Source organism: Capra hircus, chromosome 20 (assembly GCF_001704415.2).
Source record: "Capra hircus breed San Clemente chromosome 20, ASM170441v1, whole genome shotgun sequence".
Classification (NCBI taxonomy): Eukaryota; Metazoa; Chordata; class Mammalia; order Artiodactyla; family Bovidae; genus Capra; species Capra hircus.
In genome coordinates, this window is record NC_030827.1 from 5,049,325 (window position 1) to 5,192,555 (window position 143,231).

Genomic DNA, 143,231 nt, shown 5'->3' on the forward strand with positions numbered 1-143,231 from the left:
TCACATGGTTTGGGAGAAGTTGCTTTACTTTCCTATACCTTGGTTTCTTCACCTGTAAAGTGGGGATAATACCTGCTGCTTGTGGGATGTAGTGGGGATGAGGTTACGTATGCAAGATGCCTGGCATGGTGCTGAGAACAGAGTAGGTATGCCAATGGTGGAATAAACCATAAGATTAATAAATCAGGGGCTCCAGCTCTCCAGTAGCGCTGAGGAAGGGAGAGGTGAGGAGGCGGCTTCCCTGCCTGTGCAGAGCCCCTGGCCCCTGAGCTGTTTTCTGGCCAAGACTTAATTATGCTGGGGGCGTCCTCTGTAGGCCCCATCTGCAAGAAAGGGTAGCTGACTCCAAGGTCTGTGCACTCCAGAAGGAGCTCTGAGGACCACCCTGATGGCCCTGGGGTTGGTGCTTTCAGGCTGGCCACAGAAGCTCAGCCTCCTCTTTGGGTGGTTCAGGCAGGGTTTTGGACAGAGTCCCCGTGGGGGAAGAAAAGCCTGGAGTTGTCTTCTTCCCTGAGTTCCTCTCCCTGTAAACTGAACAGTCACCATTACATTTTTTAAACTGACACGATTGATTTACAATGTTGTATTATCTTTTGCTGTATAGCAAAGTGACTCAAATATCTATGCATATATACACACACATATATGTATATATTCTTGTTCACATTATTTCCCATCATGGCTTATCATAGGATATTGAAAATAGTTCCCTGTGCCATACAGTAGGTCCTTGTGTTGCTTTTTCTTTTGGTTACACCATGTGGCTTGTGAGATCTTCTCCAACCAGGAATTGAACCTGGGCCACCACAGTGAAAGCCCAGAATCTTAACCACAAGGCCACCAGGGAAGTCCTGGTGTAACATTTTGCCTCTAGTCCTAAACCCCCGGTCCTCCCAGCCCCCTCCCCTTTCAGCAGCCATGCCTCTGTTCTCTATGTCTATGAGCCTGTTTCTGTCTTGTAGATATCTGACCATCCAGCATTTAATGGACTCAAAGCCCACTTGCTCACAGCCATCCCCTTGGCCCACCCAAAGCTCTCTCAGACAAAAATGCTACTCAAGAGGAAGTCAGTTATTTAAAACCTTTATTAAGTCTTGGAGAAAGATAATGCAATGTGACAAAGTACAGATCCTGCTGCCTAAATCCGTAACAGAAACAGATCTTATAACTTAGCAAGCCCAGGTGGTGCTGATGCTGAGATCACAGGAGGGTTGCTCTTCGTTAGGAAACAGGCCCTGGAGGCGCTGTTTGTCCATGTTGTTCTAAACGAAGCCTTTTCCTAGGTTTAAGCTGAAATTTCTGTGTGTGTGTGTCTGTGTGTGAAAGTACAGCTACAGCTCTGGGCTAGCATTTTCTATTTATTTAGTTTTGAGTGTCAGCGTTTCACTCTACTGAGGCCTCTCATTTCAGAATAACAGGGCTATTTATTGATACAAAGGAGAGGTGTTCAGATCATCTTGTTAAGATGCAGGGCTCAAAATAAACATCATATCTTTATTTGGAAATCCACATCCTTCCTCAAAGGAAGGCTCAGGAGTAAATTTGTATGAAGTACGAAGCCCCAAGTGGAGGGTCTATTTTTAAGGACAACTTCGCTTACATTTTGGACTGTACAAATGCCTCTGTCCATGCTTACAGGAATTTGGATTTTCCTCAGTTTTGAGATAAAGAAATCTCAGCAATAAATACTACTGTAGGCTTCAAAAGTTTAGGAACCAGAATGCAAGGATTTCTACCTGGCTTTTGAGGAGAAACAAAGCAGCGGCATGAAAAAATATACAACAGCGATCAATGAGGGGGTTCAAATCAACATAGGAAGCAATTGTATGTCTCGGGGGAAAACACCGAGATAATAAATACAAATGACAAATATTTACAACAGAAGCAACACATGGGGTGTCAGTAGCGAACACGTAAAACATTCACACTGCGGAAAATATAAAAGTGATGCCTTTCACCCACCCGGCCCAGAAGCGGGCGAACAAACGAGCAGCTGACCCAGCAACGCGAGAGAATGTTATTGCTTCAGCTTTTGAGTGATGGAAGGAAAACAGTCCACGTGCTGTGTGGCTTCAGACAGCCACGGTTTACGTTCAGTTGCCATGGCAGAGTCTGACACACCGGTCCTCCTCTCTCTGAGGGCAGAGATGGATCGAGCACATCTCCTCTGTTTTCTGCAACTTCCAGCTCTTTCTAGGTGCTTCTCCCAGCCTTTTGTACCCCTCCCCCCAACAGATGGTTTCTTTCCAACATGCATCGTGAAAGATTGGGAAAACGACGCTCTGGCACCCTGTCCTGGCAGCAGTGAGACTGGATTTAGGTTATATAAACACTAGCTGGGCTTTGGGTAAGGGCATTCTGTGGAACAAATCATTTTTGAGTAGATAAATATAGCCTCTTTATCTCTGGCCTCAGGTTGCTTTGAGGGAGAGCTATGAGTTGATATAAATGGAGGATGCATACTTTTTTTGCCCAGTCATTAGAACAGCAGTCGGCAAACTCAGGCCCAAGAGCCAAATCCAGTTGGGCGCTTGTTAAATAAAATTTTAACGGAGTGAAGCCAAGCCTATTTGTTACGTGTTGTCTATGTGTGTTTCTGCTTTCAGGCAACAAAGGCTGAGTTGAGTAGCTGCAACAAAAACCGTATAACCTGCCAAACTGAAAATAGTGTATTCACTATCTGGACCTTTACAGACAAGGTTTGTTGACCCCTGTTCTAGAAGGACCTGGCCCAGAACATCCATCCATTCCTTGCAATACTGGGCTCCTATTAGAGTACTGGCTGCAAGAAAGGATAAGCTCTGTCAGAAAAGAGAAGAAAAGGCCTATCTCTGAGGCCTCTTCAGTAACAAGACATCCATTGCCAGTGCTTTCTGTTCTAATCCTTTCCCTGTATCCTCAGTTCTGTCTCTCCTCCCTGCTTGTCTTTCTACACTCTGACTCCTTTTCTGATGGCTACATCTTCATTCTGGATCTGGGAAATCTTGTCCCCCAGTGACGTGCAGCAGTCTCCTTCTGTGTTCCCCTTTTCCAGCCTCTAGCATGGACAGGCCAGCTTTCCAACTCGGCGCAACAGAACCAGGGTCTGTCTTGGCTGAGGGTCAAGGCGAGGCACCGAAAACCAAAGGGAATTTTGTCCAGTGCGCTCCTGTGTGCGTTTTTCCAGGGTGGGCTTTGCTCTGGTGGCAATGAGCCCACGTCAGGCAGTCAGACATAAAGCTACATCACTTTTTGATTACTTTAAAAAGAGCACTTAAAAAAAAATTCAGCCCCCAAAGATGGGTTGCTTTTGCTTTCCTTTGAGCTGGTTTTAATGACCCAGTTGCTTGTTTGAAAGCTATTTATTTAGACGACAGATAAGGAGATGTAACTGGATAAATTAAAAAAAGTGAAATCGAGACTCGAAGCAGTGGTTAAAATACAAACACACAGGGGCCACTCCCTGCAGCAGGGTCCCCTAGACAGAACAATGGCTCAGAAATTACACTTGGAATCCTCGCCGCCCCCACATCCCCCGCCCCGTCCCAAGTTACTCCAAACCTCAAGGTCCCATGCAAGAAACTGGATTTCTGTTCGGCACCAAGCACCCACACGGCCCTGCCCCCGCTCCACCCTTCTCCCGACTCCCTGGGAGATTTGCACACCCACTCCTGCGCCGGAATCCAGCTGCACTCCGCTAGGACGGTCGGCACAGAAGCTGGGGGTGGGGCCCAGCACCAAGCGCACAGTCGAGCCCCCGCGGGTCACCCCGCCCCTCTCGTCACCTCCCATGGCAAAGGGAGCCGCAAGCCACAGCCCAGGGTGTCCGCGGATGGAAAGAAGGCAAAGTTGCGAGGAGGCCGACCTCCCGTCGAGATGTGTGGATGCGGGACACACCAGGCACAACCGAGCCCTCGCTGCCCAGGGAGCCTCTGCCTCACCTGTTCATGCCGCTAACACACCTCCAATCAAGTCCGCAATCCCCATCACATCCTGCGAGTGACAGCCCCCCTCTTTAATGGCAAATGTTTTGGAATGTCCAGAGAGAAGAAAATGGACGGCGTGGAGGAAAAGATTTCCCGGCCGGGCCTTTCATTTCACCTCCGGATATCGGAATACTCAGACTGTTCATCCTCCCACTCGCTGCTTCCAGAAGTTCCTTGGGCCCCGGGTCCGGCCGCTCTGCCCCGGGCGTGGGCGTTGGGGTGGCTCTTGCTACCTCGCTCACCCTTGGCACCTCGGCCGGTCTCCCGACTGCTGGGCTCCGCAAGGTGGTGACCCATTTCCGCGGGGTGGCCTCTGGAGAGCTTGGCCCTGTCGCCCTGGAGCTGGCGCTCGGGCGGCGCCGTGGGGGGTCTCTGGATGGCCGAGGTGCAGAAACTCAGGATGGAGCACAGGCTTCCCCAGCTCTGCTCACACTGAGCCTGGACGCTGTGGGTGATGGCCTCCTTCACCTCCTCCCCACAGGTCAGCAGCAGGTTCACTAGGTCCACGTAGGGTCTGGGGATTGAGAGAGAGACCGGGGCTGGAGAACGCCTCCTGTGGGCTGCGGAGGGCAGGACCCACAGGAGGGGAGAGACCTGGCCAATGCTTGACTGGGGTTTGGTTTGGCAAACGATGTTCCTGGAATTACTGCAAGCCTTTACCTGGATTCTGTGGAGTACTGGGCTCCCTGCCAGGCACTGGACAGAACTGGAGCCTGGGGGAGGGAGCCCGCCACAAGACAAAGGGCCCCTGACAATATACAGGTGTCTGTGCTAGAAGCCTAGAAAGAAGCCCCGGGGAGTGAGGCACACAGCTGTGGGGATGAGGCCGGCAGGGGAGCTCCAGGCCCGCTTGTGCTGTGCTCTGTGTAGTTGCTCAGTCGTCTCTGACTCTCTTCGATTCCCATGGACTGTAGCCCGCCAGGCTCCTCTGTCCATGGGGATTCTCCAGGCAAGCATGCTGGAGTGGAGTGACATGCCCTCCTCCAGGGGATCTTCCCAACCCAGGGATCAAACCCAGGTCTCCCACATTGCAGGATTCTTTACCATGTGAGCCACCAGGGAAGTCCCCGGGCCTGTTTAGGGTGTGCTAACTAGGAGGATTTTAGCAGGAGGGGAAATGGGTCTTGGAGCCAGTGGAATACTACTTAGGCAAATGGTGAAGGGCCTTAAATACTAAACTGAGGAGTCTTTATGGCAGGGAAGTGAGATTGGCTGGCTTTGCACTGGGTGTCCTCCTCGATAAGCCTAATCTAAGTTAGGCTCCCCCAAAACCACTTACCCCATGTGCGTATTTGCCCCTGCTTTGGGCTTATGATAATGAAGGGTGTTTGGGGAAGTTTCTGGATGCATTGTCCTTTGTATCTGGAGGCGTCTGGAACAGGTGAAGGGTGGGGCTGGGGTGTTGATTCCAACCACGAGTTCCCTTCCTTGGTGGCAGAGGCTGAGGCGGGGGAGTGGCTGTCTGAACAGCTCTATTCTTTCTGTCTGGGCTTCCCCACAAAGGGAGGTGAGAGCTGGCCTGGCAGAGAGGGGCCTCTGTGCTTGGGACGAGAGCCAGCTGTCTGTGCAATAAGCATGCTTGGTTCCCAGGGGGAGGACCAGTTGCTCAGGCCATCTTTAGGAAAAGTGCTGAAGGAGGAGTGACTACGTACCTTCCTCCTGGGGATGGAGGTGTGTGCAGAAAGCTGGAACAGTGTGCCTGTTTTGGGGCCCATCTGGCAAAAGGTGCCCCCAGCAATGGGCTCTCCTGGCCAACTCACCAAGCCTTTCTTACATCTCACTGGACTCTTAAAATCCCCCAAGGTGTGGGGAGGCGGCTGGCATGTTCCAGGTGGCTAACAAGCTTTCTTAAGCAGCCTTCACTGGCAGAATTTCCGGGTCTTTCTGATCATGCACTGGGCCATCCCCTTGGGCAAGAAACCACTCTGGCACATGAGCTCATTTATAGGAACAAGCCTTTTTTTCCTCGGTGAGCCTGTACCACTGGGACGCTGCGCTACAGACCATTTGACTCTTTTCTCTGCATGTTGGCCGTTGTTGCCCAGCAGGAAGGGCAGATTGTTTGAAGACTTGTGAAGCAGTTTGCTGCCATTTTTATGAATTAGTCCTCAAGTTGTAATTGAGTGAACTGTCCTCATTTCATAGATAGAAAAACAGGGACATGGTGGGGGAGAAAGTGGCTTTTGGAAGCTTCTGGGCTGAGAAGGCCTGAGGCTGGGCTGAGAGCGGAGAGGAGGAATGTTCCGGCTGACAGAGATCAAGCTGCCTTTTAAGGCTTACTTGATGCCTTTGGAGTCGGAGAGTCTGGGCACAGCTGATGGGCAGGGTGCTGAAAGTCTTGAAGGCAGGCCCCTAACCGTGACAAGGACAGCGATGACCCAAGTTGACTCCAGCCAAGAGAGGAGGGCATGGTCACACGAGGGACGTGCTCCCGGCATGTCCGTTTTTTTCCGTCTTTTGAAAACTAGCACTGACAGCCTCAGGGAGGTCAAGTTCACTGTCTGCCAGAACATCATTGGGATTTTAGCACCTGATCCTGCCTGCCACCTCCTGCAGCTAGATAAGCAGATCACGGAGACTAAGCATTTGTCTTTGGGGGATGCTTTTCCCCAAGTTTCTTTCCCCAGAGTAAGGAGAGGAGGGGCCCTCTTGGGAATCCATGGACTGCCTCTTGGCCTCCTTCAGCAGGGCATCCTGGCTGCCAGATGAGCTTGCTGAATCCCGAGGCGGATCCCAGAAGGCTGGACTACCCCACGCTCTTTTCTGCCCTTGGTACTCTCTGCCGAGGAGAAAGCTGTGAACCACGGGGAGGGGTGTGTTCATCTAAGCTGTATTTCAAGCTGGCATGGTGCCTTCTCAGGCTGCTAGCTCAGCCCGTGTCTAATGACAAAGCCCAGCTCTCTCCACTGGGCGTCAGCAAGGCTAAAGAGTTTTTAAAAATACTTGGAGGGGGATGTGCCTGGAGGCTGCCAGCACCCAGTGACAGGGTGTCTGATGGCCAAGCGGGTGATAGGGAGAAAGCTGGACGGGAAGGGGTGAGGGGAGCAGGGCGTTTGAAGGAAGTCACTTTAACTGAATGTGAGTGTTTTAGGGGTTAGGTGAGGGTCAGGTTGAGGGATGGGGGTGATGTGGATTCTAGGATGCCCATGATTTCCTTCTCTCTAGAGGGAAGAGCAAATTCAGTTTTCATTTTCTTATCTGTGGCCAAGGTCACACATTCTTAAATGGCCTTCTCGATATTCGGGGACTGATGGGATCTTTGGTGCCCAAATCAGTTAAGGTAGTTAAGAAAAACTAAAAAAAAAAAAAAAAAAAAAAAATTTCAGTTCAGCTTTAAATGCTAGTTGACAGAGTGTGCAGTTGCAGCTTCAAAAGGGAAGGCAGTGGGATTTTGTGGGGAGCTAGAGTTGCTGGCTTAGCAAGAGGAATTGCATGTGGCCACACTGAGTATTTAAGAAAAAGGTCCAGGTTTGCTTTTGGGGTAGACCACCTGCATTTCCAGAGCAGGCTGGGGTAGGGGCTATGTGGGCTCTAAATGATGCATGGAGCCTTTTGGAAGTAAGGGTCCCATGGACGATGTTTCCATGGAGGAGGTATCAGAAAGCCATAGTGCTTTCTGTCTTCTTAAATGCAAAGGTGGGGTGGGGTGGCAAAACCCCTCAAAACCTTCAGTTTTCCCAAAGACTGTTTTCCAAAGAAACAAGTCTTCTTGGCTCCAGGAATGTGTTACAGAATTAGCCAACAAACTATCTCTGATGGAGGAGAGTAAGTTGAGGACAAATGAACTTCATGAGCTTCTCAGCAGTGGAGTGTCTGCCTCTTGCAGGGGCACCTGGAGGAAGGAAAGCTCAGTGTTCTGCTTGTGTAACGGGACTGTTTTTGAAAAAGGGGAAAAAATCCTGCTGCACTTGGGGACCAATGAGCCTTTAGTTGGTCTAGTGGGGAGGATGGAGGCCAGGACAAGGAGGTTTGAGGTCCATTCCTGACAACTGGCTTCAGAAGCACCAATTCCCAAGTTGGAAATTAGGAATTGAACCTCAGAGCAAGATTTTTTTAACTTTTTAGCTTCGTGTTCTTTCTCTGTTGCATGGGGTTAGTATTCTCTGGCTTGTAGCACTGTTGGGAAAGGTAAATGAGATAATCTAGGCCAAGTTCCTGGCCAAGGGCCTGGCCCACTCAGAAAATGACAGTTATTGTTATTGCTATTGTTGTTGATGCTATTGTTGGTTTGATTCTTTCTAGAGATTTGGAAGAACAGAAAATATTTTATTGGGCATTAGTATAACTCAGGCTTCCTAGGTGGTGCTGGTGGTAAAGAATTCGACTGCCAATGAAGGAGATGCAAGAGATGTGGGTTTGATCCCTAGGTCAGGAAAATCCCCTGGAGCAGGAAACGGCAAACTGCTCCAGTCTTCTTGCCTGGAAAACCCATGACAGAGGAGCCTGGTGGGCTACAACCCATCGAGTCAGACATGATTGAGCAACTGAGAACACAGTGTAACTCAAGGCAAAGGCAACATCACTTTGCTCCTGGCAAGAGCTGCCTATAGAGATTCATGGTGTATCTAATAATTCTAACACTGCACCAGGGGTGTTGCAAGTGACAGGTGATGGCTGCTATTCTCTGTGGTCTAAGTGGTGTGGGTGGCATGGGGCGTGGCCTGTTTAGTGACATAGTTGAGGGAGGCTATGGCATGAACTAAGGAGCAAGGGTTGATAAAACTACTGATTTGGCCCAGTGAGTCACTGGGCAAAGACCAACAGTGCAGTGACTTGTACTGGGCTGCTTAGCCAGTACCTTACTTTCTGCCCTGAGTCCCCAAGAAAGGAGCCATTGTATGTTTTTAAAGGAAGATGTCCTGGATTTATGATTGAATTGCAAGTCTTCTAAAGAGTATGTTCCTATCCCCTCATTTTGCCATAAAGGTGTTTAGCTGATTAATATTTTTATCATTTGTTTTGCATTTTCTCTGGGAGGGCACGAATGTTGGAGAAGGTGAACTGGACTTTCTAAGGGAAAGCAGAGCTTATGGAGGCAAGGGGAAAAGCTATTGGTATTTAAGAGTGTAAGTCCTGGAGCTGTACTGCCAGGCTCCTCCATCATTGTCTGTGTGACCTTTACCACAGTGAATCTCAGGTCTCATCTGTCAAATGGAGATGAGAATGGCACCTAGCTCATGGTGCTGTCATGACGATCAAGTGAAAAATTCATATGAAGCCTTAGCACAATGCTGGGCACTCAGTACATACTCAGTATATATTACCAGCCCTTGGCCATCTGCTGGGGCACCTACATGGGAACTCGGAACACTCAGAACCTTTGGGATCCTGGCTGAAGGAAAGACAAAAGGTATTCCTGAATTCCACACGTTTCACACTCAGTGAAAAAGATTCCCTGTTGCTATTGCTTTGGATTTTGAAACTGATGGTGGAAATTTCTTTTGCTTTTCCTGAAGGCCAGCTGGAAAGGGATGCTCAGGGGAGTCAGTGCAGCTTTCCGTGGTAAACCACAACCTCCCATTTAACAGGAGAGTTCAGCCTCTACAAGTCAACCCATCAGACTGAAGAAGACTGCCTCTGGACCGCAGCAGGCCTCTCCTCCCTCCATCCACGTTGCAGCATCACCCCACCCCACCCCCGACCCACCCCCACAGGGCAGCACTCACTCATGCAGCAGCAAGTCCTTGAAGTGAATCATCTCCACCATCACCCGGATATTCTCCTGTGCAGCAGAACACAGGTCATGCTTAAGGTAGCACTCCCGCTGTAACTGGAACACCATCTCCTTGATGGCTGGACACTTCCGGCTTATGCAGCTGAATCTGTGCCGCAGAGCGTGGGCCTTACACTTCAAGGCATCTTTGATGAATGACTTGCCCTGAGAGCGGAGGGGACAGGGGAGGGAGAGAGGGGTGGAAGAGACCAGTCCTTATTACACGCTTTGACAGTCTGACCCTTGTTGGGCTTACATGGGATTTTTCTGACGCCCGAACCTCAAGGCCCCATCCAGACGGACATCCTTGCTGGTGACAGGCTGAGGCCACATTGGGAGGTCTGTCCAGAGTGATGTGAGACCTCTGCCTTCAGCCCCAAATGATGTTACCTGGGAGACTGACACAGTTGCTTCCTGCCTCCCAAACTCCTCCACTAGCCTCCCTTGTCCTGCAGCTCCTGTGGCCCTCTGTCGTCAAGGGAGCCCAGTGTTGACTGTATGGTGGCAACGTTTCTGAAACCCTGGACAGGCATAAGCCCAGAGCTCCTTGGCGGTGCGTGGTGAGAGTTCTTCCCAGGTGCCTGCTTGTTCAGATCTCGCATCTTTCCTGCTCCTTCTAGTGATGTGAAGGTCGGGTGCCAGCTGGGCCTGCCTTTCCTGCCTCAGTGCCTCCCGCCGACCCCAACCCATACTCTCTCTCTCCTCCTCCTCCTAGCCTTTAAGGAGGAGCATTCTTTTCCTTTTTGAAAGCAATTCGACTCCTTTAAACTGTTAGGATTACTGCCTCTAAAAGGCCTGCCTGGCACACTGCCTGCCAGCATCTGGAGCCTGAACTGCCCGGCTGACGGCCCCTCCCCCTCGCCCCAGGCCTCCGAGTGGCGAAGGCAGCCAGGCATACATCTGGCCTGCAGTTCTCTTTCCTGGCAACCCCATGAGATTGTTCTCATCCTAGAGAGGAGACAGCTGTTGGTGTGGGGGCGAGCCTGGGCCGTTAGCTTCCTTATCAACCTCGCGGGGCACAGAGGCACCGTGGGATACCCACCCAGGGATCCTCACACCCCCTCTTCTACAGAAGCGAGCTGTCATTGGAGAGGTCACCCCTGTGTTTTAGACAAGCCTGGAAGTAACGGAGTTGAGAAAGTAAATGGGTTTAGGTTGGAAGTGGGAACCTGGCCAGCATGTTTATTTGTCCTCTCCTGTAGAAGCAGCTGAAAGGTCTACACATAGAGTCTGATCACTGAAAAGCCACCTCATGGTGATTCCCTTTCCTCTGACGCGCCAGTGGGAGCCAAATAGGATGGAGGGTAGGGTGTGCCGGTTGACTAAGTAGTTATGGGCTGAGACCTGACTTGAAAGGGATGCTTCTAACTTGAGAACGTACTCCTGTTGGTTGAGGGAAAAAAGGAAGATGAATTTATGTGAGGGCTGCAGCAATCTGTTCTCAGTATTCTTCCCTGACATCCTGTGGGATTGCCCTGAAATACACATCTTTCCTCCGGATTTCCTATTACGTTTCCTAATTCCCGTTAATCCAGAAGGGATGCTTTATTAGGGCATCTCAAGGAGTTCAAACACTTTCCTCCTCTTTCCTTCCCTGGTTTCCCCTGCTGGCACCTCACATCCTCTGTAGGGGAGGCTGCCAGCCCTGTCGCATCCCTTTCTGGTTCCCAGGCGTTGCTTTGTCAGGCTGTCTACAGGATGTCAGTACACGGTAACTGGTGATGTTCACAAATCACACCTCAACTGTTGGCCTCATCCAAACAGTCATGGCTCGCCAATAAAATGACTTCACAATGCATATACAGGCTGGGGAGGACATGAAGGAGATGAGCCTAATGCTCCACTCCACCTGAAATGTGTTCGTATGGTGTGCACTGGAGCCATGAGGTTACTTGTTGGGTTCATTTCCTACTCATGCGGCATCTAGGCTTTTACCCTGGGGACCCTGGGATAAGTGAAGTGGGTCAGGCCCTGACTATAGTTATTATACAGAGCAGGACTCATTCAGGGTTCCAACTTTTCAGGTTGGGAGAGGAGGATCTGCTACTTAGGAGGAAGAAAAGTCTGCTCTCTGGAGGCCCTGATTTATCCATGCTGCCTGCCCACATGTCCTCTAGGAGATGACGAATTTCTACAAATTTCGTGTCTCTCTTATTCTTGCCTATTAGGTGAAAATAGCTTTTGCCATGTTTAACTGGAGTCCTTGGCCTTCCCTGCTCTACCCCCAGCCTAATGTCATGGTCCTCGCAGACTGGGTTCTGGGTAGCCAGACACAGTCTGTCCCTTATAAGATGTTTATTATTTATTATGAGTTTTCTCTGCTAAGAATCCTCAAATAATTGTTCAGCTTGGTCTCCATCCCACTCTGTGCATGCAAACTCAGTGAAGAGTGGAGGAAGACTTGGCCGAGATGACAGGCCTGGAAAGCTGGACCCCAGGAGTGGAGTGGGGAGTCACTGGCACCCTGCTGTACACCTGGAAGGTCTCTGCTGCTGAGCTGCCCCAGTCGTGTCCGACTCTGTGCGACCCCATGGAATGCAGCCCACCAGGCTCTGCCGTCCCTGGGATTCTCCAGGCAAGAACACTGGAGTGGGTTGCCATCTCCTTCTCCAGTGGGTGAAAGTGAAAAGTGAAAGTGAAGTCACTCAGTCGTGTCCCACTCTTAGCGACCCCATGGACTACAGCCCACCAGGCTCCTCCGCCCATGGGATTTGCCAGGCAAGAGTACTGGAGTGGGGTATCATTGCCTTCTCCATGCTGGCAAGTACTAAAACCCACCATGACGATCAGCTAGGAAACTCTGTTAACAGGTTTTTCCAATGAACGCTTCAGTCGTGCTCTGCTAACCCGAAACATTCTTGGTGCTCAATATGGTTTTTACCTGGGCATCAAATTTTCCAGCGTTGTGCAGAAAAGTCATGCAAATTCCATGTAAGCCCCGAATCTCACAAGAGTTGTTCTCGAAACATTCAAACACGCCACACCCTACATCGCCAGCGTTGACCAAACAGTGCTGGATTTCCGCTAAAATGAGAATTACATGCAATCATATACAAAATTCTCTGCCATGCTGGGGAATGCAAAGAGAGGCTGGTTGAAATAAAAGTAATGACTAAAAGGAAAATTAAGAAAAAGTGTTAGAAATGACTGTTTCGGGATCCAAAAACCAAGGAAATAAAATTTCATTACTTAATCTACTTATGAAGATAACTAGTATTTGTAAATATTTGTAAAAATTAGCCAGACCTACATTACAAAAGTCACAAGAGAAGTTAGGTCAGAACACTCCATTTTTTTCATCCTTTTCATCTTATTAAAGTATTTGTGGGAATACTTAGTTTGACAGCTGAAGATATTTCAGCTTTCTAAACCCACTGACAAAAATAAAATTTCAACCCATTAGCTTGGTCTTTCCCTCTGTCCTTCATCAATGAAATACTCTTCTGTACTTGGATGAAGCTGCTGCTGTTAAATCACGGCCATTTCCTTCCTGACCCCCAAATGAGAGCGTCCAGAAAGCAGTTTCAATTTAGCTTTATGATTCAACACCTAAAAATCAAAACAAAATTCCTATTAAGGCAGCGCCTCCAAACCATTCGCATTAAAAATACCAGGCTAGGGAAACTGCGGTTTGCTTGCAAGCAGGCTCAGGAGTCGAGTCAGATAGGGGTTAGTCTGCAGAAACGCAACCTTGGCAGTTCGAGGTTCCTTTTTAATAGAGATCTGGGGTGAGATGTCGCTTAATACCCTAGACTTCTCGCGACCCGGGTGTCCGCTGCCCTCCTTCGCAGAATGTGGCCCCAATTCGCGTCTCTGAAAGGATAGGCTGAGAGGGAGTTAACTGTCAGGCTGCAAAGCCTCTCTCCCTTCCCTCCCCCTACCCAATTCCCTGACTTAAACCAACCACGAAATTACACCAGAAGAGTATATTTTGGAAGAAGGGCGGGTCGGAGGAGATAATCCGCATTCAGATTAAATTTGCCGAGAGAACGAGGGGCGTGTATTTGTTGAGAGTCACCAACTAGCGAAAATCACGTTTGATTCTCAGGGAAATCTCTGGGAGGGGAAAGGTGGGTGAGATTCCTAGGACGAGCGGGGAGCGAGCTGGAGGTGCTGGCATCCGCCTGTGGAGATGGGAGACTCCCGGACGGTCCCATGCGCGGCCCCGACGCGCCGGCCCGGAGCGCGCAGGGCCGCGGTTCACTCGCTCCCGGCGCCCCTAATGGGCACTCGTGCATTCCTGCTCGTGCGGTGAACGCACGCACGGCACCGCCGGGTTCGCAGGCCCCCTTAATAAAGGGAGGGCCGTGAAGAGCGAAGAAGCGCAAGGCAGATTTTCTTCCTCTCCCGGGGGCTGGGAAAAGGGCCAGCCCCGTGCCCTGCACGCCTGGTTGTGCTTGGCAGCTCGCGGGTAAACGGAGAGCAGGTCGAGCAGCTGCGGCGCACGGTTCGGGCCGTGTCACCCTTTCTTCTCTTGCTGACCTGCGCTGGAGCCGGGGACGGAGGCGGCACCGCAGAGGTACGCTTCACTCCACCCGCCCCTGCCCGTTCCGAAAGGAATGCCCCACAAGGGGCAAAGTTCGCCATGCAATTTGTCTCGCCTACAAAGTTCTTGGATGTCGGGCATCTTTTGAGGAGGGGGAGAAGTAGTCCTCCCGCGGCCCGCCGGCTGGGTAGAGAAGTTCTTCGGTTCAGGGCGCAGCCCGGTAGCGGGGACGCTCCGTGCCTCCTGCAAGCCGGTTAGGATGGGGCAGGGAGGTTTGAACCCGTCCGGGGACGCTGGAGCCGACCCTGGCCGCGTCATGCGGTGCTTCCTTTACCCTCGACCCCGGGAGGACAGCAACAAGTCCTGCCCCAGCCATCTCATCACCCGGCCAGCACGTGCGGATTCCGGGCTCGCGGAGCCCGGTGTGGACCTCGCTCTGCCGCGCGCTTTCCTCTTCACGCCCCGCTCCACCCCAAGAGTTTGCACAGCCCAGGGTGGGCGCCCAGTTCTGGGCGAAGCGCCCGGGGCGCGCTGCGTGGGTGCGGGATGTCTTCTCCCTGCAGCTCCCCGCCGCGGGGGCGCACGCACTTACCTGTGTTCTGCAAGGACAGACGGCCTTTCTGCTGGGAGCCCCTGTCTTGGGGACCTTCGGGGGTGTTGGTGGCGTCGGTCCCTCGAGCTGGATCGAAGGTAACCAGCACCAAAGCCAGGGTCACGAACTGGCCCAGCCGCTCGGCACACATGGTTCTTGGTGTAAACCTCCAGCCCGGAGACCTGGATTCTTTGTGCTCCCCTCCGCCTCTTCCTCCTCCTCCGCCGCTTCCCCTCCTCCTCCCACTCTTCCTCCCGGCTCGCCTTTTCCCTCCTCGCGGCCGCGGCTCTGATAGAGGTTACCCAGCGCCCTCCCGTAGCTCTCCGGAGAGCATGTGACCAGGCCGTTAGCAGCGCCGCGAGTGCCGGGCAATGGCAGGGACGGTGCCTCAAATATCTCTGGAAGCTCTGGTGTCACTTGAATGAAGGAGTCGAGCAGGTGTTGTCCCGGCGGCTGGACCAATCCGAGACCCCCGCCCGTTTGACAACACAGCCGGGAGGCGGGGCCTGCGCCCAACTACTACTGGAGGAAGCCGAGCGCCGCTGGGAGCGCCCGACAAAGTTGCCGACCTGGCGACGGCCACGCGTTTGCGTGCGTGTGTGAGTGTGTGAGAGCGCGGCCGGAGATACATGCGCGTGTGCGGGTGCTCCGAGGCAATGGCCGAACGGACTTAACTAAAAGCGAATCCCAGCTCCGGTTGCAGCTAAAGAAAGGCGAGAGGGGATGGTCTGCGCTGGGACAGCGTCCCCCTCCCCTCCAACCCCCTCGGGCTCCTGGCTCGCATCACACCCGCAACGGGCTGGGAAAGTTTCCTCTTTCTGCCTTTTGTAATTTAGTTGAGATTCCCAGCCCCGAGGCCTTGACAGATTGGAGAAGTGTTCTGGACACAGTGGTGCTGGGGGCAAGCTGGGCACAGATGGGAATTCCTGGCGGTGTGATGTTTTGCATTAAAAACAAAAAATCCTCCAAACTATTTTAGGGTAGGAGCAGAAGCGCTATACAGGACTCTGCCTGAGCGGCTGCCCTATCTTCCTCTTTTCGCCCCGCTGTGGTGGGCCTTGCCACACCTTAGGTGTCAGATTCTTGCCCCTCCCTCAGTCTAGACGGATTCTGGGCTGCGCTGCAGGGATCCAGGTGAGAGACTGGACTTGCATCATTTACAGGCGGGTGGCAGGGAGGCCCGGGCAGCCCTGAGTCAGCCCGCGGCGGAGCATCGCGTGCCCCAGAGGCTGGAGCTTGAAAGGCAACTTTACGCGTCTCCAAACACACTCTTCCATTTTCCCAAAGCGCTACTCGCCGCCGCGTTCTGTGTTCCTTTTACTCTTCATTCATCGGATGGAAAAGGTCAAAAAAAAAAAAAAAAATCCCCAAAGCCTGAAAGCAGAACCCGAGGAAATTCTCTCCATCTCTTCTGCTTTCTTGTTCAAGCTCCCTCCCCAAGCACAGCCGGGGCTGGGTTGCCCTCGACTGCTTTCTCCCCCACGGCTTGCGGAAGCAGGGAGAAAGTTGGGCGCCGCTGGGAGCGCCTCTTCCCCCGCTGTGTGTGTACGTGTGCACGCTCACGTCTCCCCCGCGCCGAGGCCGGGGACAGGAACTGCTCCGGGCACCGTCAGTCCGACGGCGCAGCTCCGGGGGCTCGTAGGGCAGGGGGAGGGCGGGGACGCGAGCGCTGCGCCACTCACCCCGGGTGACGCGCTTTCGCCCCTCCCCCGCCGTCTCCACCCTCCTGCAGGAGAACAGGTGAGCTTGGGTACCAGCTCCAACCCCCGCCCCCGCCCCGCTCCCAGCCCGCGCCCTCTGCGGTAATGCGCCCCGGAGGTTTCATCACCCACTGCCCGCGGCGACGCGGCTCTGGGTCTCCGCGGCGGGGCGCACCGAGCGCCTCGTTGGGGCAGCCTTGTGACACGGTTGGGGGAAGGGGTGCGGAGACGCCGGGGCCAGGTCGTCCTCTGTCAGCCGTTCGACTTCCCAAGCTCCCCTCCCAAGGTCCTGGATGCAGGAGGGCGTTAGGAACGGGGATGGGGGCAGGGTGGGACCAGTGGCTGCGGCTGTCCAGCGTCCAGCGGCCCAGAGGTGGGAGGAATGATAGGACGGGTGGGAAAGGCACCTTCGAGTAGGCCCTCCCAGGGGTTGCAGCGCCTGGGGGCCAGCTGCTGTCCACCATCCCCACCCGATTTCAGAACCCCAAGAAAGGGTCACTTTGAAGGTCTGAGTCTGCATCGTGACAAAAAACTGACCACTCATGCCCATGATTCCCATAACAATTACATCTTCGCTCAAGAGTTTTTGGGGGAAGGAGGTGGGGTACAAGTCCATTAATTAATAATAGATGGTGCCCACTTCCCACTCTGCTTTTGTTTGGGTATTTATTTCCTGTATTAGTTTATGAAACACTATCTCCTGTAGATTCTTAAGAGACAAAACATAACAAAAAAACAACAGCAGTCTGGCCTCCCACGAAGTCCATAAGCCTCTGAATTTCCTGGGTAGGCTTTCTTTCCTTGGAGAGCCTCTTTTGTAGGTGAGAACATGAGTAATATTGGCATTAAAAAGGGCATCTGGTCTCTTGGCTCTTTGAGCAACACAAACAGGAGAGGTCTAGTGGGTGGGAGCAAGCCCACCTTTGTGGGATGTAGACAGTCTGAGTCTTCTTGTTAGAAGGCTGGGCCACCACCTGGAGCAGGGGTCAGGCAGATGCAGGTCTCTGGGCTCCTGCCTCCCAGAGCTGGGGCACAGCCTTTTGCCACCACAAGGCCCTGGGACTGCCCTCAGAGGACCTGCATAATAGAAAAATTCATCTTGACGCTATTTGCCCCAGTTTCACAGGGGACATTCGTGTCTCCTACCTGAGCCACCTGCCCCTTTTAGAACTAAAAAAAAAAAAAAAAAAAAAAGCGGTAGTTGGATTTGAGGTATAGCAAGTACAGTTACCAGTTCTTAAAGAGTTTTATATTCAGACCACTTGGCCAGAGCCAGACATCCAGAGAAGAATGCCCATCCCAGTCTGTCCCATCAGGGCTGAGAAAATTCTGCAGAAGCAGGAGGCTGTGTACTGGGATTACCAGTCGAGGCCACTGGCCTGGGGTCAGAGTAGGGAGAAGAGCTCAGGCTGGTGACTGTGCTGTGATCTTCCCTTTCTCCTTCTAGCCTTATAACTCAGGCCTGGTTTGGCAGCCTGTGGCTGGTGACAATAGGGAGTAGGTAAGGGGCAGTAATAATGATATTATTACTGTAAAGGAAACATGAATGGGGGACAGACACTGGACCATGCATTGTGCTTGCAGATTTGGTCTCTCACTAGGTGGGAACTGAGCCTTTGGAGATGTAAGGACAGTCCAGCTGGTATTGCCCTGAGACTCAGCAAGGGTTCTTGGCTGGATGGGCCCTCCTTCTCAGTTTAAGACCCAACTGGCAGTGGGAAGGATGAGGCAGGCTCCCTTCGTGACATCTGGGGGCTTCTGTGGTTAATGCATGGAACCCAAGTTTTCCTTTCTCACTCTAATTCACCAATTAAAACCAAACAGTGAGGGCGTTAATTCGGGTTTAAGTTTGAAAGGGGAGAGGATACTGACAAGCAGAAAAGGAACAGAGGGTATCATAGGAGGGAAGACCATCAGGGGTAAATGAACAGAGAGGACGTGGTGCATTTCATATGAGGAATAGGAGTTGCCCAGTTTGGTATTCAAATGCAAGATAAAGCTGTCAAGGACGTTTGGGGCCTGGTTGCAGGGCCTTTGTGAATAAATCTGTGCTCACCAGAGAAGATTTTGTTATCTCATCCTGGTGGGGTTCAAGGTTGAAACTCCAGGATGCTCTTAGACTAGATTCCCTTTTGGAGTTAGGAAAAGGTCAGCGGCCCAGAGCTGACACTGAAGGAAGGGATGGATGAGAGGAATGGTAAGTAATTAGTTGGAATCTTGATGTGGATTGCTATGCCTAGAAGGATGTTCTTACTTGGGTGTGAGCAGGTGGTGCCTTGGAGGATGGGAAGTTGTTGAATGATGAGGCAGTGTTGTGTAGGTTGATGTTAATACTTGGTGGCTGGTTCCAAAGCCAGAGTGGAAAACGTGGCTTCCACGTGTAGAGCTCCTCCTCCTGCAAGCCACGCCCCCTTGGGGGCCCGACTGTCTGGACTGATGGCACCACCTTATGGTCAGAGAGGGAACTGCCTGTCCAAATAGTGGACTCTCCTCTCTTTCAGGCTCAAAGACCTGAGACACGGACACCGGGTCTTCCACCTTCTCCTCAATTTCCTTAGCAAGTAAGTTAATACAGATTTAGACAGTCTCCTCCTTGCAACCACATGCTTTAATCACCCCATCAAGGAAATCTCATTCAAACTTTTTGCTTTTCCTCCCCCATGCTTTGATGTGAGCCTCATATCTGTTCTATCATGGCCCCTTTGAGTCACATCTCTGTGAGGGCAAATGTCAAAAGAAGTTGTCCATGTGAAACTGGCCAGACAAAATAACAATAAGATGCTGCTACCAGCCTCCAGAATAAGGAGAGGTCTCTCCCTAAAAAGTCTCTATCTTTCCCTTTGTTTTCCTTCATTGAACGGGTTGTTTCATTAAATGGAATTCAAGAGAAGGGAGACTGTATCATCCATCTTTGAGGCTGTATATTGGCGTTACAGCGAAAGTCCAGGGCCTCAATAACATTATGAATTAAGAAGACTTTTGTAGGGCTGCTCTGGAAACCTCACCATCATTTATAGTATTGCTTATTGGAGGAAGAACTATCCTGAGTTCCCAGAATAACCAACTCCCAAAGGTTTGGGGTACACCACTTTTGTGAATTGCACGTTTCCTCTGTGTTGTAGATTAATCGTCAAACCATAGTTGTGGACTGACTGGAAACACAGAAGATGAATGAGGATTTTTAAAAAACCCAAGAGAATAATAACACTGTCTCCTCACTGTAAAGAATCAAAAGCCGTAATCACCAGGCGTCCGATCATGGTCTGAGTTTTGTTTGTGCCTTGCTCTGAAGCCTGCATAGTATTCCACTTGGCATCTCTGTTTTCCTCGGGTCATGAGTTTTGCTTCCTCACTGTGTGCAGAGACAAAACTCCAGGAGGAAGTGTCCCAGGATCTGCTGGATCTCTACGAGGAGTGCTCCTGGGTCCGGAGGGGAGCCCCTCTGGCCTTGGAGCACTGCGGCGCTTTCTCTCTGATGGGTTTGGTTGGAGAACTGTGAGTAAAGGAAGAGTTGTTGTTTTATTGTGTGTGTGTTGGGGGGGGGCAATTTTCCAGGGAGCCAGATTTTGAAAATCTTCATGAAATGATCAAATCTGTTAATATGATTAAACCAGCAGTATGCCATCAGGGTCCATGGAACTAAATTTTCATTTTAGAGTTTTTTTTTTTTTTTCCTGAGGAGTTCTAAATATTTGTAAAGGTTAATATTTCATAATTTTGGTTCTTTTTAAAATAAATCTTGCAAAGATCAAAGAGAACATTTACTTTTTAAACAAAAACAGAATAAAACCCATTCTATCTTGAATGTACCATGTAGGACCATTGGGGCCATTTATAAATCTAAGACTTTGTGGAATCTGATTTTTCTTATATCTTGAAGCACTTTTCATTTTATCATCCTTGGGATTATTTTACCATTGCCCATCAATTATTTCCAATTATACTAAAAAAATACTAAAATAATAAGAAAATGAAAGAATGATGGCATCACCATCCAGAAAGATGAAGCCGTAGTGAAATAAATCAACGTGATTGCATCACCCTTCAGTTTTCTTATGACATTGCTGAGAGTATTACATCATCTTTCAAGAAAGTTTAAAAGAGGCTAGAAGATACCATCTTTGTAGTTTTATTATTATTGCTTTCATTGCATGAGAATAGAGAATTTGTCATTGCCTGCACAAAATGGTGAAGAGAAGAAAATGACAAAGGAAAATGTTTTTTACAGTAGTTAGACAAATCGGAAGAGACAATAGCGATGTTGACGCTAACGGTAATAGTAAAATTCACTTTGTAAGCAGTCTCAGACCCTGAATTTTACCATACAATAATCTAGGTGAGTTTTCTCACCCTCCAGAATTGACAAATAAACAATATATTTTTGAGGACAAAGAAAAAATATGATATTCTCATCCAGTTAGTCATTCAACAAGAATGATTTCATCACCCAATATTTTGCAACAAAAACCGGGACCATCCTGTTTTGCTCAAAGAAGCAGGAACCAATGTTCTTTTACCTTTTGTGGTGTTTGTTTAACAAAATTTTCTTGATACTGTTTGAAGGGGACAAATGACAAAATCAGGTGTGTTTGCAAAAGTGATCCAAAGAATATTCTTGCCAGTGTTTATAAATGTAAAAATGAAAATGCTTTGCAATTATGGAGAAAGATGACCATCTTCTCTTTAGCAAAGTTATGACCCATCAGAGGTTTCAAAAGTACTAGTTTTATAATGCAAGAAGAGCCAGAATTGACAATAAATCAGAACTTACTGGAGAATTACTTGAAATATGGAATTAGTGTTTGTGAGATGGATCTGCCCCAGGTTCACATTTGACAGTTCATGAATAGTTATTTGCATGTAGAGAATATTGCTCATTTTGAGTTTATATACCTTCAAAGTCAGGAGAATAGGGAATGAAAATGTGCTGTATTTAAATGATTGAACGAATTTTGGAGTGAAAATGTAAAAACTATCCCTTTATTATTACTTCTGTAAATTACTCAGAAAAATAAAAAGACTTCCATTGGACCAGATGATGACGACAGCTTTTTCTTGATGCACATACAGCAGGGCCTGAGGTCACATACATAGAATATTTTTTAAAAAGTCAAATAAACTCCTTCAGGTAAGCAGGAGACTCCATCCATCTGTCCATTCTCAGCCCTCCCACCACCCCACTTTCCTTAAAGCTTGAAATGGCAACCCACTCAAGTATTCTTGCCTGGAGAATCCCACGGACAGAGGAGCCTGGCGGGCTGCAGTCCACGGGACACGACTGAGTGACTTCACTCACTCACTCACTCACTCACTTACTCAAGGATTAATGACTGTTTCACAGCAGGGTGCTTTGAATGAAAGACATCGTCATATAGCCTTTCCGTTTATTCTCCCCTTTAGTGGAACTCAGTATTTCTCAAAATTCAGTGGGGACAAGAATCGCTGTATATGACATAAAATATGGATACTGCATTTTAGAGGTTGGTAGGCAGGATTTGTAAGGTTCATTTTGAGCATTTAAGAATTTTTACTTTGTATGAAGACTTTAGAATCGACCTGTCTTAGTCCACTGAGGTGGCCATAACAGAATACCATTGTCTGGGTGGTTTAAATAACAATTTTCTTTTGGCCTGCCTGTACAGCTTGCCTGGTTCTTAGTTCCCTGATAAGGGATTGCAACTGTGTCCTTGGCAGTGAAAGTGCAGAGTCCTAACCACTGGACTACCAGGGAGTTCCCACAAATGTTTATTTCTCATAGTTCTGGAAGCTGGAAGCCTGGGATCAGAGCATCAGCCTGGTTGGGTTCTTGGTGGAGGCCTGCTTCCTTGATTATACACAAAAAGAGGGAGAGAGAGAGATGCTGAGAGAGAGCTCCATCTTTATAAGGGCATTAATCCCATCATGAGGGTCTCACCCTCATAAACTATCTAACCCTACTTACCTCCTAAAAACCCCACATCCAAATTCCATCACATTGGGGGTTAGGCTTTCAACTTATGAATTCAGGGAGGACACAGACATTCAGGCTACGGCACTGAGCCACTCTGACGTTGATTCATTCAGTAAACTCTGTGTGTGTCTGTGTCTTAGACCTGGTGTTACACAGCGGGCAGGAAGGAAGAGCTGAACTCAGGCACTGCCCTTCTGACCTCCCTGGTGGTTCAGATGGTAAAGAATCTGCCTGCAATGCAGGAGACCTGGGTTTGATCCTTGGATGGGGAAGATCCTTTGGAGAAGGGAATGGCAACCCACTCCAGTATTCTTGCCTGGAGAATCCCATGGACAAGGAGCCTGGCAGGCTACTTACTATCCATGGGGTTGCAAAGAGTCAAACATGACTGAGTGACTGTCACGACTGCCCTTACAGCAGCATCAGTCTAGAGAGGAGGAAGCAATAATTTTTTGAGCACTGTGTGGTCAGAATTACCATGGAGATGAGATCAGGGTATCCTGGGAACCAAGAGAATGGTTGCCCTCAACCGCTGACACCTCAGTGGTTGACGCCTTACGAAAGGTGTCAAAGGTGAGCATTAGAAAGGTGTCAAAGGTGAGCATTACTAGTTTTTACGTTCACTTACAAAACAGGAATTGAAGAGGAGAATGTTTAGGAGGCATTTGGAGGGTGGAAACAGGGAGAAAAAACCTCCAGGCAGCAGGGCCAACATATGCAGAGGCCCAGAGGTGTGAGAGAGAGCAGGCAGGATGGAGAGCTGGGTGGTCTGGTGTGGCCGGGCAGGATGGTGTTTGTGGAGGAGAGGACTGCCGGGCAGGATGGTGTTTGTGGAGGAGAGGACTCCCGGCTGGACACTGACTGGGATTAGACCCTGAGGGCCTATTGTGTCTGTCTTCATCTGCAAGTAACAGAAAACATTAAGCAAAAACCTTATTAAAGGCAAGTGTGTTACTCCCCATTCCAGAAAGTGGATTGGGGACGGAAACCTCTGCGGGGGGAATGCATTGCGAAGTCAGGTGGCAAGTGTAGAGGTGATTTTGAGAAGCTTGTGGGGGACAAACGGACAGGATAATCAACTTGTACACTTGAGGGGTAAGTGGGGAAAATGGCGGCAGCTTAAGCCTCTCTTTAGCAGTCCTCCCTTTACTGGCCCTGTGCTCCCCCCAACTTCTACTCCCCACCCACATCTCCCAATCAATGCCATCACTACTTTTCTGGGTGTGTGTGTGTGTGTGTGAGTCATGTCCAACTCTTTGTGCTTAGGCCTGTAGTGGGCTTGTAGCCTACTGGGCTCCTCTGTCCATGGAATTCTCCAGGCAAGAATACTGGAGTGGATTACCATTCCCTTCTCCAAAGGATCTTCCTGACCCAGGGATTGAATCCAGGTCTCCTGTATTGCAGGTGGATTCTTTTACTGTCTAGCACAAAAATCCAGGAGTAGTCTTCCATATGGAAACAATCATTTTCTCCTTCCCTTTGCATGCCTCTGTCTGGGACTTATCAACTCATGCTGTTTCTGACTCCAAAATACCTGTCAGTCCTGCTCACCTCTCTACGTGTCTCCCATCCAAGCCTCAGTCATCTCTGTCTTGTCCTCCTGCGGAGCTGACCGTCTGCTCTCTTGCTTCCACTTTTGCTCACCGACACTCTATCCAGTCCTAAATCTCTGCACTGTAGCCAGACTGATAAAATAAAACAAAACAAGTAGCCAACAAAAACAAACCCCGAGCCCGATCCTATTATGCTATTGCATAACTCCAGAGGCCTCCTCAAAATCCGGGTCACACTCCTAACCATGGACTGGACGGCCTGGTTAGATCTGGCTCTGCTGGTTTTGCAGACCTCAGGGGACTCCCTCCCTCAATCGCTCCCTTCCAGCACCTTCTTTTTATGCTACTGTTAGGCCAAGCTCTCTCCTGCCCTAGGGCCTTCATACAGGCTGTTCCTGTAAATTAGGGGCCTTGATCAGTTATTACACTGTTGCCTTATTTTCATTGTTTGTTGTCTTACTGTCTCTCCCACCCAAAGTGTATTACAAGGGCCCTGAAGGAGAGGGTGTTGTCCAGCATGTTCCCTGTTCAGTCCCCAGCACCCACTAGCCTCACTCACAGCAGATTGTGTGTGTGTGTGTGTATGTTTGTGTGTGTGGTTGTTGCATGATGAAATGCCTCCTGGTTCCATTAGCAGAACTAGGACTTCCAGGGGGAAACCCAGTTTGGGGGAAAAGATGGTGCCTGTAAAGGGTTAGTGGGCCGTCAAGGTGTGATATGCAGTGCACAATTCAACAGCATCCTCCTGTTCTTCTGCCTTTCATAGTTCAGCCAGGACCCTGATTTCACACTGCTTTATGCTGAGATAATTTCTAGCTTAAAAGTATTTTCATATACGAGGCCCCTTTAAACTTCTCTGCAACCTTGGAAGGGAGTAGCATTATTATTCCTTTACAGATGAAAACCTCAAACTCAGAGATTCTTATCCAAAAATCACATATAGCTGGAAGGGTTCCTGTCAAGATCTGAATGTGGGTATTCAGATTTCTAGATCTTTGTCTTTTACTGTTGTTCTGAGTTCATAATCTGCTCCATCCCCAGCAGTGACAATAAGGCTTGTGGATCATGTTGCAGAGCATTTTCATTTTGACGATGAGCAAAGTGAGCTTCGCTGGATGGCCAGAGGAATCCAGTGGCCATGAATGTGCCTATATGTATATGTACTTTTTTCTCCTTAAGACATTAAAACCTTGAGAGAGGCGGAAGAACTAGGAAAAGAGAAAAACAAAGAGAAAAGTAAAAGAAAGTCCTCAGAAGAAAGAAGTGAACAACAACTAAGATAAGATTATAATCTAAAAGAAAGTCCCAGAATGTGTTTTAGACCCTTCTTGTTCTTTGGCTAGGTTACAAACAAAAAAGACGTGGATAACAAGATGAACTAGACATAGAAAACCAAGGCAGGAGGGCTGCTCATTGACAAGAAGAGAGCCCCCATGTACGTGTGTGTGGAGGCGGCCGAGGGAGGGAGAGGCAGGCCAGAGGGGGGTGCTCTGCAAGCAGCCTGGATTCATCATTAGCAGCCAAGTGACGCTCACTGCGGGCTGGCGGGTGTTCAGGAGAGAAGAGAAGAGGACAGGGTTGGGCCCTTGGCGCTGGTCACGGACGGTGGAGAAGCAGATGGGAAAGGAGAGCTCATCTGTGGAGTGTGGAGGTTGGGGCAGCTTCTTTAGGTGCTGCGGCCTTCCAATCTTAGCTTTTGTGCTAATTTGCTGTGTCTTCTCAGCTAGGTCCTTAGCCTCTCTGTGCTTCAGCCTGCTCATCCTGTTTCAGGATCATGCTGTGTGCTTCACAGGGTTGTTGCAGGATTAAATGAGACCGCGTGTCAAGTGCCTTGCTCCGTGCTTGCTTTCCCCGGTTTTTTCCCTGGTGATCAAAGCTAGCGGTGGGGGTTGTGGCAACTCTCTGAGCCACATCCGGGTGTGAGTAAGAACCGTGACCTTCTGTTGCTTGGGACACTGTCAGATCCTCAGAAGGCAGGAAGCAGAGTCAGTGAGCTGCCCGCTCCTCCTGCCTTGAGTGATGGTGAGATTGGGGTGGGTTTCATCTGGGGGCTGCTATGTAGGTGGCAAGTGGGTCCATTTATATTTGCAGGTTACTGTGTGCCGTTACTTAGCAAATCTGCTTTTTCAAAATGCCTTAATGGCCTGCTATAGTAAAAAGAGAGAAAGATCTTTTCATTCGTATGTGTGTGTCGTCCAAATGATATTTTTAAAGATTTATTTTTGTGTGTTCACAATGTTCTTGAATAATGTTTCCACAAGTACGGTCAAAGATAAAACACTCAGTGCACAAAATCTGGTCGTGCATATTGTAGCGTGCGGCTGTCTCTCGACCAGCCCTGGGCTCCGGTTCCCCAAGCTCTGCCCTGGCCGAGTCTCCTTAGGAGGTCTCGTGTGCACTGGCTTGCCGAGGCCAGGCTGGGGGGGCGTCCTCGTCCACTGTCGCCTCTTCCCCTCTTCCACCCGCAGCGGGGCTCTCTGTCTGGACTCGTAGAGGCCAGACTTCTGTGTTTCAGTCGTTTACTCAGCAAATATCTGGCGAACACTTTCTGTGCCGGGCACTGGGCTGGACTCTGTGGTGGCTCACTTGGTAGAGAATCCGCCTGCAATAGCAGGAGACCTAGGCTCAGTCCCTGGGTTGGGAGCGTCCCCTGGAGAAGGGCATGGCAATTCACTCCACTGTTCTTGCCTGGAGAGTCCCGTGGACTGAGGAGCCTGGCGGGTTACAGTCCCTAGGGTTGCACAGAGTTGGATACGACCGAAGCAGCTGAGCTCAAGCACAGATGTGGCGCATAAGACAGGCAAGGCAGCTAGACGTAAAGTCCGGAGAAGAGTGTCTGAGGGCCTCTGTCAGCAAGCGTGGTCTGGGAAGGCCTCCCTGGATGGGGATCATTTCTGTACAAATCTGACTGACATGAAAAAGACGGAGGGAGGCTGCTCCTAGGCAGAAGCACGGCATTAAGTACAGAGGCCCTGAGGTTGGAATTAAGCTTGACTTGTTCGAAGAACTGAAAGACGGTTGGTGTGGCCAGGGCGAGTGATGTGGAAAGTGGAAGTAGGTGAGGAGTTTCAGGCCAGTGGTCCAGGGCAAGAAGTCTGGATGTCTTGGCTTGGCTTGCTAGAGACAAAGTGCCATAGACGGGGCCGCTTAAACAGCAGAGATCTCTTCTCTCACAGTTCTGGAGGCTAGGAGGCCTGAGATCAGGGTGCCAGCTTGGCTGGGTTCTGGTGAGGGCCCTCTCTTCCTGGCTTGCAGATGGCTGTCTTCTTGCTGTGTTTTCACAGAGTGGAGAGAGAGAGAAAGAGGGCAAGCTCTCGGGTCTTTTCTTTAAGGGTATTAATCCGATCATGGGGTGCTTCACTCTCGTGACCTCATCTAAGCTAATTATCTCTCAAAGGTCCCACCTCTAAAACCTTTACACCAAGGGGTTGGGGTTTCCATATATAAATATTGGGGGGCATAGCATTCTGTCTGTAACAATGGATTTTACTGTTAAGTGTGATGGGACCTGGGAGGCCTGGGCAGTTATCTTGGATAGGCAGGAAGCAGAGGGCGTTGGGGCAGCAACAACATTTGAAAGGCTGAGGGTGATAGCCTGTTCAGACATATCTCTTCTTGCCTAATGTCTGTTTCTCACTGCAGATCCACTTTCTTTGCGTCTCTGGGCTTTGTGGCAGAAGATGGCCTCCCCTGACTGTGGGAGGCCACAGTCAACGCATCTCTACCGTTGAGAGACCAGCCCAGAGTAAGCTGGAGTCTCTCTGCTATAATTCCAAATTCTGAATAGCTCCCAGTTCCAGAGGGAGAATCTGATTGGCTCAGATCTCTGCTCTGATGCTTTGTGGCCAGTGGGGTGGGGCCATGTGCTGTGATCCTGTGGATGGGGGCCCATCCTGGGACTCTGCGGGCGGGGTGGAGGAGGGAGCAGTTCCCTAAGATGGGACCTCATGGTAGACAGGGCACCAGGAGGCACCCGAAAGGGTCAGCTCTCGAGATCTGGAGGGAAATTAGGCCCTTGTGAATCTGCCTCTGTTCCCACTCAGCTACGCCCAGCTTTCTGGGTTCCTAGGTCAGTGCAGGACTGGGCAGGGAGGTGGCTCTCCCAGCTGCCACAGAGAGGCCAGCACCAAGAGTTTGGGAGGCAGGAGAGCCATACCAGGAGGCAGAGAACTGAAGAGTTCTGGAACTGTGAGTCTAGGCGGAGCCTGGCTGGAGGGTGCTGGGGTCCTCGGCAGAAGAGCCTTGCCATCGGGCTTTGGGGGGTGGCTGTCAGGGTGACAGAGCTCCCAGGACGTGACCTGCCAGCGTCTGCTCCTTTCTCACAGCCTCTAGAAGTGAGGTCCCCTGGTGACTTTTGCTGCCGTAAAGTCATCTGAGTCTGGAGTGGCTTCTTGGGATCCAGGTGATGAAGTCAGAGTGGAAGGAACATTCTAAGCACCTCGGAACTGATTAGGGTCTCCGTGACTCTTCCTGAGCCCCACCCTGAGATCACTCCAGTCAGTCGTGGGCTCCCTTTTCTTGTCTCCCCATTGCTAAAGTCAGCTTGCCTCTCTTACAGACTTTTGTTCCATTCTCTCCCAGTTTCCTTGTTCTTTTCAACAAGTTAATGGAAAACCTGAAGTCAGGGGTGGCTGTGGGCGTTCTCTTTTCTCTGTGACTCTCACAGTCCTGGACACAGCAAAGGCTCTCGGTGAATATTTGTCCACTGAATTGAAAGTGGTTTGTGAGTCGGACCTGTTCTCAGTTAACCAAGGACCAAAGCGGGCCTGTGAGATGGGTCCATATCTATGCAGTTAATGTCAGCATCACCAGTCATGAGTCATTTGCTTATTGCCTTTGTGGCTTTTACCATACCTGCATTTTACCCATGTGTTTACTGCTTTCTACTTTTCTTTAAAGTGGCTTATGTTTTTCACAAAGAAAATTAATTTTAACAGGAAACTTTATTCCATACCCGTGCTTTAAAACCAATTTTTATCTTCCTGGAAATGGAAGTTGATTGTAAAAATAGATACACATCTCTTCAATAGAAAGCATGTGCCCATTACCCAGTGAGTGATCTCGAGGGGTCCAGTAGCACACAGGTCACACTTTGGGGAATTCTGATTTATGTGATGGGTGAGGATGCATTGGGCACACTTCTGGATCTTGGGTGACTTGCCATTCTGTGATCCGCAGTCACAGCAGCTAGGCGCTGCCACCTGCTCTGGCTCTCACTGAAAAGGCAGCTTTGGTGGCTGATGAGAGGGCCCATGGAAGGGCTGTGGTGCCTTTCTCTCGTCTCTGGGGACCCCCTGCTCTTGGCCCTCCTGCCCTATTCCAGGCTCCTCCTGCCAGAGTAGAAGCCACTCTTTTGTCCCCATCATGGGAACAGCTATGGTGGAGGAGGTGAAGCAGATGGAGGAGGAGGGGGAGGGAATGAGGAGAGGAAGGGGACAGAGGAGGACAGGCAGGAAGAAGAGGAGGAGGGCGAGGATGAGGGGGAGGAGACTGGAGAGGAGGAGGAGGAGGAAGAGGCCAGGCTGTGTGGCTTGGGAACAGGAACCGGGCTTATGGAACAAAGCCTGGGCAATTGTCTTGGAGAGGAGAGAATGGGGTGAGGGGTTGGACAGGGGAGGAGAGGGGGCGGAGAGGTGTGGAGAGTTGGCCGTAATACTTTGCAGCAGGAGAATGGTTTTGGGTGAGAGTGAGAAAATGGTACAATGTATATTTGTCTCTTGAGCCTTAAGGCCTTGGCTGGGTGGACAAGCACAAAATCAACATTTTGGTTCTTATGTTGCAATAGGTAACCCTTCTGTAGGGTGAAAGGTTTTATTAGCAAAAGGCAAGGTACAAATGTAAAAGCAATAGGTTATTTTTAGGGCAAAGATGGTCTCTCTGTGTGTTGGATGTTTCAGTTCAGTTCAGTCGCTCAGTCGTGTCCGACTCTAGCCGTGAAGAGATACCCCACGTCCAAGGTAAGAGAAACCCACGTAAGACGGTAGGTGTTGCAAGAGGGCATCAGAGGGCAGACACACTGAAACCATAATCACAGAAAACTAGTCACTCTAATCACACTAGGACCACAGCCTTGTCTAACTCAATGAAACTAAGCCATGCCCTGTGGGGCGGGCATGGTGGAGAGGTCTGACGGAATGTGGTCCACTGGAGAAGGGAATGGCAAACCAGTTCAGTATTTTTGCCTTGAGAACCCCATGAACAGTTGGATGTTTGGACTTGCCTTAATTACCAGTTTGGATTTTGGCAGGTTAAGAGGTCAAGTGACACAGCAGATCATCAGTATATTTCCAGGTTCCAAATCTGTGTTCTGGCTCAGCATAGACACAGAAGCTTCTAGAGCCGACAGGGACCTTGGTGTGAAGCATCTCCTGAGCTACTGCCAGCATATTCAGCATCTCTGGAATCTGGCTATGAGTCTGATGGGGGACTTGCCTGGCGGATAAAGCCCTACTTTCTCAGGGCCCATCCAGTATTGTCCAAGCTGTGATGCTGGCCAGCCCCTGTCTTCTGGACCCTGGACCTCTGGCTCCTGGGCACAGATCATGGTGGTTTAGGACAAGTCTTTGCAAGGATGTTGGGAACCAGTGTGCCTGGCTAAGGACTGGAGGGGGCATTGCAAGCTCCTGGTGAGTGTTCTTCTTCTGCCTCCAGATCAGGGTACCCAGAGGATGCTCCAGGCTGTTGTGCATCTGGGTGTGTAAACCAGCCACCGTGTATGCTTGTGGAGTTCTGCATTTATCTTTTTGCTTTATTTCAGACAGGGCTTTTAGTCTCTCGCACCTAGGTTGACGGTCTAGTTTGAATTCCTGTTCTGTCACTTCCTAACTGTGTGACCTTGGGCAGGTTCTTAACCTCTCTGTTCCTCTATTTCTCTGTAAAATGGTGGTAATTATTGTACTGCACCTCTTTAGGGCTGTGGTGATTCAGAGGCTTGGCGTGCATTAGCATACAGAGCTCCTCGAGTTGTGTCTGATGGTCGGTAAGCACCGTGGAGGAGTGTGAGCTGTTGACATCTCTGGGGCTGCTGCCTCTATCATCTCTTGTTTAAAGTAGTCTTTTATTTTTTCAAGATCCAGCTGTACCTCTTTTTCCACCACCCCTTTTGTACCAGGCAGGGGTCTGAAGCAGTGTGGGTTGGTGCCCACCTAGTGATGCTAACACTACCTAACACTACCGCCGCACTAACCTTCCGTCCTTGCCTTGAGCCTCAGTATCCTGTGAACCGCGGTGTGTGAATCATCTGTCTATCAAGGAAGAAGGTGCCTGCTCCTCCTGCCCTCCCCCGTGGTCAGCTGCCCCGTCTTTCCCCAGTTTACTCTCTCGCAGTGGCCTTTGTCTCTGTTGCCTGCTCCTCCACTTTCAGTAACCTGTCTCTACCTCCATCCTATTAGGTGTCTGGGTGCTAAGTAGACCTCCACTGAAGTCCAGCGCATATCCACCCATCGCCTCCTGGGGGTCCTCTGCTCACCCCTTCAGGGCTCCGAAGGGCTGGGGAGAATTTCAGGGAGAAACTGCTTCAGCCTCCCCCTTTGATCACATGGCCCGTGCCCCAGGCTGTAGATTCTTTTCTCAGGTTCCCTTGCAGGTGGGAGAGGCCCTGAGGGCAGGTCATGTTTCTTCCTGGGGTTGTGCCTAGCTGCTTGGTCGCTGTGTTGCTTCTGCCATTTGGAAAGCTTCTGCTTATACCCTGGTCAGCATGATGGCCCTCCACTCCTTCTGTGGCCTGGCTGGCATCTGTTGATGGCCTGTCTGACTTTCTGGTTCCGTCCCCTTGGTTTCTGGGCTCTTTGGAGCCACCCTCTGAGGCTCAACTCTCCAAACTGTTCTTTTTGGTCTCTCCCTGGGAGATGCCACCAGATGAATTAGCACTGGCCTGTTTCTCTCTGTGGTCACCTTGAGCTCTGCTCTGCATGTGGTTGTGTCCCCTGGGGGCTCAGTGAGCACACCCCCAAGACCCAGGACTCCCAGCCTGACCTCCAAGCTGGCTGCTGCTCTTGATCCCCACTGCTGCCTGTGGGGATGGGGGTGTCCTTTGCGGCTCAGGCCCCAGCACTGTCTGTCCCTTGCATGCGTCTGGGCTGCCTGCCTCTTGTAGCCATCCATCCTTCCGCTCAGCTCCTCTCCTCTCACCAGTCTGGGATCTGGTCCTTCCCTTGGGTGGATTCATGCAGATTTCTCAGTGGTCTGTTCTTCCTGGTTTATCCTCCCTGCAGACTGCAGAATCGCCTGTATCATGGGAAACCTTTAGTGACTCCAGAGGCTGGGACATGTGCCCCAAACCTCTGAGCACAGAGTTCAGAACCCCCGAGCTGACGCCCAAGCGGCTGTTCCTGCCCCGTGATCCTGTTTTCAGCTCACTACTTTCAGCTCTCTGACCCACCATTCTCTCCTCGGCCCAGCTGGGCTCCACAGTCCACAGCCTGCCCCTTCTTGCTTCCTCTCCAGAGGCCTCCTGGGAGCTTAGTTTTATGTGTCAATTGGCTGGGTCGTAGACCCAGCTGGTCAATCAAATGGGAAGCTAAGTGTTGCTGCTAAGGTATTTTGTGGATGTAGTTAGCGTGTACAGTCAGTTGGCTGTAAGTAAAGAAGATTGCCCTGGATGATGTGGGTTGTTCCCATACAGTCAGCTGAGCTGTCCCAGAGAAGGAACTCTGCCTGCAGAATGCGGTATCAACTCCTCCTGTGTTTTCAGCCTACATTCTGTCCTAAAAATTCAGAGTTGTCAGCCCCCATGATCACAGGAGCCAGTTCCTTACAAAAAATCATCCTCTGTGTGTGTGTGTGTGTTCAGTCGTGTCTGACTCTTTGCGACCCCATGGACTATAGCCCACCAGGCTCCTCTGTCCATGGGCTTTTCCAGGCCAGAATACTGGAGTGGGGTGCCTCCAGGGGATCCTCTAGGGGCTCTTCGCGACCCAGGGATCGAACCTGTGTGTCTTGTGTCTGCGTCTCTTGTGGTGGATTCTTTACCACTGTGCCACCTGGGAAGCGTGTGTATATGTGTGTAAATATACATACGCACAGATATGAATGTATATAGTCCTGGTTCTGTTCTCTGTGAACCCTGACTGTGAATACCTCCTGTGGCTTGGCCCAGACCTCACTTTCTGGACCCCTTCTCCGAGTAGCCAGCGTTCAGAAGCCATGCCTTCCTACCTACTCCGAGTGCCCTGACTGGACCCTGATTGGTTTTGCTCACCTAGTGCCTGATAGGGTTATGTAGCTCTAAGGCTCTACACCCATAATGCCACTGTTGAGGAGAGGTATCCGTTTTGTGCTCTTTTTTTTTTTTTAATTGAAGTATAGTTGATTTACAATGGTGGGTTAGTTTCAGGAATACAGTAAGGTGACTTAGTTATACATATATATATGCCTATTGTTTTCAGATGCTTTTCCCTTACAGGTTATTACAAAATATTGAGTATATTTCCCTGTGTTATACAGTAGAACCTCGCTGGTTATCTGTTTTATTTATAGTAGAGTGTATGTGTTAACCCCTAATTCCTGATTTGTCCCTTACCCCCTCCCTTTTCCTCTTGGTAACCATAAGTTTGTTTTCTGTGTCTGTGGGTCTATTTCTGTTTTGTATTTAAGTTCATTTGTATCATTTTTTTTTAAGATTCCACGTGTGAGCAGTATGGTATGATGCTTGTCTTGGTTGGCTCGCTTTGCTGAGTATGGTAATCTCTGGGTCCACTTCGTGCTTCTCAGGCCCTGCCTCAGCTCCCAGAAGAACTGGGCACACAGTGGGTGGCCACCAGGTCTTCGCTGGATGCACGTGAGGAACCAGTGAGTTGGGGATTGGGGTGACCCTAAGCTGATTGCAAACACTCTCCTGGATTTCTGGTGGGGGTAATCAAGGGTCTCTAACCCAAGGTCGTTTTTCAAAGAGTTGATTTATTCCTTTTTTTTTTCTTTAATATTTATTTGGCTTCTCTAGGTCTTAATTGCAGCATGCAGGGTCTTTTAGTTGTGGGATGTGAACTCTTAGTTGTGGCGTGTGGGATCTAGCTCCTGACCGGTTACCGGACAGGGGCTCCCTGCGTTAGGAGCGAGGAGTCTTAGCCATTGGACCACCAGGGATGTCCTAGGTTATTCTTTTGTGTTTGTGACCCGAGGCTCTAAAACGTACCCAGACTACATTTCTCCCCCCTTCTTCTCTGATTCTATGCCCAGCAGTGGTTTCCAGATCATAAGATATTATACAAATTCAAATATAGCAAAGGAGACTAAGCCTTGGGACTCCTGAGTTTCCAGGTGATCATTTGGTTGGTGGCTACACCTTGATTTTTGTGTTGCTTAGGACTGCATCTTGCTGGAGGTTGAATATCGTTCTTGGATTTGTCTCCTAAGTGGCCAAGCCTTGGGTATCTCTAAGGAGTTTCAGGTGAAAAACCACGGAGGTGGCTGTATGCCTTGAGACAGCTGGGTAACCTGCAGGACTGGCGCAGCCTCAGGACCGGGGGCCCAGCCTCCACCTCAAGCTCAGTCGTTCTGTGTCCCTGGTGCTGTGACACCGCATTCACTCAGTGAGTTCCTTGAGCTTTTCAGTTTTAGCAAAAGCCGTGGCCTTCCCGGACTTTTCTTTTATAGACCTAGTACATAACCCTGCTGTACATCTGCTGGGATGTTTTGAAATTGACAGCCCTCCTGCTTTCTCTTTTAAGCAAACCCCGTTCCTGCTGGTGAGCGAGGTGGAGTTAGTGGGCCCGTGGACAGCACGGCAAGTAGCTTTTGAAATGACCCAAATTCCTTTAATTTTGTTGTTTTTAAGGAAAGGTCAAATAATTGGGGAAAAAAAACTTTCGATGAGGAGTTATACTAAGGATTTACAAAAAAGCACACTTTGTTGATAAAATATGAACTGTTTGAAAGATTTATAAGAGTCTAAGATCCTGCATAGCCCTTCAGAATTTGAAGCAGCAGGAAACCACTGTGATATTTTTAAAGCAAGTATTTATAAAAGTAATTGGGTACTCTTGATGTGGAATAAGGAGGAAAAAAATAACGGTAAGGAAGCTATATTGGACTTGACATAAAAGTGAGGTATGTAATTTGGGAGCAGAAGGAAGGGCAAGTGACGCGTACACACAGTACCTGCGGGCCTCTCGCCCTGCAGAGCTGAAGGCAGGACAGAATGGTGCTGGAGGGAGGAGGGCTCTTCAAAGCCCATGAGCAGTGCTCAGGTATTGCAGCTAATGTCTGAAACCCCAGTGTAAAACTCCAAGGCCCTCTAAAACAGATTCCATGCAAACGGGACAGAAAACACATGTTTCTGAGAACATTTTGGTTAAAATTAAAAAATGTGGCAGAGATTGTGCCAATGATTTACTCGAGAATATCCGAACCAGATGCTGCTAGCCCGTAATTCCAAGTAATTTGCCAAAATTATGTATTTACTTTAATCCTAGAGATGAAGTTAAAATATGCATGGTTTTTGTTATTTGTGATGTAGAAGAAAAAAAAAATCTGATATGACTTCAGCTAATACCGGATAGAAGACAAAGAAATGGGCAAGGTATGTCTATTAACTGCTGCTCGAACCCATAGTGGAGTAAAAATGCTGAAAAACAGTTCGTCAAAAAGTGCAAGGCTTTGGGAAGGTAGGCAGACATTTTTGGGTAGGATGTTAATTCTTGAAACAACAACCTTGCATTAAGACAGTGTTTCTACTGGTAACAGTTCTGATTCCCGAGTGGCTCCCACTCACGGACTTACTATATTATGGATGCCAAACATTTGGATGAAAATGGGAAAAAAGTTCACTCATCTCTCTGATTTCTGTTCTCTATAAAACCAGATAATCATATAGTGGAACTAGCTGGTCAGCAGACATTTTTGGGTTCCTATTTAGATATTTAGCATCTATCTGGACAGAGGCAATTTAGTTTAGTAGGTCAACATGCAGGCTCTGAAGTCAGACTAGATGGGTTCAAATTCTACGTTGTCATATATAAGCTACGGGGTAGTTATTTAAGTTCTCTGTGGTTAGTTTTCTCATCTCTAAAATGAGTGTAGTAACAGTATCTACCTTCTAGAGTTGTTCTGAGGGTTAAATCAGTTAGTACTTGGTATAGTACTTAGTATAACACCTGAACACAGAAAAACCCTGAAAAAAATACTGCTCATCTTCATTCTGTATGACCTGGAAGCAGGCTTCCTGTTCCATCTAATTTGTATGTGGCTCTAGACTAGTCCTTCTAGGACGCACATCTGATCCCTGTCAGTCCTTTGGGGTCTTTCCACAGTGCCCCCCAGCCCCTAACCATTCCTACAGGATGAAGCCTGGCTCACTAGCATGGCATGTAAAACTTCCTGCCCAATGGACCTGTACTTGGCACACAGGCTCCAAGAAGTGTTCGGAGGTTTCTGAAATGTGCTACCTGTCCAGGTAAGGGATGAGGGATCCATTTTATGGATGAGTAGTGGTGTGGGCTTCAGTCTGGGATGGAACCCCACTTCTGACTGGGTGCTATTTGGGGTCTGTCTTATTGTGCATAATTTGAGGGGCATTAAAAGCAGAAACATTACTTTGCCAACAAAGGTCCATCTAGTCAAGGCTGTGGTTTTTCCAGTGCTCATGTAGGGATGTGAGAGTTGGACTGTGAAGAAAGCTGAGTGCCAAAGAATTGATGTTTTTGAACTGTGGTGTTGGAGAAGACTCTTGAGAGTCCCTTGGACTGCAAGGAGATCCAACCAGTCCATCCTAAAGGAGATCAGTTCTGGGTGTTCATTGGAAGGACTGATGCTGAAGCTGAAACTCCAGTACTTTGGCCACCTCATGAGAAGAGTTGACTCATTGGAAAAGACCTTGATGCTGAGAGGGATTGGGGGCAGGAGGAGAAGGGGACGACAGAGGGTGAGATGGCTGGATGGCATCACTGACTGGATGGACATGAGTTTGGGTAAACTCCGGGAGTTGGTGATGGACAGGGAGGCCTGGCGTGCTGCAGTCCATGGGGTCGCAAAGACTTGGACACGACTGAGTGACTGAACTGAACTGAGGAACCAGGCAGCACCCTCTGTTTCCAGATTCCTGCTTGGGTTTGGACCGTGTGTGTGATATGGTGCCACCAATGAGTCAGGTCCGAGGAGAGCGGGGTTCTGGTCTTGCCTCTGCCCCTCGTTTGAGGGTGGAGCTGAATGGTTTCCTAGGTCTCTGTGGAAATGGAGGAGGCCTGTTGGGGTAGGGGCGTGGCTTTCCTCCAGAGGGTGGAAAGACACGATCGGGGGGGGAGGAGGAGGGCCTCCCTACTTCCCCCTCCGCCTGGCTCTTGGCACCTGCTCGCCTTTGGGACATATGCCTCCCGCGCCTGGTTCACAGGAGACCCCAGTCCGGTACCCATGGATTGAAGAAATGATTTGTATCGTTAGTGACACTTAGGACAGTCCTTCACTCGTGAACAGTACTCTCTTCCGTTCGGGTCTGATAATCAGCTCCTCCACCCAGGGTCCCTCTGCATTAGCCAGCATGATCCTGCAGTTCACCTTGGGGAATTGACATCTTTTTTCCGGATGTGTCAAAAAATAACCCAAGTGCTCACTAGGCTCCATTCCTGCAATTTGCCTCCTATTTCTTACACTTGTCCCTTTGCTTTGGAAATAATCCGGGAGCTCTCTGGCTTTACAGAAGGGACAAGGGTCTCCCTGGAGGACTGCAGCTTCCCTACAGCTGCCCCTCCCCCAAATCTGTAGAGAGGCTGCTCTTCAGGGCACCTCCCTTATTGACCTGTTTCCTTCCTGATTCTCCTTCTCACATGAAGGTGGAGTATCGTGCAAGCTGTCCCCGGGGAGGGCTCTGCTTTTTGTCTTGAGTTGAGAAGCAGTTGCAAAACTGCTGGCTTCTAGTGCTCGCATTATGCTCTGAGGGTATTGATAGTGTTAGCATTAGGCAAGGAAGATCCCTGCCTGCTAAGAAGTTTCCATCAAGGCTCACTTTTTTGCTCTTTTCCTAGTTTCAAGAAAACTTCAAAAAGTAAGACACCTCCTCCCCGCCCCCCACCACCGCCTTGGGGACAAGAACCGTACCAGCTATCAGACACACTTGAGACTGCAGTCATTGTTCCAGCCAGAAGAGCCCAGCCCAAGAATGTGTGGGTTAACCCGTGCGCCCCGCCAGAAGGAGGGTTTGGGGCGGTGACCTGCCTCTTGGTGTTCGGGCGGCGGGCCACACGGTGCTGTCTGTGCGGTGCAGTACAGTGCTGGTCATTGACACCCTGTGCGTCTGCAGGGAGAGTGGACTAAGCAGGCCTTTTTCTTCTTTAAATCCGAGGAATGTGTGAAAGGCAAGAGTGTCCAGCCAGAAAGGAGTGGCCACTGACTGTGCCTCTGGCACTCCCCCCCGCCCCCACCGGCTCTCCCAGCCCCTCTCCAGCCACAGCCTCGTTTGCTGTCAGTTTGTCAACAACTCGGACTGAGGTGCTCTGTCTTGGGGCTCTGTGGGTGCAGGGCAGACAGAGGAGGCATCTGCTGCTGCTTCAAGCAACGGGTGGACGGTCGACTCTCCCGGGAGGCTTTTTATTTCTGTTGAGGAATTCTGCTGGCAATTAGGCCTGGTTGCCCCTGGGAAAACACAAGTGTGTTGGGGATGGTCTGGTGCTCATATGCACACACATGCACACATCCTTGTCTCTGCGGACGCACACGTGCACCCATACCTCCACATGCACACACTTCCAGGCCCTTGTGCCCCCTCCCCCGCTGCATGCCCCCGCCATTCATGCAGGAGCATGAACACACACTCACACACACATGTGGACACACACTCACTTCGCAGATCCTTTATTAACCAGAAGAACGTAAACATCAAACAACACCCTATTTATAGAAGCAGTAAACCAAGAAACTAGCAGAACCTAGTACGATCCATGCCAACCCCAAAGCTCAAACTTTTCTCTCTACTCTCTTTAACTGGGAATGCTTCATCTGTTTCCTTCCCTCTTTCTCATTCCTCTCTGAGAGGCCGCTGCTTCTTCCCACGCTTTGGCTTTGAAAGATGCCCTTGAGCCTTATTTTCAGCTCTGACCAGGATGAAAGCGCTCACTCTGCCTTTTCTGGGTGTGGTGGCATTTCGTGGCCTCTGGGATCAGGCTGCCTGGGGCTGTAGGGCGACTCTGACACTTCCTAGCTGTGTGAACTGGAACAAGTTGCTCTTTGTGCCTCAGTTTCCTTTTCTGGAAGATGGGGATAGTCATAGCACCACCTTTTGGGGTGTCTTGAGAATGAAACGCTGAGCCCAGTGTCTGGCACATAGATATATCTGATAAATAGTAATGATGATTTGTTTCCTCCTGCCCCTGACTAGTCTTCAGAGGCTCTTGGCTGTCTTGGGCTCTGATGCTCAACTACCTACGTGTTTGTGCTTCGCGGGAACAAATGGTCCTTCTTTTCCACCTGAGCTGGAAGAGAAAGAGCCAGCATGATTAGACACATTTTTTCATGATTCCTTTCTTTAATCCATAGGCTTCTGTGTACCTGACTGTCTCTGTTTTCACCCTTTTGAGCTACAGTTGGGATTATTCCTAATTTGCATCACATGGTTCCTTAGCAACCATCACTAATATAAGATCAGGTACAAAAATACTTTTGGTTAGAATTTCAAACGTCTTAGTTTATTGTAGACCATTGCTTTAAAAATATTTACTTTGAGTCTTTTCCTACATTATTTCAAAAGTAATGCGACTTCATTGTAAACTATTTAGAATGCCCAGATAATCAGTACAAAAATCACCCTTCTGTCAGCATCCTTCCGGTTTTAAACATGTATATATTTGTACCAAACGGGAATTGGTGTACAGATTCTTTTTGCAAACAGCCCCTACCTCCATTTCACAATGTTCATCTGTCCATCATGTTTTTTAATGATTTTTTAAATTAAAAAAATTTTATTGAAGTATAGTGGATTTACAACGTTGTGTCAATTTCTGCCGTAGAGCAGAGTGATTCAGTTATACATACATAGACATTCTTTTTTTTTTAAAATATTCTTTCCCATTATGGTTTATCATAAGATACCAAATATAGTTCCGTGTGTTATACCGTAGGAACTTGTAATTCATTCTATCTATGATAGTTTTCATCTACTAACCCCAAACTCCCACTGCATCCCTCCCCCACTTTAATATGATTTTTTTTTAAAGATAGTATTTTAAATCAGATGAAATGTGGCTTCTCCAAGAGAAGCACAATTCCTGTGTACACGCTCAGTGGAGAGGGGGTGGCTGTGTGCTGGCAGTGAGCTGGATTGGCTGCATCCAGCGCCGGCCCCGCTGTGCACGCCTGTGGGAAGGGCAGGGAGGAGGCAGTTAGAACGTGGGTGGGGAAGGCACCTCCCCCTCCTGACTTTGTTCTTGCAACTGTAGATGGCTTTCAGCCCTGGTGTGAGTAGACGGATGGACAGCCTGCTGCCACTGGCATTTACTGACCCCAGGGCAGTTACGGGGAAATATGGACTTCTTGGGACCTGGCCATGGAGCTGAGGGATGTAGGGCTCGCCTCCCAGGGAAGCAGGCGGTGGTTCACGGAGATGCAGCAGCCAGATTGTCTGCATTCAGGCCCCACTACTGCTGCGTGTATGTTGGGCAGATCTGTCTCTGTGCCTCAGTGTCCTCAGCTATGAAATGAAGATTACTCTTTATGCAGTTATATGGGCTAAGTTAACATGCGCAGACAAAACACTTAGCGTCTGATCTGTAAGTGCAGTGTGAACATTGCTCGCAGGTATTACTGTTGCAGGGTAGTGATTCTTAACCTTGGTTGCACATTTAGGGGGAGCTTAAAATATCACTGGTTGCTCTGTCTAACCCTAATCAGTGGAATTTGAACCTTTGTCAACATAGTGGGCCTCAGGCAGAGAGCTTTTTTTTTTTCTCCCTTGAGTGATTCCAATGTGTAGCCAAGGCTGAGAACCATATAGTGGAGGGGGAGCTGGTGCCCCTCCAGTCTTTGATTGACAGCAGCATTCACTGTTAACTAGGGCAGGTGACAGTACTTGGGATCTGCCTGTGGCTAAGGTAGTCAGACAAGGAGGCTGTTAGACAGGGGTGGCCCTAGTGACCTTGGCACCCTGTATAAGCAAACCTAAGCCTAAGCCAGAGTCAGTGCACTCAAATCTAAGAAAACAAAACTCAAGAATGACCAATTATAAACAGCCAACTAGATTTACTTGAATCTGAGAAAATGAAACACAAGAGCAACTGTCCTGTTGGCCAAATAGATTTGTCCAATTAAGGTAACTGTTTAAGCTATAGCCAATTAAATGATTGCTTTGCTTTGCTTCTGTCTCTTCACCATAAAAGCCTCCACCCTCACGCCTGCCTTCCTTGCTCCTATAAAGCCTTCAAAATTTCACATGTCTCAGTTTACCTTTTCTCACTCTGCAGACATAAGGATTTACCCTGGCAGCTCTAAGCGACCCTGTGTGGTGGTGCTCAAGCCTACCCCCAAGGAACTTGGGAGCAGAGATTCTTGGGTTTGATTTGAACTTGGAGATTCCTGGAGATCCTTATTCAGAGGGTCTGCAGCAGGGCTTAAGAAGCTAGATTTTGAAAAGCGTCCAGGATAAAGGGTGGACTAGCCGTTGCCAGTTGCAGATCCTCTGCTTCTCTGAGCCTCAGTTTCCTTGGCTGTAAAATGGAGATGACAGTACACCTTGCAAGGTTGTTGTGAGGATTAGAGACGCGGGGGCCCCACCTTTCTCCAAACAGCAGACAGGGTGCATGTGGGGACAGTGGTGGCCAGCGGCTGAGCAGGCCCTATACCCATGTCCTCAGGCTGGCAGTGCCCCCAGGCCAAGCCAGATGGGGTGGGATTCACGCTCAGGTGCGGCCAGTGCTTGACTGCCACACCCTCCTTTCCCAGCAAGAGGAGGTGCCTTTTTCTGAGCCCCCAAGGCTCCTGTTTTGGCTCCTGTTTTCCTGTGTGCGGAACGGACTGCTATCATGTTAGATGTGTACGGTTGCTGTAACAACTACCGTGAGCTCAGTGGGTTAAGACAGCACCAGCTTATCATCCAGTATGGGTCTCCCTGGGCTACAGTCAAGGCGTCAGCATGTCTGTGCTCCCTGCGCGTGTTGGTCGCTCAGTCGTGTCCGACTCTGTGTGACCCCATGGACTGCAGCCCACCAGGCTCCTCTATCCATGGGATTCTCCAGGCAAGAATACTGGAGTGTATTGCCATTCCCTTCTCCAGGGGATCTTCCTGACTCAGGGACTGAACCCACGTCTCCAGCGCCTCCTGCATTAGCAGGCAGATTCTTTACCACTGAGCCACCTGTTCCCTACGGAGGCTTTAAAGGTGAATGAGTTGCTTTGCCTCTTGCAGCTTAGTGAGGCTGCCTTTCTCCACCTTTAAAGCCAGCAGGGGCGGTTTGAGTCCTTCCTCTGAGAGCATCCCTCTGACCTGGTCTTCTGACTCCCTCTTCCACGGTAAGGATGCCGGGGACTCCGTTAGGCCCTCCTGGAAATCCAGAATGATCTCCTTCTTTTAAGGTCAGCTGATTATCAGCCTTCATTCCCATTTGCCATGGAAAGTAGCATTTTCATAGGTTCTGGGGATTAGGATGTGGACATCTTTGGGGGCCGTTCTGCTGCCCACCACTTCTATTGTCTTGAACAATTTTTTCTTTTTAGATCATTTGCTGTTAAAAATCTCAGGTGGAGATTAATCTCATTGCCCTATCCAGGTGTAAACTCCTCAGAGACTGAAATTATGCTCCTCCGTGAACTGCCTATGACTTGCATTATAAACCCGGGTTTCTGTTGTCCCTCGGGGTATGGAAGAACTTTCTGTGGGGATGTGAGCAAAGGTAGTTCCAAATGAATCCACTCCAGCGTCCTTTGCTCGGACACATCTGCCTGAGAGCACACCTGTTGTGGAGGCCAGTTCTCCTTTGCTCTTCTTTCCAGATGCTTTTCTCTCACTTTTTCAGAGGAAGTGGCAGCTCTTCCTCACCCTACAGTGCCAAACAGAGATGTTAAAAATACCCATGTCTGTGAAACCCTCATATTTATTTATTTGGCTGCGCCAGAGCTTTGTGGCATGTGAACTCTTCATTGCAGCATGGATCTAGTGGGATCTAGTTCCCTGACTAGGGACTGAACCCAGGCCCCCTGCACTGGGAGCTCTGAGTCTTAGCCCCTGAGCCACCAGGGAAGTCTCTGTGGAACCCTCATATTGATTAAGACTTGTATTTTCAACAAATTGTATTATGTATATTTGACATGTATACACCAATATTTTTAATATATCTATGATGCATTGATCAAATGTATAGACTCCAAAAGAAAGGATTGTAACACTCAGAAATGAAAAAGTAAATTACAATTTCAATGAATGTATGTTTTTCGTGCATAAAATTTTGATAGGATGATTAATAAAAGACTTTATAGCATAAAATTACAAGTACAATAAAATTATGCTAAGAAGAGTAAATATAATTTCAAGGAGGAAAAAGGAAAAATGTAAACTTTTCTGACTCATAAGAGTTTGTTTATGTAGTTTTAAAAATAGCTGATGGTGGGTATCAAATTGCTATGGCATTTAGATTCCATTGGAAACTTTAAAAGAGTGATGTAACAGTTTTATATTTTATAAAATGTCAATATTTACAATACAGTGGGAAGTGCATGGTTTGTACTATTTAAATTTACAATGAAAATGTGCAAGGGCTTATATAGGGCATCAGAATTCTTTTAGGGGTAGTATGCGCTTAAAAGTTTAAAGACCATCTACCCTATGTATGGCACTTTACACATGACGGGTGCTTAAAAATGTTTATATTTGAAGAGGGATTTAAGTAGAGTTTGTAAAACATTAGAAGAAAGAAAAGGGAAAGTGAAGTCGCTCAGTCATGTCTGACTCTTTGCGACCCCATAGACTGCAGCCTACCCAGGTTCCACCGTCCATGGGATTTTCCAGGCATTAGAGAGAGTACAGTTAAAGTGGTCATACGAGTTTAAAATGAGAACGTTTTTATGAATAAGATCCTCTGATGGATGGCTGGGATGTGCACCCTTTGACAGCTAGTGAGCATCTTTGGGATCTTGGTTTCATTTTTCCAGTAGCAACTACTTCTTTCCTTCCCTGCCACTGATTGCTCTGCAGTTCTATTCAGTTCTGACACTAAGTACCTGGAGCTGGCACAGAGCCCACGGGTCAGGATCTGAGTCTCGTAAGACTGCTTCCCCCCTTCAGATGCCAGTTGCAAATAGGGTCCCCAAACTACCTTCACTCCTGTCTGGCCAGCTACAGACGGGGGTTCCCATGGCCCCCAATCCCAGTCAGGTTCCATAATTTGCTAGAATGACTCAAAACTCCAGAAAGCGCTATGCTGAGCAATAACAGTTTTATTATGAAGGATACAACTCAGGAATAGCCAAGCAGAAGAGATGCATAGGATGAAGTTGAGGGGAGAGGGAACTTCTGTGCTTTCTCTGGGGTGCCAGCCTCCTATCACATCCATGAGAGCAGCAACCTGAAACCTCCCCCAGCTTCGTGTTGTTTCATTATATAAGCATGGTTGATTAAATCACGGGCCATTGTTGACTAGGCTCAGTCTCTAGCTTCTCTCCGCTCTCCAGAGATCAGGGCTGTGGGGAGAGCCGGGGGGTGGGGCTGAAATTTCCAACCTGTGGCCCACTCCTGTGGCTGGTTTCTCTGGCATTCTGCTGCCATCCTGAAACTATCCAGTGGGTCTGCCAAAGTTCATGTCATTAGCATAATTTCTGGTACTGTCAAAGGAAGTCATTATGAATAACAAGAGACATTCTCATCACTCAGAAAATTCCAAGGGTTTTAGGAGCTCTGTGCCAGTCACCCAGGACAAAGACCAACTACTGTGTGTGTGTGGTGTGTGTGTGGTATGTGTGTGTGTGTGGTGTGTGTGTGTGTATGTGTATATATATATAACACATGTCATATATATATTTATTTATTATACCACATTGTCATGCTTAGAAATCAGGAATCTTCTTTCTCAGTCTGGGAAGTTTGGGGGTTGGCTTAAGGGAGCAGAAGCAAGTGTAACTTTATGGCCTTTGCCGAGTCTCAGAGGAAAAGCACTTGGGAAGGCTCTTGTTAGAGACTTTAATTGCTCACTTAACTAACCACCCAGCCAGCCCAGCAACTTCACAGGGTGCTACATCCCAGGCTAGGAGCCTAGGAGCCAGGAGGTGGAGGGTGGAGGGGAGGCAGGAGATACAAAGTTGGATTCAGCACAGTTTCTGGCCTGGAGGAGCCTGCAGTCCATGGTGAGCTGCCCATCTTTCTCTGCTGTCCTCTGTGTCCTTTCAGATCATCTCACTAGTAGAAGATGCTACTGGTAGAAGGGGATTGGGCCGTCCACACCGCCTGCCATTGGGAGCAGGGTCCCAGTGCGGCAGCTGCTTTTCTCCCCGCCCCATTGCCTCGCACATCCCCCTGGGTGACCCCTGCAACCTCCTCACCTATGCTCCAGTCTGCCTTAGTCTGTTCATTCCTCCTTAGCAGGTTTGAGTCCATTTTTAGGGGTGATGAGTGGATGGAAAAATGTCACTAATCATTTATGACAGATGTTGCCACAGCTTAATTAAGACCAGACAGTTTCAGCTCAGGAACTTCATAGATGATGTGGGAAGAATGTTGGATCACAGAGCAAGGATTCAGGGTCTCTGGCAAACTCCTGTTATCAGTCTGTCTCACCTTTCTGCAAAGAGGTTAACTCTACAGTGCGGGAGATGCAAAATGTGTGAGATGTAGTTTCCATCCTCATGGAGGTTTTAATTAAAAATTTAGAAGTTTGTGTGTGAAAAGAAAGAAGGCATAAAACTGTATTTAGCACCAACACCTCCTCAGAGAGAGAGAAACTGGATTGTGGAGTCTGTCCCTGGCTGCTTGGGTTCTGCCTCCTCTCTCTGCTAAGGGAGGCTGTGTGTCTGTTTGCTGGATCAGTGGTGAAGGAGTCAAGAACCTTAGGCTAGGTTTTGGGAAGAGATTTTGATGGGGAATTAGTCAAGACTGGGCAAGAGGAAGCTGTGGGTTAAAAGAGATAAGAGATATGAAGGAGAGCAATGGCGAAAGAGGGTTTGATTAAGTGTTGGTATAGATTATGAATTAGATCCCCTGTGAGGTTCTGGAAGAGATGCCAGCAAAGACTGGAATTCTCATTATTTTTGATCTCTAAACTGCGCTTCCTAAAATGGACTATCAGACAGACACTGGACCACATGATACTCTGGTTTGTATTTGAGTTAAATGCATTTTTTAATTAAAGGAATTAATGCATCTCGTGGTATAAATGATAAAATAGGATGTATTTGTTATTACCAAGACTCCAGTAAAAATAGTAACTCCCAGTTCAAACAGGCCAGCTATGCTTTTGAAAATACCTTCAGGGTGCAAGGTAAATTTAATCATGCTATTCTTATGCTTAACACTCTTCAAGGGATCCCCCTTTCACATGATGTGAAATCCCATCTCCTTACTGTGACTTCAGGCTAGGCCTCTGCCCATCCCTCCCAGGATACCTCAGGCCATCCTCACCCTTCTCTTGGCCCTGCTAACCTTCTTTCAGTTTCTAGAGGACTGCAAGCTCAGCAGCTTTGGGGGCCTTTGCATAGATTGGGTGCTGAGTCAGCAATGCCGTTCTCCTCGTCCCTGTGCACGGTATGGGGATACCGTACTCTGCTCTACTCTGCAAGATACGTTCCTCTTCATCCTTCAAGTCTTGACTAAATGTCACCTCCTCAGAGAACCTTCTCTGACTCCCCCCACCTTTGATCTAAATTAAGTTATCCTATTTCTGTTTCCTATAGTTGAATGGTGACTCCCAAGTTCTGGGTTCCGCAACCCCTTAGAACCTGTGAATGTGACCTTATTTTGAAAAATGGTCTTTGCAGATGTCTGTCATTAAATGAAGGATCTCAAAATGACATCATCCTGGATTGCCTGGGTGAGCTCTGAATCCAACAACAAACGTCCTTTAAGAGATACACAGAAAAGAAACACGTGAGGAGAAGAGGAGATGGCCGCGAGAAGATGGAGGGAGAGATTGGAATGACGCAGCCATGCACCAGAGAGCACGTGGGGCCATCAGGAGATGAAAGAGGCAAGGATGACTCTACCCTAGAGCTTTTGGAGGGAGCGTGGCCCTGTCCACACCTTGATTTTGGACTCCCCCAGAACTATGGGAGAATACATTTTTGTTGTGTTCAGCCACCCGGTGTGTGGTACTTTGTTACAGCAGCCACAGGGAACTCATACACACAGCATTCTGTTCTTTTCCATCATGTTGCTTACGACCAGTTGCTTTCACATCGTGAACCTGGTGATCTAGTTATTACATACTTCCAGCTCCTCCTCAGTATCACTTGTCGCTGTCACATTTGGATCTTTTCCATTTCCTGCTCTATCTGCAGTGCCGGGCGTAGTAGCTGACCCACAGCAGATGCTGAATAGATATTTCTCGAATGAATGAAAAGAAATAACATGACCCCTTTTTTACAGTTGGTAAAGAAGGTACCACCTTCTGGAGAGCCTTGGACTTGTTGAGGTTGGAAAGCGTGCTTCTCAAGTGCTTGCATCACCTGGAGATGTCAGATGATAAAGAGCTACTGTTCTTTGTAAGGGTTGTAACCATTTCCTCTCAAGTTGAGCCCATGCTCATAATTCTCCTTGCTGATCCTTTCTTTATGGAAAGGGAAGACACTTAGCTTCCTTGTGGTCTTTGAATGACCCCAGACACCAATGGGGCCAGAGGCAGCCTAACTTGGAGCCTGATGCAGAAGGCTTGGGCACATCAGGTTTCAGCAGGGTTCGGTGCCAAAGAAAACACATTCTTTAAAGAGAAGGGTAATTGCTGAAGGCTTTGTCTAATGTTAAGGCAGAGGGGATGAACCATTTGAACTGGTTTAGTATTCATGATAATATATGGTTTAGGACTCAATAAAAGGGTATAATTCTATTCAGGGATTCCACTGAGCTCATAAACCACGGGAGTGTGGCTCGTCAGCAGAATGTAGAGATTGGGTTACCACGGAGCTTGTCAACAGGGACCACTCAGGGCTGTTGATCACTCTTGAGAAAGAATTATCATGGGGCTCCTCTGGACTGCATGCCTAGAAAGATTTGTGCCCAGATAATTCCGTTAAATTGTGTGTCTGTGGTCCCAAAGTATACCAAGGATCACAGTGGAACAAACAGTTTCATTGCATGGTAAATAATGAAATTTACATACAAAGAAGTTTGTCCCAAAAGATGCCATAAATAAGTAAGTGCGTGTTCCCTAGAACTCTGGATGAAACAGTCTTTACCTTTACTTGAGAGTTATGACTGTAAAAGTGAGAGTGGTATATAGTGTGGGACAATAGGGAATAGTGGGGACTGTGGTCAGTTAGAAAGTGAATGTCTTTCTTAGACCCAGGGTTTGCCAAACAAAACAGGTCTGCAGGATAGTGTGAGATCTTGGTTTACATACTTATCTTTCTGCTAGACTAGGGCTTCACAAACTATAGCCCTTGGGTGAAATATGGCCCACTGCTTTTATCAATAAAGTTTTATTGGAGCACAGTCCATTTGTTTGCATACTATATGTGGTTGCTTTTGAGCTTCACTGGAAAAGCTGAGTAGTTGCATGAGAACAAATGACCTTCAGAGATGGAAATATTTATCATCTGACCTTTTACAGAAAAAGTTTGCCAACTCTTGCGCTGGACTGTGAGCTTCTAGAGGGCGACTTGGCACATACTCTAACCCCAATAATGTAAACTTGTTTACTCTGAGGAGGAGATTTTATATTATCTATGGCAGGTGCTGTGTGCTGTTTCCCAGCAGCAGCTTCCCTCTTCTTCCCTGCTAATGGGGTAGCCTTGGGCTTTAAGAGTAGGGTATGGGCTTCTCCCCTGTCCCAGAGGGTGAATTTTGGTTAGTTCAAGCCAATTATGGTTATTCCACTCCTCCTACTAATTCTGTGCTTTAGGCATAGGTTTGTGATGGGATTGTGGCCACTGAGATGCAGGAAGTGTAGATTTCTCCAAAGACTGAACTCTACTGGGGGTTCCTGAGAAGGGAAATCCTAAGGGATGGTTTCACATCCTTCAAAAAGGACCCATGGAGGAATTCCCTGGTGGTCCAGTGGTTAGGATGCTGTGTGTTCACTGTTGAGGGCATGGGTTTGATCCCTGGTTGGAGAATTAAGATCCTGAAAGCAGAGTCAAAACCACCCCCCCTAAAAAACCCAACAACAAAAAACCAGAGCAAAAGGGACCCAAGGAGTGCTGTTTTTACTTTTCTGCCTCTGGACACTGTGGAGGGAGGCTGTGGCACTTGGATCAAGTGGAACATCTGGGGACAAGCCCAAGGGCAAAAGCCAAAGTTGAGGACTGCAGAGTGAAAAAATACAGAGCCTAGGTTTTCAGTGATCGAAAACCAGATTAATCAGCCCAGGATCTATCTTACTCTTTTTGGTGGTTAAATGTCCTTATTGCTTATTCACTTTTAATTGGATTAAGAAGCTTGCACCCGAAAAATATTATATTGTTGTATCTGCCTATTCTTTATTTTGGAGCTATAATATTTATGCTTGTTTACTAGGAAGGCCTCCTATAGATTTTATAAAAATGTTCTAATATTATTTCTCATTTAGAACTTTATTAAGAGTTAATTTTTTTATGTGGTATGAAATAAGGGTCTAACTTTGTTTTTCTTCCAGATGGAGAAATAATTTTTTGAGTGTATGATGGTGAATGAAATCCAATATACTCATAGAATTTTCATAAAGATAATATTATATTTTCTACATTGAAAACTAATATGACAAGATTGTTTTCTTAAAAATGTCTTAGAAAAGGGCTAACTTAACTGATGATTTTTAAGTGTGGTATTAATGTAACCAGAATGTTCTCTGATTTCCAAGAAGGAACTTAAAATAGCGTGCAGATCTTTGCCAGAGGTTATCAATTTCAGACAGACCATATCATGTCAGAGAAACACCCATCCTGTTAAATTTATCCAATCTGGCCCATCCCAAGGAAAGATATTGGGTTATTTCCTAGTGCTGATTTAGAAAGTTGAAGAAAAAAGTCAGTGAAAATTTATCAGTATCTTGCATTAATGTAAAGGAAAGTGATTTTGAACTGCAGAAAATCCTCGAAGCTAATTATACTGGGAAACAACCTTTCAGGTAAATCTGCTTAAAATAGGGGTTAATATTTCTTATTGAGTCTAAAACAAACAAAGCCCTTTGATATATGCTTTGTTAATTAAAAAATACCTTCAATAAATTGAACTGATAACTTACTAGGAGAAGATATTTGCAATACATACAACTAGAGATTAGTATCAACATTATAAAAGGAATACCTACAAGTCAATAAGAAAAGAAACTGGAAACATGGCAAAGATATGAACATATGTTTCTCAGAAGAGGAAGCACAAAAAGTCAGTAAGTTTATTAATTCTTGTTTGTCTTATTTGTGTCAGGGTCAAAATCTCAATGAAATTCCTCTTCACACCCATTTAATTAGGAAAAATGAACCATATACTTAACCATATTTAGTTTTTAATTGTAACTGTGCACTAATTGGTGGAATGTGCAAAGTACAAGTCAGATGTTTATCTTTTTGGTGTAATTAAAAAAGATTCAACTCATACGATGCATTACTGGATACCCAGAATCTTATTGCAAAAAGGATCAATGTTGACAAAAAAAATTGAGGACATCAAATTTTCTGTTTAAATCATTCTTTTTGAAACTCTTATTTTTGCATCATCCCTGCAGACTTTTCCTGTTCAGTTACAAGCTGTTTTACTTTGGCCATATCCTCCCTTGCCAATAATCTTACGTTTGGCTTGAGCAGCTCTCCATCATCACTCATCTGTAATTCATGACTTCTTGCATCTTTGGGGTGACTGTCAGTGTCAGTTTGCAATCTGTTTGCACTGAAATGACGGGGCATTGGAGTGCCTTTGTAGTTCCCTTGGATGTTGACAAAAGATTTCATTTAGAATTGAGATTGGAGTGATGGGAGCATGTCTGCAGGTGGAGTGGCTTCCAGCTGCTTTTGTCTCTCTAGCAATCATTTCCACCTATTGGACATAGGATTCTAATTTTCTTGCAGAGCCTTACCCCTCCCATCTCTTAGTCCATGTGATTTGACTGAGGCTGCTCCAACCTCTGTCTCCGGAGGTGGGCATGATCCCAGGACTGGCCACTGAGAACACTTGCATTTCTGTGGCCACAAAGGTTGGTTCAGGGTGAGCATGTGACTGAAATGAGGCCAATGAAATTTCATTCTATGACTTCTGACGGAGCCCTTGGAAAAGAGGGTGTCTCTTTCTCCCAGAGTTGCTGAGCTGCTGAAATGTAAGCCTGGACATGCTGTGGTCATCTTTGCTGCCACTTGGGAAAAGCAGAGCTGAGAACAGAGCCAGCAAAAGGGCAACAGTATGCTGTCATGGAGGGGGAGATAGTTTCTTCTTGACATTTTTCAAGAACCTGGAAAGGTTTTTATTTTCTAGTGTTCTTATAAATTGTGTGAGTTGGGCTTCTTTCACTTGCCCTCCAGTGAGGCTGGTGGACAAATATGATATCAGAATTGGGATTGGATTCTTAGCCTTAGTTCATTCTCTACTTGGGTGCTTTTGCCACAGTCACTTATTCAGTTTACCTTGCCTCTGGATTTGTGGTCTAGTGAGAGGTAATGTTATCACATGTGGAAGAATGTGATAGAATAGAATTTGCCCTCTATGTTGATGGAATCTTGTTCACATCAGCCAAGCTAGATATCTAGGAAAACATTTGTTCTGTAGAAGAATGGACCAAACTTCCCTCCCCATCAGTAGCCTTGTATAATACCTTCAAAAAGAAACTTCATAGCAGAAGGTGATTGGGAACTAGAAGTGGTATGGAAAAGTGTAGGTGTTTGTAGAGTGTGAGGGGAGGAACTACTCCATGGATCCCACACCAGCTCATATGCAGCTCAGTAAGAAGCAAAGAAATTCATTTGGCCTTTCTTTCTCTTTTTCCTGTTTTACCAAATTCTGTGCCACTGAACATGACCAGAAATGACAGAAGAACACTGACATATTAGTCATAGGTTTGGGGGAGAAAATAAGCAATTTGATAAAACACTTGTCAAGTTCTTCCATCCTCCAGAGTGCTGAGGGGTAAAGCAGATGAAACTCGGGTATATGTATCAGACAGGTTAGGCTAGGCTTTGCTGCAATAATGAACAGTTTCTAAATCCTTGTGGCTTTTAACAACAAAAGTTGATTTCTTGTTCATTGTTGGGTTGGCAAGGGCTCCTAAGCAGAGAGAACAGCTACCATCTTCGTTATGGTCAGTCACCATCCCAGATGGGAAGTAGAAATTAAATGACTCATCACTTTCACTCACAACTCATGCCCCACCTGACCATAGGGGACCAGATTGTACAATCTTACCATATGTTGGAGGGGTAAAACTGGAAGTACTTGGGGTAACAGCACTGTTGATGTCCATGGTAGCTAAGTTCCAGCCTTGTGTTTGATGGATGGGGGAATAAAATGTAGAGGGAGAATAAACAGGACTCCAGTCTGAGGGAGGTGGAAAGAAAGACAGGGGTGAGAGGATGCTGGGGTGGAATGAGCAAGCCTAAATGTCCCATGCGTGAATGATTCGGTCTTCTGAAACTTGCATTGCCATTTGTTGCTTAAAAATACAGAATTTCAGATCTCACCCCAGACTGGACAGAGTTAGAATCTGCATTTTAACAAGATCCCCAGCTGATTTATATGCATTAAAGTCTTCTCTCATAGCTCAGTTGGTAAAGAATCCACCTGGAATGCGGGAGACCCCAGTTCAATTCCTGGATCGGGAAGATCCCCTGGAAAAGGGATAAGCTACCCACTCCAGGAGCACAGGGACACCTTCTCTATTAAGACCCCCCGATGGCTATTATCCCATGAGTCTTGTTGACTAAGTTGCTCCCCTGCCCCACCCAATAACCTGTGCAGTCAAGTGCCCTTCACGAGCAAAACTCACTTTAGTGTACATGTTCATTTAAATGCTGTAAATGCCAACCTGGATGACAGACAGGCTGGACCAAAAGATACCTCATTTTCAAAGGAGGTATCTTTTTTTATGTTAGCATAAAACAAACTCTTAAAGTCACTCTCACAGTAGTGTCCACACATGACGAGCTAGCCCTGGATTGGGGGAGAGGGGTTCCCACTTTCCTGCCCCAAATCTAAGTAGGATTTTGTGTGTTTAGGAAGAATGCATGATGGCTTCCTCCTAATCATCACAATTCTTCTGGTTCCACTTTGCATGTTACTTTAAAATTTTAGCTGTGTGTGTGTGTGTGTCCCCACGGACCCAGAGGCTGAAGGTCATTTATTTCCTGCTTTCTGACAATGGTGTTAGAGCCACGTGAAGTTAACTCACACATCCTACTTTTGTTTCTCGAAGTATAATAAGCAAGATGTTGTGCCGGGGCTTTTTGTACGCAGAAATCTGAGTTTGTTGTCCAATTCTATCTCTCTGCGCTGTGTGCATGGTACTGCTCAAAGCCTTGTTTCTGAGCTATAAAATAGGAGTACAAACTCCAAATTCTAAGGGCTGGTGTGAAGATTAAACAGTTAAACAGCATGATGCAGGGAAAGTACCTATCTCCATGTTCAATTGATATTGCTCAGTAAATTGTAATTATTGTGACACTTTTTTCTTAAATTCAGTGTGTTGATCTCATATTAGACTTTTGACTTAAGAGATATGACATCTTATGAGATTTCCACCCTGGATTCCTAGGCACAGTACTTTCTTACTGTGTGTCCCCTGCCCTCCACCATCCTTGTGGGATGGGCTTTGTTAACTGAGTACTTAGCACCTACTTTTCCTTTCTCCAGCCCAACAGAGCCTGGCTTTCTGGTTTCCACTCCTCCTCTGAGGCCCTTGGGTCCCACAGAATCTGAGTCCATCCTCGCCTCAAGGCCCTGACTGGCCTGAGGGTGATTGTCAATAACTGATTCAGGGATTTGAATTTGATCCAATGATCACATGATGTTGCCCCAGCAGCTGTTATTAGGTTGGGGTGGGTGCGTGGCCCAGGATGGGAAGAGGCACAGTCTTCTTTCTCTCCCTGGATATGGAGAGTAAGCAAGTCTGTCATTTGCCCCCATGAAGTTCAGAGTCAATGTGTGGCGGAAGGCTGAGCCCAGAGAGCCCGAGGAGTTCAGATAGAGCCCTGATCATACCATACCTGCAGCCTATACCATCTCTTGACTCCCTGTTATAAGAGATATTAGTGTGTCTTTTGATTGTTCAAATAAGTTTGTGTCAGGGTCAAGCTAGAGATTCTTTGTGGAAGAATTTTCTCCTCTAGGTAACTGGGCATATGCTGTGTAAAAACACTTTTTCCTTTGTTCCCAAGCTTACAGAGCATCCTTTAAGTCAAGGCAGATCTGACAAGTTCAAGGCTAGGTGACTTTAAGGAAAAAAAATTAGTCTAAGGATCATGCTTCTGCTTCATGGAGGTAAAAAGTCCATTGAAGTTAAGGTATGAATCATAGAGCTTCAGTGGAAAGTGAAATAAGACACGAATTTACCTGTATCTACCAGAAACTCCAAGCCCTCCTATGTATGACTGATAACCCTGCGAGAAGCAGCATGGCTCTGAGAGGCAGCATGGCATGGTAGGAAGAATCATTTAGAATCTAGACTCTGATCTGGGTCTGGATCCCGACTCCCCTACTGGCTAGCTGTCTACCTTTGGACAAGTCACTCAGTCTCTGATTTATTGTTGATTTGACTGCTTCCAAAAGTCTCCTATGTGCTGAGCACTGTTCTAGGTTCTTTTCATAGATTAGCTCACTTTATCTTTGTGCCCATAACGTAGGTATGTTTTGCTAATGGGGATATGGACTCAGAGAAATGAATAACTCAAAATCATAGAGCAGAAAATGATGATACTGAGTTTTGGAGCCAGATAATGGAATGCTACAGACATCTGGTCGACCCAAACCACCATATCGTACTGCCTCCAAGTTTCGAAGGAACAGGAGGGACTGGTTACATGCAGGCAGGAAGATGAAGCTAGTGACAGGGAAGCTCTAACACCCATAGCTCCTTTCTTCTCTTACTTTTAACTCACTTCTACAGACATCCCGAAGGCTACGAAGACTGGTTTTTTGCTTTGTTTTACAGCATGAAACATTTGCTAGGGGCCTCCTGAGTCAAGTCTGTTAGGGATGCAGGAAGGGTTAGGAGCCGAGCTTCCTTACAGTTGCGTTTCCCTAATTCCACTAACACCGCTAAGTAAGACCTACATGCACTTGACAATGGAGAACTCCCCTGAGAGTCTCCCGAGAGACTGAGACCAAGCTCTTTCTTCAGAGGCTCTGGCTTCCCACGCACTTCAGGTGCCTGGTCATTTCCAACCATAGTCTTGCCCTCTGGCCCCAAGCTGACCATTACCTGCCAGCCCCACACTGCAGACCAGCAGAGTAAGTCCCATACCTGCCAGGAAACAGCCAAGCCATCCCCTGCAACTGGAAACAAGACCTAGAAATGCAGTCTCGAACCCCACATCTTCATCCAGTATGTGAGATGGGTGATAGAGGGTCTGCCCACCTCACACTGTGTAAGGGCAAGGAGGTCATATATGTGACGACACTTTGTAGATGGTAAAGTGTTCTGCAGATGTGATGGCCACACGATTAGTGGCAATGTGACCATTTTGTGCTCCTTCTCATTTTGATGTGCCATGATAAATGGCAACAGAAAGGCCACCAGATCAGTGTGAGATGGCAGATAACGATGGCAAAGGTACCGACACTGGGGTCCCCACAGCATCCGGCTTCAGACACTTACTAGCTGTGTGATGTTGGGACATTCCTTGTGCACTAAGGCTCAGCTTCTTCTTGTGTAAACGGGGAGGCAGTACCCACGTATGGTTGTGATAATCCATTTGGATTTTAAGTGCTGTTAGGAACATCTGCTTTGCCTGACCCATCATTGATCACCCCCTTGTTCTGGAAGCAGCACCGTGATTTCCTTCGCTGGCATCCCTACTTCACAGCACCTTAATGTGGCTGGCCTTCCCTCTCTGGTCTGCACCAGAACCCGAGCCATGCCATAGCCTCTCTGCTGGGAACCTGCCTGACATGAAGGCAGGACACACTTGGAGCTGATGAGGCTGTGGTTTGGTCTTGCTGTCGAGAACCCTGGAGCTGCTCTGATCTCTGTTGGAAAGCCTACTTCATCTGCTTTCCCTCCAGCTCTGTGAGCTCCTCTGGAGCCTTCTGTTACTACCCATCTTTGGCCAGAGTGGATGTCTTTGCTAACCTGAGCATTCTGATTGAACCAAAAGCTTAGCACAGGGTTTACCAGGCTCACATGACACGTGTAACAGACAATAGCTCTAGATTCCGTGACTGAATCACACGTCCATGGGATGCTGGGGCCTGCTTATTCCATGCTAGCGCCTCCCACCCTCACCTTTCTTTCTTCCTTTTCATGATTGATTCCATTTTAATTCCTCCCCTAAATGTTATTCTTCCTCCATCAAAGTCTAAGGCCCATAACTTACCTATTATGGGTCACATGAGTGCTGCTTACCACATATTTCCAGTTCCACCTCTTACAACACATGGCAGGATTGTATTTTCTGGTCCCCTTATGACTGGACAGGGCCTGGTTCTGGCAAATGAGTTGTGGGTGGAACTGATTTGTGCATTTAACTGCCAGTACCTGATGCCCCAGAGTTTTTATGCCCTCTTGAATGCTGTCTGACCATATTTGAGATGGTCAGCTGCTCTCTCAGCCTGGGTACCCTTGTCAAACCCACAGTAGACATGTTCCATGAGCAAGAAATAAACTTTTGTTGTTAAGAGTCACTAGGATTTAGGGATTGTTTGTTATTGCAGCAAAACCTAGGCTAATCTGACTGGTACATATACTCACTTTCCTTTCAGCTTTTTGCATGTTGGAAGCACTTGGGAAGTGATTTCTTAAGTTGCTTATTTTCCTCCTCATATTTACAGCTACTATACTGGCACTCTGATACCACTGTGGGCCATGTTCAGTGGCACAGAATTTGGTAAAACAAGAGTAGGAAAGGCCAATCTTGTGTCCTTGCTTCTTACTTAGGGTCGTGAGGGTGTACACCATACTTCAGGAAGTACTGAAGTGGGGTCATGAGGATAACGAGGTCCTTGAGTGTAGACGTGTATCCCATCATTCTAGGGGGACTCATTCAGCCAACATGTGCCGAGCTGGAACTCTGTGTTGGATGCTGTGCTAGGTGTAGGCAGGTGGGAAAAGATGTGGGTGAGAAAGCCAACAATCTCAGCCCAACACTCTTCTGGACGTGAGCCAAATGGCCTGGGAGTAGAAAGGCAGGAATGACTAAGCCCATTTTTGGAGATTCAGGTGTACTTGAGTCCCATCATTAAAGAGAGCAGGACTTACCTGGGTCCAAAATAGTTTGGGAGCAAAGCCAAGGGCACCAAGTATGCTGGTGGGGAAAATTCTTGGCCGCTAGCTTCCCAGGCACATTAAACAGCAAACCCCCAGGAACCATGGTGTTCAGAAAATCTGTGCAGAAAAGTTGGTAGGTTAGCTCTCCCAGCACTTTGTTGTTGAGGGACGGGGATTTGGGCAGCTGAGGAAGCCAGTTTCCATCAAGTGTTTAGAAAAGAGCAGGGACTTGATCTAACATGATGCCACAACGAACGGGAACAGCTAAAGCCAGACTTTCTCCTTGGTGCTTGGAGGAAATCTAACAGCCCCAGGAGTCAAGAGGGTGTCAGGTGGGGATTTGGAGGTGAAGACTATGGGAGATGAAAGGGCTTGGGCATTGCTGTGGTTTCAGTTTTCAGATGGAGTTGAGTGTGGGTATGGCAACATTGAAGTTACTATTTTAACAGAATGCTTCAGGAGACCAACAGATCATCAGCGTGAAAGTCTTCTGCTCAAAAAAGGGCAGAAAAGGGTTGTCGTTGTTCAGTCGCTAAGTTGTGTCCGACTGTTTGCTACCCCAGGGACTGTAGCATGCCGGGCTTCCGCATCCTCCCAGAGTTTGCTCAAGTTCATGTTGATTGAGTTGGTGACGCTATCAAACCATCTCATCCTCTGCCACTCAAAAGGGAGAAGCCTCTAATTTTGGCAGATCCAGGACACACCCTTCACCAGAAAATACATGCTTTTCTCATACTATACATAATGAACATGAAGCTTTTCAGTAAAATGATGAGCTTAACACCCTTTAATAATATGGACGCCATGAAAATGAAAATGTACTCAACCTTGTCAGTAATCAGTAAAATGAAGAGCGATGATTTGTACTGGTGTTATCCGACTGAAATCCCAAGTTTGTGCAGGCTCTACTGAGGTATAAGCTACGTTTTTTCCTGCTGGACTTAAACCTGGACGGATATAGGGTGATGCTGTTACCGTCTTGCCACCATAAAGGGAAAGCTTGTCTGAGACTGGAGCTATACCAGAGGAAGGAGAGACTAGATGGAGAGGGGGAAAGAGAGAGAGAGATCAGAGCCTGACAATACCAGTGGAGTCCCAGGATCAAGTTATACCTGAGGCTGGTACTCCTCTGGACTTCTCAGTTAAGTGAGCTAAGTTTGAGACTGATTTTCTACCTCTGGCAAGAGTTCTAGCCAACAAAAGCATAGTAATAGGGGAGAAAAGGCCCATGATATTTGTCACTTTTGAGTGTTTACTGCATACTGTTATAAGCTCTTCATTTAATCCTCCCAACAAGCCTGTGAGGTAGGGTACTGTTGTTTCTTTTGGTTGCATTGGGTTCCTTGTGGCTACATGTGGGCTTAGTTGCCCCTCGCAGCATGTGGGATCTTAGTTCCCTGACCAGGGATTGAACTCGTGTGCTCTGCATTGGAAGGCAGATTCTTAACCACTGGATCACCAGGGCGGTCTCAGGATAGGCCAATCTTATCGTCATTTTACAAACAAGGAAACTGAAGGAACTGAAGGTTCAAGATCACACAGCCAAGTTTGACCCAGGTAGTCTGGCCCCAGAGCTTGTACTCTGAACTACTGTCTCATCAGAACTCTTGTTGCTTTCTCTGCAGTTGATCAAGCCTGGCTTTGCCTGAAGGTCTGTGTGCAGAGCCAGTGGGATCCTGGACATGCAGTCTACGAGGAAAATCCACATGGTGTTTTCAGATTCATTGTCTTTCTGCATTTAGAAGCTGATGATGATTTTCCATTCTTCAGTAAAATGCTATGGGATTATTTTGGTAATCAAATGTTTGTTGTTGGGAATGAATAAATTGTTCTCATCACCAGATTTGGTCATCTCACTTTGAAGTTGCAGAAGCAGGGCGCCGGCTTGTTCACAGTGGCATTCACTTCCACTTTGTAACCTCATATAATATATGCTGACGGTCTTTCCCCATTTGTAGTCTCTGGGAAGATGTTATTTATGATCCCTGATGCCAGAGGAAAAAAATTAGGTCACTACCTCACACATCTTCCTTTAACCATCCAAACGCGTGGTTCACTAGGCAGAGATGCATTTTCTGAAGAGAACTGGCTCTCTTTATTTTTTCCTCTTCTAGTCCAACTTTTCTAAAACCAAGACTGCTGTGTTCTCAAATGTTTGCAGATAGCATTTTGAAATGATGCCAAATGTGTTTCTTTTTCTTTTGTGAAGTAGGTGAGCTGCAGCCTCTGTTCAATGGTAGCATCATTATATTTTTTATAAAGTTGCTTTTGAACTGTGGTGTTGGAGAAGACTCTTGAGAGTCCCTTGGACTGCAAGGAGATCCAACCAGTCCATCCTAAAGGAGACAGTCCCGGGTGTTCATTGGAAGGACTGATGCTGAGGCTGAAACTCCAATACTTTGGCCACCTGATGACTCACTGGAAAAGACCCTGATGCTGGGAGGGATTGGGGGCAGGAGGAGAAGGGGACGACAGAGGATGGCTGGATGGCATCACCAACTCGATGCACATGAGTTTGGGTGAACTCCAGGAGTTGGTGATGGACAGGGAGGCCTGGCGTGCTGCGATTCATGGAGTTGCAAAGAGTTGGACACGACTGAGTGACTGAACCGAACTGAAAGTTCTTTAAAGGGCTTCTCAGGTGGCTCAGTAGTAAAGAATCCACCTGCCAAGCAGGAGACACAGGTTTGATCCCTGGGTCGGGAAGATCCCTTGGAGAAGGAAATGGCAGCCCATTCTTGCCTGGGAAATCCTATGGGCAGAGGAGCCTTGCAGGCTGCAGTCCATGGGATTGCAAAGAGTCAGACATGACTTAGTGACTGAGCGCAAAGTTCTTTAATCCCTGAAGCACTGACTCTCTGCATCTCATCTCCCTCTTGCCATTGGAGGACACCCAAGATGCCAGGTGGCCTGCTCCTCCCACTGGGGGCCAGCCCCTAGGTGCCAGGGTTTGCACTGCGTGGCCCGCACAGTGTGGACAGGCAGACCTGTGCACGTGAGCTCTCTGGAAAGCTCCATCTCAAATACTGATGTTTCATGGTTGACACCTTATAAAGAGAGTCATTGGTCCACCTTGTTCCTGCCAATTATATCAGCGTGGAATTAAGCTTTTTTTTTTTTTTGGTTTTGGTTTTGGGGAAGTCATAGTCTTTTTAAAATAATTTACTTTGTTGTTTTTGCAAAATACACAGACCCTGTGGAATGTGTTTTTTGCTTCCTATTGTACCCTAAAATTGTGTAGAATTTTCATCCCTTGAGAATTAAAAAACCCCTGTTACACGAAGATCAATTGTTAAGCCCTTGTAGAGACCCATGCAACATTTATTCTCAAACTATTTTGCGTGGGGGGATACTGACCGAGCATGCAGGTAGAGACTTTTGAGTTGGATGAAGGTCACATCCAGGGGGTTTACTTAGTAGTTGTGGAACTTTGGGCAAAATACTCCATGTTTTTGAACCTCAGTTTCCCTCCTCCATAAAATGAGGAAAATAATACCTCTGTGCAAGAGATGAGGAATGTACGTATCTGAGGTCGTGTGGTTGTTTAGTCTCTAAGTCGTGTTAGATTCTTTGCAAGCCTATGGACTGTAGCCTGCCAGGCCCCTCTGTCCATGGGATTTCCCAGGCAAGCATACTGGAGTGGGTAGCGGTTTCTCTCTCCAAAGGATCTTCCCAACATGGGAATCGAACCCGGGTCTCCTGCATTGGCAGGCGAATATTTTTTTACCACTGAGCCACCAGGGAAGCCCATCTGAGATATAGCAAGCATTCATTAAGTGATTGGAGGAGGCAATGGCACCCCACTCGAGTACTCTTGCCTGGAAAATCCCATGGACGGAGGAGCCTGGTAGGCTGCAGTCCATGGGGTCGCTAAGAGTCGGACACGACTGAGCGACTTCACTTTGACTTTTCACTTTCATGCATTGGAGAAGGAAATGGCAACCTACTCCAGTGTTCTTGCCTAGAGAATCCCAGGGACGGGGGAGCCTGGTGGGCTGCCGTCTATGGGGTCGCACAGAGTCAGACATGACTGAAGCGACTTAGCAGCAGTAGCAGCATTAAGTGATAATTGCTTTTTTGTTTTTTATTGACACATAGTTAATTTACAGTAATGTGTTAGTTTCTGCCATACAGCAAAAATATTCAGTCATACCTATGTATTAATTCTCTTTTAAAATATTCTTTTCCATTATGGTTTATCCCAGGATTTTGAATATGGTTCCCTGTGCTATCCAGTAGGACTTTGTTGTTTATCCATCCTGTGTATAAATAGTTTGTATCTGCTAACCCCAAAGTCCCAATCCTTCCCTCTCCCACCCCTCAGATAACTGCTTTTATTATTACCCTTCCTTGTGGCTTTTCCCTTTCCATGCGATTCCCATAAGAACTTAAGTACCAACCATTGGGTAGATGTAATATGTGTCCAGATATACACTGTGTCAGGCAAAGCTTGATCAAAGTTAGGACTCAAACCCACACCAAGAACAGATACTGGAAACATTAATTTGCTTACAGAAAGATTCACCTTTAAACTAAAAACTTCCCTCATTCATTTACAACTTCCAGTTTAGGCTGCTTTGGGGAATTTATTCCAGACAGTTTGGGATCTGTTCTCCAGGACCTTGTCCTAGACACAGAGGAGATGGGGCTTCATTTGAAAAGTAATTTAAGGTAGAAGTCAAGATGTAGCTAGTCCATTAGAGGAGCCAGAAGGCAGAGGAGAGGTGGAGGAGAGAGGGGTGGGGAGGGGGCCTGGGGAGGGGCAGCCTCGGAAAGCAGGGGATGCTCCCTTAAGGGGAAAGGGTACCGCATAAGAGGAAGGCATGTGTCAGGGTGGGAGAGGAGGAGAGAGGAGAGGAGAGAGGGACCCCCAGCTGCTAGATGAGGAAAGCCACGAGCAAATGGTTAAAATATTGCTCGCTTCTATTACATCATGAAAAAATGGCAGTGACCAGAGCTGCCTGGATTAGGAAAGAAGGCTGTAATTCCATCTTGGGGCTTCTGGTGAATTGAGCTTGTGGTTCTGTGGTTTATGATGTCACCAGAACCCCTGGCTGGAATTACAGCCTAATTTACAACTTGGTAAGAGGGGAGGCTGAGGGTCCATCATCCGTGTTTCAGATGTGGTGAGGACCTCAGGGTCAAGGTCCGCCAGGGAATCCAGACTGGCCCCTTCACCCTTGGTGGGTAGGTAGTCTCAGTTAAGCCCCTTTTCCTGTTCTGTCCTCCATCTTTCCTCCATCTCCCCATCCCTCCCGCCTCATTTCTGTGAGTTGCACAGCTTGATTTTCCCATGATTTATTTTCTGAAAAGCCCATGTTAGCTAGATTCCTCTGGCCTTCATGCTCATTAAGTTCACAGTTCAAACCTTTCCATCTCAAAACCCACCCAAGAAAGACTCAAATGTGGTATATTTGACTGTTAAATACCCCTACAATGAATTGGGGAGCTCATTTCTGTCTTTTCTTCTGCCCCCAACCTCCCACTTTAGCATACATGCCAAGGTTTGGACATGATGGAGCCATGGTACCGCTGATCCAGCGGTGACGCCTTAAGAGTGACTGTTCATAGCCTCCTCAAACTTGGCGCCATCTGGTACCCCAGTGTCTTTGGTTAACCTAATTCCTCAGCCTCCATTTATTATTCTTCAACCTTTAGCAAAGGTTTTCTGAATATTTATTAAGGTACCATGAAGCCCTGGCCTCAGATCTGGGGATATAATGGAAAGCAAGATAGATATGAATGCTGTCCTCCAGAAGGCTCCTCCTGCCTGCTTAAGTTGCAGAGATCTCAAAGGTATAACATCCCAGCCCTTATTTCCAAATCCATCCCTGCTTAAGGATTCCATTTCAGTGTCTGCCGCTATCAAGCAGAGATCTAGGAGTGTCCGACTTTTCTTTCTCCCTCATCCCCGACATCCAAGCTATTGGCTAGTCCTCTCCATGGCACCTCCAGGATGGAGCTCTTCTGGACCACTTGTCTCCATTTCACTGACATCATTTTACTCCATCAGCTCTTAATGACTGCAGGATTGCAATAGCGTCCCAATGGTATCTCCTAGTTCTTTATTATTCTCTCTAATCCAAGAGTTCTCCAAGCGGGGTCCCCAGACCAGCAGTAGCATCAGCTCCTCAGAACTTGTCAGCATTGCATATTCTTGGACCTCCCCCAGACATACTAAATCAGTCTCTGGGAGTGGGGCCCAGAAATCTTGAGTTTTACAAGCACCCCAGGTGATTTGGGGGCAGGCTTGTGTTTCAGAACATCTTCGGTTCCTCCTCTGACTAGAACTCCTGTCCTCTGACTAGGACTTTCTTTTTTTTTTTTAATGCATTCTCTTCTTTTTAAAAATTTATTTTATTCAAGCATAGTTGATTTACAATGGTGTGTGAATTTCTGCTGTAAAGCAAAGTGATTCAATTATATATATACATATATACACATTCTTTTTCATACTCTTTTCCATTATGGTTTATCACAGGATGCTGAATATAGTTTCCTGTGCTGTACAGTAGAATCTTGTTTTTTTATACATTCTTTAAGTTGTAGTGGTTTGCTGATTCCAAACTCGCAATTCACCCCTCCCCACCCCCCTACCCCACCTGGCAACCGCAAGTCTGTTCTCTGTATTTGTGAGTCTGTTTCATAGATAAGTTAATTCGTGTCATATTGCAGATTCCATCTGTAAGTGATACCTTATGGCATCTGTCTTTCCCTTTCTGATTTATTTCACTTCGTGTGATCATCTCTGGGTCCATCCATGTTGCTGCAGACAGCACTACTTTGTTCTCTTTAATGCCTGAGTAGTATTCCACTATATATACAGATGTATTTACTTACCGCATCTTCTCTATTGACTCAGCTGTCAGTGAACGTTTAGGTTGTTTCGGAGTCACAGTTCCCGGTTGTGAGTAGTGCTGCCATGAATGTAAGTGTGCATGTATCTTTGAATTACAGCTTTCTTCAGATACGTTCCCTGGAGTGGAATTGCTGGATCACATGGGAGTTCTATTGTTAGTTTTCTGAGAAGCCTCCATACTATTCTCCATAATGGCTGTACCAATTTACATTCCCACCAACAGTGTAGATACGTGCAAGAAAGCTATGTTGCTTCAGTCGTGTCCAACTCTTTGCGACCCCATGGACTGTAGCCCGCCAGGCTCCTAGTTCCACGGGGTTCTCCAGGCAAGAATACTGCAGTGGGTCGGTTCTTAACCACTAGTGCCACAACAGTGCTCCACATCCTCTCCAGCATTTATTGTTTGTAGACTTCTTAATGATGGCCATTCTGGCTGGTGCAGAGTGGTACCTCATTGTAGTTTTGATGTGCAGTCTCTTATTTACTCACGTTCTACAGATGAGGGAGCTGAGGCCTGATCTTAGAAGGCAGATTGAGAAGACACAGGGCGGAGCAGCTGGCTGTGGGCAGGGCAGCTGCTTCTCAGCTCTCTTGGAAAGCCTGGGCAAGTCTGGGTTCCGTTCCCGCCCTTGCTCGGAAAGCCCTGGGCCGCCCTGCGGGAAAGGACCTGAGCTGATGCTCCTTTGTTGTTCCTCTTTCCAAGGGACACGGATTTGCAGTGTATGCTCAGCAGCCAGTGACAGCCTCCTGTTCTAAGAGAAAAATGGACACTTTGGTTCCCAGCCATTCTGCCAGAGAACCGAAGATCACTGCAGTTTGGTTTTTACAGACTCTGTACCACTCTTGCAGCCTGGGACTCTGAGGTGCAAACTTGGCCAGCCCAGTGAGGTAATTTTCGGGGTGAGTTTGTTTACTTTAAACCCCATACTGCCAGTTGGGTCAGATTTTTACGTGATGATTTTGTGTTCTGCATATAAGGAAGTACTACTGCTCATTGACCTCTGTGAATATGCCCAAAACATCTTGCTCCAGAATAAACTCGTGCTTTGCTGATGAAATGAAACATACTGGGGCCACACTCAGAATAGAATGTCCTTGGCCCGGTGATCCCTTGTGAGCTGCTGACAAGAGCCGGAGAGCGGGCACTGCCACGCTCCGTACTTGGAGCTCCTGACTGAGGGCAAGAGCCTTCAGAATATGAAGCCGAAAGCTGTGCTGGGAGACAGGCTGTGGGGGCATGCGCAGGCTCCCTGGACAATTTACAGTGAGTATACACTCTCCCGCAGCATTTGAGAAGTGGCAGTGGAGGGCCAGTTGGGTCCAGGAGGGGAGCCCAAACAGTCACAACTCAGACCTTCTCAAAGCAGTTTAGGTTGTATCTTCATGGAAAATGGACGTTGTTTGAAAATCTGCTCAGAACACACAGGCAGGCTGACCATCACTAGTGAACTGTGTGGCCGAAGTATCCTTTTTATGTGGAATGTGGAGGTTAGGCTGGGCTGTCAGGGGAGCTAGCAGGTCACTTCCAGATTTTTAGTCCAAGTAAAGGAGAGGTAGGGGCTTCCCAAGTGGCGCTAGTAGTAAAGAACCTGACTGCCTGTGGAGGGGACATAAGAGATGTGAGTTTGGGTTGGGAAGATCCCCTGGAGGAGGGCATGGTAACCCACTCCAATATTCTTGCCTGGAGAAACTCATGGACAGAGGAGCCTAGGGGGCTATAGTGCATGGCATCGCCAAGAGTTGGACATAACTTGCTGAGATTATTTTGCTCAGTGTTTTGAGCCATGTTCTTCAGCTGCAAGCAATGGAAACTCTCTGGAAATTTGTTGGTAGGATGTTGGGGGCACTCATATTGTAGGAACCATGGAAGGATACAAGTGCCACTTGGAGGTGCAGAACAATAGGGTTTATTCAGCACCGGTGCGGGCTTGGTGGGGTCGCCTCCAGAGGGTGAATGCCCGCACTTTGTTCTGGGTATCTTTTATACACCGCAAACTTCCAAGTCTTTAGGGTTTTCCCACTCAAACAGCTCAGATTCTTCCCCTCCCCAGGCAGCCCAAGTTCCCACCAAGCAAGCAAGATCACAGCAGCGAAAGCGGGGAATGATGATCAGCAGCTGTTAAAGCAAGATAACAGAAGCGGAAAGCAAAAGGTTGTTACTCTAATTGGGTCTTTGATCTCACTCCCATCTCAGAGGATCAGAAGAAAAGCTGAATTTCTGCAATGGACAGCTCTGGGGACCTGGGTGCTTGCTTAGTTGCTTAGATGTGTCTGACTCTTTGCAACCCCATGGACAGAGCAGCCTTGCAGGCTGCAGTCCGCGGGGATTCTTCAGGCAAGAATACTGGAGTGGGTTGCCATGCCCTCCTCCAGGGGATCTTCCCAACCCAGGCATCAAACATAAGTCTCCCACATAACAGGCAGATTCTTTACCATCTGAGCCACCAGGGAAGCCTGGGGACCTGGGTTCAGTTCAGTTCAGTTCACTTGCTCAGTCGTGTCCAACTCTTTGCAACCCCGTGAATCGCAGCACGCCAGGCCTCCCTGTTGATCACCAACTCCCGGAGCCCACCCAAACCCATGTCCATCGAGTCAGTGATGCCATCCAGCCAACTCATCCTCTGTTTTCCCCTTCTCCTCCTGCCCCCAATCCCTCCCAGCATCAGGGTCTTTTCCAGTGAGTCAACTCTTCGCATGAGGTGGCTGAAGTACTGGACCTGGGTAACATCACTTAAACCCCAGTGTTCTTGCCTGGAGAATCCCAGGGACGGGGGAGCCTGTTGGGCTGCTGTCTATGGGGTCACACAGAGTCGGACACAACTGAAGTGACTTAGTAGCAACAGCAGCAGCAGCTGCAACATCACTTAAATGCTGTCTCAGGAGCTTTACCAACATGTCCATCAAAGCCTAACCTTTTTTTGGTCTTGTATCACCCTATTCTACACCCTATTGCTTCTGCAATGGCTCATAATGGCTCACTGGGTAAAGAATCCACCTACAATGCAGGAGACACAGGAAATGCAGGTTTGATCCCTGGGTCAGGAGATCCCCTGGAGAAGGAAATGGCAACCCACTCCAGTATTCCTGCCTGGGGAATTCCATAGACAGAGGAGACGGGCAGACCACAGTCCATGCAGTTGCAGAGAGTCAGAGATGAAAGAGTGCATGAGGGCATGCCCTATTTTAGCTTTGAAATTTCTGGGTGACCTAGGGTCTAACTGACTGTATCTTGGGTGCAGTACGCACTCATTGGGCAATGGAGCACAGGGTGCCTGGATTAACAGGCTCATCAAGATATGCAGTGTGGGGGGGTGGGTAGGGAGAAAAGGGGAAGAACAATGCCCCCAAAGAAAGGTGTGTTGTTATCTGAAAAGGGGGGCATAAGTGCTGGATGGGCTGTGACAGATTTCTCTTACTCAGAGGTAATAAATAAAAAGGTGACACTTCAGACTGTCACATTGCCCATCTGTTGAGGTCATAGTGAGCATGACTATGACTTTTGGCCTTCCTAGCCCCATCCTATGGAACAGTTGCTTAACTATTCCAGTTGGCTGGTGTAGGGACAGCATTTCTATGTGTCATCCATGACTTGACTGTAGTGCAAAATCCTGGCTATTTCAGTCATTTGTCCTATCTGCTGTATGGGTAGAGTGGAATGGACAAGCTTAAGTGAAGCCATAAGGACTGGAATGATGATACTGGGGTCTGTCTTTTCAGTTTGGGACTCATAAATATAGCCTTTTGTTTTTCTTTGGTCAGGGTTATTTGCACATGTTTCTTGGACCAGCAGGGCAAAGGAACAGGAAAATACGAGGGAAATTGACAGTGACCCTTAAAAATATCTTGGTTAATTTTTAACTTAGTTTACTCCTTTGCCCTCTTGGGTTAGGTAGGCAAGTTATATTGTTAAATTTCCACTAAGTAGTATTCTTACTATGCACTGACAGTGGAGAAACAGCTCTAAGCATTATTTTCCAAAGCATACTTTAGTTCAGTTCACTTGCTCAGTTGTGTCTGACTCTTTGCAACCCCATTGACTGCAGCACGCCAGGCTTCCCTGTCCATCACCAACTCACAGAGCTTGCTCAAACTCATGTCCATCGAGTCGGTGATGCCATCCAGCCATCTCATCTTCTGTTGTCCCCTTTACCTCCTGCCTTCAATCTTTCCCAGAATCAGGGTCTTTTTCAATCAGCCAGCTCTTCGCATCAGGTGGCCAAAGTATTGGAGTTTCAGCTTCAGCATCAGTCCTTCCAATGAATATTCAGGACTGATTTTCTTTAGGATGGACTGGCTGGATCTCCTTGCAGTCCAAGGGACTCTCAAAAGTCGTCTTCAACACCACAGTTCAAAAGGATCAATTCTTAGGCACTCAGCTTTCTTTATAGTCCAACTCTCACATCCATACATGACCAGTGGAAAAACCATAGCCTTGACTAGATGGACCTTTGTTGGCAAAGTAATGTCTCTGCTTTTTAATATGCTGTCTAAGTTGGTCATAACTTTTCTTCCAAGGAGCAAGCATCTTTTAATTTCATGGCTGCAATCACCATCTGCAGTCATTTTGGAGCCCCCCAAAATAAAGTCTCTCACTGTTTCCACTGTTTCCCCATCTATTTGCCATGAAGTGATGGGACTGGATGCCATGATCTTAGTTTTCTGAATGTTGAGTTTTAAGCCAACCTTTTCACTCTCCTCTTTCACTTTCATCAAGAGGCTCTTTAGTTCTTCGCTTTCTGCCATAAGGGTGGTGTCATCTGCATATTTACTGATATTTCTCCCAGCAATCTTGATTCCAGCTTGTGCTTCATCCAGCCCAGCATTTCTCATGATGTACTCTGCATATACATTAAATAATCAGGATGACAGTATACAGCCTTGATGTACTCCTGCCGGGAGCCAGCATGGGGAATCCTGCCCATGGCAAAGGTCATGAGGAAGGGGGCATGACAAAATGCAAAGGTGGGATCAGGCCTCAGGGGTACCCCCTGGATTTTCTCGAGCATCTACCCCCAAAACCAGAGTCTGCCTGCTTTACTATATTATGCCTTTTACCAACTCCTCTGACATTAACAGGGGGCTGTCCCCCCACCACCTTTTTCTGGAAAAAGTTAGTTTAGAGCTTTTAGATAATAAGTCTCCTGGGCATAATATGAGTGTTTCAATCCAAAAACCCCTCTGATGGCTTTCTAGCCTGCCTGCCAGACTCTTACAGCTGCGCATGTGATTGTTTGCGGCCTCCCGACCCCAAGAGGCACAGGAAGCTTAAAACATCCTAAGAATGTAGGGGCTTCTGAGGAGTCAAAATCATTAGAATAGGACTGATTAAGGGTTTCATTTGTTGAGCCAATACTTGCTGCCAAGTTTTCATATCTTTTATTTGTAGATATAGTTGGCATGTAGAAAAAACAGGTAGTAGCCCTGGTATTAGCAACATTAGATCTTTGAGTTAAGTACTTTCTTAGTTATAACCCACTGCACCTTTGTTCTACAGGAATGTAACTTTATTTAGTACTTTGAGGGTGGTGCAGATTAAAGAAAAAACACTTCAAGGGGAAATGAGTTTTCTGGTTGATAGACATTTATCTAGGAAAAGAGCCATAAAAATGTTAACAGGCCCCCTGGCCAGAAGATGATGTAAAATCACCTGAGACCTTTTGTATACGGGAAGGTATGCAAAAAGAAAGCCTGGTCTCAATAAGGGTCAGGACTGCTGCCCCTGCATAACTCTGCATATTCCATTATTTCTTTATGTGCAACTTGGGGTATATAAGCTGCTTTTGAAAGTAAAGTTGTGGGTCTGGCACAGATGCTTGGCTCCCCTATGTCATTCTTTTCTCCCTTTTCTGGCTGAATTCCCATCTGAAGTGTAGAGGCTCACCATGTCTACTTATTTGCCCTGGCTTCTAAGACCCATGTGAGAGGGGCCCCCTTCACTATTCAAGCGGGTGCCGGTGGCCTACGTAGATGGTGCAAACTCCTTGTCTCAGAGTTTTATTGGTTCTACGCGTAAACCAAGTTATTCAGCCTCTTTTCTCCACTAATTTTCCTACTACACTATACTTTCCTAATCTCTCTTTTTATTTCTAAATAAATAAATCTCTCCTCGCCGACGCCGTCTCCCCTTCGAATTCCCTGGATCCACTGGGGCTGGACCCTGGCATACTCCTTTCCCGATTTGGAACCAGTCTGTTGTTCCATGTTGGGTTCTAACTGTTGCTTCTTGACCTGTATACAGATTTCTCAGGAGGCAGGTCAGGTGGTCTGGTATTCCCGTCTCTCGAAGAATTTCCAAGTTTGTTGTGATCCACACAGTCAAAGGCTTTGGTGTAGTTAGTAAAGCAGAAGTAGATGTTTTTCTGGAATTCTCTTGCTTTTTTGATGATCCAGCAGATGTTGGCAATTTGATCTCTGCTTCCTCTGCCTTTTCTGAATCCAACTTGAACATCTCGAAGTTCATGGGTCATGTTCTGTTGAAGCCTGGCTTGGAGAATTTTGAGCATTAGTTTACTAGCATGTGAGATGAATGCCATTGCGCAGTAGTTTGAACATTCTTTAGCATTGTCCTTCTTTGGGATTGGAATGAAAACTGACCTTTTCCAGTCCTGTGGCCACTGCTGAGTTTTCCCAATTTGATGGCATATTGAGTGCAGCACTTTCACAGCATTGTCTTTCAGGATTTGAGATAGCTCAGCTGGAATTCTATCACCTCTACTAGCTTTGTTCATAGTGTTGCTTCCTAAGGCCCACTTGGCTTTGCATTCTAGGATGTCTGGCTCAAGGTAAGTGATCATACCATCGTGATTATCTGGGTCATGAAGATCTTTTTTGTATAGCTCTTCTGTGTATTCTAGTCACCTCTTCTTAATATCTTCTGCTTCTGTTAGGTCCATACCATTTCTGTCCTTTATTGTGCCCATCTTTGCATGAAATGTTCCCTTGGTATCTCCAGTTTTCTTGAAGAGATCTCTAGTCTTTCCCACTCTATTGTTTTCCTCTATTTCTTTGCATTGATCACTGAGGAAGGCTTTCTTATCTCTCCTTGCTATTCTTTGAAACTGTGAATTCAAATGAGTATATTTTTCCTTTTCTCCTTTGCCTTTAGCCTCTCTTCTTTTCTCAGCTATTTGTAAGGCCCCCTCAGACAACCATTTTGCCTTTTTGCATTTCTTTTTCTTGGGGATGGTCTTGATCACTGCTTGCTGTACAATGTAATGAACCTCCATCCATAGTTCTTCAGGCACTCTATCAGATCTAATCCCTTGAATCTCTTTGTCATTTCCACTGTATAATCATAAGGGATTTGATTTAGGTCATACCTGAATGGTCTAGTGGTTTTCCCTACTTTCTTCAATTTAAGCCTGAATTTGCCAATAAGGAGTTCATGATCTTGGAGAAGGCAATGGCACCCCACTCGAGTACTCTTGCCTGGAAAATCCCATGGACGGAGGAGCCGGGTGGGTTGCGGTCCATGGGGTCGCTAAGAGTCAGACACGACTGAGCGACTTCACTTTGACTTTTCACTTTCATGCATTGGAGAAGGAAATGGCACCCCACTCCAGTGTTCTTGCCTGGAGAATCCCAGGGACGGGGGAGCCTGGTGGGCTGCCGTCTGCGGGGTCGCACAGAGTCGGACACGACTGAAGTGACTTAGCAGCAGCAGCAGTTCATGATCTGAGCCACAGTCAGCTCCAGCTCAGCTGACCGAGGTGAGCCACAGTCATAAGGAATATTTTATGGGATCTAAACACTGAGATCCTTCAGAAAAAGGTGTGTGTGTGGAGTCAAATACGCTTGTAATGAAATGGAAATTTCATTGTTGGACATTCATGGTACACATTAGCACATAAAAGGAGCTGATAAGTCCTGCAGTAAATAGCCCATTTAGTTTTATCTAGTTTGGCATTTCCTCAACATTTTTGACCACAGAATATTTAAAAATAATACCTGTTACTGAATACCTGTTACACCTCTGGTTTGGGGGGATGTTCACTGGTCTTTCACCTCTGGAACATATGAGGTCATTGGTCATGTCTTCATCTTCTTGGCACTTACAGGTTTCTACACAGTGACTTCAGAAGCCGTGTTTCCTTACATTTGATAATTGTAAACCTGAGGCCTCGGCATACTTCCATGTTGTTCCAGATTTGTAGCGCTAGGGTTTATTTACCCTGGCAGCAAGAGTTAGTCAGGTGACAATGTACAGAGCATCCTGTGAGGCTCATTTGGGAGTAGAGAATGAATAAGGGGATGGATCCTTCTTTAAAGAGCCACTGGGCTCATCGGGGAAGAGGACAAGAAGCAGCTCACTGAGAAAGGTAGAATAAGTAACAATAAGCAGATGCTCAGTGCCAGCTCCAGGATGGGCTCGGCATTCTGTGAGCATGCTGAGGACACATGCCTTATGTACGATGTACATAAAGCGTGGTCACTGCTCTAGAAGCATTCTTTCCTCTTGTTCAGGTGAGGGAAGTGAGCTTCCTGGAGGAACCTTGCTTAATATTGCACAGTTGGTGAGTGATGGAGGGAAGGGTTCAAACTAGTTCTGTTTGATTCTGAAGTCTTTCCAAACACTCCATGCTGCTGCCATTTCCTGACCAGTTTCTCAAACCCCAAAGCTGGAGGTTTTCTGAGACGGTTGTATGTGAGAGTTGTGTCTGACTCTTTGAGACCCCATGAACTATACAGTCCATGGAATTCTCCAGGCCAGAATACTGGAGTGGGTAGCCTTTCCCTCCTCCAGGTGATCTTCCTGACCCAGGAATCAAACTGGGGTCTCCTGCATTGCAGGCAGATTCTCTACCAGCTGAGTCACAGGGAAGCCCAAGAATATTGGAGTGGGTAGGCTATCCCTTCTCCAGGGGATCATTCTGATCCAGGATTTGAACTGGGGTCTCCTGTACTGGAGGCAGATTCTTTACCAACTGAGCTATCAGGGAAGCCCAATTCATAAACAGATTCTTTTAAAAAATAAAGATATTACAGATGAGCTATTCTTAATTTTATTGATTGACTTATTTGGCCGTGCCCTGTCTTCATTGTCGCACACAGAATCTTTAGTTGTGGCCTGTGGGATCTCGTTCCCTGACTAAGGATCGAACCTGGGCCTTCTGTTTTGGGAGTGCAGAGTCTTAGCCCCTGGGCCTACCAGGGAGGTCCCCAGATGAGCTGTTCTATGAGAGCTATCCTGATCTCCTAGTCTCTTCCCCAAAGGTAAACTACATAATCAAATTTGGTAGGTATTTCTCCAGACCTTTCTTTATGAATTACTTATGTACAAATGGATATAATACGGGAACTTATCACACTGAGTGAGTTATCTTGCAAATTTTCTTTTTTCACTCAACAGTATTTTTGGAGCTCTGTACTAGTATGTATAGCTACATCACTTTTTTTTCCAACTTTTTAGTCTGAAGCAACAACTTCTTTTTAAACACAAAAGTTACAAGAATAATAGTTCAAAGAATCTTCAGATAACCTTTCTCCAGATTTAATATTTGTTATATATGTATGTGTATACATGTATGTATACACACACATTATATATATAATGTAGTCTTTGTTGTTATTGTTCAGTAGCTATGTCGTGTCCGATTCTTTGCAACCACATGGACTGCAGCCCACCAGGCTTCCCTGTCTTTCAGTGTCCCCTGGAGCTTGCTCAAATTCATGTCCATTGAAATGTAATCTTATTATACACATAAAATGTAATTTTCTTTTCTGAATCATTTGAAAGTAAGCAGGGAAAATCCCATGGATGGAGGAGCCTGGTAGGCTGCAGTCCATGGGGTCGCTAAGAGTCGGACACAACTGAGCGATTTCACTTTCACTTTTCACTGTCCTGCATTGGAGAAGGAAATGGCAACCCACTCCAGTGTTCTTGCCCGGAGAATCCCAGGGACGGGGGAGCCTGGTGGGCTGCCGTCTGTGGGGTCGCACAGAGTCGGACACGACTGAGGCGACTTAGCAGCAGCAGTGTTCATCATGTCCCCGCTCCTCGAAGTTCTTCAATGCAGGAAAGTAAAATATATTCTTTTACATAGGCTTAGCAGTTATCAGCTCCTCTAAATGTGGTATTGACTTGCTAATTTGATCTAGTCTACCATCTATATTCCATTTTTGTCAATTAATTGATTAATATCCTTTGTAGGATTGCCCCCTCCAAACTAGGATCAAATATTGCCTTTAATTGTCATGTCTTTTTTTGTTTTTCTATTAATATGGACCATTTTTTATAGTCTTTTTTGTACTTTGTGATATTGACACGTCTAAAAAATATTTCTTTATTTGGCTGCATCAGGTCTTAGTTTCATCATGTGGGATCTAGTTCCCTGGCTCAGGATCGAACCCAGGCCCCCTGCATTGGGAGCATGGAGTCTTAACTGCTGGACCACCAGGGAAGTCCAAATATGGACACTTTTGAAGAATACTTTTTATAAAGTGAGCTGTTTCTTATTTTGGGGTTTCTATTGTTTTCTCATGATTAGGTTGATGATTAGGTTCAAGTTAGGCATTTTCAGCCAGGAAGTGCAGGTGACAGGGGCCACATATGCACAATCACAGAGTCCATTTGCCCCTTGTTGGCAATGCTAATTTTGATCACCGGGACAAGATGTGGTCTGAGTTGTCCACTGTAAAGCTATCATTCTTTCCCCCTGGTAAACTAATATGTAGTCTTTTGAAGGCACTTAAGACCATGCACATAGCCTACTCCTTGCCAACACATCCTCCCAGATTTAGCATCCTTTGATGATCCTTATCTGAGCCAATCTCTTCTGAGATGGTTGCAAAATGATGATTTGCTAGCTGTAATGATCCTTCCCCATATACCAGGGGACTTCTGATTCTCTGGTAAGCTAGGACCCTTCCTTCTGCCTATCTTTTTGTTTATTTATCTGTTTATTATTGACTCATAGGTTTGGCCATGTTTGGTCAGTAGAAGCCCCTTCCTGTGTCTTTGTGATGCGGATCTTTTTTTGAAATGTTTCATTACTTTCTGGCATTACAAAATGTTCCACGCTCATCTTGTCCCTGCCGTGTCCATCCCTGGAATCATTTCTCCAAGGGCCTCTGGCTTCTTTTAGTAGGGATGGTATCATAGAGCAAGATCTGCTTGCTGGCATGCTCATTGCTTCTCGATCTCCGTGCTTCTCTCTAGTACAGTCTTTTTACCTGCGACCTGCTACCTTATAGGAAGGTGGCACCATAGTGTATTGCTTGCTCTGGTAATGCATGTTCAGATTGCTTCCAGAGTGTCCCTAGTTCTCTCAGAAAGCATTCTTCTGTGCGCTTTTTGCTGGTATATGGAAGTAGTCTTTCTCCAGAGTGGGTGATGGGAAGTGAAATTGCTTGTTCATAAGGTGTGCATGTTTAAAATGTTGCTAGATATTTCCAACTGATTCTCCATAGAGGCTCCACCAACCAACAGGATACGAGAATCTTTCTTTTTCCACACTGCTTTGGATGCTTGGTATTATCAAACATTTTGTTTCTACATACTCCGAGGGGTGTTAAGTGTTGCATTACTGTCTTAATGTTCATTTTCCTGATGGTGAAGAGGAGCATCTTTTCACGTGTTTATTGGCTGATGGGTCATCTGTGTTTGTGCTGGAGGGAGCAGAGAAAGCCTTATGAGGGCTAGAATAGTTGTGCCAGACCTCACTGGATAGGAAGACTTTGAGTAGGCAGGGAAGACAGGGAGTCTGTTTCAGGCATAGGAAACAGCAGAGCAAATCACAGAGCAGCGCAGGCCGAATGGTCATAGACTTTGGAGACCCAGCTTTCCTGGGGGTGGGGCCCGCTCTTTAATCCCAGCGCTGCCTCTTTCACAGTCATCTCTATGACAGGCTTTGCAAAGAGCCTCCAGAGACTGGCAGGTGACTCCCTGGCCTTCTATTTTAAGACCGTCTTAGAATTCACACACACCCTCCTTGTCTGAGTGAAATTTAACTGGTGCTGAGGTAGCCAGTGTTTTTCTTAAGGAAGTAAAACTAGCTTGTGCTCACCAAAACCTGGATCCACAGAGGGTGCAGCCAACAAAGGAAAGAGTATAGGGAAGTGACCTGCACTGGGATGCAGACTGATGGGTCAAAGGTATTAAGCAAACAAACCTCTGTCTGGAAACAACAGATAGAAACCCAGTGCAACATGGGGTATAGTGATCAGGACCAAAAGGGAGGCCAGCTTTTCACTGTGGCTCAGTGGTCAGAGGCTTGGAGGAAAGCAAAATGGTGTTTAAGAAATAATGATGTCTGGGCTTCCCTGGTGGCTCAGTGGTGAGGCATCCACCTGCCAGGGCGGGAGACTCAGGTCTGATCCCTGGCCGGGAGGATCCCACGTGCCAGGAGCAGCTTGCAACTATTGCGCCTATGCTCTCGAGCCCGGGAACCGCAACTACTGAAGCCCGAGCGCCCTAGCGCCCATGCTCCACAAGAGAAACTACTGCAGTGAGAAATCCCACACGACAATGAAGAGCAACCTCCGTTTGCCACAGCTAGAGAAAGACTGTGCAACAGTGAAGACCCAGCACAGACGAAAATAAGCAAATAAAAAGAAATAGCAATGTCTTACGGCAGGAATCATTTTGTATTGTATACATATATCAAATGATCAGATCAATATGTTGTATACCTTAAACTAATGCGATGTTAGAAGTCAGCTGTATCTCAGTGAGACTGGACCCAAAGAAATTTTGAAAAAAGAAAGAACAAGGAAGATGGTTACAGGGTTTGGATGACATTCTGCCAAGAGATGGGTGCAGGGTCATTTAATAAGGTATAGGAGAGGCCTTCTTTCACAGTAAAAGGGGATTTTCTGGGAGGAAAGAGAAAGAAGAAGGGGCTTCATCTGGAACATGAGGGGTTCAGGTCAAAGGTTTGGAACTGATGGGGACGATCATAATTGTTGATGTGATTTCTTAGAAAAGTTTCTGAAATGTCCTCTTTGTCTTCGACTTAAAGGCACCGATTTTTTTTTTCCTGCTGTAATCATCTGACATGACCTGTGAAATCCCCCGAGGCCCAGATTCTCTGTCAAGTCAGGGCCTTGGATGACTGCAGGTGCAGCCACTGTTGGCCGGTGCTGGGCTAAGGCTCACATATCCGCATGCTTTCTCTGCTCGAGGGGAGAAGCCGAACCAGCAGGACCCAGACTTCTTGGGATGCATGGCTTTGGGGGCTGCACATGTACTTGGGAAAGTAGAAAAGTAATTTTTTTTCTAATGAGTATCTCAACTGACTTATAACAGTATCATGAGTTAGGTATTATTATCCTTACTTTCTCTCTCTCTTGTTTTTACTATGCTGCATGGCTTGCGGGATCTTAGTTCTCCAATTAAGAACTGAACTCAGGCACTCTGCAGTGAATGCATGGAGTCCTAACCACAGGACTGTCAGGGAAGTCCTTAGCATGACCAATTTTATAGTCACAGAAAAGTGAAGGAAGCTCAAATACAATGAACACTCCTGTACTTACCACCTAGATTCAACACTTTTGTCTCTTTGCTTTGTCTCAATATTCTGTGTGTGTATATAGTATCTACAGATATATCTACATATTTTCCCCTTTAGACTGAGTCTTTTTAAAGCAAGTAGCAAACATCATTGCACTTCACCTAGTCAGGAAACAGAAACCACACCTGCTATTTGAGTGGAGAGAATTTACTATAATGACTTAACTGTGCCGTGTGTGCTAAGTCGCGTCAGTTGTGTCCGACTCTTTGCGACCCTGTGGACTGTAGACTCCTCTGTCCATGGGACTCTCTAGGCAAGAGTACTGGAGTGGGTTGCCATTTCCTCCTCCAGGGGATCTTCCCCACCCAGGGATTGAACCCAGGTCTCTTATGTCTCCTGCATTGGCAGGCAGGTTCTTTACGACTAGCGCCACCTGGGAAGCCCATACTAAATATGTTATTAACTAGGTAACCAGAAAAATAACATGAGGACTCCTGGAAATGATGGAGGAGGCAATTTCAGGAAGCAGCTACTGTCCTTTGGGCTGGTGGCATAAGGGACAAAGGTGAGGGTTATTAAACCAGATTTCTACAAGAGGGCTCCCTGTTGCTGAGACTCTCCTGTCTGAAGTCAAGATCACTCGAGTTATGGCCCTGGGACCCAGACCTCTGAGAGGGGGCTGGTTAAAAGGTGCTGGTGTCTCTATGGGGCTGGATTTCGTGGCTGCTGTAGGAAGGAAGTCCTGTACTGAGATGAAGGGGACAGTACCGGAATGGGAAGCAGATGGGAAGAAGCAAGTCCCTTCCTCCTCCAGCCTTGCAGGCTCTCTCTTCTAGCATCTTCTTTTGGCAGTTCCTTTCATGTGGTTTGCAGTGTCCGAAACCCAGCGTCACAAGGCCAAGAGGGTGAGTTTGGAGCCAAGAGACAATATTTTTAATTACTGGTACAAACCTTAAATATTCTATCATTCATCTCCTAAATTAAGAAGTTTCTCCTGCATGTATACACTATCATTGTCATGCCTAAGAAACACCATTATTATTATCATTAATATGCAATCATTTAATAGTAATAATATAATTTAACATCCAATCCCTGTTATTCCCCCAAATGTGTTTTATGGATGGGATTTTAATTCTTTAGGGATTAGAATGCAGTCAGTGTTCCTGCATCGCATTTGCTTGATATATCTCCTTAGTTTCATTCTAGAACAGCTACTGCTTCCCTTCTGTTTCAATAACCATGACAAGATAGGCCAACTGAGTTGTACAAATTGTCCCACATCCTGAGCGTCTGAGTGTTTCTTCACGGCGTGGCTTTACCTGTTCCTGTCTCCCCAGCAGTTCCTGTAGTCCAGAACTGAAGTGTAAAGCCTTGATCAGATTCATTCATTTTTGTCAAGAATACGGCACGGGGGTGATGTGCATTTCAGGGCAATGCGGATTTTAGCATATGAGTTTTCATCTCATCTTAAGACATTTATTAACTTCAGACATACTTTTGTGCCCTTGGGAACCAAAGCTGAACAACTGTCATGAAAGTGGGGGAAGAGCAACCATTTTCATTGTAACAGGCGCTGCCCATCAGTTCTGGTAGAACTTGCCCTCGTCCCCCTCGTGCACCAAGCCCTCCCCAGTCACCTTCTGGCATCATCTGGAGATATCCTGTACTGTGTCCTGGAACGTCTACTCACGGAGATGCAAGCGTCCTGTTTTGCTATCTTCTGGGTCCCCCACGAGCCCTGCAGGCCATGTGGAAGACAGTCGGACATCTGTCAGCCTCTGGTTGCAGCCATGGATACAAGTCTAGGGGAGACCAGCTGAAGAAACACCAGCTGGGCCCAGGCCAAATTGCTGACATCCAGAACGGTAGCTAATAAATGATTGCTTTAAGCCACTAAGCTTTGGGGTGGTTTCTTATGGAGCGAAGGCTAACTGGTACATGTGCCCTTTGATGGGGGCAGCTCCTACTTAGCTCCAGCCTAGAGCTACCAGGCTAGAGTATGGTACCACTATTTTGGGCTTCCCTGGTGGCTCAGATGGTAAAGAATCTGCCTGCTATGCAAGAGAAATGGGTTTGATCCCTGGGTAGGGAAAATCTCCTGGAGCAGGGAATGGCTACCCACTCCAGTATTCTTGCCTGGAGAATTCCACGGACAGAGCAGCCTGGTGGGTTACAAAGAGTTGGACACGACTGGGTGACTAATATTTTTTTTAAATATCACCATACCTTCACGTTTTTTTTTCAGAGAAGAGAAAAATTCAAGATAATTTTTATACGAAATAGTCCAACTTTTAAATGATAGCACTAATTTTAAAATGTTCTGGAGGGGAGGGAGATGCAAGAGGGAGAAGATATATGTATACGTATAGCTGATTCACTTCATTTACAACAGAAACTAATGCAACATTGTAAAGCGATTATACCCCAAATTACACTCCAATAAAAACGTTTTAGAGACTCTCCCAAACATCTGGGGTCTGGACTTATTGCCCTGGGGCAGTCTTCCTCCTTGCCAGGGGCTCCTTTGCTTGCCTCATCACTCTCCCTGATCTAGGGGAAGTGGGCTCAGGAAGGGGGCTCATGAGCCAGTGGCCAGCCTCTAGGGATCCCTGGAACCAAAGGCTTCCTCTTGGCCTGCCTTAGAGCACTGAGTCTTTTAGGGATATTTATGGAAGGACGAGAGTCCCTCTGAAAAAAACACCCAAGGAGATTTCTTCTGCTCCTTCTTCAAGACTGCACAAGATGCCACCCACTCTGAACTTCCCCACCATGTGGTTCACGCCTGGACTAGGGAAAGTCATAAATGCAATCCTTTTTCCTTTTTTCCTTTCACTTGTCTCCCTCACTAGACCAGGGGAACTTCTGTTGGGGCCAGGTCTGGGGGCTTACCTACCTTTCTGTCCCAGACCAATGTGTCATGTCAAAGGAGCAGGTGGTCCTGGTGAATGCCTGGAATGTTCTTTTGTGCCTCTGCTCTGTGTGGGACAGGCTGCATCTTGTCCTAGCCCCAGTCACCTTTCCTTGAACCTTTGTATCAGAGTGAGTCACAGAGCACAAATGTTCATCCAGCTAAGGAATTCTGAGTGGAATTTTCTTATATTTTGGTCAGTGTATAGGAAATCAACAAACAAACTAAAAGCAGCCCCCTACACCACACACAGAGATCCTCCCCGTAAGCTGCAAAGATGGGATGTCAAGCTGACTCGGCCAGGAGTGTGATTTGCCTCCTCGGAGCCTCAGAACGGTGGGGGCCACAGGGCAGAGTGATGGGGGGCCCCTGAGGGTTGGGGGCGGGTTTACCTCCAGTCGGGCCTGTGGGGTTTGTGGGACCTGCGCTCTCCAGGCTGGGCCAAACAGCTGGCTGATGAGGGAAGAATAAGCCGCCCAGGGTCTGATTCCATGACTCCTTGTATTCCCGCTGAGAGTGTGAGTTTACAGACACACTTTCCATTTTTACTCACGTGCTTGACTTCTCAATCTGAGACTTGGCGTGGATGGAGTAGGCCAGAAAACTCTGAGTGCAGGCCGTCAGAGACCCTGGGGGAGGCGCGGGGAGGAGCCCCAGTGCCCCGTGGGCCCCCGCTCCTTTCCACGCCGGCTCGCTGAAGCCAGCTGCTGGAGGCCGCTGGGTCCGGGCGGCGGGCGGCGGCCGCGGGAGGCGCGCGGCTGGCTCTCTCCACTAGGGGGTGGGGCAGTTTGGAGTCCAGCGCCGAGGCTGCCGACTAGAAACTCACCCGGCAAGGAAACCAGGAGGCTCGGAGAGCTTGAGCCCCAGGGATCTGATGCAGGCCGGGCCTTTTGATGGGCCGCCTGTTGGAGGCAGGTCTGGGTTCCCGGGGAAAGATGAACCGTTGGGTCTGGTGCAGTGTGGCTCAGGTGGGCCCTGAGGGCAGCCCCTCTGGGCTGCGACCCCTGCAGTTCTGACCTGCAGACCCTTCCCAGGCTCTTCTCCATCAGTGATGGCTCTCTCCTTAGTCACAGTCCAGTCATCAAAGGTGACTGGGCCCTGGTGGAGGACGCGGGGGTGGGCCTCCTCTTTTTTCACATGGCAGTGTGGGGCTTCAGGCTTTCCCAGGGCATGGGGAGTCAGGGATCCTGGAAGCCTGCTGCAGCTGCAATATTTCCTCAATTTCCTGGTTGAAAGAGAAGTGAAATTGTTAGTTGCTCAGTCGTGCCTGCTTGACTCTTTGCAATCCCAAGGACTGCAGCCCACCAGGCTCCTCTGTCCGCGGAATTCTCTAGGCAAAATTACTGGAGTGGGTTGCCGTTCCCTTCTCCAGGGGATCTTCCCAACCTAGGGATAGAACCTGAGTCTCATGCATTGCAGGCAGGTTTTTTTACCGTCAAGGTGTGGCTGCCATGGTCTCTTTTAAAAATGCAAATCTTTCAGAGAGAAGACATACGTTAAGAAAAGGATACTGTATGTGTTCTTTGGAGAAATGTTCCTTTAGATCTTCTGCCCATTTTTGATTGTTTTTTTCTGTGATAGGAATGGATTTATGTATGTATATGTATAACTGAATCATTTTGCTGTACATCTGAAACTAACCCAGCATTGGAAATCAACTAAAACTCCAGTAAAATTTAAAATAAAGTAATATTAGGTAAAAAAGAAAATGAGTTATTGTAGTAGACTTAACCTATCACACTCTTCTCTCCCACCAAGCCCTTGACCTTGAAGCAGAGTGGAAAGAAAGGACAGGGACTGTGGCTGAGAGAGAAAGAAGTATTAGGAAGGTCTGGAGCCAGAGATGAAGAGTAGAGGCCTCTCGGCAGATTTCTGGGGAGGGGAAAATGGAATAGAAAGGGGAGTTTTAGAATGAAAGAAGGGAGCTGAAGAAAGGGGGCAGGGACATCGAAGAGACAGTCCATGAGTTAAGTTTCCTGCTGCCTTCTACTCGAGCTCCCTGACTTCTGAGCTAAGTTTTTAGTTTCTCATCCTTTCCAACTTCCTCATCACTTACTGCGGGATTGACAGAAAGATGAAATGCAAACTCAAGCTCCTGAACTGTCCAAGTCTGGCTTTTCTTCTTGGCTATTGGAGATAACTGTACTCACCTTTACTCATGGAAGAAACCAAACACAGTCTCTGTAGGGAAATACTCTCTCTGTTTTTTTTTTGGTCGTGCTGCACAGCATGCAGGATCTTAGTTCCCTGACCAAGGATCAAACTTGTGCCCCTGCAGTGGAAACACAAAGTCTGAACCACTGGACTGCCAGGGAAGTCCCAATACTAGCCTATTGATACCTTAAAAGATTAGAGTATATTCCTTTACCCCTTATATGGGGTAGTACCTAAATAGTAAAACTGCTGCAGGTGCTGGGAGGAGGTTCTGGTGAGAATGCAAGGCCAGGGGATGCTGGTCTCAGCCTGTGCGTCACCTTTCATTTATGTCAGAAAGTAGGGAAGAGGGGCCGGATTGGCTTCTGAGATCTTCAGAGAGGTAGCCTCACTATTTTTATTTGGAGGGCAGATAGGCTACATGTAGATCCAGGCTCAAAGTACTCAAGAATATTTTTTTAAAGCTAAAATAGACAAGCAGTGTACAAACAGCACTTTCAGTGATTTACACCCAAACAAATAATTTCAGAAAACCACAATCTACCAAAAGTATAAAAAGTAAACCATGTAAAAATGCAAAATGTTTCTCCATGGAACAAACAGGATGTTTGTTTTCCTATGTGCAGGCAGCCCTTTCCCATCCTGTGGCCCAGATGCTCTTCCCTGCTCAGACTAATGGAGTGAAAGGAGGGTCAAAACATGTTTGAATCCACCCCTTCTGTATCTAGGACACCTTGTAGCAAACACATAGAAAATGGTGGGACAACCTATGTAAATAAGGATGCCGGGGTGAACAGGAACAAGGGTGAGACAATCAGAACACGTCTGAGATAGACTTGGCAAAGACATTTGAGCTTTGAAGTTCTGCACAGTTTCTGAAGGTGGACGACGGGTTTCGCTCTGGGCTTTGTGGCGGCCAAAGCAAAGAGGGAAATAAGGGCCACAAGACGACTCATGCTGTCCATCAGTATCTCACGTCAGCTTGCTTAGCAGAAGCACGGTACTTACTGTAGCTGAGGTTAGGCTGGTTTCAACCCTAGGTTTTCATGGAGGAAGCATGGTGTGATGGTTGAAGACTTCCTTACCCCAGCGCTGCTGTAAAGGGAGCAGTGAGTTCATGTTGATATTTGGCAGAAAACAACAAAGTTCTGTAAAGCAGTCATCCTTAATTATGGAAATAACTTCATCTGCAATAAAGATTAAGGGGAAAAAAAAAAAAAAACCTCTCCATTGAGGCAGTTGCCATGTAAGCAAGGCCCGTCCTGTAAAAATGATTATCCAAGAACCCCAAACACTCTGGCCCACACTGTCAGCTTTCTTATGGTCAGATTTTACCCCAAAGTAAATAGAATTTAGAAAATGTGGCGCTGTCGCTTGCAAGTTGTGTCCAGTGGGATAATAATGTTGTTTTGTTGTTGAGTCGCTAAGTTGTGTCTGACTCTTCTGCCACCCCATGGACTATATAGCCCACCAGGCTCCTCTGTCCATGATGATAATATGCAGGATGTGAAAGAAAGGTGAAACCTAGATAAACGGGCTGTTTTTGTAAACCACAGTCCCTCTTGGAACCTTTCATGCGCTGCTCCACTTAAACCGCTATGGTTTGTAGTCTTTCCTAAACCTCTGTACCAGCTTAGCTCCATGTTGTCCGTAGGATCTTGGGGGTCTGGAGGAGGGGGAGGACTGACAGAACTAAAGATCCCAAAGCCCAAAGCTGGGGCTGTATAGTTCTGTTCCCAACTGCACCTTGGCCTCCAACACACCCTTTTAGAGACGCTTGTGGAGTGTCACCTTCGACGGTGCTCTTCTGAAGCAGTGTTTCCTGGACTGGCTATAATTTTCCTAGAGAATATAAGTTAATAATAGAAAGAAGTTTGTAATTGCTTTAACAGTAAGTGTGCAGTGAAGCTCCACCTAAAATGACTTTGTGTCTGTCCAGTGATGAGCCTGCCTATCACCACAGGGAATCCAGCTCGCCCTGGAGATGTGGACTGCCACATGTCCTTCCACTGGCCCTCTGTGCTTCTGGAGTGTCATCCCTGAGATGTGATGAGAATTGGGCTAAGAAAAGTCAGTGGTTATTCTGTGGCCTGGCCCTCAACCACCATCATGGTCCTCTATTTGATGTGCTGGTGAAGGGCTGACCCTTTCACTCGGGCCCTCCACCAAGCGCAGGGTGGGGTTTGGAGAGAGGTCCAAGGACCCTTTTGGATATGAGCTGGAAGAAAGTGAACATTATTCCTAATTTCTGAAACTCACCAGTAGGTCCATTTCTTTTTTCTGCTTTGTTTATGTACTTTTTGGTCTTCTCGAGGGGAGGTTTCCAGATGGGATCCTTCAGGTTGTATGAGAGTGGATCAGGTTCATAGCCTATCAGATCATCAGCAATTCCCCCAGTTTTGTGGCCAAATGTTTGGAAATGTTTGCTTTCTGAAGGCAGCCATTCATTTATCTCTTTCTACAGCAAACATATATTCAGTGCTGGCCATATGCAAAACAAGAGGGAACAGACACACACAAATATATACAAAAGTCATCTAAAAGTTACATAAATCTCTGTATAAATAGCATAAACCAGATTTCCAGCCGAAAATGGCAAGCATCATGGGTTGGACAAAGAACATGTATACAGCAAACTCTATTCTTTTAGTAAAATGGTTTCTAAACAGTTTACAATCAATGATTGTTGCTTACCAAAACAAGTCTGATCACTAAATATGGGCATCACAGTTTGGGACAGAGGGATGTGGTGAAGTTTTGACTTTTTGATTTTGAATGTCCTCCCTTGGCTCTGATCGTAGGTCTTTCTCTGTACTGTTCCTTAATACCGCTGCTCAGGACCGAGACCTTTAATATGCTAGCATGATCCCATTCTGCAGACATTCACTAGCAATAGTGTCGTAACATCTTCATGTTGGAGGAACTTTCATCCTCCAAAGGCCTTCTGAAACCCACCTTATATACAAAAATTTTCCCTTGGGAAGTTTTCTCTTTAACTTCCTGCCAAGCAGAACTCTAAAAAGAAAACAAAATACCTTCTTCTCCAAGAATTATGGTTAAGAGAGGTCCTGCTGCAGGTCATTTCCAAGTGAGGTGAGGTACTGTGTTCATCAGCCACCTGAACAGTCTGTGGTTTGCTTGGGAGGAAATGCACAAACAGTGCAAGAAAATCCCCAGGGTGGCTTAAATTTCTTTTACAGTCCCATTATTCATAAAAAATTGATACGTTAGACGTGAAATTCTTTCTACATGTCAGGTCAGAGATCAAAAGGAGCTGTTATCTGAATTCGGAGAAAGATCAATGACACAATAATAGGGGAGGTTGCCGTTCTGGAATGTGGACAGTCTTCATTAGATTACAATAAAAATTAATATATAAATGAAAACAGTGCCTTCCTGACTTGCCCCAAAGACTTGAATGAACCAAGGAGATCTTTCCAGCACATGGATGCATCTGCAAGGAGTATTCATGGATTTGTCAATTGTAATTTCTGGAAGTTAGCCCCTGTTTAGGAGGATCTCCTGAGAGACAGTTGGGAAGTAATGTTAGTGGATTAATCCATTAGCATCCTGTTTATACTTTCTCATATGTCTAACTTTCCCCTTAGCTGAGCTGCTGTGTTGTCCTGAAAGTCATAGCTCTGTGGCCTAAGTGTCTTGTGCTGGCCCTCACTGAGAGGGAAGATATTTCTGGCTAAGGATGTGTGGTCAAATAGAAGTTAAGAGACTAGTGAAATTCGCCTCCAACATTATCCAATCAGTATTTACTGAGCAACTCCTCTGTGCCAGGTGTGTGTGTGTGTGTGTGTGTGTGTGAGTGTGTGTGTGAGTGTGTGTGAGAGTGTGTGTGAGTGTGTGTGAGTGAATGTGTGTGTGAGTGTGTGTGAGTGTGTGTGTGTGTGTTCCAGCCTCAGAAAAGCCAGGCAGAACACCACAGACAAGTCTCCCCAGTTGCTATTTGATCTGTTTTCCTAGCATTGCACATCAGTATTTCGCAGCTCGCGAATAGCATTCTCTCTTCAAGGATACCTCTTCCTTTCTCTGAAACTCTGAATTTCACGCTGGCATGAAGCAATGCTATGGGAAAACAAAAGCATCTGGGTCCTAGAATCCTGTGAAATCTGGCTTCAGCCTTTCCATCTTGAGTTTTCAAGATACAATTGTTTTCTTCTAAGAAAACAAGGAAGCAAGCTCCTTGTCTTCTTTTCTGTGGGTGAGAGTAGGTTATGACTCTAGAATGTTGTCCTGGTCCAGCAAGTTTTGCAATGCGATGACTTCATCTATGAACTCAGATTCTGTGGTCTTAAAAAAAGGCCTAGAAGATTAATTGGAGGGGTTATTTGGAACAATTGATACTACTTTATCTTATTTGATATGTCTTTGGTTCTTAACTTGTTGAGTTAAAGATGTTTGTTTCCTAATTGATTACTTAAAAATGATTCTTGGATGTGTGTCGGCATTGGGTATTTTTTATTTAACAGATACAGATTTTTAATTCCAAAAAATGCAGAAAGGAGAAAATTAAAATAGCCTATGATCAGATATTTAAACATTCAGTGTGGATATATAGCTCTATTTATTTATAAATGAGGGTTCATATTGTACAAACCCTTTGTATCCAGTGTTTTTCACTTCATATATCAGAACATTTTCATGTTGTTTCATATTTTTCTCTATCATCATTTTAATATTTGCATAGTTATTCCCTCTGTATAATGCCATAATATATTAAACCAATTCTTCATTGTTTGGACAGTGAGGCTATTTCCAACTTTTTGCTTTTATAAACAGTGCTTCACTGGATATCCAAATACATGTATCTTTGGCCATGATGATTTTCCTTAGTGATAAATGCTTTAGAAGCAGATTAGCCATATGAAAGTTTATGCATATTTTAAAAATTATTAATAGGCTTTGCAACGTTGCTTTCCTAAAAGGTTTTACCAGTTTACCCTCCTATGAACGGCGTATGAGGTTCTTTACCTGTCTGTCCTCTTATCAGTAAGTATTATAACATTTTTTGACACATATTTGCTAGTTTGATAGGAAAAAAATGTTAACTGACTTTTCATTGTGTGTTCTCAATTATTAGTAGTAGTGCAGATTTTATGTTTATTAGCCACTTGTATTTCTTCTTTTGTGAATTGCTTCTTTGTGTCTTTTGCTAATTTTTTTTAAAGTTTGTTTTTTCTCCAAGTGCTTTTTATATGTTAGGATAGTAAATATTTGCTGTTATTAATATTGTAAATATTTTCTCCCCCAACATAATTTAAAGTAATTTTTTTTTTACAAATATGTTCTTTAGTTTTGTGCAGTTAAGCCCATCAATCTTTCCCTCTGTGGTTTCTGCCTTTATCATATACTTAGTTTTTAGCCTTTATTTTAAACACTATAATCGCAATGCATGCGTGCTCCTTATGAAGGCCCCAAATGATGGATATGAGTGTAAAGAGTTCTGTCTCCTGCTCTTGATTCCTGTACCCCAGAGTAACTACCGTTAGCCATTTGGATGCCCTTGGTCTTTATAAAACAGAAGTAGTTGCTCTTCAGTCCATGGGATGACCATTTTCACTTGTTTATGCTGTGACCGTGCGTTGAGCTGCTGGTAGTGGCATCAGCCCCCCATCCTCTGCGTGGCATTCTCTTTCTTTAGGCTCCAGGACTGGTGTGGTCTGCATGTATTTATGGCTGGGGGGCTCTCAGACTCCTGGTTCCTGCTTGGGGCCCTGTGAACAGCAAGGACAGAGTCTGGGGTGGAAATAGAATGGGGCAGTCTAGTGCTGTCTTCTCTGGGGCATGCAATCTGGAGTCAGATACTTTTGTGGGGTCAGGCCTTCTTAAAGGGGGCTCACCCAAGGGGCCCCTCACTGCTCTTGACTCCTGGGAACCACAGCTTCAAGAGTCCCATGCCTGAAGTCACCTGGGCCATTGGACCCAGGGCTCAAGACTCCATCGTCTTCCATGAGGCTTTTAGGTTATGCTGTTATAATGGATCCATCTTGAACTTTTATCAGTCCATTCAATAGAGGGAACTGAATGCTCTGAAAATTTCTGATTCTTGTTTTTAGAAGGTTAAAATAAGATAACAGTTTTAAAAACCACAGTTAAAAAAAGCCAGCCTCTATGCTTCACACCAAGTTCCCAAGAACACAATTATACACTCCACAGAATCACACAGGGAGGTGAAAAGCTCCTGCCTGAGTCAAGAATTTGGACTGAATGAATATTGGTTTCATTCACAGAACATTTTGATGTCTGATTTTTGTCCCTAAACTCAGGATCAAACTAGTCTCCTATTTTTTTTCTCTCTGGGGAAAAACACTTTGGTTTGTTTCATTGCTTGGTAACAGAATTTATGCCTGGGTCCAGCTCAGGGTTAGGGTAGCAGGGAGTGGGCTTTTTGGGCCCCAGATTGATTGTTGGGGTTAGGCTTAGGGGCTCATGCTCTTGATGGGAACTGAATTTCTTCTGTTCCAGGGTAGAACTGCTTGTCCGTTAGCCAGCTGCCATCACAGCTCCCAAGAGCTGGCTGGGATTCCCTGGGAAGGCTGCTGCACCTCCTGGCCAGGCAGTGAATGGGCTTCCATGCGGTGGATGGAGCTGGTCCCAGCGGATAGGTGCGGGTACGGGGAGCCTCTGCGGGGACTTTCTCCTCTACTTGTGGACCTGGGCTGCCCAGAGAGGCAGCCCCATGTGCCACTGGTCTTTCCTCTTGCCTGACCTATTGCTTCCCCAAATCTTCTCATAATAGTTGAATCCATCAGCTGATGTTTGGGAGGAATTGATATGCGATACACAACACTGGGCTGAGGGTATGTATCTGCAGAGCAGTGTAGTATGACCCAGAAGTTTCTCATCTCAAAGAATCCCCCTGTCTTGTCCCCCTGGGTGAGTTCTGGCAAGTGACGTATTTTCTTCAAGTTCCCTTTTCTCCTCTTTCAAATGGAGATAAAGAGATAATAACTTGCAGGGTGGCTCTGAGTGTCTATGTGTTAGTCTTTCTCAGTCACGTCCAACTCTTTGTGACCCCATGGACTGTAGCCCACCAGGCTCCTCTGTCCGTGGAATTTCCCAGGCAAGAATACTGGAGTGGGTTGCCGTTCCCTTCTTCAGGGGATCTTCCCAGCCCAGGGATTGAACCCAGGTCTCCTGCATCACAGGTGGACCTATAGGAATCTGCATATAATGGGTTTCCTAGCACAGTGCCTGGGGTATGGTAATAGGGGGAAACGCAGCACATATGCATGACCTGTGACCTGAAAATGTCAAGGTGGTGTGAGAACCAGTAAATGGCACAGACAGGTAAATGTTGCAGGAATTTGAAGCAGGAGGTATCCTCAAGGACTGGGGAGAAAAGAGTTGGTGTCCTGGAGGTTTAAACTGAGCTTTGAAAGAGATTTCTGTGGAAAGGAAGCTGAAGGCAAAGTAAATTTGATGTGTTCTGCCCAGAGCCCAGATCTGTCCATCTCTTCTCCACTGCCTTTGTTTTAGATGTTAAGGGCCCTGAGCAAAGCCATGTGGAACGAGAGGCAGTTTCCTCCCTTGTATTTTATCCATCAGGATTGTTATTGGTTATTATGCTTTCAGTTGCAAGTGATGGAAAACTCTATTCAAATTGGCTTAAACAGGAAATTAGAAGAAAACAACAGCAATAGCAGAACCCTGACGGCAACAGAGCAGAGGATGCATCGACTTTACTCTTGACCAGACCTTCGCCATGGTGATTCCTGGCCAAAGGCTTATGTGCTCCCAGCCTGACAGCTAACAGAAAGAAAGCATCTCCCTCCCCCCGAGGCCACCGTCAGGTCTCCCTGGCTAGTCTGTGGTGGTGGGTCTGCCCCCCAGCCAGTCACTGTGGCCCAGGTTCTGTGCGTTTATTTTGTCATGCTGCCTGCTCATCAGAGGAGCCTTCAGAGTGACGTGGCCTTGGGGGCATCTTACTGGAAGGAGCCGGAGTGACTCCTGATAAGACAAAAGCAGCAGTGCCCACTCGATGATGGGAGAAGGTCTACACACTCCTTATGGTCATTTTGTCCACAAGGCCTGGAGAGGCACAGTAGAGTCACCATCTTCAAGATTCCAAGCTTATCTAGCGGCAGCAAAAGAAATAAGAATTCAGCCCTGGCTGCCCACGTCCCTAGGAGTAGAAGGAAGTCGAGGGCCCCGTGTGCGGTCCTGGCTCATGGCATGGTGGGGCCCATCCAAGATGGGTCTGGAGAGCTGCCTATTAGCACCCTAGGGCACTGGCCCATGGTGCTGGTGACTGCCGCACCTCCGGAGGCAGTGAGGGCAGACAAAGGGGAAGGGGAAGAGGGCAGGGATCAGAGTGCATTGTGCAGGCTGGCCTTGAGTCCAGGGCTCAGAGTGGGGAGGAAAGACCTCATGCCTTAGTCCCTTATCACGCCTGCTATGCTTCTTCTCCCTGGCAGGGAGCCGGGCTGGTTTCCCTTCTTGTGTGACAACCCAGGTGTCGGGTATTCCAGAGGTGGCCTACTCTATAGCTGCCTGGAGGAAGGCGGAGAAGAAACAGCTTGTGCCCAGCGTGGAATCTTCTGGGGATTGGTGGAAAATGACCTCCAGGCTCCCTCACCCCTTGGTCTCTGTGAGTGCTCAGAGCCCACCTGGCCTGTTTGCACCTGACGTCTCCAGTTGCATCCCTCAGGTTTGTGTGCAGTGATGTATGACGTGGGTGCTCCAAGGGAAGGCATTCAGGGATGGGAAGCAGACCTGAAGCCAAGCTAGAGGGTGGTGATATTCTCATCTCTCTAAGAATTTTCCACAGTTTGTTGTGATCCACATAGTCAAAGGCTTTAGTATAGTCAATGAAGCAGAAGTAGATGTTTTTCTGGAATTCTTTTGCTTTTTCTATGATCCAACGGATGTCGGCAATTTGACTCTGGTTCCTCTGCCTTTTCTAAATCCAGCTTGAACATCTGGAAGTTCATGATCCACATACTGTTGAAGCCTGGCTTGGATAACTTTGAGCATTACTTTGCTAGCATGTGAAATGAGTGCAATTGTGCAGTAGTTTGAGCATTCTTTGGCATTGCCCTTCTTTGGGATTGGAATGAAAACTGACCTTTTCCAGTCCTGTGGCCACTACTGTTTTCCAAATTTGCTGGCATATTGAGTGTAGCACTTTTACAGCAACATCTTTTAGGATTTAAAATAGATCAACTGGAATTCCATCATCTCCACTAGCTTTGTTTGTTGTTATGCTTCCTAAGACCCACTTGACTTTGCACTCCAAGATGTCTGGCCCTAGGTGAGTGATCACACCATCATGTTTATTTGGGTCATTAAGATCTTTTTTGTACAGTTCTTCTGTGTGTTCTTGCCACTTCTTCTTAATATCTTCTGCTTGGATCTTCCCAACCTAGGGATCAAACCCATGTCTCTTGAGTCTCCAACACTGACAGGTAGAAACTTATATGGAGGTGTAACATATATAAATATAAATATATAAACATATGTGTTACATATATAAAATATAAAAATGCAAGTTATATCATCTATTACTATATGTATTTATATTTATATATATAATAGAAAATATATAAAGTATAAAATGGGGCTTCCCTGGTGGCTCAGTGGTAAAGAATCCACCTCAGTGAAGGGGACTGGGTTTGATCCCTGGGTTGGGAAGATCCCCTGGAGAAGGAAATGACTAGCCACCCCAGTATCCTTGCCTGGAAAATCCCACGGACAGAGGAAACTGGTGGGTTACAGTTCTCGGGATCACAAGAGTCAGACACAACTGAGTGACTAAATCACAACCACCAAAGTATAAAATACAAATCACTCAGAATCCCATCCCCAGAGAAAATCATTGTTTTGTTTATCTTGGGAGTATCAGTCTCTAAATACCCCTATCTCCATCTCAGTGACCCAAATTTCTACCTCTGTCTTTAATATCCAGATGAGTCACTCCAGCCCCTCTCCCTTTTGAGTTCAGAAATTTCATCTTTTTTTTTTTTTTGGCCTTGTTGCCTGGCTTGCAGAATCTCAGTTCCCTGAGCAGGCATCAAACTGGGCCCCCTGCTGTGAAGGTCCCAAGTCCTAACCACTGGACCACCAGGGAATTAACAAATATCCTCTTCTTTACGTTGTAACTCGTCACTTCTTGCCTTGAGCCCATCCGTCCATGTGTCCATTCCCATGCTTTTCACCAAGTTCCTGTTAGCTCAGGAGTGTGTTGGAGGCTCTTGAGATGCACTGGTGATCACAATAGCCAAGGTGCCTGTCTGGCGGAGCTTATGCATCACGGGGTTCAGGCTGCAAACAGTCAACTAACAGCTAAACCGACGATGTCCTCTACTGAAGGTGCCTAAGTGCTACGGAAAGGGGAGAGGCTGGCGCAGGATGAGGGGCGGGAACGAGGCAGGGGTAACTGTTGGCAGTAACACCGAGGGAAGGCCTCCCTGGGGAAGGGGCATTGGAGCAGGGGGTCTGCAGGAGAGTGTCCCAGGTAGAGGGAAAAGCTGGTGGGAAATCTCCAAGTTGGGGAAATGCCTGGGATGTTCTAGGGTGAGAAGGGAGGCCGGGAAGGAGGGAGCCAGATGAGCACTGATAGATAGAGCTGCAGGTGGGAAAAGGTGGGCTGGCAGGGGACCACACTGTGGGGGTCCTGGAGGCTGTGAGAACAGCGGGGTCCAGTGAGACAAAAGGAATCTGTCCAGCAACCCTCTCCTGCTGCCTCAGCTGCCCCCATGCTGGGCAGGGCTGAGCCCAGGCTCACCAGGGATGTAGGTGCTAAGTGAATTTTACCGCCATATAAGTAAATGTGTGTGCGGATGTGTGCGGGATGGCTGTGTGTATGCACAGACAGGTATCTGGAAGAATAAAAATGGACTGAAGCATCCACAGTGCTGGGCATGGAGCAGGAGTTGGTGCAAGCAAGGGGTGAGGGCAGAAGAGATTACGGCTCTGTCAAGGCTGGTTTCCGCAGGATCTCACAGCACCTGCAGCCACCGCTTGACTTTTCTTCACCTCCTCACTTCTGCTTTCTGACTGCCTTTTCCCGGCAACCCTGACTGACTGCTCTCCCTCTCCGCCTTTCTCACTGCTGACCCTCTCTGTAATTACCCATTGATTTCCCCGATGACCCATGATCCGAATGGTTCAGTGAACCAGCCTTGATTCTATCCCAGGACATGCTGTAGATCAATACATCTGCTCTGAAAAAAAAAAAAAAGGCACTAGTGTGTTATTCCAGCTCATGGGACAGTGTGACTGAGACAGGTATCCCGTCCAACACTCCAGGCGGTCACTGGAGGTCTGTGAGTGTGTAGGGAGGACAACTGTGGCTCTCTTCCTTGGGGGAAATTCTCCTTTGCTCTTTACCTGCAGTTGCTGTCCAAAGTCTGTCACTTTTCATGATTGCTTATGCCATACTTCTGGTTTCTGTTTGTTAGTCATTCAACAAACATTTGGGGAGCATCCAGGCCCTACACTGGATGCTGGAGGCATACGGTTGCTCTTTCTAAATACAACTTTTAAAGGTTACTTTCCATTTACACTTGTTACAAAATATTGGTTATGTTCCCTGTGTTGTACAATACATCCCAGAGTTGATCTTACAGCCAGTAGTTTCTGCCTCCCATTCCCCCATCCCTATATGGCTTCTCCCTACTTCCAAACTGGTAACCACTGGTTTGTCCCTGTATCTCTGGGTCTGCTTCTTTTTCTGTTATATTCACTAGTTTGTTGTACTTTTAGATTCCACATACAAGTGATATCATACAGGATTTCTGTATGACTTATTTATATATTTTCTGACATTTCTCTTAGCATAAGGCCCTCCAGGTCCATCCATGTTTCTGCAAGTGGCAAAAAATTTCATTCGTTTTCATGGCCGAGTAATATTCCAGTGTGTGTGTGTGTGTGTGTGTGTTGCACGCACGCGTGTATATGTATATGTACATGTATATATAGGCTTCCCTGGAGGCTCAGATGGTAAAAAAACCTGCCTGCAGTGCAAGAAACCTAGGTTTGATTGCTGGGTCAGAAAGATCCCTTGGAGAAGGGAATGGCTGCCCACCCCAGTATTCTTGCCTGGAGAATTCCATGGACAGAGCAGCCTGGTAGGTTACAGTCCATGGGGGTCACAAAGAGTCAGATATATACCACATCTTCTTTCTCTGTTCATCTGTTGTCAGAGACTTAGGTTGCTTCTATATGTTGGCAATGGAGATGTGCAGACGATTTTAATCAGAATCCTGATACCTGGGAGAAACTTCCTTGTGAGTTCCAGCCAGCCTCCAATAACAGGGTTGCTACCTTCTTCCTCCTCTTTCCCCTCCCCTCCACCACCTTTTCTCCTCACTCTCTTTTTCCTTCTCCACACCTCCTCCTCCCTTTCTCCTCCTCCTCCATCATCATCATCATTGTCATCATCACCACTAACATTTATCCTAACGGTTCTAAGCATTCCACATGCATTAACTTACTTAATCCTCATAACCACTCTAGGAGGCCGATGCTGTTCTTACCCCCATTTTACCAACAAGGAAATTAAAGCCAAAGAGACTTGGTAATGTGCTCGAGGTCACACCACTAAAAACCTGCCACAGCAGGGATGTGAATGCTGGTGATTCATTTCCAGAGCCGGAGATGTAGCCATGACCCTCAGTGCCTTAGTGCATCATTCAGTATTCTGATGGACACTGGTTTCATGAGACAGTAATAGACATTCCAGAAGGAAAGGTAGTTAAACAGTTTAGGAAAGGCTGGGCTAAGTAAAGAAATGAACAACTTTCTTTACTGCAGACCTTCTCAGAGCCTTTAATTTGCTGAAGTATGACTCTCTAGTGAGAGCAGTTTCCAAACTTAACTGACCGTGCTTCTGCGGGGTGGAAACACCTTTTGGCATTGTGTGGCACTGGTGTGTCACTGAATGCAGGGTAAGCAAGGCTGCTTTGTGGCGAGTTTTCCCTTGCCGTTCCTACTTGAAGTTTTCCGACCTCGTATTTCTCTGACAACTGCTGAGTCTCTTTCGCTACTCACTCTGCTCCTGTGATCCAGGCAGGGTGGGTGGGTAGAGTTCACGTGGAGGATTTCACGTTCTGGCAACAGCGTTTATCTGCGACGCTAATGAAGCTGGTACACAGTGGAGCAAGCACTGCGCTGAACTGGTGATGTGCTCCAGAAGGGCAGGAGGGCAACGAGAGGTCAGCAAATACAGGCCATGTATGGTCTGCCGAAATCCCACAAGGCCAGGCAGGGGCACCGTCTGGGTCAGGCAAGGTGTGGGGTCTTTGTGGTGGCTGGTCTTTAGAGTCTGGGGTGGACCCGAGGAGCAGGAGGCTACCCACGACACGGGCACGTCTGGGGCAGGCAGTGGCTTCACCCATCAATGGGGCTCACTGTTTCTCCCAGCCAGAGCAGCTCTGCCCTCCCCACGGCTTTTGGCTCCTTCCCTGGTGTGGACCATAAAGGCTGGAAGATTTGTGTTCCCTGAGTGAAGCAAGGATGAAGCAAGACTCCAGTTTGGCTTTCAAGTTTTACTTGCAGGGATCCTCCTGGGGTGATTTCCATTCCTGGCTTCTTAAGACCTGTCTTAAACGGCTGCCCTGTGGAGAAGGCCCATGGGGCAGCCATTTAAGACAACACAGGGTCCCGACCTGGTCAGAACTGAGCTTGAATTCAGTCTGGCAGTGCAATTTGTCAGAATCCTGACTCTGAGAAAGAGTGAAGGATAGAAAGTGAGTTTTAAAGAGAAGTGATGCTAAAAATGAAACTCTTTAGAAAGAAACAGTGGCAGGACTGTGGTGCTGGGGCTTTGGCATTGTAGGCATGGAAGACTCTTCGGGAGAGGATCACATGCACTATCGCGTGGATTAGATGACCACTGAGTGGCCTCTCAATGTCCATTCTTCCCTTTCAGGTAGCACTGCAGCCTGGCTAATCCCAGCCTCCCTTGCAGCTAGGTGAGCGCATCTGACCACACGCTATCCTGTGAAGCAGAAGAAGGAGTAGTGTGTGGCAGTTTAGGAAGTGAGCTTAAATGGGAAGGAATACCCTTCATCTTCTACTTCTTCTGGCTATTTGGAGTTCAGACGTGATGCTTGGACTGGAATGGCCATCTTGGGCAGGAAGTGACATGCCAAAGATGATGAAGTGCAGACACAGAAGGTGAAACTGCGGAGCCGCACACCAACCCTAAGCTGTCTATCTCTAGACTACTTTTAGGTAAAAGAGAAATAAATATCTGCCTCCTTTTAAGTCACTGTTTCCCCAGGGGACTGGGAGGGGGAGTTCTGTTGTATCCATGAAACAGATACAGCCATAACTCTGCCTTTTAGTGCACTGAGAAGTAAAATTCTGGACGGCTGAGGTCCGAGTAGACGCATGGCAGCCTCGGGGTGGTGACATGTTCTCCGGACTGGCTCACGCTGCTCTCCACAGCCTTGCTGTCCTCCTCCTTTTTTGGCCAAAGCAGTGCAAGAGAGGGACATAGGATGGTGGGGCAGGGAAGCGATGACTGCTCCTAGCGAGGCCGGGCTGCCAAATGTCTTATTCTGAAAAGGGAATAGGTTTCACATGGACAAGATGGAAGGACTGCTTGTTCCCTCTGGAAAGTTCTATTAAAATGACCAACCCAGACACACTTTAATATTAATGGGAAATTCCTCCCGTTGTTTATGAAATCATTTTAGAGTTGATTTTAAAAAGAGAGGAGAGAGAGAGAGAAGAAAAAAAGCCATTTGTTAGCTAAACGAAGCCCAGACAATTATTTATAGATGCATCTGAGTGGCTTGTTTTAACACGGAGCAACTGTCTGAAAAGACTCCACTTTGACACCGGTAAGCACCTCGGCACTAAGAATAAATTTATGAATGTCTTTTATGAGAGTCAACAAACTAGACAAATAACCCCACAGACCGTCCTGCACGTCAAGAACCAGAACAAAGACAGCCGTATTCGTCACTCGCCCGGGACGGGAGCGGTGCCGAGCTGCGCGCCCTCCCTGGGGCCGGACGCTCCTCTCCAGCTAATGTGATTTCTTTGGGCACTGCCACCGTGGCAGGCAGTTGCCTGGTTTATTTCCATTCCTCCACTTCTCTGATTTGTTTGGGTAGCTAAATATCTCTTTCCCAGGAGAACATCTGCTCTTTTAAAAATGGAAAAAAAGCAGGAAGACCTCCAAGCCGTTAGACTGGAACTCGCCCTCTGGTGAGACTGACCAGAACCTCATATAATGTGGCTCCTGGGGTCTGTGCCACATCTCAAGAGAGGATTCATGCTGCCCAAGTCCCATCAAGGCTCCTGGAACTGTCAACGGACTTCAAGGCAGGCCAGACTCCGTGCTAGGATGCCCTCAGCGTCTTCAGTGCTTTGACCAAGTTGAGGTCATTTTTTTCTTGCCATCTCCTTTATAGATGACTTCTCCCTATCGGTCACACCAGGGTTTGGTTGGCAGTGAATCCACCATAATTCAGAGGTGCAGAAAAATATGGCAGAAAGCCTCACAGCTAGTCAGCCAGAGGTGCTTAAAAATGGAAATGCGTCTGAATGGAAACAGTCTCTTTAGGGGAAAGAGCCTTTCAGATCACCCACCCTTTGCCCGGGGCTCTCTGGGTACCAGTCACGCTTCCCATGACACTGTGACTCTGGCGGGGTCTGCTCACGGCCGTCGTGCCGTGGGCCATGCTGAGGCTGGCATGGCTGATCTGGCCTGGTCCCTGGCACTTGTCATATGTGTGTTGGGGGATTGCTTTGCTCACCGTTCCCTGTCTGGGTGTGGGTCATGCAGCACCCACTTCTGAAGCCTCTGGTCTCTCTGCTCCCTTTAGTGGTGAGGGTCCTGAGTTTGATGCAGTCCGGTCCCGCCCTGAGGGTCTCTGTGGGCCCCTGATACGTGCCCTCCTAGGAGCGCCTCACCATATCGGGTGGTCGTTCCCACTTGCTTGCTACTCGCTCTTGTTCTGGGAACATTGTTTGAGATGGTTCTATGTTGGTTTGCTTCAGGCTGCCATAACAAAATACAACAGATGAGGTGGCTGCGACAGCAGACGTTTATTTCCTCACAGTTCTGGAGGTTGGGCATCCAAGACCAAAGTGTGGGTTGGCAGGGTTGGTTTCTCCTAAGGCCTGTCTCCTTGAGCTGCAGACGGCTGCCTTCTTGCTCATCTTCACCTGGTTGTTTCCCTGCTATCTTATGCCCTTGGTGATTCTCCCTCTTCCTATAAAGACACTCGTCAGATTGGATTAGGGCCTCACTCTTATGGCCTCTTTTTATTTTTTTTTTTAAATGAATTTTTATTGGAGTGTAGCTGCTTTACGGCGCTGTGTCAGTTTCTGCTGCATAGCAAAGTGAAACATAAGACACATACGTCTATCCATTCCCTTTTGAATCTCCTTCCTTTCCAGGTCACCACAGCACATTAGCGTTTCCTGTGCTATACAGTTTGACCTCATTAGTTATCTGTTTTACACACAGTAAGTATCAATAGTGTACACGTTTCAGTCCCAGTCTCCCCATTCCTCCTACTCCCTCCCCTCTTGGTTTATCCATATATTTATTCTCTGCATCCATGTCTCTATTTCTGTTTTGCAAATAAAATCATCTATACCATTTTTTTCTAAATTCCACATATATGCCTTAATATATACCTGCCTCTTGAGAAATCTGTATGCAGGCCAGGAAGCAACAGTTAGAACTGGACATGAAACAACACACTGGTTCCAAAAAGGAAAAGGAGTTCATCAAGGCTGTATATTGTCACCCTGCTTATTTAACTTCTATGCAGAGTACATCATGAGAAACGCTGGACTGGAAGAAACACAAGCTGGAATCAAGACTGCCAGGAGAAATATCAATAATCTCAGATATGCAGTTTACACCACCCTTATGGCAGAAAGTGAAGAAGAACTAAAAAGCCTCTTGATGAAAGTGAAAGAGGAGAGTGAAAAAGTTGGCTTAAAGCTCAACATTCAGAAAACAAAGATCATGGCATCTGGTCCCATCACTTCATGGGAAATAGATGAGGAAACAGTGGAAACAGTGTCAGACTTTATTTTGGGGGGCTCCAAAATCACTGCAGATGGTGACTGCAGCCATGAAATTAAAAGACGCTTACTCCTTGGAAGGAAAGTTATGACCAACCTAGATAGCATATTCAAAAGCAGAGACATTGCTGACTAAGGTCCGTCTAGTCAAGGCTATGGTTTTTCCTGTGGTCATGTATGGATGTGAGAGTTAGACTGTGAAGAAGGCTGAGCACCGAAGAAATGATGCTTTTGAACTGTGTTGTTGGAGAAGACTCTTGAGAGTCCCTTGGACTGCAAGGAGATCCAACCAGTCCATTCTGCCGGAGATCAGCCCTGGGATTTCTTTGGAAGGAATGATGCTAAAGCTGAAACTCCAGTACTTTGGCCACCTCATGCAAAGAGTTGACTCATTGGAAAAGACTCTGATACTGGGAGGGATTGGGGACAGGACGAGAAGGGGACAACAGAGGATGAGATGGCTGGATGGCATCACCAACTTGATGGACGTGAGTCTGAGTGAACTCCAGGAGTTGGTGATGGACAGGGAGGCCTGGCGTGCTGCAATTCACGGGGTCGCAAAGAGTCAGGCACGACTGAGCGACTGAATTGAACTGAACTGAACTGAACTGATATGATACTTTTTTTGTCTTTCTGACTTTACTCTGTATGACAGTCTCTAGATCCATCCATGTCTCTACAAATGACCCAATTTCATTCACTTTTATGGCTGAGTAATATTGAACTGTATATATATACCTTATCGTCTTCATTCCTCTGTTAATGGACACTGAGGTTGCTTCCATGTCCTGGCTATTTAAATAGTGCTACAGTGAACACTGGGCTCATGTGTCTTCTTGAATTATGGCTTTCTGTGGGTCTATGCCAGAAGTGGGATTTGCTGGGTCAGATGGTAGTTCAGTTTTTAGCTTTCTACAGAATCTCCATACTGTTTTCTATAGTGGCTGCATCAATTTACTTTCCCACTAACTCTGCAAAAGGTTTCCCTTTTCTCCACATCCTCTCCAGCACTGATTGTAGATATTTTGATGATGGCCATTCTGACTGGTGTGAGGTGATAACCTCTCTGTAGTTTTGATTTGGATGCTCAGTCACACAGTCATGTCCAACTCTTTGTAACCGCATGGACTGTAGCCTGGCACGCTCCTCTGTCCCCGGTATTTTCAAGGCAAGAACACTGGGATGAATAGTCATTTTCTATTCAAGGGGATCATCCCAACCCAGGGACTGAACCTGTGTGTCCTGCGTCTCCTGCACTGGTGGGTGGATCCTTTCCCACGGTGCCCCCTGGGAAGCCCTGGTTTTGGTTGCATTTCTGTAGTAATTAGTGATGCAGAGTATCTTTTCGTGTGCCCATTGGCCATCTGTATGTATTTGGAGAACTGTCTATAATGGCCTCTTTTTTAGCTCAAACCCTTCCTTGAATATCTCCAAATATGGTTACATTTTGAGATCCTGGGAGCTAGGACTTGAACATGTGGATTTGGGGAAGGGCATGATGGTCCGTCATAGCCCCCTTCCCCTTGACGCACCTTTCTCTCTGTCCTTCCTTTGCTGGACCCTTCTTGGCCCACGTGGCCATGGGCAAGGTGGGGTTGCTGGGTCCTTCAGAAGTCAGGCCAGGCGAGGGTGTCCCCATCCCTGTTGGCCTGCATCTTCGTTATCCTCAGCATCACCTTCCTGAGGAAGAGGAAGCCTGGAGAGCTCCCCTCCTGTCACTTCCTGTCTTTTTCTTTCAGAATGCCACGTGGTGTTCCTTGCGAGGGAAGCAGTTTGGAATTTAGAAATTCCTTTTCTCAACAAAGCCTGACTTTCAAAACTACTTTCTTTCTGCTGCTGTTACAAATCTTGTTTGAAATTCAAAGTGCAGCGATTTCCTGGCTCTTTAAAGCAGTAGATGGGTGGGGGGCGGGCGGTGGTGAGGGCGGGGCTGCAGGGCAGCTTGATTTAGAGGGAGTGAGAAATGAATGTATATGATATTGTCAGTTACGATTTCTGCTTCAGATGTCATGTGACTTTTTCAGTTCAGATCTTTTTAAAGTTCATTTTCTTTTCCTTGTGAAAAACAGTACCTGTTCATTTTAGGAAATTTGGTAATTAAGTTCAAAGGGAAAAAAATCATACTTAGGCTTAATGTCCAGTGATGCTGCTAAGTCGCTTCAGTCATGTCCGACTCTGTGTGACCCCATAGACAGCAGCCCACCAGGCTCCTCCGTCCTTGGGATTCTCCAGGCAAGAACACTGGAGTGGATTGCCATGTCCTTCTCCAATGCATGAAAGTGAAGAGTGAAAGTGAAGTCGCTCAGTCATGTTCAACTCTTAGCGACCCCATGGACTGCAGCTTATCAGGCTCCTCCACCCATGGGATTTTCCAGGCAAGAATACTGGAGTGGGTCGCCATTGCCCTCTTCTATATCCAGTGATATCCACTGTTAATCTTTCCAGCCTGTTTCCTTTCATATTGTTTTCTATGGATAATTTTTAGGCTTTATTTTAAATTAAATTGTTTGTCTTTTAGAAAACTGGCAATACTTTCAAATAGTTTAAAAATATCCATAGATGTCCAGTGAGAAACCACACATCCTTTCCTGTTTGTATTCACCCCACCCCTGTAAGTTATCAAAACCCCCTCTTTTTCTGAACATCCTTGCTTCCAGAGTTTCTTTACTCAAATACAAATTGGATGGATTTGCTTGTCCCTCTCCCTTCTTACACGAAAGATACTAGCGTTCTGTAGCCTTTTGTACCCTTATCACTTCTTTCATAGCTTTCTGTAGCCCAGACACCCAGCTCTCCCCATCCTAACCATGACACTGAGGTAGGAAGCAGATGGCCACCCCCTCCCCAGGGAAAGCAATTGGAGATTCATTCCCTATTGGCCAAAACTCCAAGAATAGCTGGACCATTAAGGGAGGAGCCTGGGCTCCGCCCAGACCACATATCTCTCATTCCTGAGGTCAGGAGACTTCCCCGACCACACATGTGCAGAAGAGCTCCTTGCAAAGGGGAGTGATGCTTACTGGTGCCGGGGTACCAACAGGTCTCTTAGGTCGGATTCACGCTGGCTAAGAGATGCATGCGCGCACATGGGAGGATCCTGAGATATACCAAGTATGGACTGTGAACCAGGCAAATTGAAATGATTGGCCAAAGGAAACCCAGAAGAAATGCCCCATAAAAGTTAATTCAAACTGCCACAAGGGCGCAGCTCAGGGACTCTCCCTCTGAGTAAGCCCATGTGTCTATCCAAGTGTACTGTACTCTTTTCCCTCCTAATAAATACTTGCTTCCCTACCTTCCATTTTTGTGGAAATTTTTTTCTGCAAAGCCAAAGGGCCAGGGCCTTGTCACTGGCCGCTGGTCTGGTGGCTAGGATCTGGTGCTTTCACTGCTGCAACCTAGCCTCAGCCTCTGGCTGGGAAGCCAAGCCCTGCTCCAAGCTGTTGCAGGCCAAGGCCACCCAAGATCACATCTGGTGCTGAAACCCAGGTATTTGGAAAGTTGAGGCAAATACCACTGTGGGCCTTGCCCAGCAATGGCTTGAGGCCCCTGACTTTTGCTCTTGCCTCATCAGTTTGGGGAAACCCACTCAACTGCCTGGGTGACTAGGGTCTACGAATTTATGGGAGCTAATGCTGCTTGATGAAAGTGAAAGAGGAGAGTGAAAAAGTTGGCTTAAAGCTCAACATTCAGAAAACGAAGATCATGGCATCCGGTCCCATCACTTCATGGCAAATAGATGGGGAAACAGTGGAAACAGTGTCAGACTTTATTTTTCTGGGCTCCAAAATCACTGCAGATGGTGACTGCAGCCATGAAATTAAAAGACGCTTACTCCTTGGAAGGAAAGTTATGACCAACCTAGATAGTATATTCAAAAGCAGAGACATTACTTTGCCGACTAAGGTCCGTCTAGTCAAGGCTATGGTTTTTCCAGTAGTCATGTATGGATGTGAGAGTTGGACTGTGAAGAAGGTTGAGCACCGAAGAATTGATGCTTTTGAACTGTGTTGTTGGAGAAGACTCTTGAGAGTCCCTTGGACTGCAAGGAGATCCAACCAGTCCATTCTGCAGGAGATCAACCCTGGGATTTCTTTGGAAGGAATGATGCTAAAGCTGAAACTCCAGTACTTTGGCCACCTGATGCTAAGAGTTGACTCATTGGAAAAGACTCTGATGCTGGGAGGGATTGGGGGCAGGAAGAGAAGGGGACGACCGAGGATGAGATGGCTGGATGGCATCCCTGACTCGATGGACATGAGTCTGAATGAACTTCAGGAGTTGGTGATGGACAGGGAGGCCTGGCATGCTGCGATTCATGGGGTCGCAAAGAGTCGGACACGACTGAGCGACTGAACTGAATGCTGCTTGTCCCCTTCCCCTCTTCCTGGTAACACATCTAGCCACTTGACCTTCTGCTGCAGCCCTGACCACAAGTGTGGACAATTGACCCAAGCCTGGACAATCAAACAACAGTCACTGGTTCTGGGATGGTCATGTGACTCCAGCAGGCCAGGGCTGTCTTCCTGGCATTGATGAGAATGCTGACCTTCTGCCTCTATGGGCTTGGCACGCTGATGTGATGTGATGTGATGTGATGTTGGTCATCTCATGGTCATCTTACCCATCTTGTGGAGGGGACCCATCGCCAGCAGAACGGATGTAGCAGCATTCAGGGGGAAGCAGAGAAGACGAAATGCCCTGATGACTTGTTAGGGTCCTGGATTTAATGCTGCCTCGAGATCCACCCCACTTTTCGAGTTATGAGAGTTTAAGCTGTGCTTCTGCCACAGCTGGGAGAGTCCTAACTTGTCCTAGGTTCAGTGAAGTCCTTGGGGAAGGCGGGGATCTCACTGAGACGACGGAGTTAAGGCGTAGTCTCTGCATTCAGACTGGCTGAATCCATATTCTGTCGTTACCACTTAGTATGTGGCCTCGGGCAAACCACAAATGCCACGTCCATTTTTGAACTTGGAGGGTGGCGTGATTGAATGAGTTGATGTACGTCAGGTGCATGGCCCGACACCTGGGCCAGCGCTCTCACCAGCTCCCTCTTCACCCCACCCCACCCCATCTTCCTTCTCAACAGCCCATTCGAGTCATAACCTAGCGGCTCGGTCAGTAAAGAATCTACCTGCACTGCAGGTTTGATTCCTGGGTCAGGAAGATCCTCTGGAGAAGGAAATGGCAACCCACTCCGGTATTCGTGCCTGGGAAATCCCACGGACAGAAGAGCCTGGCAGCAGGCTACAGTCCATAGAGCCACAAGAGTCAGACACAACTTAGGGACTAAACCACCACAGTAACCAGCATCAAGATGGCAGGAAACATCTTGAGATTTTTCAATCAGCAGATATCTAAGTCTGGGCAAACAAACAAAATCAGTTTCAAAAAGGCCCTAAAGTCGGGGTGGACTGAGAATTCACAGCCCCACTGTGCAGAAGGCCATCTTTCTCTTTCAAAGTTCTCTTTAGTGTCTGTTAGGGTCTCTCATCAAGTGGTTTACCTAATAGTAAGTTTTTATTTTTTTCTTTCTAAGATCATCTTGTATTAGTTTACTAGAGCTGCCATAACAAAGTATCCCAGACTTTGGGTGGCTTAAACCAGTGTTGCCCAACCTTTTTGCATCAGGGACTGATTTTGTAGAAGACCGTTTTCTAGCGACCTGGAGTGGTGGTGGTGGGGACGGTTTTGGGATGATTCAAGTGCATTACATTTATTGTGTTGTTGCTGATCTGATGGGGCGGGGCTCCAGCTATAACGTGAGCCGTGGGGAGGAACTGTAACTACAGATGAAGCTTCCCTGTGAAGCTCATCTGCCACTCACCTCCTGCTGTGCAGCCTGCTTCCTGACAGGCTAGGTCTGTGGCCTTGGGGTTGAGGACCCCTGACTGAAATAACAGAAATGTATTTCTTCACTAGTGTCGGAGCCTGCAAGTCCAAGCTCAAGGTGTTGGCAGGGTTGTTTTCTTCTGAGGTCTCTCCTCGGCTTGTGAGTCAAAGCCGCTCAGTCGTGTCTGCCTCTTTACAACCCCATGGACTATACAGTGCATGGAATTCTCCAGGCCAGAATACTGGAGTGGGCAACCTTTCCCTTCTCCAGGGGATCTTCCCACCCAGGGATCGAACCCAGGTCTCCTGCATTGCAGGCGGATTCTTACCAGCTGGGCCACCAGGGAAGCCCCTGCTTGGCTTGCAGACGCCCACCTTCTCCCGGTGTTTTTGTGTGGTCGTCCCTCTGTGTGTGCCTCTGACCTTCCTTTCTCTTCTTATAAGGATAGCCATCATATTGGATTAGGGCCCACCTGAATGCCTCATTAATTTAATTACCTCTTTAAAGATTTTATCTCAAAATGCATTCCATTGTGAAATACTGGAGGTTCGGACTTTGATATATGAGTTTTGGCCTCCACAGTTGAGCCCATAGCATGCCCCAAAAGGAGCTTTTCACCTCTGTCCCAGACTTCCCGGACCTCTCTCCTGCTTGGCAACCCCTTTCCCTGTTCCTGAGCTCCAGACAGCTGTCACACGGCACCGTGTTTTGGTAGAAGCGGCAAAGAGGCTTTCATCAAAGTCTTAGGACCCCGGAAAGCACAGGACGGTGCTAAACGCCTCCCAGAGCTGGTGGGCGTGGAGGTGAAGAGGTGTGGGCGGGAGTGTTTGGGGACTGTTTGTCCTCTGCACGTATTAAAGGCTGGCCCAGTTTAAAATGGAGGCTTGTCTTGTTTTTAATTGTAGTTTTGAAAAAGGGTAGATGATTAATGTCTGTGCCCAGGAGGCTGTCTTGGGGTAAAAAAGAAGTCAGTGGACAGTTCCTTGACTGGGTATGGGCAATCTCAGGATGCTGGATAATGGAACAGAGCGAGATTCTTGGCCTTTTATTTTTTATTATCTTCAGAATATTTTCAGTTGCTCTGTCATCTTTAGCTTGGGGTCATAGGAGAGACGTTATTTCACTTTGTTGTGTCACCCGGAGAGCAAAGATGGCTGACTGTGATCATGACACATTGGGGGTGGGTGACGAATAGCATCCCTTTTGTTCTGACTGCTGGGAGCTGAGCTCTCAGCCCGTAGACAGTGATCGTGTAGGGATGCCATCCAGAGAGTCTCTGCGTGGGAGCTTGCCCTGATCCTGTCCTGTTGCCCAGCCTTTCTTTTCCATATCTATGATTTTCATTCTTTTTTTATTGTATTGAATGTTTTTATAAGCTTTCTTCAAATCCATTTATCAGTCCGTCTATCCATCTATGTATAAATTCTTTAGGAATATTTTCCTGTATCTCAATATGATGTTGGACGTAATCAAGCTTTAACCTTAATTAGAGGCTGAACCTTATCAATATTCTTTCCAACCATGCATAGCTCATATCTTTCAAATTGACATGAAAAATAGAAAGCAGAGATTTTTTTCTCAAAGGATGAATGTACTTTCTTTGGCTTTGAAACATACCCGTTTGTAGATACTTTGACCATATGTGTCTGCAAATATGAGTACACAAGCATGAAGACATAAATATAAGGCATGTGTGTTTAGAATTGTATCATTTGACACGATTAGGATTCGTGGACTATTTTGCTGAATGTTCTAGTTAATGACCAGTTACTTTTTATGTTATCTAAAAGCTGTCAATTGAAACAAGAATGTGTACATCTGAAACTAACACAACATTGTAAATCAACTATATTCCAATAAAAATTAAATAAATAGCTTTAGGAAAAAAGAGGAATACCCCCCAGATAGCTTTCTGTGTCTGTGCCCTGAGATGCGCCTTATCATTTTTAAAGTTACATGGCATTTCATTTTGGGTATACAGTGAGATATTTTTACTGATATATGTTTGACTAGTTTTCCCTGGTTGGTCATTTAGGTTGCTTTCATATTTGTCCACTGTAAAGAGGGCTGTAGTGAACATCTTTGTCTATGGATCTTTGCCCACTTGTTCACTGAACCCATAAGGACAAATGACTAGTTTGAAACTGTGTACCTGTGCAGGACATCAACAACTTTGGAAAGACTGTCCTTCAAATCCGCATGAGCTCTTGGAGTTGAGGGACAAGTCCATAGCGAAGGTGTCCTAGTTTCTCCAAGGACAAGCTGTGTGACCAAGGGCATTGAGAATTCCAACAAACCTTTATTAAACATTTTTTAAAATGTATATTAAGCAATGTGTGTGCGTGCTAAGTCACTTCAGTCTTGTCTGACTCTTTGTGACCCTGTGGACCTTAGCCTATCAGGATCCTCTGTCCATGGGATTCTCCAGGCAAGAATGCTGGAGTGGGTTGCCATGCCCTCCTCCAGGGGATCTTCCTGACCCAGGGATCAAACCTGCGTCTCTTAGGCCTCCTGCATTGGCAGGCAGGTTCTTTACCACCAGCGCCACCTGGGAAACCCAGATTAAGCAATATATTCCTTGCGGCTCAGATGGTAAAGCGTCTGCCTGCAGTGCGGGAGACCCAGGTTCAATCCTTGGGTTGGGAAGATCCCCTGGAGAAGGAAATGACAACCCACTCCAGTACTCTTGCCTGGAAAATTCCATGGACTAAGGAGCCTGGTAGGCTACAGTTCATGGCGTCGCAAAGAGTCGGACACGACCGAGCAACTTCAAAGGCAAACGAAACATGATTCTAGCCCTTTTTGTTCTTCACCCCTAGTGTAGAAGCACGCTCATACACAAACACAAGCTATAATACAATATGGTAAGTGATGAACTTGTGGCTGAATGAGTCAGAAGGCAAATTGCATGGGAAAGTCTGAGGCGATACCATTCCTGATACGTCTTGAAGGATGAACAGCATTGAAATAAGCAGAGATGAGGAGAGGCATTTCAGATGGAAAGATGGTATGAGACAGCCTGTCAGGTTTGGGGAGACGAGTAGGTATCCCAGTATGGCTAGATCTTAGCCACGGTGCGTGGAAGGCCTTCCTTGGGAAATGAGTTTGTAAAGCTCCTTTGGCCTTGTCTTCCTCGTTCGCATAGGTAATAATTTTGCCTATTTCGTAGGGTTGGAGGATTAACAATGGTAATGGATGTAAATGCTTAAAACGGCATCTGGCAGCTACTAAGCGCTCAGTTGGTGCTGTTACCATGATCGTTATTGTCTGTTCCCTTCACAGTTCATCTGGATTCTCCGTTCAGCTTTTAGCTTTCTGAACAGATGTCAGTTGTCTCCTGGTCAGCTGTCCTGTGCCCACCCTCTAGGTAAACTCTCTGGTCCATCTCCAGCTCCACTGTGATCCTCACTGAGAATTTCAGATTCAGATATGAAGGCAGAGAGTGAGAAGGCTCGCATTATTTGGTTTCAATATCTTTACTCTGAAAAGTTTGTTTCTGTGCTGAAGACTCTTGGACATCAGGCTTGGACTTCTAATTTGGAAATGTGGAAAAGTCATATAATTTCAAGTATTTTCCATGAAGTGCTATAAATTTTTAGGCCCAGGTAATTGTGCTGTCTCAGGGTGATGAAATGGAAAAACCCACTGGTGTGAAAGACTTTGTTTTGCCGCAAGCCACAGCTGTATGATTTTGGAGAAATCCTCCATCTCCCTGGGTCTTCATTTCATGATGATACTAATGATGGTGATGGTGGTGGAGGAGAATTCTTACCACACAGTGAGAGAGGCATGTGCCAGGCTCTTGACCTCTAATATGTTACAGGAAAAACCCAAATGAACTTTTTGGCCAACCCAATATTATTTAATACTCACAACAACCCTATAGCAGCGGTAATGTTATCCCCGTTTTACAGATGAGCAAACTAAGGTCCAAAGACAATAGCTCAGCTTGCTGAGGACCATATAAATATCAAAGTAAATGTCAAAGTCAAGTTCAAACCCAGGGCTACTGAGCTAAAAAAATCAGTGATCCTCACCACTCCCTCCCTATGTTTTTCCTTCTGGGAAAATGAAGAGATTTGGTGAGATGACCTCAAAGGATGCTTTAAACTCTAAAATCCACTGTCTGTGGAGACGTGCCCATCCTCATCCAAAGGTTGTTGATGTTATTGAATATAAGGTGGGATCTTTGTTCCAAACAGGTTGTTCTAGCCCACCTGGCAGAGCAGGGCAGGACCGTGTACATGGAGGTGGAAAGTTGGTGTCATGAGCATCTATATTTATTCTGCCTCAGAGTAGCAAGGGTGGAGGGGTGGTTCTTGTCCATGCTTTCTGATGCCAGGTGGGATTAAATTCATCATTTGATTTGGGAGGTTTTGTCGTTGGCTGGTCTCAGCCACACCTTCTGAGCTAGTTGCTTTTTATAGACAAGGGAGCTGGGGCAGTTTTGTTTTTGTTTTTGTTTTGCAGGCAAAGCAACTCCACAGACATCCCGGGGGCTTTGTACAGTATCAGGAAGGACACCAGCCTGAAGTTACACAGATTTTTTTTCAGTTCATTGACCCACACCAGTAAAGAGAGGTCAGCAGCCTGAGCCCTCCCTTCAGGATGGAGGCTGTTCTCAGCCCAAGCAGAGCTGGATTGACCAGTTTACTAGAGAAGGGTTGCTATATGGGTGCGGGACTGTATTCCTGGCCTCTGAATTCGGAGACCTGAGACTGAATCCAGCATCTGCCACTGGCTGGCAAAGTACCCTGGATGTGGATGAGCCTCATAACTGAAAAAGGGATTTAAAGCTCTTAAGTGTTTTTCACTTAACCATTTGTAATACCCAATTCAGTGGCTTTAACGCACTCACGATGTTGGGTAGCCATCACCACTGTCTACGGCCCGATTTTTCATCATCCCCAGCAAAGCCTCTGTGCCCGTTGAACAATGCTTCTCCCTCCTGCCCCTGCGGCCCTGGTAATCTCTGCTCTACAATTTGTCTCTGAATGTGCCTATTCCAGGGACTACATGAAAGTAGGCTCATGCCGTGTTTGCCTTTTGGTGTCTGGCTCATTTCATTTAACATAACATTTTCAAAGTCTGGCCTTCCCTGGTGCCTCAGATGGTAAGGAATCTGCCTGCAATGCAGGAGATGTGGTTTCCATCTCTGGGTGGGGCAGATCCCCTGGAGAAGGGAATGGCAGCCCCGTCCAGTATTCTTCCCTTGGAAGTCCCATGGACAGAGGAGCCTGGTGGGGTTGCAAAGAGTCAGATATGACCTGGTGACTAAATCACCACCACCACCATAGTCCTGACCTGTCTGTGGCTGACTTGTTTCATTTAGCAGTTGTTCAGGGCTCATCTCTGGGGGCGTGTGTCAGAATGTCTTTCCTTGTTGAGGCTGCTTACTATTGCGTGGTATATATGTACTGTATTTTGCTTATCTGTTCATATGTTAATGGTCACTTGGATTGTTCCCACTTTTTCACTGTTGTGACTAATGCTGCTTTGAACGTTGGTGTGCAATCATCAGTGGTCCCTGCTTTCACTTCTTTCGGATGTATGCCCAGGTGTAGAATTGCCAGGTAGAGGGTACCAATCTTTTTTTTTTTTAATTGGAAGCTAATTACTTTACAATATTGTAGTGGTGTTTGAGGGTACCAATCTTAAATGTACACCTTGATGATGGTTTAGATATGTTTACACTTGAAGAGCCACGACCCAGATCAAAATATAAAATATTTCCATTACTTCAGAAGTTCCCCTCATGCCCTGTTACAGGCAAACCTGCCCCTCCCCTGACCATGATTGTTCCATGTTCTCAGCCTCAGAGTCCCTCAATGGTTGGACGTAGAGACTCATCAGGGCTAACTAGGTGAATGGATTGAAGAATCACACAAACATACACGGATACACACACATGCACACACGCTTATAACTGGTCTCTCTGTAATCTTGTAGGTAAAAAAACACACACACACACTTCCAATCCATCTTTTCATTTGGACTTTTTTGGTTTCTTGTCCTCTGAGATGTTTTCAGAGGACACGGTGATTCTCAGCATCTCTTTAGCTTTTTGAGGTGGGAGGATAGGCTTGGAGGGCCAAGAAAGTCGTCTCTCTGGGACAGATTGTGGATTTCTGGGTCTGAAACTGTAAAGTCGGTAAGAAGTGAGCCACTGAGATGAAGGAGCCCCACCTGGTGGGAGGCAAGACGTCACAGGCCCCTCTCCTACAGCACGTGGTCTGTCTGCAGTGGCCGAGGGGGGCCATCTTTGGCTAACCTGGTGACCCACGAAGATCCCTTGAAGGAGAGAGTGGGTTGTGGAGAATACAAAGGGCAGAGGGGCACCAGGAAAGCTTTGGGAGCTGAGGTGGCTCTGAGACTGTGACCCTCCCTCTCACTCTCTTTTAAAATATTTATTTATTTGGCCTTAGTTGGCTTTATTTGTAGCACATGGGATCTGGTTGCCTGGCTGGGGCTGGAACCTGTGTCCCCTGCGCTGGGAGCCAGGAGTCCTAGCTCCTGCACCCCCGGGAAGTCCCTCCCTTTCTCTCTCGAGGTCGCCATGTCCACAGCATCCCTGCTTCTGGCTGCATGCCTGCTGTTTCCTCCTCATTGCTCTCTGGGGCCTCACCCTCTGCTCTGTGGGTTTCTGATACTTCTGTGTACTCACAGGATTGGCTGCCTCACAATTTGGGTTTACCACGAGCCCCTGTAACTCAGCTTGGCTCCCACCAATTGCTGGCCCATCATTTCTACTGGTCATATTTCTACCTGAGGAGATATGGTGGCCTGGGTTTTTTCTTATGTCAAGGTGAGCTAGAGGGCGCCTCTAGGCCTGGGACGGGCTGCCTGTGGTCAGGCTTCTTTTCTGGCTCTAGAGCAGTGCAGGGGCTTAGGGATAAGGTGGCCTGGCCACTCTCAGCTTCCACCTTGAGGCTAGTGTTCCCACTTGACAGCAGAGGACACGCTCAGCCCTGCACACAGCCTGTGCTGATGGTGAGGATGGATGTACATGTTGGTGGTTGGAGGTAGGGTGAGGCAAGTGAAGGAAAAAGGGGAGCCAGGGGACTTAGGACTGAGTGGGGAGGCAGTGTCTTTCTCATGATGATTATTTATGTCTTCTTGTCCCTTGGGCTGCAAGGAGCTCCACCCAGTCCCTTCTGAAGGAGATCAGCTCTGGGATTTCTTTGGAAGGAATGATGCTAAAGCTGAAGCTCCAGTACTTTGGCCACCTCATGCGAAGAGTTGACTCACTGGAAAAGACTTTGATGCTGGGAGGAATTGGGGGCAGGAGGAGAAGGGGACGACCAAGGATGAGATGGCTGGATGGCATCACGGACTCGATGAACGCAAGTCTGAGTGAACTCCGGGAGTTGGTGATGGACAGGGAGGCCAGGCGTGCTGTGATTCATGGGGTGGTAAAGAGTCGGACACGACTGAGCAACTGGACTGGACTGAGCTGAACCAACATATGTGTGTGGAGTGCCTCCTGCCTGTGGAGTCCCACGATTCCCAATGAATCCCCTGTAAATGGTGTTCATCACTCCCAGTGGTGATTATTTTTCCAGTAATTATTATAATTGAGATATAAGTGGCATACATAAGGTCGTGTAGTTTAAGGTGTGCAGAGTTACAGTGGTTTGATACATTTATATATTGTGATGTCATTACCGCTGCAGTTTTATCCAACGCCTACCTCTGCTGCATCTCATAATTACCATTTCTTTATGGTGAGAATTAGAATCTAGTCTCTCAGCAGTTTGGAAGTTTGTAACACAATATTGTCAACTGTAATCAATATGCTGTGCATCGATCTCCAGAGCTTATTTATCTACTGGTGGCAAGTTTGTAGTTCCAGATAACATCTCCCCAATTCCCCCATTCCCAGCCCCAGGTAACCACCATTCTACTCTCTGTTTTCACAAGTTTGACTTTTTTAGATTTCATATAAATGAGACCACACACTATTTGTCTTTTTCTAACTTTTCCTGCTTGGCGTAATGCCCTCAAGGTCCATTCAGATTATTGTAAAAGGCTGAATGTTGTTCCTTGGCTGAAGAATGCTTCATTGTACAAATATGTATCACATGATCTTTAACCATTCATCTGCTGACACTTAGGTCGCTTTCATATCTTGGTTATTGTGAGCAGTGCTACAATGAACATGGGTATGCACCAATATAGTTATTATACAAACACTAACCTTCTTGAGGACTGTGAGAGTTCCGGTTCCTCTGAATCCTCATTAACACTTGATATAGTCACTTTTTAAAATTTTAACCATTTTGATAGGTGTGCGGTGAGCCCCTAAGAAAATGAAATGATTTGATGTGCTGAAATTTGTTTCTTATATGTATTTACTCTAGCCTTTATCTTTATTTTTCATTTATTATTATTATTACTTACAAAGTACTCATTCATGAAATCAATAAGACATTGTGTTAGGAACCTTTTCATTGCATATGATAGAAAACTCCAACCAGATCGATCGTAAGAGAGAATTTGTTGATTCACTTAAATGAATAGACTGAAGGTCATCAGAAACAGCTTGATTCAGAAGTAGGCAACCTAGATTAAAGTCTCTGTGGCTTCTGAGTTGGCTCCAATTTCATCGATTCTCTCTCCATTGTCATGAGATGGTTGCCCCACCCCTGTGTCCCAGTACTCCTATTTCATATCCAGCAGAGGAGAACATTTCTTTCTTTAACCGTGATACAAAATCTTGGGTTTTACTTTTATGGACCAGTTTAGGGAACGTGAACCAACCCTGAGTCACCTGTGTGACCAGGACAGTAGGATTATATGAATTAGTTTTGACTCTGCTTGCGCCTTGGAAGGAAAGCTATGAAAAACCTAGACAGTATATCAAAAACAGAGACATCATTTTGCCGATAAAGGTCCATCTAGTCAAAGCTATGGTTGATTTTTCCAGTTGTCATGTATGGATGTGAGAGTTGGATTGTAAAGAAGTCTGAGCACTGAAGAATTGATGCTTTTCATCTGTGATGCTGGAGAAGACTCTTGAGAGTCCCCTGGACTGCAAGGAGATCAAGCCAGTCAATCCTAAAGGTAATCAGTCCTGAATCTTCATTGGAAGGACTGATTATGTTGCTGAAGCTCCAATACTTTGGCCACTTGATGCAAAGAGCTGACTTGTTGAAAAATACCCTGATGCTGGGAAAGATTAGAAGTCAAAGGAAAAGTGGATGGCAGAGGATGAGTTAGTTAGGTAACATCATTGACTCAATGGACATGAATTTGAGCAAACTCCAAGAGACAGAAGGACAGAAGAGCCTGGTGTGCAGCAATCCAAGGGGTCGCCAAGAGTTGGACATGACTTAGCAACTGAACAACAACAAACCAGGCACCCTCCCACAGAGCTGGAGGGTGAAATCGGCTTCCCCTGCACGTCTGAGGGAGGCATAGGAACGGAGGAATGTGGGCATAAAGGTCCAGGGTGCTCCTGAGAGACAGAATGCACCCTGAGGCATCCAGAATAACCCAGCTCCACTGAGTATGTTACAGGGTCTGGAGGTGGAATGGACCCTAGTCCTTCTGACCCACTGCAGCTGCTGCTGCTGCTAAGTCACGTCAGTCGTGTCTGACTCTGTGCGACCCCATAGACGGCAGCCCACCAGGCTCCTCTGTCCATGAGATTCTCCACCCACTAGCATGTACCATCTGAGGACAAACAAGGGCTCAGCTGGAGCAGTACCCAGATTAGAGAAGCACTTGCCTTGTCTGTGTTGCTGAAATATTTCTCATTTCCCTACTCAGATCCAGACTGGAAAGCTGAGCAGAGCCTGGTTTTGTCTCTCTCACTGCTACCATTTTTAAAACCTCAGTCTCAAATGCAGTGCAGTTGTCCAGGTTTCCAGGTTAAGGCTTCTGGCCCTCGAGTGTGAGTTACACTTCCACGGTTTGAATGAGCTATTATCTGTCCATGGCTGCATGTTGGAGAATCCGCCTCTGCGACTCTGCACCCACAACCTCCCCACCTCTTTCTTCAGTGGTTTTGCTGCCGGTCTTCCTGTAACTCTCATGGAAACTCCTTCTTCCTTCCCAGTTCTCTTTCCTGCTTCAATTGCTCTTTGTCTTCTTTAGTTTTTCTTCACGCCACCTCTTTTTGGTTTTGCCTCTTTTTTGTCCCTTCCTTTCACTCTAGTTGCCCAGGGTGGGGAGGGCTTGCATTTTTTTCTTGGTTTTAACATTTCACATTATTGATGGGTGTTCCTTTCATTTTATTTCCACCTTGAAAACCAAGTCATTTGTGCCCAACCAGATCGGGACCCTGGCACCCTCAGACATTTCTCATTTTTTGTCTGTGTGGCCACCGACTGTCAAAAGAGTGTTGGCGTCTCCAACCCTCTCAGAGGCAGGAAGTCTGAGTTTTAGCCTTGAGTCCTCCGTTGCATATGCTTCCTTCTTCCTGAGGAGGCTCTCGGTTCTGAGATGTTTGTGGAGTGCCATGGTATGCCGATGGCAATGTGCCGAGCTGTTGGGAAAAGTAAACCGAGGTGAGTCTAAACAAGCCACTCCCTGCTGCCCTTGTGGGCTTTGCTTTAATATGTCCAGATGGAAACGGCACCCCACTCCAGTATTCTTTCCTGAAGAATCCCAGGGACAGGGGAGCTTGGCGGGCTACAGTGTGTGGGGTCACACAGAGTCAGACATGACTGAGCGCCAAGCACTCAAGCTCTCCCAGCCGTCAGAACCCAGAGTTTCTACCAGGTGTCTGCCCCCTCACTGCGCACTCCATTGCGAGCCTGCTTACTCCTCCCCGAGACCGGATGTTGCTATCTTAGCCCCATTTCCTAGATGAGGAGTACCGTGGCACAGAGCCTCGGGCTGATTTGTCCAAGGCAGTAGAGCCTGAAAAGCAGCCAAGTCAGCCTTTGTAGGAAGACTTCTTCAGTCTGCCACGTGGTTCTTTATTCCACTGGTCACAGATTGCTAACTTCTGCTGTGCAGCTTCCATGCAACTCGTCTCCTTTGTGGTTGGTGGGGAAGGAGGTGGAGGGGGACAAGAAAAAGTAAAGAGGAGTAAAGCCCCAAAAAGCCCTCCCTCACCTGCTGCCTCCGAATGCGGTTGCTGTCGCAGTCCAAGTTGCTGGGGGAGGGAAAGGGTTGCTGAACATTCCTAGTGTCAAGACTTAATTTCTCTAGAGCGAGCAGTGAGCCAGGGAGTGTCTTCCCTATAATGCACCTGCATGTTCCTTGAGGAAATAGTTATCAGTTTGTATTTACTCTGTGACAGCCACACAGGGCTGAGAGCAAAACCAAGATTTGGGTCAATGATTTCTTCTCTGGAGGTATCTCCAGTCTAGAGTACATCAGTGGTAATTGTGCAAGAAACGATGCGATCTTCATCCTGAGAGAAATGATGATAATAGTATCATCGAACACTAGCCGCTACTGTGTTTAAAAGAGATAGCCAGAGGGAAGTTGCTGTTTAGCACCAAGAGCTCAGCCTGGTGCTCTGTGATGATCTAGAGGGGTGGGACGGGAGGGGAGGTGGGAAGGAGGTTCAAGAGGGAGAAGATATTGTTCAGTTGCTCAGTCGTGTCTGACTTTTTGCGACCCCATGGATTGCAGCATGCCAGGCTCCTCTGTCCTCCGTTATCTCCTGGAGTTTGCTCAAAGTCATGTCCTTTGAGTCAGTGATGCCATCCAACCATCTCATCCTCTGTTGCCCTTTTCTCCTGTCCTCAATCTTTCCCAGCATCGGGATCTTTTCCAATGAGTTGGCTCTTGGCATTAGGTGGCCAAAGTATTGGAGCTTCAGCTTCAGCATCAGTTCTTCCAGTGAACATTCAGGGTTGATTTCCTTTAGCATTGACTAATTTGATCTCCTTGCTGTCCAAGGGACGGTTAGGAGTCTTCTCCAGCACCACAATCTGAAAGCATCAATTCTTAGGCACTCAGTCTTCTTTATGGTTCAACTCACATCTGTACATGAGTACTGAAAAAAATCATAGCTTTGACTAGATAAACCTTTGTCTCTGCTTTATAATATGTATATATATAGCTGATTCATGTTGTTGTACAGCAGAAACTAGTGCAACATTATAAAGCAATTATCTCCCAATTTAAAAAATTTCAAAAAGGAAAAAAACACTAGTAGCCTCCTTCATGTCTGACTCTGCCCCTAGCATTTTGCATATATTAACTCATTGTTTCCGTGCCCCCAACAGGTGGGTTTTGTTGCCATCTGTGTTTTGTAGGACTTCCATCGTGGCTCAGACTGTGAAGAGTCTGCCTGTAATGCGAGAGACCTGGGTTTGATCTGTGGGTTGGGAAGATTCCCTGGAGTAAGGAATGGCAGCCCACTCCAGTATTCTTGCCTGGAAAATCCTATGGACAGAAGAGCCTGGTGGGTGACAGGTCATGGGGTCACAAGGAGTCGGACACAACATGTTTTATAGCTGAGGAAACTGAATCGAGAGAGGTAGGTGATTGGGTCCTGGGCACACAGATAAGCAGCTGGACGTAGGATATGAACCCTGGCAGATTGTCTCCAAAACACAGCTCCTCCCCCAGGACCCCAGGCACTCAGAAAACCCAGGCCAGTCTCATCTAAGGGTTCTGAGAGTGTTCTTACAGGAGACACCTTTGAGCTGGCCTTACAGGGGAGGCAGGGCCTCCCCGTGGACATGTGGGGGTCAGTCCCTCCAGCTGTGGGCAGCAAGCTCTTCACCCCCAGAGTGGGAACCAAAGCCGGCTGTTCTGCTTCTCCAGATAACTATCACCTTGCACACCTGCACCGTGTTAATGGTCATATATCGCCTGTGTCTTTAAAACGCTGACGGTAGAGCACGTCCATGGAAGCCCAGGGACGGATTCTCTGACGCATCTGCAGGCTTTTCCTTTAGCACTTCTCCGACTCCTGCTCTTCACCTCCTCAGAGTGACCTTGAGTCCCAGTGGGATAGGACAGGATCCATAGGAGATATGGGTGGATCCCTGCAGGACAGGGTCCACGGGGTGGGTTTTATTCCACCATTTGATATTGGTGCCCCCTAGGGTACTTAGGTGTATCTTTGGAAGGCTAAAGTGTCTCTGATCACTGTCGCTTCCTTAGGCCCGGGAGATCCCCTCTTCCCTCCTTCCCTCCCTCCCTCCTGGGTCGGGTCTGGAGGCGGTATCTCCTCTGGGCTCAGTCCTGTGTGGGGTGCTGCCCTGTGGGTAGGAGGCAAGGAGGGTAGAGTCTGGTGGGGAGAAGATTGTACAGCTGGATAATCTCAAACCTGGGCCATGCCCTTTGGAGGTGGGGGGCTGGTACAGACTTCAGTTTGAGGGGTGAGAGGAGGTTTCCAGGGGGAGGTGTGGCTGACTCCCCAAGGACAGACAGCCAGGTAAAGTGGAGGCGTGTATTACAGGAGATATGGAATGGGCACGGCTGGCAGCAGGCTGGGAAGGGTGCCAGGAGGTGACCTGAATGCAGGGAAGGATGGGACTCATCGCTGGATCCTCAGCGATGGGTCTCACCTCAGACCCCTTGGCTTCCAGGTGAGAAAGGTACTGACGATGTCTCGGGGTTCTTGGGCCCTGGCTTCCCTCTCTGCTCACTCCTCGCTGGCCTGAAATGGCTCCAGAACCCACAGCAGAAGCTGAGCCCCGGGGGCAGTACTGGAGCTTTTTCATGTGATGAAGAGACTTTGGAGCTCCACTTGGAGAAGACTCCAAGGGGATCATGTGCCTGCTCTTCTTGTTTGGGGTCAAATGGGTGACTGAGGAGCGCTTCTGTGCTGCCTGACTGGCACGCCCTGCTCCCCACATCCGCTGGGCAGAGCCGGTGCTCCTGAGATGGTCTCCTGACAAAGTTCATGAGCAGAGTGTTCTGAATTCTTAGTGTTTCCCATCAGGATTGCGCTTAGCCCTGATGCGGGCCTGGTTCCTTCCCCATCTTCAGCTGCATAGCTCAGTACTGTCTGAGGGTGGCGAGACATCTGGTTTACTAGGGATGGAGGCGTTTCCTGGGAAACAGAACTTCTAGTTTGAAAACAGGGAAAGTTGCAGGCAGACTGGGACAAGATGGTGACCCCGCTTCCCTCTGGAGCCACAGAACCCCTTGTCCTTGTACTGCCGGGTGGACAGAGTCCACTGGGAAGCATCCAGAATATTTCTGGGGTTCACTTGGTCATCTGCACGGGGCTGCAGGAGCCGTTGTGCGGTCGTTGAAGGTTTCCCAAGGCTGGCCAGAGGCTAGGTGCTTCCTGCGCTCGGCTCTCCTCTGGCCCTGCCCCCTGTCCCAGCTCCTCCATAGCTCTCCAGCTGCCCAGGGCTCCCCCTGACCCACATCCCTAGGCTCTGTGTCCTTGTCTTCTAGCCCCTGATGTACTGCCGGGGGATACTGGCTTGAGGTCTCGCTTAGAAAAAACCAAGACTGCCTGGGATCCCAAGATGCGTCAAGGCAGCGGATGCTTTCTGTGGCCTGTGCCTGGGGTGACAACTTCTTGAGGCTCTTTCCTCTTCTAATCTGTCCTGAGTACCTCCAGGAGATTACTCCTTTCCCAATATCGTCTCCTTCCCATTGTTCCCATGATTAAATACTCACTGGGTCCAAGCTAGTGACAACAGAGGGTTTCAAGCTCTCTCTCTCTCTTTTCTTTTTCATTTAATATTTTCAGAGCACTGTGCTTTCTTCCATCCAGATCTGATGAGGAAGCCCAATATTCAAAGCAGGTCACAGTGGAGCTTCTTATGTTGAAATGGGAGCAAAGATGACTTCAGAGGAGCCTCCATGGGCTCAGATTCACTGGGCATGGGCTGAAAGTCACCAGCTTGCAGACACAGCTGTTGTTTTCATCACAGGACCGCACATGTATTAGCTACTACTGCACGTGCTTAAGTCATGCTTCAAGAGAGGGAACAGGGGATTACTGGCTCACAGAGCTGGGATGGGCCTGGGGGAGGTTATAGTGTCAAAAGCCATCCTGCTGGACTCAGGCTCAGGAGCGGGGAGAGGTCATTTCTCCATCAGCTGTGTCTGCCGCTCTGTTCAGCGTCTCTCTGAAGACCAGCGCGTGCAGACCCTGTGGTGGGGAAAGATGACTGCTGGCCACGCGCCAGATATGCACATTCCCGGGTTAGTGACCCAGGTGGGAGGAGAGACCGTCCCTCTCCCTGGAGGCTCTGTCTGAGGCCCAGACTCCGATTGGTCCTGACTGTGTCATCCACACCCTGTGGCCTGAGCACTGTTTTGAGTAGTACTTGCATCAGCCAGGTTGGCTGACCCTCCTGAGCTGGGCTGGGGGTGAGGAGGAGGGGCAGGCTACTGTGGTGGGCCACCCGACCAGAACAGGCAAGGGAGGCTCCCCAGGGAAGCTGGGGTGCCAGACAGAGGCAGTTATACCTCCTCTGGAGCATGGGCTTCGGAGCTTCCACAGCTTGGTTTGAATCTCAGGTGTGTGACCCAGAAAATTGCTTCTTTGAGCAGGCTACAGTCCTTGGAATCGCAAAGAGGTGGACACGACTGAGTGATTAACACACACACACACACACACTCCTCACTTATAAATGGGAATAGTATTTCTCACCTTGCAAGGCTTGCTGTCATATTACAGGCATATAATATGGTGTCTGTAGTTATTATTGGTCTTCCCTGGTAGCTCAGATGGTTAAGAATCTGCCTGCAATGTGGGAGACCAGGGTTCGATCCCTGGGATGGGAAGATCGTCTGGAGAAGGGCATGGCAGCCCACTCCAGTATTCCTGCCTGGAGAATCTCTTGGACAGAGGGGCCTGATGGGCTGCAGTCCTTGGGGTCTCAAAAGAGTTGGACACGACTGAGCGACTAAGCATGCATGCTTGTATTTGCTATTGCTCCTATTAAATCTGACCTTACCCCCTTCCCTCTCCCCCCACTGCCTCACACGAATGCCACGGTCACTTTGCAGTGGTCTCCTTGCCGCCCAGTGGGGCTCACTCTGGGCTTCTTCTGTTAGAATGTTCCACTCTTTGCTCTCAGGAGTCCGGGGCTCCTTAGGGCCACCTCCGGGGCATCTGAGGAGGGGGCCAGGTGCATCGGGGGCTTTGGAGGGCTTGGCAGTGCACAGCTCAAGCATCTGTACTTCACCAGAGCAGTTCAGCTTTTGGGAACCATTTTACATATTGGTTTATTAAAAAGGTTTCATTTTGAGAAAGGATTTAGAGATGTCACCATCCTGGACCTTACAGGGATACTACACACATTGGGGAAGAGAAGGAGCCAGATTGTGGCAGCCTCAGCTGGCTCACAAGGTCTTGCTGTCCCCCTCTCCTGGCCTTGGTCTCAGAATCCCCAGTGGCCCAGGGCGGGGCTCCTCTGGGGCCATGACATCCTCTTGTCCCTGCCCTGGGAACTCTGGGATTTAGGTCAGTTCTGTAGCTTCTGCAGAACTGAACGCCATCACTCAAAGTCACACCTGGCCTCTTATTACTCGGCTGGTCCACATGTACTGCTCTACTCACCCTCCTGTTACTTGCAAACAGAGAGGGGATGATGAAGTCAGTGACCACTGGAATTCACAGGCAGGGGTGTAGGCAGGCATTGCCAGGCCCAGAGTGATTGGCATCTGAATGAGCACAGGGGACAGGGGAGTGAAAGGTCACCATCCTTCACACCTTAAAAGGGCCCCTGCTCTTCTGAGGAGGTACTGCCGTGCCCAGAGAGGCAGCATCAGTTTCCTAGTTACAAACGTAACACAGAGTGAGGTGTTCCTTCCTGTTCTGTGTGGACGTCCCTTATTCCCTGCTGGGAAGCAGAAAGGTGAGGGCAGCAGGCCTGGGCGCTCTTGGCCTTGGGTACCACTATGCTTCTGGTAATCTTCTCTGCTTCAGCATCCGTGTAGGAGGCAGGCATCCCACCAGCAATCGGGTACAGAAGGTGCCTCAGCTCCCAGGTGTGATGCCTCCATCAACTAAGATGCCAGGGCAGTTTCTTCTCTGTGGACCTTCTCGTAAGCACAGGTCAGGGTCTGGGTTCTGTAAAGAGGATTTTAGCTGATTTATTCCCCACATACATGAGTTGGGGACAGAGTTTTAGAGCAGTCCCACAAATATGCCCCTCATTTCCTGACTGCCCTCGCTTGGATCCCCTGCAAACTTCTAGCTCTAGCTTTGCTTGTAGGACTTTTTAAAACATGTGGACCATTTTGAAAGTCTTTATGGAATTTGCTACAACATTGCTTCTGTGTTATGTTTGAGTTTTTTGGTCGTGAAGCTTGCGGAATCTTAGCTCCCCGACCAGGGATCGAACTCACATGCCCCCTGCGTTGGGAGGCAAAGTCATAACCACTGGGCTGCCTTTGAGTCTGTCGTGTCTGCCACTACGTCCTCCTCGGGACCTTCTGCACGGAGAAGGGTCAACCCTTTCATGAGTCTTCAGACTATAGACCCCAGCTGGATGGGAAGAAGGTTTTCCTCTGCTCAAACTTTGCAGGATGAATGAAGGCGCATGTGGCAGTTGGGCTTCCATCAGAGAAACAGAACATCCGTAACGTAGAATGAAGGATTTACCCTAAGGTTCTGACCTTGTGCACTTGTCGGAGCTGGTGCCACACTCTGTGAGTCTGTTCCATCTGCACCTGGCATGGGGCCTGAAGTCAGCAAGGTTGGCAGCTGGGGAGAAGGGGGTTGTGAAGTGGGGGAAGCCAGAGCCAGCTGGGACCCACGTGGAGGAGCTGGGACCCGCATCAGTTTCATCCACTTCCAAACATGCCACCTGCAGGACGTGGAATCCCTGCAGTAGAAGCTCACGTGCGTTGTCATGGAGCAGCAGAACTGGCCGAGGACCCAGGGAAGCCAGCAGAGGAGACCCACGGTGGGGCTGCAGGAGGTGCGGCCTGGCTCCTGCCTGACGCCAGCGAGGTGAGTGACAGCAAGCTCCAGCTGCAGCGCGACCCTGAGCGTGGATTCTGAGCCTCCACGTGGCTGCAGCATCATGTCCCTCTTCCAGCTCCTGCACAAATTCCCCCTGTGGCCCAGAATTCTGTGCGCATGGAAGAGAATTCTGGAAAAGATTGTTTCAGCTTAGCTAAACTGATGTGGTGCAAAGTTGTCACCACTCAAGAAGACAAATTTCAACCAGATCCCTGTCTCCTTATGACCTGTGGTTGGGTTCTTTTTAAAAAAATGTTTGTTTTCTGTTGGAGTATAGTGTTCATTTATTTTTAGTTGGGGGTATGTGTCTTCGTTGCTGTGCGTGGGCTTTCTCTAGCTGCGGTGAGCGGGGGCCGCTCTTCGTGGTAGCACATAGGCTGCTTTCGGTCTTTGTGGCACCCAAGCTCCAGGAGCGTGGGCTTCAGCAGCTGCAGCCCGTGGGCTCGCTGGCGGTGGCTCATGGGCCCTGGAGCAGTTGCGGCGCACAGGCTCAGATGCTCCGCAGCGCATGGGCTCTTCCCAGGCCCGGGATGGAGCCTGTGTCTCCTGCACTGAGAGTTGGACTCTCATCCACTGTACAACCAGGGAAGTCCTGGTTGGTTTCTTTTTTCTTTTTTTAAAAAATTTGTTTATTTATTTTACTTTTGGCTGCGCTGGACTTCGTTGCTGCTCAGGCTCTTCTCTAGTTGAGGAGAGCGGGGGCTCCTCCAGTTGCCTTGCTTGAGCTTTGTATTGTGGTGGCTTCTCTTGTGGCAGGGCACAGGCTTTAGTGCACGCAGGCTTCAGTAGCTGTGGCTTCCCGGCTCTAGAGCACAGGCTCAGTAGCTGTGGCGCCTGGCTTTCGTTGCTCCCTGGCATGTGGGATCTTCCTGGGTCCGAGATCAAACCCATGTCTCCTGCAGTGGCAGACAGAGTCTTTACCCCTGAGCAACCAGGGAAGCCTGCCTGGTTTCTTTTTAGTTTTCCAAGGGCGGACACCCCTCAGCATCATTCAGGGCGCAGAAAACACCATGACCACCACCTTTTCCCCAGTGACTACAGTTCCATTTCCCAAGAGGAAAATAGATTCTTCCTGTTACCAACAGTTAACTCCACTCCCTATGAAGTGATCACCCTAGCAGGAAACTCTGCTTCTCTCTTGGGCTGATCTTCTTATGAAGAGTCCTCCGCTTGAACTCTGAATGCTTCCAGTAGCTTCTGCAAGATGCCCGCATTTCTGCCTGCAAGGCTGTGTGTGTGCGCATGTGCTCAGTCGAGTCTGACCCTTTGCCACCCTGTGGACTGTAGCCCGTCAGACTCCTCTGTCTGTGGAATTTTCCAGCCAAGAATACTGGAGTGAGTTGCCATTTCCTTCTCCAGGGCGTTGTCCCAGCCCAGGGATCGAAGCAGTCTCTTGCATCTTCTGCATTGCAGGGGGCTTCTTTACCACTAGCACCACCTGGGAAGGAGGCTAGTATCCTGACTTCCTGTGGTCAGTAATTTTACATGTCAGCTTGACTGGCTTCATATTCCACACCCTATTCAATTCACCTGTTTGGCCTCTGCAGAAGACAGATGGATTTTGGAGAATGATAGTGGATTATCCTAAGCTTAACTCGGTAGTAACTCAGAAACTGCAGCCATGAAATTCAAATTCGCCCCTGGAAGAAAAGCTATGACAAACCTAGAGAGAGTATTAAAAAGCAGAGACATTACTTTGCCAACAAAGGTCCGCATAGTCCAAACTATGTTTTTTCCAGTAGTCATGTATAGATATGAGAGCTGGATAATAAAAGAGGCTGAGCACCAAAGAACTGATGTCTTCAAACTGTGGTGCTATAGAAGACTCTTGAGAGTTCCTTGGACAGCAAGGATATCAAACCACTCAATCCTAAAGGAACTCAACCCTGAATATTCATTGGAAGGACTGATGCTAAGGCTCCCATACTCTGGCCACCTTATGCGAGGAGCCGACTCTTTGGAAAAGACCCTGGTGCTGGGCAGGATTGAAGGCAGGAGGAAAAGGGAACGACAGAGGACAAGACGGTTGGATGGCATCACTGACTCGTCGTGAGTTTGAAGCAACTCTGGGAGATGGTGAAGAATGGGAAAGCCTGGCGTGCTGCCATCCATGGGGTCTGCCGTTTCTTTCTCCAGGGGATCTTTGGATTGTGGAGTCAACACAGTCTTCATCTGGGGGTTGCTCTGCATCATTTCCTGAAGTGACCCCTGAGGCTGCTTATTTTGGGTGGTGCCCAGAAGAAGAGAAGGCCTGATGGTGGGTCCAGGCTGTTCAGGGCACGATGAGCCCAGACAGAGCCCATCCACACTCCTTCTCCCCACACTTCTCTGCCCCCAGTTTTCCAGTCATGTTCCCTCCAAGTCCCTGAATCCAGCCAAACCAGATGCTCTGGGCCAGAAGATCCGGCCAGTCCAGTGGTGCTTGAAGTGGCAGTGGCTGATCAGGAACTGCTGGGAGCCTTTGGCTGGCCCTTGTCGGGGAATCCCAGCACAGGCCTTCAGGATTTGGGGGCATGACCCTGCCATCATCTCCAGATAACTGTTCTTCTTTTGAGAAACAGCTCTTGGCCTAATACTGGGCCTTAGTAGAGACTGAACACGTAACTTTGGGCCACCGGGTTACCATAAAATCTGAGCTGCCTCTTATGAACTGGGTGTTATCTGATCCTCCAAATCATAAAGTTAGTTGTGTGCAGCAATATTTCATTCTCAACATGGAGGTGACATATATGTGGTTGGGCCTTGAGGACACAAGTAAATTGACACAATGAAGTGGCCCAGGTGCTGTGGCCCCCACTCCTGCTACACAGCCTTCTGTCTCCCAGCCTGCACCGGTGACCTCATCAGGAGTTCTGTATGGTCCACTGATAGAAGGAGGGAAGTCTGGGGTCTGGTTTACAGATGTTTCCACAACGTGCAGGCCCCACCTGAATGTGGACGGCTGCAGACTCTCTGGGGCATCCCTGGAGGACTGTGTGAAGGGAAATCCATCCGGTGGGCAGAACTCTGAGACGTGCACTGGGCTGTTCACTTTGCTTAGAAGGAGAAGTGGCCAGTGTTGCACTGATTCATGGGCTGTGGCCAGTGGTTTGGCTGGATGGCCAGGGCCTTGGAAGGAACATGATTGGAAAATTGGTGACAAAGAAGTTTGGGGAAGAGGAATGTGGATGGGATCTCTCTAGCCACTCGCCTCTCCCATGCCCCTCTCAAACCACATGGCTCCTTTTGGTTCCCCAGACACTCTGCACTTTGTACTTGCCCTTCACCCCTCCTAGACCCCTAGATGAAGTGGCCTTCCTGGCTACTCTCTGGCTCCTTCCCGTTGGTTGCCCTTGCAGCTCTCATTGGTCTATTCTTGCTTGTTTCTTCATGTGTGTCTGTTACCTGTACCCCCCCAACACACACACACACACACACACACACACACACACACACACCTACTAGAATACAGTCCTTCCAGGCTCAGCCTCATCTGCCCTGTTCATTGTGGTTTGTGCTCTTGCCTAGCAAATGTGGAAAGCACTTGATAAACATTGCTCAAATGGGTGAGTGGAGAATGCGGTGATGCCATAGAGAACTGGAGACAAACACTGGTGCCGATCAGAGGCGAAGTGTGTTAATGATTCCATTGGGCAACCACACCATGGGATGCCTACTGGCTCAGACCTCAAATGGGCCCTTGAGAGCTTGCAGTGTAACTGTTGTATGAGAGCAAGCAGCAGCAACCTGACATTTCAAATGAATACCCTGGCTGTGTGAGCCATGTGCAGTTTTTATACTAATAATTCTAACATGAATATTGAGTATTTACTATACACTTAGCTTTGCCTGTGTAATAAGCAAACACAGAGTCTCAGAGGTGTTGAACTCACATGTCTGCAGGTCAGCTGGGTTTTTCCTGATCTGCATGGAACTTGGCTGGGTCGGGCTTCTGCGGCAGGCTGGATCCAGATCTGTTCCATGTGGTCCTCCTTACGGATCCCTGAGCCAAGGCAAAATCACAAGAGGGCATGCTAGTCACACAGGTGTATTTCAGGCCATTATTAGCAGCTCATTGGCCAAAGCAAATAACATACTCAAGTGTGAAGTCAAGGGCAGGGAAGAGTCCTCACACCCCCTGAAGCAATGGCAAGGGTTTTGATGTCTAACACTGTAGCATACCATACTCCTACAGTATATAATGAAATATTCTCTATATTATATATAGTATGTAAGCATAGTATTAACATATATATTGTGTAAAATACACATACACACATTATATAGTATATAGTATACTATATGTTTATATTATATAGTATACAGTAAATATACACTATAATATATAATATATATATAATATGCTATATTATAATATAGTACCTGAAGAACTGACTGATTGGAAAAGACCCTGATGCTGGGAAAGATTGAAGGCAGGAGGAGAAGGGGGTGAGAGAGGATGAGATGGTTGGATGGCATCACCGAGTCGATGGACATGAGTTTGAGCAAGCTCCGGGAGTTGGTGATGGATAGGGAAACCTGGCGTGTTGCAGTCCACGGGGTCGCAAAGAGTCAGACACGACTGAGCGACTGAACTGAATTGAACTGAACTGATGCTACATACTGGGGCTTCCTCTGTGTCTCAGCGGTAAAGAATTTGTCTGCAATGCAGGAGGTGTATTTCGATCCCTGGGTTGGGAAGATCCCTTGGAGGAGGGCATAGCAACCCACTGCAATATTCCTGCCTGGAGAATCCCATGGACAGAGAAGCCTGGTGGGCTATAGTCCACGGGGTCACACAGAGTCAGACATGACTCAAGCAACTGCGCAAACATGCACGCATCCTACACATACACATGCAATACTGTGTGCACAGAATGCAGGATGCTATGACGGGGCTTTCCTGGTGGCTCAGCAGTAAAGAATCTGCCTGCAGTGCAGAAGACATGGGTTTAATTCTTGGGTCAGGAAGATCCCCTGGAGAAGGAAATGGCAACCCATTTCAGTATTCTTGCCTGGGAAATCCCATGGACAGAGGAGCCTGGTAGACTAGGGTTCATGGGATCACGGAGTCAGACACAACTTAGTGACTAAATCACATATTATAATGTATATAAACATACTATTCATACATACTATCTATTATATGCATGTTGTATGCTACAGTATGTGATATATTATATACATATGTTTTCATACATGCATACATGTGTATGTGCTAAGTTGCTTCAGTTGTGTTTGACTCTTTGTGACCCTATGAACTGTAGCCCACCAGACTCCTCTGTCCATGGGGTTCTCCAGGCAAGAATCCTGGAGTGGGTTGCTATGCCTCCTCCAGGATCTTCCCCACCCAGGGATCGGACCTGCGTCTCCCGCAACTCCTGCATCACAGGTGGGTTCTTTTCCACTGAGCCACCAGGGAAGCCTAGCTGGTGCTGGTACACCTATAAATATATATATAGTATTTTAATTTTTATGTGGTTAGACTAATGTCCTTGTTTTTAATCCTTTCTGGGTTTTGTGCCATACTTAGGTCTTTTTCATTCCAAAATTAAAGATTCTATTTACCGACTCAGGTTAAATAGATTTGACTCCTAGTTCATAACATCGGTCAGTCAGTTCAGTCGCTCAGTCACGTACGACTCTTTGCAACCCCATGAACTGTAGCACGCCAGGCCTCCCTGTCCATCACCAACTCCTGGAGTTCACCCAAACCAGCAGCAGCATGTCCATCGAGTAGGTGATGCCATCCAGCCATCTCGTCCTCTGTCATCCCCTTCTCCTCCTGCTCCCAATCCCTCCCAGCATCAGAATCTTTTCCAATGAGTCATGAGGTGGCCAATCTTCGCGTGAGGTGGCCAAAGTATTGGAGCTTCAGCTTTAGCATCAGTCCTTCCAAAGAACACCCAAGACTAATCTCCTTTAAAATGGACTGGTTGGATATCCTTGCAGTCCAAGGGACTCTCAAGAGTCTTCTCCAGCAACACAGTTCAAAAGCATCAATTCTTCAGTGCTCAGCTTTCTTCACAGTCCAACTTTCACATCCATACATGACTACTGGAAAAACCATAGCCTTGACTAGACAGACCTTAGTTGGCAAAGTAATATCTCTGCTTTTGAATATGCTATCTAGGCTGGTCATAACTTTCCTTCCAAGGAGTAAGCGTCTTTTAATTTCATGGCTGCAGTCACCATCTGCAGTGATTTTGGAGCCCCCAAAAATAAAGTCTGACGCTGTTTCCACTGTTTCCCCATCTATTTCCATGAAGTGATGGGACCGGATGCCATGATCTTCGTTTTCTGAATGTTGAGCTTTAAGCCAACTTTTTCACTCTCATCAAGAGGCTTTTTAGTTCCTCTTCAATTTCTGCCATAAGGGTGGTGTCATCTACATATCTGAGGTTATTGATATTTCTCCCGGCAATCTTGATTCCAGCTTGTGCTTCATCCAGCCCAGCGTTTCTCATGATGTACTCTGCATAGAAGTTAAAAAAGCAGGCTGACAATATACAGCCTTGACGCACTTCTTTTCCTATTTGGAACCAGTCTGTTGTTCCATGTCCAGTTCTAACTGCTGCTTCCTGACCTGCATACAGGTTTCTCAAGACGGAGGTCAGGTGATCTGGTATTCCCATCTCTTTCAGAATTTTCCACAGTTTATTGTAGACTGTGAAAAATTCCAAATGGATCATGGACTTAAATATAAAAAAAGAACCACAACTATATTAGAAGAAATCTAACATGGGAAGAATAATCTTTAATCTTGGAACAAAGTCCAGAAGGGATTAACAGCAAGGACATTAGTTTAACTACACAAAAATAAAAACATTATATATATATAGTATATATATGTATATATATTTTATATACATGTATTACATGTTGTTGTTGTTTTAGTCACTAAGTTGTATCTGACTCTTTTGCGACCCCATGGACTGTAGCCTGCCAAGCTTCTCTGTCCATGGGATTTCCCAGGTGAGAATACTGTAGTTGGTTACCATTTCCTTCCCCAGGGGATAGTCCCAGCCTAGGGATCAAACCCATGTCTCCTGCATTGCATGCAGATTCTTTACCACTGAGGCACCAGGGAAGCCCTTATATATACTACAGGCATGTAGTATAATATAGTATCGTATAGTATATATATATTATACTGTGGTATAGAGTATAATACTATAATACAGATAGTATATATAGTATAACCTATTATTCATTATAGTATAATATGTAAGTACATATTACGTAGCATAATATAATAGTAGCATATGTAGTATAGCACACTGTGGTATTATATATACAATGTATATTGTACTATAGCACTAATAGTATATAATATGTACTTTTGGATTATGTTATTTATAATATCATCCTACATGGTCTTATTACACTCTTTTTTTTGCAGATAAAGAAGCTAAGAATTGAAAGGTAGAGAGACTTGTCCAGTTAGAGGCAGAGCTGGAGTCTGGACCCAGAAAGTTAGACTCTAGAGCTTAATCACAGCCCTGTGCTGCCTTCCATGTTTTGATAAAAGAAACACAGTGCCTCCCGGTTGCGCTGTGGGGAATGTTGCAGGCTGGTGTCCTTCGTCTCAAAATCAGTTTCTTCAACCTACTTCCCAGCGCCCTAGGGTGTCCTTTGGTCTGATCTTTGTTTAAAGCCGTCTTTCCTTCCTACCAAAATGTGCACACTTAAGGCTTTATCCCCTCAAGGTCTTCAACACCCTTGAGCATCAGTGGCTGTAATAGCTCCGAGAGATCATTTTCTTCCATTTTCAAGACCCCCAAATTCAAAGGCTTGACAGTGTGGAAATTTTAGACTCCAAAGGAAGCTTTCTGGGATTCTTAAGTTGCTTTGAGATGGGAAGCTTACCTACGGGCCTGGAACACTTCTAACAGAGCCAAGATTTCCCTAGCACTTAGCTCCTATTAATTTTGGGGAGAGAGAGAGCACACATGAGATTGAGAGGAAAGAGAGCAAGAACCCTCAAGATTGATGCTGTAGGTCATCATGCATAGATATGCACTTACATAAATGCGTTCCATGCTGTGCAGAGGGCAAAGCTGCTGCCGAGAATCTGCTTCAATTACGATGGAACATTTCAATTCCGTCATCTGCCACATTCTCTAACCAGAGGTCTTTCAGCACAAGACAAGCTCGTGGGAAAGGGATCTGATCTGTGTGAGGGCTTAATGCCATGCCCTGTTCTGTATGTATCTGTGTTTGTAGAAAAATTCAGTACTTAATTGTATGCTTGGCCTGCTCACCACTAATTTCTAAAAGAGACATTCCAAAGCCTTGGTTAGGTTCACTCATATCTCATAAAAGCCATAACTTGACTGCGGGCACCCCAGAACTAATCCTCTGTGGAGACAGGGGCAGCAGTCACCTGGGAGAGTTGACGTTTTGGAAGCCCCACTGTGCAGAGAATTATCGGTCCCCTCTCCAACATCCATCCCCCTTCCTCCTTCCTAAATGCATCCCGAATTTCCCAGCATGTGGTTTGCAGATTGGTTGAAGGGAGTTACCCAGTTCTCTTTTGGTTGAAGGCCATCGGGCTGATTCCTCCTACAGTGAATTGGTTCAGGAGTGGGAATGCGGTGTGAGTGGCTTCAGCAAGAGGAACCCCAGGAATTCTTTTAAGCCTGTGGAGAAACTCTCTTTCCCTTGAGATATGAATGAGGAATATGAGCCCTATTAGCTCTCCTGTGACCCTGAGAGTCAAGTCTGCTTCAGGATGAAGAGGATGCTAAGAAAGGTCCACAGGAAGTTGGGAAGGAAATGGATGCTGAGCACCATTGTTCAGTCACTCGATCAGACCATACCTGAAGCCTGTTCTACCTCCAAGAACGTCAGTTCCCTGTACAGCTTGAGCCTGAGCAGGGGTTTCTGTTACTTGAAGTGAAAATAACCTGTACTATTACACCCACCCAGCCAAAGTGTTGTCCTTTCGTGATCTGCTTGTGACTGGAAACAGCTGCTAATAAAATCATGCTACCCGAATTACTTCAGGAAACATTACTCTGGAATTCCCACGTGGAATTCTCATCCCAGGAGGAGTTCCTAATCTTGTGGAGGAGACAGATGTGCCGTGTTACAACAGATTGGCACAATCAGTCCTGAGATGTAGCTTGGACATGTGCACACAGAGTGACAAGGACCCCAGAGCTTGACTGCAGTTTCATGCTGCTGACCATCGTTTCAGTAAGAGAAGCAAAGAGCCTCCTAATTGGGATATAGCCTCTGCCCAGAGGATTGTGGGGAGGTTTTAACAATAATATTTCTGAGAATGTCATCACCCACCAAGCGCTGTTCTAGGTAGTGGAGATAGTGCAGTCAGCCTCAGTCGGCTTGGGCTGCTATAACAAATACCATCAACTGGGTAGCTTATACAACAAGCATTATTTCTGACACTTCTGGAGATTAGAGAGTCCAAGATCAAGGTGCCGGTTCATTTTGCCCCTGGTGAAGGTTCTTTTGCAGATGGCTTCCTCTTCCTGTGTCCTCACATTGTGGAGAGAAAGAGCAAGCTCTGTGGTTTCTTCTTATAAGGACACTAGTCCCTTTATGGGGACCCCACTCTAAGACCTCATGTAAACCAGTTACAAAAGTTCCATCTCCAAATATCGTCACAGTGAGGGTTGGGGCTTCAACATATGAATCTGGGGGCAGGAGTAGGGTGGGGACACAGACACTCAGTTCATAGCATGCATTAAGCAAAACAGAACCCCTACCCTCCTGGGCCTTACATTCTGGTGAAGGAGGCAGACACTGAACAAACTAGTAATATACGGTGAATCATGGTAGAGAATGGAAATAAAGTGAAGAAAATAAAGCCAGGTAGGTAGAGAGTAGCAGGAGCAGGAGAAAAGACCTGGGAGGAAGTGAGAGGGCGGAGCATGGAGCCAGGAGCAAGGAGGGTGCTCCAGGCAGAGAGAATAGCAAGGACAAAGGCCCCGAGCTGGAACAAGGCCAGAAGGCTAGAGCAGAGGGAGTGGGGCCAGAGGGCTGGAGATGAGGTCAGAGAGTTAATGGGGCCATATCCTAGGTCTTCCAGGCCGTGGTAAGGACCTGATTTCACTATGATGTGATGGAGGGCCCTTTGAGGGTTTAAAGCACAACATAATTAGATTGCCAGGAGAAATATCCAGAACCTCAGATATACAGATGACACCACCCTAATGGCAGGAAGTGAAGAGGAACTAAAGAACCTCTTGTTGAAGGTGAAAGAGGAGAGTGAAAAAGCTGGCTTAAAACAACATTAAAAAAACTAAGATCATGTCATCCCATCCCATCACTTCATGGCAAATAGATGGGGGAAAAAATAGAAACAGTGGCAGATTTTATTTTCCTGGGCTTGAAAATCACTGTGGGCAGTCATTGCAGCCATGAAATTAAAAGATACTCCTCAGAAGGAAAGGTATGACAAACCTAGACAGCATATCAGAAAGCAGAGACATCACTTTGCTGACAGAGGTCCATATAGTTAAAGCTATGGTTTTTCAAGTAGTCATGTATGAAGGTGAGAGGTGGACCATAAAGAAGGCTGAGCATTGAAGAACTGATGTTTTTTGAATTGTGCTGGAGAAGACTACTGAGAGTCCCTTGGACAGCACAGAGATCAAACTAGTCAATCCTAAAGGATATCAACTCTAAATATTCATTGGAAGGACTGATGCTGAAGCTCCAATACTTTGGCCCCCTCATGTGAAGCGCTGACTCACTGGAAAAGACCCTGATGCTGGGAAAGATTGAAGGCAGGAGGAGAAAGAGGTGACAGAGGTTGAGATGATTGGATGGCATCACTGACTCAATGGATATGAGTTTGACCAAGCTCCAGTAGACAGTGAAGGACAGGGAAGCCTGGCATGCTGCAGTCCATGGGGTTGCAGAGTCAGACACAACTTAGGGACAGAACAATAACATGATTTGATATATGATTTTAAAGACACTGACTGCTTGCTGTATGGATAACCAACTCTAGATATGTCTATATCCTCACACCTAAAACCCGTGAATGTGACCTTACTTAGAAAAAGGGTCTTTGCAGGTGTAATTAAGTTGAGGATCTTGAGATGCGATCATTCTAGATTATTTGGGTGGGACCTATTTCAATCTAACACAAATGTCCTGTAAGAGAAAGAAGAAGAGAAAACATAGACACAGAGGAAAAGGCCATGAGCAAATAAAGGCAGGAATTAGTGCAGCAGCCACAAGCCAAGGGATGCCGGAAGCCCCAGGAAGCCAAACAAAGCAAGGAAGGAGTCTCTCCTAGGGCCCCTGGAAGGGGCCAAGGAAGCATGACCTGGCTGAGACCTTGATTTTGCACTTCTGGCTTCCAGAGTTGGGAGATAATAAATGCTTGTGGTTTAAGCCACCAAGTTTGAGGAAATTTCCTACAGCTTTCACAGAAAATCAATTTGAGAGGTGAGAGTAGAGCAGGGCATTTGGAAGAAGGCTATTGCAGTAGTTCAGGTGGAACAGGATGCTCCCATACTTGTGATGGGAGCAGCGAAGGGCTGGAGGTTGTCCTATTGTGAAGGTAGGCTGGTTGTGGTTTAAGTAACTCTATGATGAAAAGGCTATGGTTTTTCCAGTACTCATGTGTGGATGTGAGAGTTAGACTGTGAAGAAGGCTGAGCACCAAAGAATTGATGCTTTTGAACTGCAGTGTTGGAGAAGACTCTTGAGAGTCCCTTGGACTGCAAGGAGATCCAACCAGTCCATTCTGAAGGAGATCAGCCCTGGGTGTTCTCTGGAAGGAATGATGCTAAAGCTGAAACTCCCGTACTTTGGCCACCTGATGCGAAGAGTTGACTCATTGGAAAAGACTCTGATGCTGGGATGGATTGGGGGCAGGAGGAGAAGGGGACGACTGAGGATGAGATGGCTGGATATCATCACTGACTGGATGGACGTGAGTCTGAGTGAACTCCGGGAGTTGGTGATGGACAGGGAGGCCTGGCGTGCTGCGATTCATGGGGTCGCAGAGAGTCGGACACGACTGAGCGACTGAACTGAACTGAACTGAGGATGAAAAGGACATCTTCTGAAGGGGTGACTGGGAGAATCAGGGTAATGTGTGTGGGAAGATCAGGAGCTGAAGATGCCTATTTGATGTCATTCAGGGGGCAATATCAAATAGTTAGATATATGAGCTTGTTACCTGCAATGGAAACAGGAATCTGAGAGTTGGACATATGAAAAAAAAAATGAAGTGAAAACATTAGTTGCTCAGTATTTCAACTCTTTGCCACCTCATGGGCTGTGGCCAGCCAGGGGCCTCTGTCCATGGAATCAGATATGCAGATGGGATCAGATCAGATGGGTCTCCTGCACCACAGGTATATTCTTCACCGTCTGAGCCACCAGGGTAGCCCTTATTGGGGTGCTTAAAGCCCAGAGCCTGGATGCTTGCTTCAAGGAGTGAGAGCAGACATAGGCGAGCTCTTGGACAGACCATGTTGCCAGGGAGGCTGGGTGGGGGTGGGGTGGGTTGCGGGAAGGAGCTGCTGAAGAGGTAGGGGGGAAGCCTGGGTGAGCCTGGCATCCTGGAAGCCAAGTTAGGAAAGTGTGTGTCCATTAAGACAAACCGGGTATAATTTCATCCTTCAGTAATCAAGAGAAAAATTGTATTCCTCAGGAATTGTGGTTTACACCACCTCTTCCTCCCATCCCTGAAGACATGAAGAAACGAATCATGTCTGCCATGTCAGCCATCCAGCTGTGATGTATTACACAGGTTGGGGCCACAGACCATCCAGGGTTGACATGGAATCGGAGATGAGGCGCACATGTGGAGTGTTTATATGGTGACAGAAACAGGGACTTCCTTGGTGGTCTAGAGGCTAAGACTCCAGGCTTCCAAGTCAGGGGGCCTGAGTTCAACCCCTGATCAGGCAACTAGATCCCACATGCCACAACTAAGAGTTCACATACTGCAACTAAAAGATCCAGAGAGCCACAGTGAAGCGGAAAGATTCTGAGTGCCGGAACTGAGACCCAGTTTATCAAACAGATAAGTTAATATTTTTAAAAGACAACTGAAATAAGAATGATAACTCTTTGAAGAATGGGTTTTGACTATTTGTTCATATAATCCAGTTACTGAGCAACGCATTTTTGGAAGTGTTTGCTTCCTTTTGGGTCATTCTGTAATTTAAGAGAAGGGCATGTCATCTGTGTCAGTACTGCTGGAGGTCAAAGCAATGAGGGCAGGGTATTGACCACTGGATTGAGCACCATGGGCATCTTTGGGGGCTTTGGAAGGGTCCATTTCCCAGCAGGTGGGTGAGGCTGAGAGCTTGACTTGAGTGGATTTAAGAAAGAATGAAAGGAGAGAAACTAAACAATTTTAATTTAGTTTTAGAAAATCTACTCTATGAAGGAAAACAAAGACATATGGAGGTAGATGGAGGGGGAGGTGAGGGTCAAAGTAGTTAAAAAGCATTTTTTAGAGACAAGAAAAAACAGCATGTTTGTAAGATGATGAAGAAGATTCAGCAGAGAGGGGAGCCCCTGACACACAGACGTCAAGGTGGTGTGGGGAATTCACTGCTGATATAATGCCTTAGAGGATGTGAGAGGTGATGGCCTCCAGGGCTTGGGGAAGGGCTTTGCAAAGAGCCCACTCATGACAGGAGGAAGGTGGGGAGATGGGACAAATGCAGGTAGGTGAGTAGATCTAATAGGGTTTGCAGGTGGAAGTCTTCTCCTGACTACTGTTTTCTCATGGAGGAGTGAAATCAAGGTTACCAGTTGAGAGTGAGCAAGAGCGAGGAAATGTTGGAAGTTTGAGGAGAAGGACTGGAGAATACTCCTAAGGTTGGGGAGGGGGGCTAGAAGGGAAATGTGGGACCACTGAGGAAGGCCAAGGAATATTTGAGATTGTGAGTCCATTAGCACAGCAAGGTATGTTTCTCCAGCCAAGTTCAGCTGTTAGGAGCAGGCATAGAGACGGCAGGAGGTTGGGTTTCATTAGGGTTGGGTTTGTTATTTTGGGGGGCAGGAAGAAGGAACTGTGGGACTGAGGGTGACTGAAAGGGAGTCGTGACCCTGAAATCCACCCAGGCAGGGTGGGCAGGTTCTCTTAGCACTTGGGATCACTGATGGAAGTGCTGATGGGTTTTTCAGATGATTGGAGTTGGGTTCATAGAGGGTGAAAACTGGAAAGATGAGACCAGCTGTGTGTGGAGTGTTTGAAACTGAGATTCTCAGGAGAGTTGAGTGCATTTGTGTGTTAAGCCTATCCTAACAAAATGCCACAGGCTGGATGGATTCACATCAGAAATTTCTCTCTCAGAGTTCTAGAGGCTGGGAAGTCTGCGATCAAAGCACTAGTGAGTAGATTTCATTCTGCAGTATCTTCTTTTGGCTTGTAGGGGACTTTTATCTTGTGTATTCACACGACCTCTTTGTCCTGCTGGGGGATGGAGAGAGGGCAAGTTCTCTGGTATCAGTTCTTATAAGGACACTAATCCCATTATGAGGGCCCCACCCTCATGACCTCATTTAATCCTAATTACCTCCCTAAGGACCTGTCTCCAAACACTGTCCCATTGGGCATTAGGGCTTTAGCATGTGAATTTTGAACATTTAGTCCATATTTGAACATTAGTCCAATTATTGTCAATGACAAGGTCTAAGCCTCTTAAGATTTTATGATGGAGAGCATGATAAGGAACTAAGTGGGAGACTGAGGAGCTAAGCGAAGGGTATGGGGGGAATTGTCTTCATGGACCTGAAATTGCTGTTATGCCAGGAGTGGTTTTAGGAAAGAGAGGCAGTGAGACTGGTGCTAAACTCTTTATGGAACATGGTTTGGTGGGGGATGCTGCTGTCTCTGGGGGCAGGTGGGGCAGAGTGTTTAAGAAACTGGACTATAGTGCCCACTCCCTGAGTTTGAATCTGTTTTGTGTGATCTTTGGCAAACTGTTCAGCCTGGGCCTCATCTTCCTCATCTGTAAAATGAGGCTGATTATCATACCTATTTCATGGGGTTTTGAGAGGTTTAAGTGAATTGATAATGTAAAGCACCATGGGTTTGGGGCAGGGAGGGGCTGGTGGTCTAGTGGTGTGAGCTTTTTCTAGGGAGAGATAACAGGTCCATGAATCAAGGCAAATTGGAAGTGGTCAAACAAGAGATGGCAAGGGTGAACATCGACATTCTAGGAATCAGCGAACTAAAATGGACTGGAATGGGTGAATTTAACTCAGATGACCATTATATCTACTACTGCAGGCAGGAATCCCTCAGAAGAAATGGAGTAACCATCATGGTCAACAAAAGAGTCCGAAATGCAGTACTTGGATGCAATCTCAAAAACGACAGAATGATCTCTGTTCGTCTCCAAGGCAAACCATTCAATATCACAGTTATCCAAGTCTATGACCCAACCAATAATGCTAAAGAAGCTGAAGTTGAATGGTTTTATGAAGACCTACAAGACCTTTTAGAACTAACACCCAAAAAAGATGTCGTTTTCATTACAGAGGACTGGAATGCAAAAGTAGGAAGTCAAGAAACACCTGGAGTAACAGGCAAATTTGGCCTTGGAATGCAGAATGAAGCAGGGCAAAGACTAATAGAGTTTTGCCAAGAAAATGCACTGGTCATAGCAAACACCCTCTTCCAACAACACAAGAGAAGACTCTACACATGGACATCACCAGATGGTCAACACCGAAATCAGATTGATTATATTCTTTGCAGCCAAAGATGGAGAAGCTCTATACAGTCAACAAAAACAAGACCAGGAGCTGACTGTGGCTCAGATCATGAACTCCTTATTAACAAATTCAGACTGAAATTGAATAAAGTAGGGAAAACCGCTAGACCATTCAGGTATGACCTAAATCAAATCCCTTATGATTATACAGTGGAAGTGAGAAATAGGTTTAAGGGCCTAGATCTGATAGATAGAGTGCCTGTTGAACTATGGACAGAGGTTCGTGACATTGTACAGGAGACAAGGATCAAGACCATCCCCATGGAAAAGAAATGAAAAAAGCAAAATGGCTGTCTGGGGAGGCCTTACAAATAGCTGTGAAGAAAAGAGAAAAGCGAAGGAGAAAAGCAAAGATATAGGCATCTAAATGCAGAGTTCCAAAGAATAGCAAGAAGAGATAAAAAAGCCTTCTTCAAGGATCAATGCTAAGAAATAGAGGAAAACAACAGAATGGGAAAGACTAGAGATCTCTTCAAGAAAACTAGAGATACCAAGGGAACATTTCATGAAAGATGGGCTCGATAAAGGACAGAAATGGTCTGGACCTAACAGAAGCAGAAGATATTAAGAAGAGGTTGCAAGAATACACAGAAGAACTGTACAAAAAAGACCTTCACGACAAAGATAATCATGATGATGTGATCACTAGCCTAGAACCAGACATCTTGGAATGTGAAGTCAAGTGGGCCTTAGAAAGCATCACTCCGAACAAAGCTAGTGGAGGTGATGGAATTCCAATTGAGCTATTTCAAATCCTGAAAGATGATGCTGTGAAAGTGCTGCACTCAATATGCCAGCAAATTTGGAAAACTGAGCAGTGGCCACAGGACTGGAAAAGGTCAGTTTTCATGCCAATTCCAAAGAAAGGCAATGCCAAAGAATGCTCAAACTACCGCACAATTGCACTCATCTCACATGCTAGTAAAGTAATGCTCAAAATTCTCCAAGCCAGGCTTCAGCAATATGTGAACCGTGAACTCCCTGACGTTCAAGCTGGTTTTAGAAAAGGCAGAGGAACCAGAGATCAAATTGCCAACATCTGCTGGATCATGGAAAAATCAAGAGAGTTCCAGAAAAACATCTATTTCTGCTTTATTGACTATGCCAAAGCCTTTGACTGTGTGGATCACAAGAAACTGTGGAAAATTCTGAAAGAGATGGGAATACCAGACCACCTGACCTGCCTCTTGAGAAATCTGTATGCAGGTCAGGAAGCAACAGTTCAAACTGGACATGGAACAACAGACTGGTTCCAAATAGGAAAAGGATTACATCAAGGCTGTATATTGTCACCCTGCTTATTTAACTTCTATGCAGAGTACATCATGAGAAACGCTGGGCTGGAAGAAGCACAAGCTGGAATCAAGATTGCTGGGAGAAATATCAATAACCTCAGATATGCAGATGACACCACCCTTATGGCAGAAAGTGAAGATGAGCCAAAAAGCCTCTTGATGAAAGTGAAAGTGGAGAGTGAAAAAGTTGATCTAAAGCTCAACGTTCAGAAAACGAAGATCGTGGCATCCGGTCCCATCACTTCATGGGAAATAGATGGGGAAACAGTGGAAACGGTGTCAGACTTTATTTTTCTGGGCTCCAAAATCACTGCAGATGGTGACTGCAGCCATGAAATTAAAAGACGCTTACTCCTTGGAAGAAAAGTTATGACCAACCTAGATAGCATATTCAAAAGCAGAGACATTACTTTGCCAACTAAGGTCTGTCTAGTCAAGGCTATGGTTTCTCCAGTGGTCATGTATGGATGTGAGAGTTGGAGTGTGAAGAAGGCTGAGCACCGAAGAATTGATGCTTTTGAACTGTGGTGTTGCAGAAGACTCTTGAGAGTCCCTTGGACTGCAAGGAGATCCAACCAGTCCATTCTGCAGGAGATCAACCCTGGGATTTCTTTGGAAGGAATGATGCTAAAGCTGAAGCTCCAGTACTTTGGCCACCTCATGAGAAGAGTTGACTCATTGGAAAAGACTCTGATGCTGAGAGGGATTGGGGGCAGGAGGAGAAGGGGACGACCAAGGATGAGATGGCTGGATGGCATCACGGAGTCGATGGACGTGTCTGAGTGAACTCCGGGAGACGGTGATGAACAGGGAGGCCTGGCGTTCTGCGATTCATGGGGTTGCAAAGAGTCGGACACGACTGAGAGACTGAACTGAACTGAACTGAAAGGCCTGAACGTGGCAAGGAGGGTGCCTCCTCCATCTCTGGGCCAGGAACACATAGAGTTTGGAAAAGAGAAGAGCACAAGGCAGAGGTAGCAGTTTTCAGGAGAGAACTGGGTTTCGGTTAAGGGCACAGGGAAGGGAAGGGATGAAAATAGAGAATCTTTCTGAGAATCACTGGTGACAGCCAAAGGACCCAAGGCTGGGAGACTGGGAGAGGTCATAAGCTGGGTCACATCAGGCTGTACAGAGCTATTTGGGGAGGAAAGACCAGGTGATGGGGGAGGCTCAGAGTCATGGGCTTTGGGTAGTGGCTGAGGCATGGTGGACTTGGTCTTGAAGATTCCTTGCCCTTGTTGAGATGAAGAGTGCTGGCATGTGTGTGCAGTAATGTCAGGAGTGGGGTAGGAGGGGTGTGGCTCCCTTGCCAAGAGTATGTGGGTCCCTACTGTGAAGCTGAGCAAAGAGTGAGCAAGTCTCTGGTTCCCTGGGGACGGACAGGGATGGGAGGGACCAGACCTGGGACTGCTGCCCTGATGGGGGCCCATCTTGTGAAAGGCCTCAGATGCCTTTGTTACAATGCAGACCTTTAGCCTGAGAGTCAGGTGTATGCTTTCTGAAGATCACTGAGGATGAGGGTGGATAATAGATGATGGAACAGGGAGAAACTCATCCTCATCAATGGGACCAGTGTTGGGGTTGCCGCAATGGACTCAGCACAGGTAACAAAGACCAGCAATCAGTGGGTGGAAGTGACCGGAGGATGGAGGGTGGGAGAGCAGATCTGAAAGAGCTGAACAAATGTCTGAGCGAACAGGGCCCAGTAGGGTTATTGGAACAAGGAATGGCGCCCCATCAGTAAGTCAGTAAGTTGTCTTTTTTTTTTTTCAGAAGAAACATAAGATAATTGTATTATTGAGTAAGGACTACACTAGAATGTGATCTACGCTATAGGCAATTTACTCAGAGATTGCAAAGACAGAAATGTCACCCTTTCATATAGATAAGCAGATACAACCCTTTAAGCATGTGTTCTCCAGATTAACAATAACTAGTCCTCAAGAAGTCTTGAGAGTACTCTTTATCACACATAGTTCAAATTAAATTTATTTGGTAATTGGAGTGACCATGTGTAGTAGATAATTGGCTTTTTACAGTAGAATAATAAACTCCTATCTTGATGACAACAGGTAGATTTTAGGCACTTCCCACCAAAACTAGGCTGCTACTCTCCCACAGAAATTTGGAGTTGGGGTGCACTCTTTCTCTTTCTTGGTGTTAGTTCTTCAGTCATGTCCAGCTCTTTCCAACTGCATGGACTGTAGCCCATGCAAGATGGGCTACAAATGCAAAACTCCAGTATTTCAGGCAAAAATACTGGAGTGGGTTGCCATTCCCTTCTCCAGGGGATCTTCCTGATCCAGGGATCGACCTCTGGTTTCCTGCACTGCAGGCAGATTCTTTACCGGCTGAGCCACCAGGGAAGCTGCAAGGAAGGAAATGGCAACCCACTCCATTACTCTTGCCTGGAGAATTCCATGGACAGAGCAGCCTGGCAGGCTATAATCCATGGGGTCTCAAAGAGTTGAACATGACTGAACGACTCTCACTCACTCACTTGGTGATTGCATTTTAAAGGAATACTTCCCATGTCCTTGAGAATGTCATCCCCTGATGTGAAACCTAATAAATTGCCATTTGCGGGGAGATGTTTTTTTGGACTATAATTGCTTTACAATCTTGTATCCATTTCTTCTGTACAACAAAGTGAACCAGCTATATGTGTACATATCTCCCCCCTCCCGCCCACCCACTCCTCGATCCCATACAGGACACCAGGCTGAGCTCTCTGTACTACACAGCCGCTTCCCATGACCTATCTGTTGTA

At 47.2% G+C, this 143,231-nt stretch overlaps 1 protein-coding gene and 2 long non-coding RNA genes across 6 annotated transcripts; 2 read left to right on the top strand and 1 right to left on the bottom strand.

Annotated features, from left to right (window-relative positions):
- Nucleotides 1,068–15,595, bottom strand: STC2 (stanniocalcin 2). Its single transcript, XM_005694539.3, has 4 exons — nt 14,757–15,595; nt 12,560–12,702; nt 9,632–9,843; nt 1,068–4,479 (listed from the first exon to the last, which is right to left on the bottom strand). Exons 1-4 carry the CDS (start codon nt 14,905–14,907, stop codon nt 4,077–4,079), a joined length of 909 nt encoding a protein of 302 aa, XP_005694596.1. The 5' UTR covers nt 14,908–15,595; the 3' UTR covers nt 1,068–4,076.
- LOC102191373 lies at nt 16,129–79,769 on the top strand. 3 transcript variants are annotated; one of them, XR_001919803.1, is made up of 7 exons: nt 16,129–16,496; nt 18,958–19,017; nt 19,579–19,951; nt 64,953–65,137; nt 65,228–65,513; nt 78,433–78,605; nt 79,041–79,769. It is a non-coding gene; the product is annotated as an uncharacterized LOC102191373 (long non-coding RNA). The 3 variants fall into 3 exon arrangements; XR_001296949.2 differs by lacking the exons at nt 16,129–16,496; nt 18,958–19,017; nt 19,579–19,951 and adding an exon at nt 57,981–59,183; XR_001919802.1 differs by lacking the exons at nt 16,129–16,496; nt 18,958–19,017; nt 19,579–19,951 and adding an exon at nt 57,981–59,183 and having other exon boundaries at nt 79,044–79,769.
- Nucleotides 34,688–47,144, top strand: LOC106501764. Of its 2 annotated transcripts, XR_001296952.2 has the most exons (4): nt 34,688–35,477; nt 36,237–36,350; nt 37,915–38,052; nt 46,835–47,144. It is a non-coding gene; the product is annotated as an uncharacterized LOC106501764 (long non-coding RNA). The 2 variants fall into 2 exon arrangements; XR_001296951.2 differs by lacking the exon at nt 34,688–35,477 and having other exon boundaries at nt 36,069–36,350.

What these genes read in the sequence shown, in the direction of transcription:
- STC2 (XM_005694539.3), bottom strand. Translation starts at nt 14,907, where the DNA reads ATGTGTGCCGAGCGGCTGGGCCAGTTCGTGACCCTGGCTTTGGTGCTG. An exon ending in CTGGAAAATTTGATGCCCAG is followed by an intron (nt 9,844 to 12,559) that starts GTAAAAACCATA and finishes CTCCGCTCTCAG; the next exon opens with GGCAAGTCATTCATCAAAGA. An exon ending in AAGGACTTGCTGCTGCATGA is followed by an intron (nt 4,480 to 9,631) that starts GTGAGTGCTGCC and finishes CTCAATCCCCAG; the next exon opens with ACCCTACGTGGACCTAGTGA.